This window comes from Anabrus simplex, chromosome 4 (assembly GCF_040414725.1).
Source record: "Anabrus simplex isolate iqAnaSimp1 chromosome 4, ASM4041472v1, whole genome shotgun sequence".
NCBI lineage: Eukaryota > Metazoa > Arthropoda > Insecta > Orthoptera > Tettigoniidae > Anabrus > Anabrus simplex.
The window spans coordinates 319,953,306-320,097,484 of record NC_090268.1 but is presented as its reverse complement, the minus strand read 5'-3'; the positions used below and the strand labels follow the sequence as shown (position 1 = coordinate 320,097,484).

The window sequence follows — 144,179 nt, the reverse complement described above, 5'->3', positions numbered from 1 at the left end:
TATGGAAGTAAATACGTACCACACGCAATATGCTCCTTTCTGATAAACAATTTTGCTTAAATAAATAGTAACAATACTATTAAGTGAGAACAGGCAAAAAATAGAAATTGACCTCATGTAAATAGCAGTTTACCTGGTAAGCATACATACTGTTGAGCTTAACACCCTTGCGGATCTTCTGCTTCGCTCGTAAGTCCTCAGTACTGCTGATCTTAATCAGTTGAATGTGAATTTTTAGCAATGTCCTTAGAGACATTTTTGTTATGCAGAATTTCTGGGTAGCTTTTAACACAAATGTTGGCCAGCATTTTAATCCATGTCTTCAAAATTTTTATTAATGGCATGCGACACTTGCAGACATAGTCAGCATTACTTGAGGTATTTTCATCCATTTGGAAATTTCACTATAGCATTTCTCTGTGTGTCTAATTCAAAAATTGTGGTTCATATTGCGCCATTCCGAGCCCAAGTCTCCTAGCGTTCAAGAAATACACACCGTTAGAGTCGGTGAGCATCTCAGTGTTTGTAGCAAATCATATGTAAAAAAATATTTTTACGTGATTTCAGAACGGTTTATAGAACGTAACGCTTCCATTCAGGTGACGTGGTGATCGCCTCCTCGATGTCGTGATGATTGGACGACGCCAAGGGTCCTGGTTCACACCTCGATGCCGTGAAGTATCGTCGACAGCTTCGGTCCCAGTTACCGTTCACCGTAATGTATGAACAGTGTCCCGTCCACTCGTGATGTAGGAGAAACTGTAAGGAAAATCACATTAAATTGTGTCCTCCGTTCGATGCCTATATCTCCCCTCTTAGCTTTTCCTTTAATCTCGTAATATCAGGTCACCTTCTGAGCGTTAGCCTAGTAGTACAGGTTACAATTCTCAACTGCACTGCACTTTACTCTTGACTGATCTCTCTACTGACCGAATTACATTAATTTCAAACTTCTGAGCCTACACTAGTATGTGTCATTCGTTTAGGACAATATGAACCTCAGATTATGCGATGTGACTATGCACGAACAGCATTACTAACAGCAGAATATTCTCATAAGAAACAGGTCAATACGTCTTGTATAAAGTTCTAAATCTCTATTATCAATGTTATTACTTACATTTCCCAAGTATAAGGTGAATTCTGACTGCGTTGCTTGTAGATAAAGCCGGTCTTCTCTGCGCTGGGCAGCGGCGTGACAGACAGCGATGCACACAGTGAAATTATCCTAGCGTGCTCGTCCGTTGTATATATTAGCAGTCTAGCATCCACGCTACCAAGCTTCCAAGGCGCGCCCGCGGTATAGAAAATTTCTCCCGCGAGATGCATATTAAGTTCTCATACTTTTATTATGATTATAACTGTACCGGGAGGTACACATCTAAGCCGCATATTTAAATCTTGCGCCCAAAAGAACTCTTCTTCTGGAGGAACAGTCAAGACCGACTCCAATCCTCAGACCTTAATGCTACTCTCGATCGTTCAAAGATGGCGAATCGAGTAGCCGAAATTGTTGGAAATGTGGGTTTGTTTTGGTTTGTTGTTATCGTACGTAGTCGGTGTAATTTTATTAAATTTGACGATAAATGTTAGTTTCTTTGTAGAATATAAGTGTGCGAGTGTATTTATATGAGTCGGTGGGTACATAGGATCTGTAATTATACGCAGTAATGTGAGAATGTGCTTGTTTTGATCGTATTTTTACTCATTAAAAAACATGAGTGCACTAGGTGGACCAGTTTTTAGTCTAACTATGGCAATGCCTCTCATACAACAATTCTTAAGTTTCCTACGAAACAGAACATTAGAAGAGAAATCGATTAGGAATATACATCGTGATTATTTTGAAGTCCATGGCAAAACCGTAGCGTGCATACATAATTTTGAGAATAAGTCTGAGGTTAGGAAATCTAGTCCTCTACTTCCAAACTATTCGTGTTCCTCGAAAAATATTAACTTAGATAGAATATACTTGATATTGTGTTATTCCGTCAGTGTCTATGTGCTTCAAAGTGTCGAGTGATTTAGATGCAAGTGTATTTTACAATAATCTGTGCTTTGCCTGCGGAAATGTTTGGCTGGTACTTGGAGTATAACAAAACTTATAAGTGTGACGGATGGAGCAATCTGCATACTGTTACACAAAAGAAATAGTGACTTACAGGGATTAACTGGGTTTGTAACGTAGGGTTTTACACTACCAACACCTTCCGATTCATGCTGTGGCTATCAGTTATTAAGCTGACTGTGCCGAACTGAAGCTCGTGCATGTGGTTAAATATCAATGTTTAGTCAATAGAGTTTTTCCACTCATGTTATTTAATGGGTAAAAACCTATTAGGCTATATATTTAGTGTCTGAACGTTTCATTACTAAGGTTACTATCCTTGCGTGAAGTGCTGTTATGCCATATGTCAACATTAAGGCCGGTCTCCACTGATTAACATTTAACACCAACATGTTAAATTTAACATGTTACAATTGACATGTATATTGTGATTGTGTCTTCCAATTGACTTTGCATGTTAACTCAGAATGTTGAGGTTAACACTTTTAACATATTGGCGTGTTTTCCGCTCCAAGTGGAAAACATGTCAAGTCAATTCGTTGTTCGGGAGATGTTGGCACAGCTTCGGCAACTTCCTTTCCGTTTCCATGCCAACAGATAGCCAAACGATGCAAACGATGTGCTTCTCGTGAAGTAGGATTATAGTTACAACACTCTGCAACACTCATTCTCTTTGTTATAAGCTACAAATATAGTACTGGTACCGATACGCGCACGTGTGTCGTTCTCTCTGCACTATACTAAAATTTATAGTCAGAAATGGAGTAGAGCAAGATTACTTTGGACTTAATTAATGATATAATAGAAAGGCCTTGTTTGTGGGATGTCTCATCATAGGAATCCAGTGATAAAGCGAAGTAAGCCGACATTTTCCAGGAATTCTAAATTATCTATGATTGTTCCCGCGAGTGCATCGAAAAAAACTAGCGTTCCTCCGCTACCAGTACAGTCGAGTAGTGTAAAAAAAAATCAGAAAAGTCGGGACGGGAGCGGACAAAATTTATACTTCAAAATGGTTTGCTTTTGAAGCAATGAGCAGGATGACGGGAGGAAATGTGTCTAATAGAACTGCATTTCTAAATCGTAACAAGAAGCAACAGTGGCAATAACAAAGGCAAAATCCTCTTCATCTGAGTCCATTGTCCTTGTCTGAAAATACCAGACACCACCTAAATGTATTACCACAAATTGATATGATGAACTACCTATATATAAACAAAGAAAGTCAAGTTTAACATGTTTATTAAGTGTGGACACAATGTTAAATGAAACAGTAATCAACATTTAACATTTAACATGTTGATGGTGTCACCAGTTAACATTTAACACTTTTAACATTTAACATGTTGTTGTTAAATGTTAATCAGTGGAGACCGGCCTTTATATTAACATCATGTTAACATAATCATTTCGGGTGTACTTGATCTGAGTGACACCGAGCTCGAAAGCTGCAGTCGCTTAAGTGCGCCAGTGTCCAGTATTCGGGAGATAGTAGGTTCGAACCCCACTGTCGGCAGCCCTTAACATGGCTTTCCTTGGTTTCCCATTTTCACACCAGGCAAATGCTGGGGTTGTACCTTAATTAAGGCCACGGCCGCTTCCTTCCCACTCCTAGACCTTTCCTGTCCCATCGTCGCCATAAGACCTATCTGTGTCGGTGCGACGTAAAGCAATTATCAAAAAACTAGCAATGATCTGAGTGACTCAGACGGTTAAGGCGCTGGCCTTCTGATCCCAAGTTGCTGGATTCGATCCTGACTCAGTCCGGTGGTATTTGATGGTGCTCAAATACGTCAGCCTCGTGTCGGTAGATTTACTGGCACGTAAAGGAACTATTGCAGGACTAAATTTCGGCATTTCGACGTTTCCGAAACCCGTAAAAAATGTAGTTAGTAGGACGTAAAACGAATAACATTATGATTTCGGGTGTACTTCCCATTCATTGGGTGGTGAATTTAAGAAATTATCTACCACTTCAAAACTAAGGCAACAAGTTATGTTTGTGTTTCACAGTTCTCATGAGAGCGAATAAATCGAGGAATTTTGCACCATAATTTATTTTGAAATATTCAAAATGATGCTAGAAATATCATTTTAACAGTTTTATCACATATTTTCATCTATCCAGCGAAGTGAAATCTAAGAGAAAACGTTATTTGACGAATTGAAATGTCTAAATAATCAGCTTGTTGGTCTCTTTTCTAGTAGAATATATGTGATTCTAGTTGATTATATGTGGTGCGTACTTGTTGGCGAAGCGATTTCATACGTGTAAAAGTGATTTTCCTTACGATGTTATATTTATCATATTAAATTACGGCCGTTTATATAAAATGCACGTGATATTTTCGTGTTAGCCAATACCAGCAATTCGGCTACTTCGGCCGCCATGTTTTTCTTATATTGCGGTCTGAGGATTGGAGTCGGTCTTGGAACAGTGAACTTGAAACTACATCTACTTAAACCGTTACTCAGAAGATGTCACTACAGACAAATAATGAAATTTTGTTATTTTGAAGTTTCATGTACTGTATGAAATTCTACGCGTTTTTTTAATCATTTATCAAGAAGTTTGGAACTTCTGCAACAGATGTCACTACAAAAACTATGAACATGCACCCTGGAGCGAAGTGGATGAACTTTGATTTAAAGAAGTTTTGTATTCTTAAGTTTTTTCTAAATAAATTATCTTAATTGATTTTTGGGGTTGCAATATCGATCTTTTCCTTCCGCCAATTTGAATTTAGCCAATCCCTAATTTCTGTAATTAATTTCGGCCTAGCACAGGCTTCTTCTTCGATTTTGTGTGTAACTTTAAGGTAACCAATAAAGTGAGAGGGTGTGGCTTGATTATTCATGAAAGGTCTCGAACTTTCCCCGAGGGTTTATAAACTGCGCATTTTTATGTTTCTTGGCAATTTGATCGTCATCTAACTTAGTGTGTGCGTCAAGCAGGAGGCGGGAGGCGCCTCTTTCATCAGGCAGCAGTTCTGCAGCAAGGTAATTGCCGGTTAACATCTTTATTTCTTACTAGCTCCGCAGCTTTAACGATGTAACCTACTTTTCTGAAAATGTAACTTCTGCCGGCTTATGTCATAACGTCATAAATCTTTAACTGTAAATCGGGGATAGAGAGTGATATACCCTCTCGAGCTCACCTTCATATTGGTTTGAGGTAACTACGTTTTGTAACTGGTTTTCTTCCTTCTCGAAATGTCTTTAACTTCTTATACGAGTCATCTCCATAGTTTGGGAATAGCCCCTATTTCATCGGCCTAGTGCCCTTTAGGTTTTAATTATTCATATCTAGGAGCGCAAGCATTGGCCTCCTTTCATTTGTGTTTCAGGCCATTTAATTAACCTGTTCTTTTCCGCTGTGGCCCAATAGGTTGGGTACTAGATACCCCCGTTTCATATTGAAAAGTTGTGCCATGATGGCAAGTGATTGTATTTTCTGATACCAAGCTCGACCGCCGCAGTCGCTTAAGTGCGGCCAGTATCCAGTATTCTGGAGATAGTAGGTTCGAACCCCACTGTCGCCCGCCCTGAAAATGGTTTTCCGTGGTTTCCCATTTTCACACCAGGCAAATGCTGGGGCTGTACCTTAATTAAGGCCACAGCCCGCTTCTTTCCCACTCCTAGCACTTTCCTGTCCCATCGTCGCCGTAAGACCTATCTGTGTCGGTGCGACGTAAAACAACTAGCAAAATAATGTATTTTCTGATATCGCCTTGGAGAGGCTTGGAAAACGGAGAGCACGTTAGATCTTTTTCAAGTGTTGTAAAAGTGCCTCTAGGAGGCTTGATTTTGTAAATTGCGGAGCTATTGCTCCATTGTAGAGGGATATCTGCTCGTGTATTATTTTGTGCCTTTGTAAATCTTGAGCTGAGTGCTCAATAATTGTGAAGAGAGGGGCTGGTAGCCCTGATTACTAAACAGTCACTAAATTTTGGATTTTCTTGCTTTGTCTACACCTTGTCATGGTACCTTATACGTCATTGTTATCTCACTAAATGAAAAGTTGTTAAAGTTCTGTTGTTGATTTCTGAAATCCTAAAGAAATATACCGTAACCTTTGTTAAAGTTTTAATCAATTCATGAATTTGTAGTTAGACCCATTCACCCCGGCACCTTCTTTCACCTCTGCTAGTCCACGGGTAACCCCGTAACAATAACTAAAGGCATGCCGCATATCAAAATTTGCAGAAAAATGTCCTGAGTACGGTACTTTTATCCGATCCTCTGTAGTCATCTTGTAATCGAAGATATTAAATAAATTCCTTTTACTCCAATGTAAAAATTTCCGCGAAATGTCTCGGAGCTGCGTGCTTCCCAAGGTTCAGTGAAGAGGTTCGCTGGGTTAATAAAATTTAATGAGCATCTAGAAACTTCAGATCGCGTCTGATGCTACTTTCTCACGAAAAGTACGCAATCTTAGATACTCTGACACAATAAATTGCCACACAAGGCGCTTTGTTTGCGGTCTCATATAATTTCCATAATAATTATAAAAGCAGCATTCTTTGACCATGAACAGAATGGTTCAATATATGAAAATCCTTCATCATATCTCTTCGCATTTATCGTAATTCATCGATTCTTTCCTACATACAACATTATTCCATCATTTCACACTTCCTTCCTCATATTTCTTTTTATATGTTTACACCGCACCATATGTCAGTATCACTTATTTAATTCAACGTAACGCAAAATTCATTTCTCACATAACCAAAATATCATTTCACGGATCTACAACTATCTCTCATGTCTTCCAATATGTACCTTATTTATCCATATGCATCAATATTTAACCTGTTCTGATTTATTACTGGCATGAGCTTGATATCATAATACTCGATATTATTATGAAACACATGCTATCTCATCATAAATTCCTATCAATGGCAAGGTATATAATAATTAACTGAATATCGCTAACGTAACACTTCACTGTTACATGGTCACTTCCCTATCTTAAGATGTACTTTATTCACGCTGAAGACTACCTATCACCTTCCTAAATACGTCACTTGTGGATCACTCGCGTGGAAATACGTGACACTGAATCATATCATGAAGATATAACGACCTATTACTTTCCAAATAAAATATTCATCAACTACATTCTACAAAGAAAAACATAAAATCATTTGATAAGATTTTGAGAACTCATCTTATTCTGTATTCGTCTGCCGGGATTGATGTTTGTTCTGCTACATCGTCAGGTCCACTGGTCCTCCTTTGGTTATGGGCTCAGTCATCTGGGATTTCCTTTGCGGGGAATGAGCTCTCATCTTCGGTCGTCAACCCCATTCTCGATTTACAGGTCCATTACGTTGGATTCTTGCGCATTCAGGAAACACAGATTCAAATACAAAATTAATAATAACACTATGTCAGATGCAAAGCCTTCTTCTACTACTGTCTTGTTTTATATTCGCTAACATAGCGTCTATAGGGGCTGCCTGGCCTAGGCGGTAAAGGCGTGCTCGGTTCGCCCGGAAGGACGTGGGTTCGAATCCCGGTCAGGAAGTCGTAAAATTTAAGAAACGAGATTTCCACTTCCGGAGGTGCATATGGCCCTGAGGTTCACTCAGCCTACACCAAAAATGAGTACCAGGTTAATTCCTGGGGGCAAAGGCGGCCGGGCGTAGAGCTAACCACTCCACCCCATCACGTGCCGAGGTTAACAATGGTGGAAGCCTTTACCTTCCACTCCTGCAAGGGCCTTCATGGCCTGTACGGAGATGACTTTGCTTTAATATAGCGTCTATGTGTACGTTACGGACTACCAAAATGTCTGATGTGACTTTATCTCGTTTAATTCAATGGTATTTTATCTTACAGGATTGAGTATTTTAAAATATGCTTTCAAAAGAAACCTTTGCTTTATTTATACAAGTCAAGTCCGTTTAAAGTCTTCGTCTTCTCCCTTCAAACGCTCAAGATGACTTCTATTATATATTCGATCTGTCTCCAGTCTTCCGTATAGAATTAAACTTGTATAATACGCGTGGAAGTGTATCATTGATATCCCTTCGGTTTTCTTCCGATAAATTTGTCGTTTTACTTTCAAAATAACTTCTTTCTTCTTGAAGACGAATCTTCCGTTTTCCTCGCCTGTCTTCTCAAATTCAGCTTTCTGCTGCTCTGTGTGTTGATATTAACAATTTCGGAAGATACATTTTGTATTGGTCACCGCCACTATGAATCGAGTTGCGCTTGTACCACATGACTTGAATTTTTCTGACGATTAAAATACGTATTTTTTACTTTATTCGCGGTAAATCATAACATCTTAACTCCGTGTACTGGCAATCAGGATAATGGAACGGCACAATATCCAACACTGATAAGGGTTTGGAAAAGGTATTACACGTCTAAATTAAGGAATAGAAGGAAAGCTAAAGGATGCTTCAATCCACCTCTGTTTAGCTGAGTGAAGTATGATTAAAGTTCCATATTATTGCAATCAACACTTCAATAAATGCACGTTGTCGAAGAGAAGAAATAGAGGCTGCGAAGGATCATCTGGATTAGGGACACAAGTTTTTAAGATCTCGTCGCTTGATAGTTCAAACATCTTCCTATTTGTTTGATGATTATCCGAGACTCAGCTCTCTACATCAAGGTTAAGTTCATTCATGATGTTGAGAACATACTGTAGTTTCAGTAGAGCCTCAGGATTCATGTTTTTTCTGTGAAGAGACCTATGACATCCTTGTACTTTGAATGTAAGGATGAACATATAAAAAGCTGCAGTGGTGGCTGCCTCATAGACCCATTTTCAGCAATCCCTATTATCTTCCTGCTTTATATGTCAACTTGGCATTAAAATAAATTCCATCCATCATTACTGTAGCATATTCATCCTCATCATTCAAAAGTTTAGACTTCTCCGTTACGAAACATTTTGAGAAGATCGAATATCACAGCTTTTTGGACATATTCTACTAATAATTGACGAAGGTATACATGATGAGGCAGAGTCATATAGTTAGCTTTACGACTGGACTGATAGACTCCTGGATATGAGTAAGAAAATTGAGAGCCCGTATAAGAATCTCTGACGAGTACGGTACATAACTTACTGCAGACAATTCCGACAGTTCTAGGGCAAATTTAATGCTTCTACGGCTTACGATATTCAGTTCACTGTCAGGAACCAATGCCTCCTTTAAAAATTCACTAGGACAGAAATTCTATCAGATGTGGCAATATGTTCATCACTGTAATTTGAAAGATGACTCACGAAATTTTCCAGCTTTCTCCACCTATCACACTTCAGTTCACTGGGTCCTTCACACTGCAGTATCCACTTAATCTTCTCACTGGGCACACACCGATTCTTATAAAATACCTCTAAATCTAAGGAGCTCGATATTTTGAAACACACATTCATTGATGGTACATCGTTATATTTATTTTGCTGCCGAGAATTCTTCCAAAGTCTTCTAAAATGGTATTAAATACTGCCTCCACCACTTAGCAAAATTCTTCTCCTCCCTGTCGATCACTTGTAATCGTTCTTATGGATTTCTCCTACCTTTGGGGAGTATAATTGAATGGTAAGAAGGTTAATTTGGGAAAATAGTAGGAACTGCACCAGGAGTTAATTTAGGAATTTTACGAGGGACACGAATAGGCTCACAATTTTCGGTTGGAAAAAGAACTTCCCTAACAACAAATTTTGGTTCGAAATGTTTCACACATACAACAGTTTCCAAATTTTCCCGATGAATATTCCTTATCCATTCCTCCCGTAAAGGTGTATCATTAGGGAATTTAAACGCTGCAGTATCCGCAACGGTATAGTTCGATCTACAACCAGAAACGCAGCAGGAACGACCCATTTCTGAAAGGTTACAGTATGGCAATATATACACAATTATATAGTAACAATAAAATTATATACACTCCTGAAATGCACCATACTAATAAATCGTTATGGATTACTATTTCACCAAATATATACTTTACACTTCAATTGTTGTTGTTGTTTGAGTCATCAATCCATAGACTGGTTTGATGCTGCTCTCCATGCCACCCTATCCTGTGCTAACCTTTTCATTTCTACGTAACTATTGCATCCTACATCTGCTCTAATATACTTATCATATTCATACCTTGGTCTACCCCTACCGTTCTCACCACCTACACTTCCTTCAAAAACCAAATGAGCAAGTCCTGCGTGCCTTAAGATGTGTCCTATCATTCTATCTCTTCTTCTCATCAAATTCAGCCAAATCGATCTCCTCTCACCAATTCGATTCAGTATCTCTTCATTCGTGATTCGATCTATCCATCTCACCTTCAACATTCTTCTGTAACACCACATTTCGAAAGCTTCTATTTTCTTTCTTTTCTTTCTTTCTTTCTTTCTTTCTTTCTGAGCTAGTTATCGTCCATCCTTCATTTCCATACTATGTCACGTTCCACACGAATGTCTTCAAAAACATTTTCTAATTCCTGTATCAATGTTTGAAGTGAGCAAATTTCTTTTCTTAAGAAAACTCTTCCTTGCTTGCGCTAGTCTGCATTTTATGTCCTCCTTAATTCTGTCATCGTTAGTTATTTTACTACCCAAGTAACAATATTCATCTAATTCATTTAAGACTTCATTTCCTAATCTAATATTTCCTGCATCACCTGCCTTGGTACGACTGCATTACATTACTTTTGTTTTGGACTTATTTATTTTCATCTTGCATTCCTTACCCATGACTCCGTCTATACCATTCAGCAGCTTCTCGAGATCTTCTGCAGTCTTAGATAGAATAACAATATCACCGGCAAATCTCAAGGTTTTGATTTCCTCTCCTTGGATTGTGATTCCCTCTCCAAATTCCTCTTTGGTTTCCTTTTGCTGCCTATTCTATGTAAACATTGAAAAGGAGGGGGACAAACTGCAGCCTTGCCTCACTTCTTTCTGGATTGCTGCTTTTTTTTTCAAAGCCCTGAATTCTTATTACTGCAAACTGATTTTTATACAGATTGTAGATATTTGTAGATAATTCTTCGTTCTCGGTATTTGATTCTAATCACCTTCAGAATCTAATATAGCTTGGTCCAATCAACATTATCGAATGCCTTTTCTAGATCTACGAATGCCATGTGCGCGCCCATAACAGAAACTCGCCTCTCTATTGTGTGTCTAGCAGCGGGCATTTCGTTGATCAGTTTCTGCAGTTTCTTATTTTCGGGTTCTAAAACAGAAATAACTTGTGCCATGTTCTTCTTAATAAACTCCCCCTCTGTGTAAGGCATTTTTGATTTAGCAATATTAAAATCCAAGATGAAGCCAGCTTCGGTTGTCAAATCTGCTTCCTTGTTAAAATTGACATAACCCTACTCTGCCATGAAGTTTTCCTTTAGTGATTTCAGATTGGTTTTCCTTAACTGAGAGCCAACATGAAAATCTTTGTTGAAACCGCCGTGATTAGTGTCATGATGACGTTTTAGACTACTGGCCTTGAACTCTGGCAAAGTTATTTGACACAATAGAGAATTGGCTTACCGTTTCTTTCTACAAAAATGAATTCTTCCTCCTAGTCAGTATTAAAAACTCGATTCTCACCTTCATATTTACGCTTCTTAGACAGCATCGTAATTGTTCGGGCACCAGGCCACAACAGTACTCAACAACACATAACAACTGCACACAGAAAAGTATCGGCACTCGCTATTGCCTATACGTGAACGTGATTGGCTTCACCTCACGACACTGACTCACAGACACACACTCCCGCTCAAAGCACTATCTAACAGAAGGCACCGGAACTATCTTCACCTCCCATGTCTTACCACTGACGTATAGCGCTAATAACGTGAAGCCGCACATCGCTGCTACTGACTGCCGTGGGCCGTGAGATGTCATTAGATTCCATTAATTATATCATTTAATTTTATGTACTCTTATGGTTGGTGTCAAGAGCCGCACAAGACTGACTCAAGAGCATCATGCGGCTCGCAAGCCTCGTTGTGGCCAGCCCTGATATATAGTATTCAAGAAAATGGTTTAGAATAATCTGCTATAGAGGAGACGATACAAAAAATGGAAAGAGCTTACGGTATAACTAATAATACTTATAACAAAAAGTGCTTACCAAGAAAACTTAAAATAAAGCATTACCGTACAACAAAGTAGTAAAACTAGAATGCCTTTATGCCAGCGAATGTCTAGCACTGAACTACAAGCTCGATAAATTAGAAATATGAGAAAGAAGAATTATAAGGAAAATATTAGGTCCTCTAAGAATTGCAGAGTTTTGGAAATTAAGAAGTAACAATGAAATTTTCCAGAACATAGAAAACATATCAGAAACAATAAGAAAACGTAGATTGCTATTTCTTGGACACATTTATAAAATAGATGACAATAGACTAACTAAACGAATCTTCAAGTACCTTTGGGAAAATAAATCAAATACCACCTGGATTCAAGAAGTCAAGAATTTAAAATGCCGTCTAAACAGAAGTCGGTGTGCGGGAGCTGCAATGAAAATATTCAACTTAAAGAGGACTTTATCATATGTGACGGCTGTGGTAAGTCTTATCATAGAACTTGTGTCGAACTTAACAGAAGAGAATTTAAAAAACTTATTTCCTCTAAAACCAGTAAGTGGTATTGTGGTGATTGTGACGACAGCGAGCGTGTTAGCGACAAAAACAATAGTGACTGTCCTAACCTCAAGGACCTGGCTAGTGTGATTAACCAAATCAACAATAGACTCACTAAAATTGAATCTATCGAGTGTGAACCGAAAGATATTCAAAAGTCTGTATCGTTTTGTGCCGCATGTTTTGACGAAATGAAAGCTGAACTAATCAAAATGAGTGATAATTTCAACAAAGCAATGACGGAAATCACTGTTCTGCGAAACCATGTTCAAACACTTCAGAACGAGCGTGAAGTAACTAACAACGAGATACAGCGGCTCAGATCTGAAAATAACGAGCTCCAGCAATATGTTCGCATAAATAACCTAGAAATTCATGGGCTGCCTGTGGTTATTAATGAAAAGCCTGTCCAAATCGTGAAAGATGTTGCCAAGTGTCTAGGAGTAGACATAAACACCAATCACTTGACGCGTGCCACAGACTTCCTCACAATAAAACAGAACTACCGCCCCCTCTGTTGGTAAAATTTTGCAGTCGTTTGAAGAAAGAAGAAATACTAACAGCAAAGAGAAACAAACCAAGACTGACCTCCACTGATGCCGGGATTCAAGCTAAGTCACGGAATATTTATATCAACGATCACCTGACATCCCAGAATAAATATGTCCACAAAAAGGCAAGGGATCTTCGACAGCACTGATTTAAGTATGTTTAGACGAAGGACTGCAAAATTTATGTTAAAAAGGGCGACAGTGGAAGGACTACGCGTATTACCAGCATAGATGACATCTACAAACTCCAACCCGAAATAACGAACAAGACATCTTATCAAGACAATGGAAGCCGTATTAGCAGCAACTAGAAGCGACATCTCCATGGATATTCAAGATTGCCTTGGCGGTAAAACGGCGATGACGACAGAGACGATACCGACGGACCACACTATCTACACTAATACCTACGACTGTAGGGAATTAAAATTTGTGAGTGTGCATGACTACGCTATTCATAGTAATAACATTCTTCCTGACTGTAATAAGATAAAAATACTCCATATTAACAGTAGAAGTGTTAAAAATAAGCTAGACGAATTAGAAATACTGCTCCATATCTTAGGTGAAATCGATGTCTTGGTTATATCCGAAACATGGGTTAAAAGCAACGAGGCCAAATATTACAATTTAAGTAACTACTCATGTTTGTTTGCTCACAGAGATGCACAAGGGGGTGGTGGGTCAGGGATATTTATCCATAAAAAGTGGAAATTTAAAATTCTTAAAAAATGTGAAATGAAAGATAGCTTGATCTGGGTTGAGATTTGGGGAGACATCTTAGCTGGTAATTCCAATTCAGATAGTCTGCATATAGTTGGAGGATACAATCCTGTGAGGGGCAATGCAACGTCATTTTTGACATCTTTGGAAAATTTCCACTGTCAGACTAACAATACTCCTTGTTTTTTTATTGGTGATACAAATATTGACACTTTTATTGAAGATCATTTAAAAAGCAGTATATAAATATCCTTTCATGCTATGGGTTCACACTGTGTAACAAGATTTATGCAACACGCACGACTGACAAATCATCAACTCTTCTGGATCATGTAGCAGTTAACACAGATAAAATATATTTCACTGTTTCGAATGTAGATAATGACATAAGTGATCATAACATCCTTATCACAGATACTGTATGGCCATATAAGAGAAGCTATATCCAAAACAACACTTTTACTTTACCCTTAAAATGCAGGGATAAAATTAATCTAAATAAAACTAATTTCCTGCCAGAGAATGCAAGACATTCTGCCCAGGATATTAAGATGAACCAGATGTACAACTCCCTTATTACTCAAATCCAAAAAAACACACAAATAGAGGCAATCACCATACCATAAAGGAGAAAAACGCATTCAAAGTAGATGTGGCAACTCCTTGGATAACATCTGAATTGGTAAAACTCGTTAAGCGACGGAACATTCTCCACTCTAAACTTAAGATTGGGCAACACAAATATAATATTCCTTTGAGAGAGGAATACATTAAATGTAGAAATTCAGTAACATTCCTAAAAAGAAAACTTAAGACTAATTCGGAAAAATTAAACGTGTATGATCAGAATCCTAAGAAAACGTGGGAAATTTTGAATGAAATTATATATAACAAAAAGCACAGCTCAGAAACTTGCAAAACTCTGTCGATAGGGAATGTCGCAATTAATGATAAACAAGAAATTGCTAACGAATTCAATAAATATTTTACATGCATAGCCGATAATCTTGCATCACAGTAACCACACATGATATCATAGATCTGAATAGTAACCGCCAGCTTTAGGCCCTTTTTCTATATCCAACAGATAACACGGAAGTCAAATGCATAATTAAAAATTTAAAAAGTAAAAAAAGTTGTGGAGTAGATGGGATTACAGCTACTATGATCAAACATTTTGATGAACAGCTAATAACTAAGCTTGTTACATTAATTAATGAATCCATGGCAACTGGGGTCGTACCGCAGGCTTTAAAAATTGCTAAAGTTATCCCGATTTTCAAAGGAGGGAACACTAGTAACGCAGGGGACTATAGACCTATATCCATACTACCCATCATTTCCAAAATATTAGACATCATTATAAAGGTAAGACTAATGGCTTTTCTTAACAAACAAAGGTTTTTTATCGATCCCAGTATGGCTTCAGGGAGAATTCCAGCACAGAACTGGCAGTTACTGATCTTGTGTCGATGCTTCAGGAAAGCGTTGACGGTAACCAGATTGCGGCCGGATTGTTTATTGATCTCGCTAAAGCTTTCGACACGGTAAATCACGAAGTTCTGTTATCTAAATTAGAAGACGCTGGAATTCGTGGTGTTGCATTAGAGTGGTTCCGCAGCTACCTTAGCGGAAGAAAGCAATTTGTTTCCGTCAATGGTTATCAGAGCCCGGACAAGGAGGTGAAATGTGGGGTTCCACAAAGGTGTATTTTGGGCCCTACCTTGTTTCTGATATACATAAATGATATAAATATTCTAAATTTAAACGGTAAAATTATGCTTTACGCAGATGACACAAATGTATTCTACACTGGTGACAAAGTGGACTCGGTGATCAAAAATATGCAAGAAGACATCATCGCAATAAACAAGTGGCTCAGTATCAATAAATTAACTATGAACGTCACTAAAACTACATATATGATTATAACTAAGCCGAGTATAAAAAATATTAATCATTCAAAGATATATATTAACAACGCGGAAATAGGTGAGGTCGATCACTTTAAATATCTGGGTCTAATAATAGATAAACATTTAAGCTGGGTAGAGCATGTTGATTACATTGCAAAAAAGATAGCTCCAGTATCTGGGCTTTTGAGAAGATTAAGATATATTGTCCGTATGGAAGTTCTACTTACAGTATATTACTCACTCATCCACAGTCACTTACAATATCTAAACGTAATTTGGTCTCGTTGCAGAAAGACAGTCCATCATGAACTTATGGTAATGCAAAATAGAGCAATCAAAAATATCTATAATCTTCCTTTTGACACACCCACTCGAGTTCTATACGCTAATAGTAAAATTATGCCCCTATCTATATGCACTGCTTTTAGATCATCAATATTAATTCACAAAATTAAACTAAACAGTGTCCTGCACGATAGTAACTACACCCTGAATTCAGATATTCATAATTATAACACACGACAAACAGGTGACATAGCTCTCTTTCAAATACACTCATATAAGTATGGCAACTGTAGCTTTAAGTTCTCAGCAATTCAATCATATAATCATCTTCCAAGAGATTTAAAATCAGTTTCCAATCTGTCTTCTTTCAAAATTAAATTAAAGAAAGTGCTATGGAATCAGTACCTAAGTAAGTAGATGACTCTCTTTACAAGACTTTGTGTAATGGTAACGTAAAGGAAATATTTAGAGTAACAACTTATATATTTATTTGCAGCCAAAGTATATGTATCATATTAATTTTAGACGCTAAACAAATCGCATTGTACAATTCCTGTATATGAGCCGTTGGCTCGTTGGAATTAATTAATAAAGTAATAAAGTAATAATAATAAAAGACCTGGAAAGGAACAACATACGAGAAGAAGAATTATTGGAAAGAAAGATTTTTAGGAAGAAAGTCTTACAAATGGAATGATTCCAAGGGAGGAAGGAAAAGAAAACAGGCACAAAAAGGACTGAAGACAGGAAAAAGAAGCACAGTGAAACTATGAAAGAATACTGGAAGAAAAGGAAAGAACTAATGAGGAAGAATTTGAATTGTAACGTGGTCCTTAGAAGGCCGGAACGCAATAATAATAATAATAATAATAATAATAATAATAATAATAATAATAATAATAATAATAATAATAATAATAATAATAATAATAATAATAATAATAATAATAATAATAATAATAATATTTTACGTCCCACTAAATTACTGTTCACGGTTTTCGGAGATGCCGAATTTTAGTCCCGCAGGTGTTCTTTTACCTGCCAGTAAATCTACCGACACGAGGCTGACGTACTTCAGCACCTTCAAATACCACCGACCTAAGCCGGGATCAAACCCGAAATGTTGGGGTCAGAAGGCCAGAGCTTCAATCGTCTGAAGAACTCTGCCCGGCATCACTTTAATTTACTTTCGTTGATATCACTGAAAGCGTTGTACAATACCTAGTTCAATCCGCCAGCAATTACGAAAATATCACGTACATATTTTTCCAACGGCAGTAATTTAACTTGATAAATGTAACATCATAGGGAAAATCACTGTTAAACCTATTAAAACGCTTCGCGAACCGCTACTCATCATATATAATCAACTAGAATCACATATATTCTGCTACAATAGATGGAAAGCCCCACAGCAAAAAAGAACAACAAACTGATTATTTAGAAATTTCACATAGTCATATAACGTTTCCTCTTATATTTCACTTCGCTGGATAGATGGAAACACATGACACAACTGTTAAAATTATATTTATAACATCATTTGAATGTTTAAAAATAACTTATGGTGCGAAATTCCTCAATATATTCACTCCCATGAAAACTATGAAATATAACGTTTTGCCTTAGTTAGGTTAGTGTTCAGCACTCGGTGAAAGGGAGTTACGCACAAAATGATGCCAGCCTAATGAACGGCCCTGGTTATGTTAAGTCTTCATTACTGGAAACTCTTAAAACATGTTTTAACATACGATTATGAAACTCTATTGACTCTAAACATCGATGTCATTAACCTACATGGACGATTTTCAGTTTGGGGTAGACTGCTTAATAACAGATATCCACAGCATGAATAGGAAGATATTGGAACAAAAAAACCTGCGTTTAAAAACGCAGCTAATTCCTGCAAGTCACTATTCCTTCTGTGTAACAGTGTACAGATAACTCTATCATATTATAAGTTTTGTTATACTCCAAGATCCAGCAAATATTTCCGCAGGCAAGCATAGATTCTTGCAAAATACAATTTCATCTAAATCACGCTACACTCGGAAGAACGTAGACACTGACGGAATATCACCGTAACAATTATAATCTATCTAAATGAATAGCTTTCTTGAAGAATAGAAATAGGTTCACGATTTAGTATTAGAAAAAATTATTCCCTAACCACAGACTTATTCTCAGATGGTGTATGCACACTACTGTTTTGTCGAAATGTTCACGATCTACATTCCTATTTCACATCTCTCTTAATATTTTATACTTTAGAAATCTTACGAATAGTTGTATGAGAGGCATTGCTGTAGTTAGACTTAAACACGGTTCACAACACGATCTCACACACATTCTCACACTATAATATATTTAATGCAGCCAAATAGCCATAACAGAGGATATACGTTACATTGATGGGTTACATATTTGCATAATCACTTATAGACATAGTTCTTCTTGTACAGAATTCAATGTGGTACTGTTGACACGTTTTTCCACATAGTTTGCACTCACAGTCTATACTTGGGTCATGGAAGTGTTTTGATTTGCAGAGTAGGTGATGAAAACCGTGAACTGCTAATCTTGTAATGACATGTCTTCATTCAAAATTAGCTTTTGTCCACGAGCGATCTATCATTGCCCCTATGCCATAGAAGTCTGGTTGGACTTCTTCTCTCTTCTCCGTCAGATTTGCTAGCAGTTTCTTTGATGCACCGGTGTTCGGTAGTGGCATACTTGTCCGGAGATCTTCTATGAGAAATGATTCCCTTGCGAGGAGATATACAAGTCTTGATCGTGTCGTTTTTGATACACCTATCACCTTCTTTATATAGTTTGCTTTCACCTTTTCCAAGGTTGATAAGTTCCTCATTGTTAAATGTGTCCAGATAATTTCAATGCCATAAGTCATTATTGGCAAAACTTTTACTCTGTATAGCAACATTGCTGTCTCCAGACTAAGTGATGTAATGTCTTTTATTTCATGCATTGCAATCATTGCTTGAGTTGCCTTTTCTGTGACATGTTTTGTGAAACAATATGCGCTCGATTGCAGGGTGATACCTAAATACTTGAAGTCTGGTATTATCTTTAATTTTTTATCCCGAATGAAGGTCTCTGCTGAGGCGGGTACTCTCCCTCCTTTCCTGAACACCATGGTGTCTGTTTTTGAGATGTTGATGAAGAGCTTGTTTTCGGAGCACCAGTTTTGGACGTCATTTACAGTTTCCTGTAGTTTTGTTATGTCTCTTGAGCCAATTACAATATCATCGGCATACGCGCAAGAAAATACTCCCTCCTTTTGGGTAATTCTTAGGATATCTGCGGTTGCAACTATAAACAGCAAAGGACTCAGTGGGTCACCCTGTAGGACCCCGTTTGATTGAGCTATTGGATCTGATAGAGTGAGGTTATCCGAAACTCGTACTTCGTTCCATTGCAGTATTGATGTGATGAGGTAGGTCCATATTACACCTTTCCAACCATCAACTCTCCTGTCATCGGTACCTATCTACTCATATAACTCTCGTTGGGCGATCATAATATCATGCCTCGGCTGTAAATGACCCAAAACTAAGATATCTATCATGTAAAAGTGGCCTCTCGCATGAATAAGTACGATGGTCTGAGGTATACAATCGGTTCTCAGGGTAAAACATCTCATTAAACTCTCAAATTATACAAAACAGTTGTAGGTTCCGTTGAAGAGTAGTCATGATTCTAATCAATCATTCAATTCCCCCGCAAGTAGGTAAAAACCCGATACGATGTTCATTATACAGCATATCTAACCTTAAATAGCTCTAATACAATCCTATTACTACGTATTACAAGTTACTTCGAGAAAAGAAACACATAAATAAGCCTAGATCTAATGTATTAGCATGCTAATATTTTATAATTGAAATAGGAATTAAATTATCAGCAATAGTGAAAAGAAATTGGATTCATATTATAATATCATTCCTGAACTCGTAATCATCATGGTAAACATAATTGAATTCATCACATTATATTCATTAAACTGAATATCATCCGGTCATATAACCATATTCATTATTTTAATATGGTTTCATGGGGTAAGAGTGGGATAATTCTTTATTCATCATGGAGGGAGTAGTATATCTTCCTGTTAGTATTATTTGGGCTAGCTTTGGGACATCCTCCGGATTCTCATTTGAAATTTTGGTTTGGATTTTCATTATAACTTCTTCACGACAAGAGATAAGTAAAATGTTTCTAAATTATGGTTTCAAAAAATCAATGCAACTATAAATGTACCTATCGATACTGATATCAAGCTTATTATAATTATATACTTTCATATGTGCAAGATTAACTCAAGTATTCTTACTATTGAGTGCCACCATTAAGATAATCAATAAGTTGTAGTCACGAAAGTCGTGCCTAATGTTTTCATAAATACGTGCCATTGCATAAAAAACCAACTCTCAGGTTATTCACCGCTGTGCCAAAATTATGTTAAAAACCTACTCTACCGATCTACATTCACATATTAAGACGTATATTTAGTTATGCGATGTTCCTTCAATCTGTAGGTATATTCAGATTATATTGCATGTAATATTCAAATAACCTAGCGATATGTCTGGCATCAATGCTATTTGTCGACCATACAACGCTTGGACTGTAACATACATTCACATAAACATGACCTAATTCCATCTCTTGCATTGTTAACCTTTATATTATAAACCGTAACCGACACAGAAACTCGCAATAGCCTCATCTAGGCTTTGCTTACGCAGAGAACAATACACATTTCCTCAGACTAACAACATTATACAATTCTCATATTTCAATTCTTCCCGATACCTTCATATATAAAAAATACACATTCAACTTATTTTCAATAACTTCTGTGTTACGGTCAAAACAGTCCAATAGCCTGAGTTTCCATTCATAAACTGCAACTCCCTAATATTTAATCATTTCCTTTCAGTATATAATCTGCCGATCAAGTGCTCATAAAAACTAGATTACGTTACGTACATTGCATACATTTCTCTTAACCACAAATAGTTCGATATAAATTGGTCTTCTCAAGTAGATTGGCATTTAAAACATGGATATGCTCATTTTGATCTTGTTTATAACAACCTACAAATATCTCACGAGTACTGCATTTGTATTACTTAAAATAGCACATGTCAGCGGTTAATTATTTAAATCCTGACCATAGTATTCACTTATTGGCACTTTATATATATCTGTAGGCACCTTTGCACTCAAATAAATATATCCTAGCAATTAGTTAGAATTTTATAAATGCAAAGTTCGAAACCATATTACTTATCTCGTGTCGACTTTCCCGTTGCTGGCTCCTTCCTCGACTAGGACATCTCGGAGTAGTCAATCATGTCCCACGATCACGTCACGGCTGGATTCGGCTGGGCATCTTGGCTTGAGCCAAATACTTTATTATGATAATACGGGACAGCTTGCTGTTTTCAGCGAGAAAGTCGATAGTGCTGCTACCTACACAGCTTGGTGTGAACAACTCTTCAAAAACATATTGCTGTCTGTATAATTCTTGGCGCACTGCCGTGTTGTTTATAGCGCACTGCCGTGTTGTTTATAATGTATCAGTGTTTGTCACTAAATAATCTTACATTGCAGTTATATTCCAAGAAAAGTGTTATGCGCTGAACAAATTACCCAGCAAGATAATGGGCATGGGAAATGATAAGGACCGCAAGTATTAAAAATAGTAATGACCTCGCATCTGTGTTGAGGTTACATTCTATGCTCCTTATATTAAGAAAATCAATCAAATACTCTACTGAAATATTAGTGGGACTTAAAACCAATAATATTAACAAATATGGAACTCTAGTATACTTAAACTTGAGGGTCCACATTGTTAAACAGTACCATAAATTTCACAATCAGAAACTTGTGGGCCTGTAGCGTAATGGTTATCGTGGTAGTCTTGAAATTGAAAATTAAAGGACATGGGTTTCGAATCCAGTCACCTGTTTTTACTGTAAGAAAATAATAATAATATATTTTACGTCCCACTAAGAACTTTTACGGAGACGCCGAGGTGCCGGAATATAGTCCCGCAGGAATTCTGTGTTGGACCTCTTTCATTTACCTTCTGATTAGTGTTAATAGAGGATGGCTGGCCAGTTTCACTTCCTCTTAAAATAATCATCACCACGGAATGATCAGCGTACTGGCCTTCGGTTCAGAGGGCGCTGGTACAATTCCCGGCCGAGTCGGAGATTTTAATCGCGTCTGTTAATTCCTGTAGATCGAGGGCTATGGATTTGTGTTCGTATTCATACGCATTTTCAAGTATATACAACACATCATACAGAAAAGAACAACAAAAACACGCGATAGTGAGTACGGTATACATCCCTCCACATATGATTGCTGTTAGGAAAGGCATCCGGCCGGAAAACTAGTCTAAGTCCATACACAATCCTGCGCTAGGTAATTGAGAAAAGGCTAAAAAGAAGAAGAGAGAGTAGATGTTAAATATTTCCCCCAGAGGCTGGGTGGATCCTCAAACAAATTCTGCTTTATAATTTTTAAGACAGCGAAAGGCACGGCTAACATAATGCTCGTTTGGAGGTTTATGAAGGAGGGATTTCATATATTAAAATTTCATTATTATTATTATTATTATTATTATTATTATTATTATTATTATTATTATTATTATTATTATTATTATTCAGTTATTTTAACAAAAATATTTCCAGTTGGTGTAGTGCATTCCTCTCCCGTTGGTCTGGGCTGTAGCATAGACAAGTATGCAGTTCACACCAACACGCTAGATGTCACCACCGTCGCTGTTCGCACTCCACTATTATTATTATTATTATTATTATTATTATTATTATTATTATTATTATTATTATTATTATTATTATTATTCAGTTATTTTAACAAAAATATTTCCAGTTAGTGTAGTGCATTCCTCCCCCGTTGGTCTGGGCTGTAGCATAGACAAGTATGCAGTTCACACCAACACGCTAGATGTCACTACCGTCACTGTTCGCACTCCACTCAATGCTGTTGAGATAGAGCTGTCCGGTATTGGTGTATTAAAGTATTTGCTTGAGCTGAGTTCATCTTGCGCAATCTTTCTCCATCCGTTTAGGCGAGCTTCATTATGTCACCAGGGATCATGCAACGAAAAGACAGCAAATATTTTGTAGAATACATATTTCACTGATAAAATGCAGGTTTTCCAATACGTGTACTTGAGTTTATATATTTTATAACTGGTAGAAATATTTCTCTAAAATTATATATTTCTTCAATTTTGGTCTGCTTTTCGTCAACTATGTCGCCTAAACAGGTACTGCTTATAACTTGAGATAGTTATTTCTGCGTTTCTTAGTATAGATTGACCACTTATTTTGCTATTTCGGCCCCTTTTTTTTACGTCGATATCTGACTCGGCTGCAGTCACACTTTACTTCAATGTCTTGGCGTTTTCCTTTGATTCCTTAAGTATCCTGCAAATATTGGAGGTTTATTCCTTCGATTTATTATATATAAATTACTTTAGTATTTATAATTCGTTGATTTTCTTTCGCTAACTCGTAGTAAGACGTACAGTTCTTCCTTCACGCAGTTTTTCTTCTCAAGGTATTTTATTGAATCGAATCAATTCAATTATTTCATGGTCCATAGTTGTTCAATCTTGGAAACTCTTTTGCCGGTCAACATCGACCTCCGCCTACTGATCAAGATCGACTTGCTGTAAGATTATATTCCTTTCGTATTTACGCCGCCTGAAGCTGCTCCACGCCATATTTGTCCGCTGTATTTCCATAACAGTTACTGCCTCAAATGTAACGTAATGGTACAATATGTTGTTCGTGCCTAGCATCTCCTTAAGCTTGTCTATCACTAGCTTCCTGTTTATCAGGTCAAAAGGTTTTGTAAAATCTATGAAGATGGTGTAATATTTTTCGTTGCCTTCAAAGGCATCCCAGATTCGGTTTATTAGGAGTGCAATAGCGTTTAGGGTTGATCGTCCCTTCCTAAAACCAAATTGGTTCTCTGGCAGATGCTCGTTTATTTCCTCATTTATTCTTCCTGTTATAATTTTGGTGAATATTTTGAAGGGGCAGTTTTCCAGTGCTATGCCTCTATACTTATTGGGATCTCTTGGGTCTCCTTTGCCTTTATATAGAACTTTTACAATTAACTTTCTCCACTGGTCGGGAATGGAAGCAGTTTCTATACATTTGTTATATAATTTTGTCCATATCGGGGCTATCAGGTGTGAAGTGTCTTTTACATATTCATTATAGATCCCGTCCGGACCTGCGGTTTTCTTGTTTTTGGTGCTGTCTATAGCGGTTCTAGTTTCCTCTATGGTCAGGGGTACCCAGTCTAATTGTATATGTGGAGTAGTGGTATGTAGATCTTTTCTGGGGTGCGCTGAACCTTTGATATTGAGAATCTTACTAAAGTGTGACTCCCAGATTTCCATGTCTATGTAGTGCGTCTGTTGTTGTTTCTTTGGGTGTAGGGCTATGAACGGATTTTTTTGGCTTCCTCTGCTAGCTTCTTGCTCTCCGATTCTAAGTAGGCGCGCTTCTTTTCTTTCAGTGTTCTTTTGTAGAGTTTCTTCTTCTCATTGTATATGTATATTAGACTTTGATTATTCAAGTTCTGCCTTAACTGTTGCAATTTATCTAGGGTCTCCCTCCTCAGCCTATAGCACTCACTATCAAACCATATCTTTGTTCTTCTTGTGGCCCGCGGAAAGGCGGCCTTTTGTAGGATTTCTTCTATTATTCCTGTTGCATTATCCAATCTTGAATTATCTATTAATGTGTCTAGATGTGTAGTTGAATATAGCATATCTTTAACTTTCTCAACATCTATTTTCCTTGAAAGGGGTGAATTGTCTTTTTCTGTAGTTTTCCCACTCCCCTTGGATACGTATTTCAATTGGTAAGTGTTTCCTAATCACGGCTTGGTTTGTTGTCCATATTGTAGTAATGATGCCTGTTATTGGTGCAATATCTATTGTGCTCTTTCCATTATGTGAGATGTATGTAGGGATAGTGGGGTTGTTTAGCAGGATGAAGCCTTCTTCTTCCAGTTTCTCGAGGACTAGCTTTGATTTGTAATTCGGAATGTCCAGTCTGCAGTTAAGGTCACCTGCTATAATTATTGGTTTGTCTTGCTTGCTTTGAGTGATCATTTGGCCTAGCTCGTCCATTATGTCGATTGCTGTTATGTTCGGTTGGAAGTAAGCGGCTATAATTACAAGGCCGCCTATTTCCAGTAGTAGGGTATGGTTCTGTTGCCTTTTTGATAATATTGGGGTTAGGTGTGGTTTTATGAGGATAGATATCCCCCCAGAAGGTCTTCCTTTTTCTCCCTGTCTAGCTGTAAGATGAAAACCATAGAAGTCTGGGTGTTGCCAGTCGTCAGTGACGAATGTTTCCAAAAAAATTGCTATATCGTACCCTAATAGAAAGTTTTCCGGGCTCATATTCATTGCACCTTTTAGCCCTTCTATATTCCACATCATCATTCTTAGACTTCTTGAAGCGTCTTTTAAGTTTTGGTTCCTTCTTTCAACTATTTTCTTTTCCGAATTATTCGAAGGAGCGTCCATTGTCTCGTATGGGGCGAAAGGATCGAAATCGCATCTTATGCTTATCGTAATCCCTTTCAAACGTTTTCGATTTCGATCCTTCGCCCCTCACATTACTGCGTACAATTACAGAACCTAAGTGTCCACTGACTCATATAAAAACCCTCGCCCACTTACATTCCACAAAGAAACTAAGGTATTTATCGTTAACTTTCATGAAATTACGCCGACTGAATAAGAAACAAGAAAACGAATAGGTTCACCATTTTCAGTTGGAAAAGAGATCTTCCTTAACCACAAATTTCGGTTTCACACATCCAACAGTTTGGTCTTTGACTTCCAAAATTTCCCAATGAATATACCTTATCCATTTCTCCCGTAAATATCTACCTTTAGGGAATTTGAAAGCGAAGTATCCGCAACAGTATAATTCGATTTACAACCATGAACGCAGCAGGAACGATCCATGTTGTATAATGTTACAGCACGGCAATATAAACACTATTATACACTAAACATACCATCATGTACACTCCTAACAATACACCATACTAATATATCATTATAGATTGCTATCTCACGTAATATATTTTTATGCTTCAATGACTCGATCAAAATAACATTTTTAACGCAATGGAAACGAAGCCATGAACCAACCACCTGCCTCAAACTTTCGCCCACGCAAGCGCCATTTCCTCCCAATCGATAGTAATATTAAAGTCTGATCAAGTCCAACTCCAATCCTCAGACCATAATGCTACTCTCGATCGTTCAAAGATGGCGAATCAAGTAGCCGGAATTTTTGGAAATGTGGGTATGTTTTGGTTTGTTGTTCTCATATGTAGTCGGTGTAATTTTACGTAAGTTGACGATAAATGTTAGTTTCTTTGTAGAATATAAGTGTGCGAGTGTATTTGTATGATTCACTGTACACATAGGATCTGTAATTATACGTAGTAATGTGAGAATGTGCTTGTTTTGATCGTGTTTTTACCCATTAAAGAGCATGAGTGCACTGTGTGAACCAGGTTTTAGTCTAACTACGGCAATGCCTCTCATACAACTATACTTAAGTTTCCGACGGAATAGAACATTAATAGAGAAATGGATTAGGAATATACATCGTGATGATTTTGTATTCCATGACAAAATTCTAGCGTGCATACATCATTTTGAGAATAAGTCTGAGGTTAGGGAAGCCATTTCTCTACTTCCAAACTATTCGTGTTCCTCGAAAAATATTAATTTACATAGAATATAATTGATATTGTGATATTCCGTCAGTGTCTATGTGCTTCAAAGTGCCGAGTGATTTAGATGCAAGTGTATTTTGCAATAATCTTTGCTTTGCCGGCGGAAATATTTGGCTGGATCTTGGAGTATAACAAAACTTATAAGTGTGACAGATGGAGCAATCTGTATAATGTTGTCTGTCTGTCAGGTCATCAGCCCAGCTTCTGGTTGTACACAGAAGAAATAGTGACTTAGAGGGATTAGCTGGATTTGTAACGTAGAGTTTTATACCACCAATACATACCGATTCATGCTGTGGTTATCTGTTATCAACCAGAATGCCTCGAACTGAAGCTCGTCCATGTGGTTAAATATCAATGTTTAGTCAATAGATTTTTGCACTCGTGTTATTTAATGGGTAAAAACCTATTAGGCTATATCTTTAGTGTCTGAACGTTTCATTACTAAGGTTACTACCATTGTGTGAAGTGCTGTTATGCCATATGCCAATATTATCAGGGCCGTTCATTGGGTTAACATAATCACTTCGGGTGTACTTGGGCTGTGTGACTCAGACGGTTAAGGCGCTGGCCTCCTGACCCCCAGATGGCAGATTCGATCCTGGCTCAGTCCGGTGGTATTTGAAGGTGCACAAATACGTCAGCCTCGTTTCGGTATATTTACTGACATGTAAAATAACTACTGCAGGACTAAATTCCGGCACTTCGACGTCTCCGAAAACCGTAAAAATGTAGTTAGTGGGATATAAAGCCAATAAAATTATTATTTCGTGTGTACCTCCCATTCATCGGGTGCTGAATTTAAGAAATTGTCCACCACTTAAAAATAAGGCAAAAAATTGTGTTTCATATTTCCAATGAGTAAGAATAAATTGAGGAATTTCGCACCTTTATTTATTTAGAAACATTCAAAATGATGTTAGAATTTCACTTTAACAGTTTTATCATGTATTTTCATCTATCCAGCGAAGTGGAATCCAAGAGAAAACGTTATTTCACGAATTAAAATGTCTAAATAATCACCTTGTTGGGCTCTTTTCTAGTAGAATATATGTGATTCTAGTCGATTATATGTGGTGCATACTTGTTGGCGAATCGTTTTCATACGTGTAAAAGTCATCTTCCCTATTATGTTACATTTATCCTGTTAAATTACCGCCGTTTATATAATATGTACGTGATATTTTCGTTTTAGCCAATACCATCAACCCGGCTACTTCGGCCGCCATATTTTTTATATTACGGTCTGAGGATTGGAGTCGGTCTTGATCTGATATATTGTAGTCGGTCTTGGTTCGCCCACCGACGCGCCATTTTCCTCCCAATCGATAGTAGTATTAATAACTTATTAATGTGCGCTCGAAAGAGCATGTACTTAACTAGTAAAACATTTACAAATTAACAATTTTTCATATTCTCAGTTCATAACAGTAGAGTATTCCCTACTATATTCACTAATTGATTTCGCCCTTTTCGGGCATTCCGTCATATGATATAGACTGCACTTTTGATTACAGAGGGAGCAAACGCATGCCGGCCGTGTTGCTCCTCAAGCTGTTGAGAATTTTCAGAAATGTAACAGTTTAAAGGAAAGTAGTGAGTACATAGAATTTAAGGACGGGAAGGAGAAGGGGTCAAATGCCAGTGGAAGTGTAGTTCAGGACATAGGCCAAAGGGAAAATACTTCGCGAAGTGTTTGTGTTTGTGACGGACGCATCGTGCATGCGGAAGCGGTAGTGTGTGTTGACTGTGTTAATTTATTCCCCGAACTGGTCTCCTAGGGATGACGAATGTTAAGGGAAGACATTGAAAGTATTAAACGTAATATACTTAGTTTAAATGGTGTGACTGAAATGCAAACTGAGACATGGCCGGAAGTAATTACAAGGAGTTGCAACAGTAGGCCTAAAACTAATCACAATCGGGGCGTAGGCCTAGGTATTGAATTAAGGAATAAGTTCCAGGTCCTTGAATCTATTACCTCTAGTGAAGAAGAATGTGTAAAGATTAATAACGTTCCAGCCATTACAAGGAAGCCTGCACTGAGGTTGAGGAAGAAATAATGTAAGGTAGTACGGGGATAACCATGGTCGGGGTATTGCTGTCAAACTTGGTGATATGCTACCGGGGACTGAAGTTGTAGGTTTTGCACGCCAGGTGCTCTGTTCAAAGAGGTTCTTAAGTCAGATTTGGAAGAGATGGGAACACTTAATGAGAATGACTACGTGGTATTTATGGCAGGGAAGAATGATATTGCTAGAAATTAAGCATCATATGAGGTTTCTGGGGTGAAGAAAACACGTTGCAAATTAAAGACCACCGTTGTAATATTATGTAATATTCCACATCGACATGATTTAATTCAATGGTCTTGTGTAAATAAGTTAGTTGATTATACAAGCAAGCGGCTACAGAAGATTGTCAAATGTTTCCAAATACAGAAATAATTGATATGGGCAATATGGATCGAGGATATTTCACACATCATGGCATGTATCTTTGCAGAAGAGGGAAAAGCAGCTATGTAAAATGATAAGGAAAAACATACGACAGACCCCAGGAACAACTATCATGAATAATCCCATACCATTGCTGTTCGATAAAGATGATGAAGTTGCAGAACATTTGCAGGTAATGACAGTAAGAAGAGTTGAGGAAGAAGTTAACGTGAGTGCTACCACTAAACAATGATGCCCAGGAGAAGAAAATCAGCTGAAAAGGATTAATGTGATTCTACCTCGATCATCAGAGACAGTAATACCAGAAAGCACCGAGTACTCAGGGAAAACTCGTGAGGAAACCATTGAGCTCGTCAGTAGCAGTCACCTGGATGAACTAGGAGAGGAGCTAATGGAGAAGCTGGATGTTGGAGTACCATCAGTACGAACTGAAGGAGGGCAAGCTAAACAACCAGAAATAAGAACGTCAAGTAGGACAAAGAAACGACCGGTATTACTAGAGCAGGATTTTTAAGGTAAAATGTAACAATAGCAATAATCTAAAGGGAGAGCTAAATTTGTTCCACCAGAATGTTCAGCCTTTAAGAAATAAAATTCTAAGTATGGAGGTTCTGTTGGCAGATAACCTACAAGGATATGTTTTATGTTTTACTGAACATTGGTTGATAGAGAATGAGATTTCGAACTTTGTATTAGAAGATTATGCCCTTGCAAGTTAGTTTTGTAGAAAGAAACTGAAGTATGTAGGTTTATGTATATATGTGAATAATAATAGCAAATGTAAACAGTTGGAAAAATATGCATATCTGAATGTAGGGGAGGATTTCGAGGATAGCTTTGTTGAACGAGTGGATAATAAGTTAATGCTTATATGCATTTATAGAAATCCTTCGAGTAATGTTGAAACTTTTTATAATAATATTGAAATTATTTTAGATGACCTGCAGAATAAGGACAAAAATGTAATAATCATGGGCGACTTTAATGTAGATTTTATGGAAAAATTCTGGGTGAGATAAGCAAGGACTAGAATGTGCATTCCTTGTATGGTCTAAAGGCAGTTGTAAATCAACCAAATAAAGTATCTGGGGATACAACGTCAGCAGTAGATCAAGTTGTATTGAAGGAGGAACTGTGGAATTATGAAATAGAAGTTTATGAAACAGGTTTTTCAGATCATTTTGCTCAAACTGTGCATCTAAATTTTAGGGTAATAGGAAACCGTAATTTAAAAGTAACAATGTAATTTACAGCGAAATTAGAATGTGTAACAAGGAAAATATTTCATATTTTAACCAGTTATTGGCCAAGGAAACTTGGGCGAATGTACATAGAGATAAGTCAACTAATGAAGCCTTCAGTGAGTTTTTGGGTTTGTTCAACTATTATTATCAAGTGGCAATACCAGTCAAAACGGTAGTTGTAAAGAATTGTAGGCATGAGTGGATTACAACTGGAATTAAAAATTCAAGTACCGTAGATGATTAAGATTTTTGAGCAAATGTGTGAAAGGGAGTAAAACCTCGTCTGAATTGAAGGATTATTATAAAAAAATATAAGAACATATATCGAGAAGTTTTGAAGGATGCCGAAAAATTTCATAATGGGAATGAGCTAAAAAATCTAAAATCCGGTCTAAATGTGGGGAACATTATAAAAACGGAGAAATGTACTCCAGTTCTATTAAGAAAAAATATTACGGTACTTTTACATATGCAGGGAAGGAAGTCATTGATACAGAATAAGTTGCAGAAATCTTTAGTAACTATTTTCTAGAAGCGGTTTTGACGTTAAAGGAAAATTTTCAAACATCAGTGATAAGAACAAACTTGAATGCAGTTCACAGGAATGTATCATCCATGTTTCTTACTTCTGTGACTGAGTAAGAGAAAGGGAACATAATAAAACAGATGGGTAAAGAGAAGTCTTCTGGTTTAGATGGTTAATCAAACTACCTTATTAAATGCTGTTACCAATAAATAATCAGGCCTCTCTGAAATTTGATAAATTTGTCACTATCCACTGGTAAAATTTCTGACAAATTCAAGGTCACCAATGTTGTTCCGATACATTAAAAAGGTAGTGAATTAGATGCTGGTAACTATAGGCCTGTCTGCCTCCCCTCTGTATTCTCCAAAATACTGGAAAGAATTATGTACGATAGACTATTATCATTCTTAGAGAAGCATAATATATTAGCTGGTTGCCAAAATGGCGTTCGTAAAATTAGATCAACTACCACAGCATTCATTAACTTTCTTGAACAGTTATATGACACACTAGATGAGAAGGGTACATGTTTAGGTATTTTAGACTTAACAAAAGCTTTTGATATAATTGACCACAGCTTGCTTTTAGAAAAGTTATACATATATGGAGTTCGGGGAAAGACCTATAACTGGTTCAAATCATTTTTACGGGATTCAAGACAGATTGTTGAAATATCATATACCGGTACTGATTTGAGCAAAGGTGTAATTAAAAATGTATATTCCTGTGCCAAAAACATATATCATGGTGTTCCACAGGGATCAATTTTAGGACCATTATTACTTTTGGTGTTTATTGATGATATCGTCCAAATTGTCGATGATATTCAAGGAGTGCAATTAACTTTGTTTAGAGATGATATTACTGTTTTGTAGCTGATGAAAGTTCTGAAGGGTTAGAATTAAAGGCAGGCAATATAGTGAGTTATATCCTGAGCTGGCTTGAAGATAATAAATTAATTTTAAGTAAACAGAAAACTTCTGTGATTAAATTTCATCATAAGATTAATGTAAATATGGAAATTAGTTCAATATCACTTGGAGAGGCCATAGTTGAGTACTCATCATCAACAAAGTTTCTTGGCTTGTGGATGGATGAATCATTAACCTGGGAAAGACATACAGAGTTTATAGGAAAAAAGCTTAGTAGAATTTATTTCATGATAATATCTTTAAAAAATAGTTTTAATTTAGAGGCTTGCCGAATAATGTATTTTGCATATGTGCATCCCATACTAATCTATGGAATAATTTATTGGGGGAATTCACGATACAGAAAAGTCATCTTTAAGTTACAAAAGAACATAATTAGAGGAATGGTCTGTATCGGCAGGAGGACAAGCTGCAAGAAATACTTTAAACTTTATTTTATTTTACCAATGCCTAGCCTTTATATCTTCCATACACTTATGAAGGAGAATGTAAACAGTTTCACCATAAACTCCAATGTGCATAGGCATAATCCTAGAAACAGACACAGTCTGCTCATAGAACCATACAAAACTAAGCTATATGAATTAAGTTTGAGTTATGCAGGAGTACATTTATTTAATGTACTACATTAAGCATATAAATCCATGTTCAAAATTTAAGAACGAGTTATTCAAATTTGTTTCTAACCGTTGTTTTTATTCTATAGAAGAATACTTAGCTCTTGAAAATTAACTTATGTATCGCCTTTTCTAAATCTGTGCCTGTTTACCACATTGTATATTTCTCTTTATTTCTCATGGCATGTATATTACTGTGTTATCCTTTGTTGTTGTAAATATGATTATTGACGTGTCCCATATCACTGCATGATCAGTTGGATGAAATAAAATACAATGGTGAAAGCCGACATTTAAATGTCGAAACCGGTCCCATGTTAAATAAATATTCTGTATAACATCAATACAACACGTAATTAGTATTGAATAGGTTGAACCTTATACATAACTCATCTCTGTGATCTCAGTTCAATACGGAAACAACAATGAAACTCTTATCTTTAGAATTCCTGCCTGAACGTTCACGGCTAGATTTTTCCTTTTTCTCATTTAAAAGCATTGTATTATCATATGAAAACACTTGTCAACAAAAATATCGGCACATTCCTTACATACATGATTCAATGAATTTACATTTATGAGCTGGACAATTTTCCTTTTAACTTGAAGCCTGCTAACAGAAAGAAAATCTATAAATTTGGCCTCAAAAACATTCAAACTTTCCCTATAAGCAATACTTGCCATTACATTCGTGTAAAGCAAATTTGCATCATAATATTTTTTCAACAAAATATGTACATTTCTTAAATCACCCTTATTTTCTTGAGTGCTTGACAACGCATTACGACTTTCCAAATGGGGTAACTTGGAACACAACCAGCCACACTCATACGCATATGCATTTTCCTGAATTAAATCAAACTCACAGATCACACCTACAACAACACATCGGTGTTGAAGTTTAACTGCTGCACTCTACAATAAAATATGCGTGTTATATTTTAAGCTAGTTAAAATATGGGTCGAGCAGGTCAAAAGATCATGAAGTACTATAAAAATCTCTTTGTCACTGGAAGAATATATATGCAAACACGATATTACTTACATTTTCTTGTCACTAGGGAAACGGAAGAAAGACCGCGCATTCTTCTCTACTTCATAGTTACTGCAGGCAAACACAGCACGTACCTTTCCCCTCATGTTAAGAGGAGATATCAAGGAATGACACACGCTACCATTTAATTATGTCAACTCACTGAAAACGCATAAATAACACCAAAAACTTAACGCACAAATACACGTGCTTTTACGACAGAATCAGAAGTTCTCAGGTCAATCTTCTAAAGTGTGCTTTAATAGCTGTCCCTCGATATCTCGCTGAGTGTTGCGTATTGTCTCTACTGTATTTGATTAAACAGAGTAGGACTGATAGGATCACCCTGCGTTACAACGTTGGTTTTCCTTATTTTCCTTGATCTTATATCGTTGTTACTAATTTCAAGGTAATTATATCTCATGATGTTTTGTATTATCAAGGTGAGTGGGTGGCTTTCCCCTACAATGTCTCCCATTTTTCCATTAGCTCTCTTCTGTTCACTAGGTCAAATGTTTTTCTGTAATCTACGAATACTGCACAGTACTTTCCCTTGGGATGTCGTAATGCTTCTTCTATATCCTGCATTAGAAGTTTCACGACCTGTATTGCGCTCCTCTGTTTCCTAAAACCAAACTGGGAGTGTGGTTGCTAAAGACCAATTAGTATATTAAGCCTTTCGTTAATGATACATGTGAATACCTTCAAAAGGACATACTCCAGCATAATTCCTCTGTAGGAGTCTCTGTTGTCGAACGAACCTTTCCCTTTGTAAAGAATTTTCATGGTTGCTGTCATCTATTTTTCTGGTGTATCCCCTGTTTGAAAACATTTGTTTAAGAGGGACACCCATTGGTCTATCAGGATATCTGCAGATTCTTTCAGGTGTTCCGGAAAAATTCCATCCGGACTGCCGCTTTTTTAAATCTTGGTCTGTTGTCTTACCCTCATTATTTCCTCTTTAGTAATTACTGTGTCAATTAACTCATCTCTTTTGGGCTCAATATTGCATGCCTCGCCTGAGTTCATTTGATTTAAAATTCCAATGAAAAGTATCTCTCATGCTCCGATAGAAATTTCGCAAGACGTATTTGCAGTTTTTTATTTAATGCAATATACAGTATGTACACTACATTTCTCAACTGAAATGGGGTTATGTGATTATTAGTGATGGTGGATTACTATCATTTTCTCTACTCCGCGGGATGGGGAATGAAAGTGTCCTTAAATGCTGAAAAATATGAAGTTGTCCACAATAATTTCTCAAAAGTATTTCTGTCTAAACTAAGCCAGGGACTTGAATTGCAATTATTGGGATGTAGGAGCTTGATTATTAGCTAACCGCTCATAAATACTGAAAGATCGAGGTTTTGAAAAATAAATTAGGGATACTTTAACTGCCTACTCAGAACTACAAATGATCGGAATACAATACTTAATAAATGACCACGAAGTAGAAGAAATATGTGATTCAATTAATTCATTATTTATATAGCACATTACACTTAAGACAATGGAAATTTCAACACCATCAAGGCATTGGTCGTTTTTGTTGATTTTCGAGATACGAAACGATGCCATGTAGGTATGTAAACGATCAAAGTTTCGGACCCATTGGATTGTTGCTACAGGTCTCCTCACGTGATTGGTCGCGGAGGAATCAACTCCAGTATACGGACTCTGGTGTAGCGTAGTTGACTTGCAGTCTGTGCAGTGAAGTGTTCTGCGTCAAACATGCCTCGACGACAGATAAGAGCACACTATCAACAACTGTCACCTTTTGAGAGGGCTCGGATAATTGGGTTGTGTCGGGCTGGATTATCGCTAAGGACTGTCGTTGCACGTGTTGGCCGACAGGCATTTACGGTACAACGTGTATGGCAGCAGTGGTCAAATGAAGGTACCCACACTCGTAGACCTGGCACAGGCCCAGCGCGACAGACAATTGTGAGATAGAAACGCCGCATCATTCGGATGGCCCGGATGGAAGCCCATGCAACAGCAGCGCAAATTCGAGCAGCTGTGGCACCCCACGTTACACAACAAACAGTTGGTAACCGCCTGCATGCAGCTGGCTTACAAGCCCGTGTCCCTGCAGGTGTTCCATTGACCGCACAACAGCGACGTGTGAGGCTGGTCTGGTGTCGAGAAATATCGACGTGGATTGACGAATGGCATAGGGTCGTCTTTAGTGATGAATCGCGCTTCTGTCTTGCCCACAGTGATCGCCGGAATCGTGTGCGCCGACGTACCGAGGAGAGGGGCCGCCCAGATCTTATTGTCGAGATGCACGCAGGGCCAACACCAAGCATTATGGTCTGGGGAGCTATTGGCTTTAATGTGAAATCACAATTAGTGCTTGTTGAGGGTACTGTGACTGCTCGACAGTACGCTGATAGGGTACTCAATCCAGTGGGTGTCCCTATGATGGCGAACATTGCTAATGGGATCTTTCAGCAGGACAATGCCCGGGTTCACATTGCACGCATCTCCAGAGAAGCTCTCCACGACATCACAATCTTAGAATGGCCCGCCAGATCCCCGGACCTCAGTCCTATTGAGCATTTGTGGGACATGATGGGTCGACAACTGGCCAACCGTCCTCAGTCACCCACATCTCTGGAACAACTGACCCATGCAGTGCAGCAAGCATGGGCCACAATTCCTCAGGAAGCGATCCAGGGCCTTATTGACTCCATGCCTTGACGAATTCATCGATGTATTGCAGCTCGTGGTGGGCACATCCTTTATTGATTGTTGTCCAAACTTGCGGTCAGAGGGGCCTGAAAGTGTAATCATTGAATCATAGCCAAACTCTTGTCCTGCATGTTCAATTGCAGCAATGTAGCACCACTCCTTCTGGGTGTTGCAATTTCCATTTTCTTCAGTGTACCGTACTTACCCTGATGTTGCCGTTCCCACTGGTGCATCTTACTTGACCTTGGTCCTACCAGCACCTAGAGAGGAGGTGCTTGTCCAACTATCCTCTTCGCATATGCTGAAAGAACGTTTTATTCTGCGTTTGATTATTATAGGAGGATAGCACACAATGTGCATATAGGAAAAATAAATGATCTTAATTGCATAGTTCAATTAAGACCTACTGTTCTTTTGGAGCACAGCTTTGCGTGATACCGTTGGCAAATTCTTGTACCCAGTTCACAAACACACTTTCCATCTGGTTCGTGGAAGTATTTTCTATTGCATATTTTGTAGTGAAATCCATGGATCGCAAAGCGTGTCATGGTGTGTCGCAGGTCATTAGCCAGAATTTTTCCATTCTGGCGTCGTCATGGCGTCTGTTCGGTAGAAATCTATCCAAATTTTGGCTTTTTTTTTTTTCGGTACTTTTTTTTTTTTAACTCTTGAAGTAAGGGTTGGTATTGTGACGTGGAAGGCAATGATAATTTTAATCGTAGATCTTCTGTATAGAAGAGTTGTCTTGTCAACTTATAAGTTAACCTCGAAGGAGCGTTCTTTGCCAGGCAGAGAGCTTTCTTGAGACACGTGGCTTTCACTCGTTTGTCCTTCGTTTAGGTATTCCCAGATAGTCTCTAATGCGAATGTCATGAAGGGGGTAGATCTTGATGTGGAATAGGGCTATTGCTGTCTCTATAAATAATTGTCGAAGAACCTTGATGCCACTCGTTGCTGCGACTGCTTTGTCTCTGATGTGTTTGGTGAAGCTTTTTTCCGTTTGTAAAGTCATGCCTAAGTACTTGTAGGAATTGACCCTGGCAAGATCTTTATTCTCTGCAGCTGGGAGTTTCCCACCTCTTCTAAATGTCATTTGGACTGTTTTCTGTAATTAATACTTAGACCGTTTGTATTGACCAAGTAATTTTTTCAAACGATTCCTATAGCTTTTTATGTGTAGACTGCATTAAGATTGTTACCGCTTACATTCACAGAAAAAGGAATTAATTTAAGTTTGAAACGACGGCGCTATTGAGCAGCACACTTAAGGGTGTGCATCAAGACTAAGGAATATAATTTTAAATTCTAAGAACGAACATCATACGAATGTGCTCAACCTTGGTATTTGTTACGTAAACTACAATTATTGTCTCACATACGCCTGTCAAGGAAGGCATTTTTCGTTGCTGGGCAATTACTGTAGGGCATCATAGTTTGTATTTCTTTCATTTGTGCGTGACATCTAATGTCCCCTTTGTTACCACCTTCCCTCCTATGGATCTGGGCAGTAGAATAACGCCCACGGTACCCCCTGACTGTCTTAAGACGCGACTAAATGGGCACCGTGGATTGGCGACCACAGGCACTTAGCTGAGTGTTGGCATTGCTTCCACTTGTGCTACACTCCTAACTTACACCTTTCATGTCCGACTTCTTTTGGTCAACTCTTGTTCTTTTCCGATCCCGACGATATTGTAGCATTCAAGGCATAAGGAGACTTTCATTTCATGCCCTCTGTGGCCCTTGTCTTTCTTTAGCTGATACTTCCATTTTTCAAAGGATGGTTGCTCAGCTGTACTTCCTCTTAAAACAATAATCACCATCACTACTACCTTAGTCAACACTCGTTCTTTTACCAACCCCCACGTTTTTAGGTGTTGAACCTCTTACATTTTCCTTCTCATTAGTATTAATAGAGTAGGATTGCCAAACTTTACTTCCCCCAGAAAGAATAATCACTCCACCACTGCATAACTTTTCTTTTCTGAAATGATAGTATTAGCTTTGTATGTTTATAGGGGCCTTTCTCTTTCACACCTCTCATTTCCTTCTCATTAGTATTAATAGAGTAGGATTGCCAAACTTTACTTCCCCCAGAAAGAATAATCACTCCACCACTGCATAACTTTTCTTTTCTGAAATGATAGTATTAGCTTTGTATGTTTATAGGGGCCTTTCTCTTTCACACCTCTCATTTCTTTACCAGTAACGGATTCTTTGATGGGTTGGACTTCTTCCTTCCCCATCATACAATGTCGATAGGCTTCAATTTTAATGTTGTTTTGCCCCTTAATAACAAACAATCGCCACCGAACAAGGGATCAAAACTTACGAGCATCAAGTGGTGACCACAGGATCCCATCATTGTTTAACATTGTTTCCATTCACTCATCTTCCTCTTCCTCTGTAAAAGGCAACTAAAAGGGGACCCAAGGGCTTTCATCTTGGGAGCGTATGTTGGCAGCCATGGGTACTGTATCCTAGTTGAGTCTGTCATTGCTTCCATTTGATTCACGCACCTTTGCTTCATCTTTCGTATGCAACCTCCTTTGGTCAACGCTAGTTGTTTTCCGACTTGGACGGTATAGGTTGGCGAGTCCTGGGAGTTTTTAATTTTCATACCATTCGTGGCCCTTCCCTTTCTGATGTTGATGACGTTTGTTATTTAAAGGGGCCTAACACCAAGGTCGTCGGCCCCCATACCCTTCCTTTTGCTGGTACCTTACTTTTTGGAAGTTTTGGATGTCTTCTATTTTCCACCCCCTATGGGAGAGGCAGTGAATAACACCCACGGTATCCCCTGCCTGTCATAAGAGGTGACTAAAAGGGGCCTCAGGGGCTCTTAACTTAGGATCATGGGTTGGCAGCCATGGGACCCTTAGCTGAGTCCCTCCCCTGTGGATGGGCTTGGTGTAATAACACCCACGGTATCCCCTGGCTGTTGTAAGAGGTGACTAAAAGGGGGAACCAGAGGCTCTCATCTTAGGAGCGTGGGTTGGCGACAATTAGGCCCTCAGCTGAGTCCCTCCCCTGCGGGTGGGTGAAGTAGAATAACACTCGCAGTATCACCGGCCTGTCGTAGAGGCGACTAAAAGAGGCCCCAGGGACTCTTAACTTGGGAGCATGGGTGGCGTCCATGGGGCCCTCAGCTGATTTGTTTGTTTCCGACCCCGATGGTATTAGGTTAGATGTTACATGGATAAATGCAAGTAAATGATTGAATAAAGTGCGGAATTGAAATGGAGAGTATCTATTAGACGTTACATACTGAAAAAGCCATTAAATGCTAATTTAAACAGTAAGTGCTGACCGGATGTTATGTAAGTAGAGCGAAGAGCGGGGGATTATTTAATTGTGTATGGCCATTTATCCATGATACATAAATACCTTATTACATGAAGAAGATTAATAGCCTTCTCTCCCGCTCCCAGTTAGATGAACTATTTAACAGATACTGAGAAAGCAAACCTCTTTAGTAGGGAATTTAGAGATTCAGTAGATGATTGTCAGGAGTTGGAAACCGAAACAGAAGTTACAGAGGGACAGACACAAAGGGAAACAAGAAGCTTCTCGTTCTAGTTTCTAGTTTCCTGAGTGGGCCCTTTCGATTCATCAAGAGGCAAACAGAGGCGTAGAGTACACAGGGTCTTACTACTGAGTTATAGTGCTTCAGTTTTAGGTTCTTGTAGAGATACCTGGTGGTGTAGATGCTTTTACAGGAGTGAAAGGCCCTCTCTAACTTGGTGCACCTGGTGTCTGTGGCCAAGCTTTTGCTCTCGCTTGCTGAGATCCATTCTCCTAAGTACTTGACTGCAGGAACTTTACTTATGGTGTAGTTTCTTAGTGGGGTTGTAGAAGGAGCTTGCTTTATGTTAGTGATAAACTCCATCTTCTGTAGGTTAACCCTCAAGCCGCTTTTTGCTAAATCTAAATAACCTTTCTTTAAGATCAATCCCAGTGAAAGTGTTGATGAAAATTTCCAAGATATTAATACACTGCACAAACTTATATTCCCGTACCACTTCTACTCCCACTGCATAGATAAGATGATTGTATACACACTATTACTGTGGATTCATTCTCGGTACTCATCCTCACCAGAAGCTGGTCATTAAATTTTATCCTGTTCCTCATCCTTATGATCCATGACAGCCATCTCAGTTGTGTAAGTTCCGTCTCTTTGCTGTTATTTCCATATTTACGGTACTTGTCATGAAAATGAACATTACACACAGAACTTTGCTTTGAGGTTTCTGTTCCCTCTGTGAGTGGGGGTGCTAGAACAACACCCACTGTGACCCCTGCCTGTTGTAAGAGGCAACTAAAAGGGGCCCCAGATCCTCTCAACTTGGGAGCTTGGGTTGGCGATCACGGTGCTATTAGCTGAGTCCTGGCATTGCTGCCATATACTTGTTCCAGGCTCCTCACTTTCATCTATCCTATTCGACCTCCTAGGTCAAGTCTTGTTCTTTTCCTACCCCGATGCTATTAGAGCATTCAAAGGCTAGGGAGACTTTAATTTTCACGCCCTTTGTTGCCTTTGTCTTTCTTTGGCTGATAACTTCATTTTTCAAAGTGTTGGATCTATTCCATTTTTTCACTCTGATTAGTGTTATATAGAGGATGGTTGCCTAGTTGTACTTCCTCTTAAAACAATCACCACTACCACCCCTGCTTCGGTGGAATGCACACGATGACCTCTGTGACAGTGACCATTTCCCTATTATCGAGGCTCCTCACCGAAGGATTCTTAAGCATGCTAATTTGCCAAAGTTCACACCGTTAGCTGCCCTTAACAATGCAAAAAGCCGGAGCATAGACGAGAATATAACTTATATTACACAAGTGATTCTTGTGGGTGCTGAGAAGTCCATTCCATCCTTTTCTGTGACTCCTCAATGAAAACTTGTTCTTGGTGGAACGAAGAAATTGCAGCAGCTAAAAAGAACAGCGTCGCGCTCATAAATGCTATTGTAGGCCTCCTACTGGTAACTTGGTAACATCTTTAAAACTTTGCACTAAGGTGCGAGTTCTTATTTGACAGAGTAAAAAAAAATCATGGGAAAGATACGTGTCATCTATGACATCACATACACCGTCATCTCAAGCGTGGACTAAACTTCAACATATTTTGGGTGTACAGGGATCGTCCTCAGTACTGGGAATTTCCACTGCAGGCAGTATAGTCACTGATCCACCCATGCTTGCTATCTAGCAAGTCATTTTGCAGATCTGTCTTGTTCCAGGAATTACTATCGTGATTTCCTGGCTCTGAAGCGGGAGGCAGAACGTCATCATCTCAGTTTTACCACTCAAGCTTCAGAGGACTATAATGTGCACTTTACCAGAATGGGAAATCCAAGTGCCTTGGCACTTTGCAAAGACAGAGCCCCCAGACGAGATAATATCCATAACCAGATCTTAAAAGCGTCCTATGTCTTCTTGGGGGGTTCAACCGAATCTGGACAGGGGGTGAGTTTTTGCCACAGTGGTATAGTAATTCCTCTCCTCAAGCCTGATAAAAATCCTAAGTATACAGGAAGTTACAGACCTATTTCTCTTACTAACTGTCTGTGTAAACTATTTTGAGAGGATGGTGAATTGCCAACTTGTGTGATGTTTGGAGAACTTTTGTCCAAGTACCAACTCTAAGTTCCTGTTGTAAATTCTGGTTGAACACTAAACAGTACAGACAAGAGCTGCAACTCTTCTTTCACAACATCAAGGTCCTGAAACTTCCTATCCTGTACTGATGTGTATGATACTGCTCATAATGACGCTTTGCATTAAACGTTTAGCTGATGACATGCCTTTTACACACTAAGCACTAAGCTTCTCCTTCATTTCACGACTTAGGAAACAGTGCGACCTTTCCGGTTCAAATCTACTGCAATGTTTCTTCTCATCACTCTCATCTAGCATTGTCCTTTTATTTCACTTGGTACGAACAGATCTTGTTTACTCATACTTGCTGTGAGCAAATGTACTGTTAGTTATGTCTCCTAGAGGAAAGGTCTGCCCGCACATGTGCGAGGTCATTTCCAGGCTGTGCGATGACTCAATGCGGGCACTGTTTGACATGCCTGCTGTAGGTTTTCTGTCGGGATAATCTCCCTTAGCCTTTGACAGTCCCCTGCCACATTTGCAAATGCAGCAGCATTTTGGTGAATTTGTGTGTCATTTTCTACACAAAGGCTTCACCAAGCCTCCTAAGGGAGAACGCCTTAGCCATTGGTTCTCCCTTAGTTTCTCGCGTTTGGTGCTGGCCGCCCAACCCTCAGTCAGACAGTCGCAGGCAGTATTGGCTACTGTCACATACGGAGGCAGGGTTCTCCTGAACTGACTGGTTTATCCTACCTTTTCATATTCCTGTTTCTCTATATATGACTTGATTTCCTTTCCATTTCTTCATTTGTCAACAGAATACTGCAAATATTTTATAATAAGTTAATTATTTACATTCCTTTACAGTTCATGAATATTGAATAATATTGAGTGAAAATGAGCATTTACTCTGAGATGAAGGAAAACACCAGAGAAGTCACTGAAGTGCTTCAAGAAGCCTGCAATAAACATGTGCAAGTTGCAAGAGCAGTTTTATTGGCCAAATCAAAGCTTAACACTTACAAAGAAGAGAACAAGACAGGTAAAGTAGTAATGAATATGATCATTTTTGTGATGTTGCAGTTTAAATATGAACACAGTTGTTTAAAAAATATTTTCATCACACTTTTTCCACCAGCATTACTATATTTACATAGCATAGGACTTTTCTTGCAACATTTCTAAAAAAGATTAGAATAGAATAGATAACAATGCCTTTATAGAGACGGGACTTATTAATGGTAAATGTTGTAATGAACACAAAGGATGCCTTATCACTCATCAAGTGGATAAATGTTAAAGGATGGGGAGAATCTTATTACGTACCCATAATTATAAATTTATTAATTAAGGAGGAGAATAGTGTGGCTTTTTATCACAGGAATATTAGAGACAGATTAGTGCTCAAGTTTAGTTGGAGAGAAGACCTTACCTTAGAATTCAAGGAATATTTTGAAGGGAGATATTTTGAAATTATTAAGACAGAAATACGTCTTGTGATTAAAAATAACCAAGTAGGTAAGGCAATAAAGCTAAGAGAAAATACAGTATTGATAGCAGGACATAAGATGCTTGTGCAGGGGATAAGAATACAAAGAAATAATGTGTGGTACAATGAAGAATGCATAAAGAAAAAGACTGAATTAATGAAAGCACAAGAAACATTTAGAAGAGTAGGAGGGCATGAATTAAGAATTGCAATGTTTTGCTCTTCTCCACACTGATTTTCATACCTTGTTTGTTTGTCCAACACTTGTCCCTTTTCTCTACAGCGTCGAGTCTGAGGTAATTAATTTTGTGTGGCTATTTCTAGCCGAGTGCAGCCTTTTTAAGGCAGACCCTCCGATGAGGGTGGGCGGCATCTGCCATGTGTAGGTAACTGCGAGTTAATGTGGTGGAGGATAGTGTTATGTGTGATGTGTGAGTTGGAGGGATGTTGGGGACAGCACAAACACCCAGCCCCCGGGCCATTGAAATTAACCAATGAAGGTGAAAATCCCCGACCCAACTGGGAATCAAACCCGGGACCCTCTGAACCGAAGGCCAGTACGCTGACCATTCAGCCAACGAGACGGACGAGTCTGAGGTGAGATGAATCTGTTGTGGCAGGTTTTTGTAACTGGATGCCCTTCCTGATGTCAGTCTCATCAGAGGAGATAATGAGGTGAAATGAATGACGTGATATATGATAGTAGGAAAAGATAGGGTGAAACTTGGTGCCGGCACATAGCCTAATCCTGTCAAATAGCACCAAGGAGTTTGCTTAATCTGATGGACGAATCACCATCAATAGCATCACATGCCCTCACTCCATATGAGCACTGTGGAGAGGTTTGGAATTTAATCCAGGCTTTTGGCATGCAATCTAGTGATTGGAAATTATATACCATCACCTCTCCTACCCTGCCAGCTAACATTCTGATGGTGAAAATTTTTTGACCAACAGGACTCGAACCAGCTAACCATGGTGTCAGACCATTTAGACTTCAACGCCTTAACGATCATGGCCAGCAGGCGGGCACTCCCACCTGGGAGTGAGCTGGAGTGTACTGAGCTCCCTGCTGAAGGGTATATTTATGTCATGGTCTATCAGGGCTCCCATTAGTTTGTTTATTTGCTCATAGAATTCCTCCAGGCAGTTGTAGCATTAACATGGATTAAATTGATGTTGTTGTGGTGTCCTTTTAGTTGTATGAGTACACAGCAATCTGAGTACAGTATAAAGAACTGTTCTTAACCAAGTGCTGAGACACTAGGATAGATACATTGTTTCGATGATTGAGACCCACTTCAGAGCTACCCAAGTAAAACATCATTGCTCCTTCCATTCTATACACATCTAGCATATACACAGGATATCGAGTTTCATCCTTTCTATTTCCAGGGTGGCATTTTTCAGTTTTCCTGCTTAGAACAAAACTCACTGATTGCACTTGTGTTTGTTGGCCAGGTGAGGCCTGGTTCCCACCTCTCTTTGGTCGGTAACACATTTCACACCTCCAAGCCCGAAAAGTTTGTGGTGCTGGCTACTAGCCAGGTCACTTTGCACATCACTTCCCATATTTTGTACTTCCATGGTGATTTACTAGGAGAATTGATAGATGTGCTGGAACCTCTGAACCCTACTCACAAAAAAAACCCTGTCCATTTTCTACCAGTGAATGGGATTAGTTTGCTTAGTTCTGTTAAGAGCAAAGTCAGTCAGATCCCTGAATGTAGTATCACTCCCTCAACATCATCCTTGACATGTTACCTTCTAGAGTTAATGAAACAATTGTAGAAATGTATTTGAAATTATGTTTAGTATTTTTCAATCTTGCCTTATTAATGTTACTGAAAATTCATGCTATTCTATTTACTTAGTCCAGGAAATATATGAGAAGAATGTAAACATGCATAATATATTAGACAGGAAGATACTTCATACTGAAGAAGGACTTTGCAAATATCAGTCAAGTACAAAGGATATAATGAAGAAAGCTGAGGTAGGTATTACTGCTTAATACTGAATTGAAAGTAGTAGTTTTTTTAAAAGTAATTAATTAATTAATTAATTCATTCATTCATTCATTCATTTATTCATTCATTCATTCATTCATTCATCATATGGTTGTTTCACACCACAAGCAAACATATTTACATAGATAACGTTTACAACAATCAAATAGGTATAACTTAATAAATACTTTACATAGGTTTAAAATAATATACAAAGGATTGTAACATATAGACTGCACACATTCTATTGATCTGGAAGTCACTTCTAAGGAATTCAGCTGGGTCACCAGACAAGACTCGCAGTGGACATTCCTGAACTATGTGTTGAATTGTTTGTTTCTCGGGACTACAATCACAACTGGCTAAAGATATTTTACCCCATTTGCACAAGGAGTCTGCACAACAGCTGCAATTTGTTCTGATCCTGTTGAGAGCACACTAGGTTTTATGGTTTAGGTTGAAGACCAGTGGTCTGATAGAAATACAAGGTATTGTAAGATGGTCGTCTGTAGTATTGGTAACTCATATTATTTTCCATCAATCAATTTGTTTATATAAATATCATACCAGTATAGTTGGTCTGTTATTGGACATTATAAATTTTCCAGTTAACTCATTCCTGGTTTCGCCCCAGTGTGCTAAGTTGGGCTCATCAGTTGGTAAATAGCACACCTATCGAGATGCATGGCTAGGGCGTATCATGGAGGCCACTACGTGGGCTACTTGGAGCCACCGGCAGTGCCAATGCACTATGAGAGACTTTGTCTCATTTCCAAAATTTGGTGCCTGCTGTCCATCACATGATCTAGATGTTGATTACCATAGGAAATCTGAAATATTTGTCCCGAATGAGTAAATTTATAATACCAATATAGTTGGTCCGTTATTGGACATTATAAATTTTCCAGCTAACTCATTCCTGGTTGCCAGCGTTTCGCTCCAGTGTGTTAAGTTGGGCTCATCAGTTGGTAAATAGCACACCTACCAAGACGCATGACTAGGGCATACCGTGGAGGCCACTGCGTAGGCTACTTGGAACCACTGGCAGTGCCAATGCATTATGAGAGACTTTGTCTCATTTCCAAAAATTGGTGAAGAATTTTTCTTTATATTATTTTTTTATGAAAATGTTTAATATTGAATGCTTAGTGCAATATTGAATTTATGTGACAATGAGAATTCTATAAACAGATGGTGATGCGGCGGAGCATGATGCTTTTTTGTTCTCCCTTGATGAGAGTGACAATACAATTAGTTGTTAGTTCACGGGAGTGCTGATAGGAGCATCTTTAGGTGCTACCAACTGTTATTAAACCATTGTGGGGGAAAGGAAGGTTTAGTTCGACAATGGCTTTGGCCATATGTTAAATACTGTATTCCTTTCATTATGCTTCTTTTTACATGTGTGTATGTGTGCATTCTTGTCAATATTTTTTCTGGTTGTGTGGACACTGTGTGCTGCACTCTCGAAGGGAATGTTGCCCTGAAGGTGTCACTGTTCTCATGGCAGAGATTGGCGTGGATTAGCAAAGATAGATTACAGCTACTAAACGACCTTTCCTCTTGCCGTGCAGGCAGTATGTCACATGGCCATAGCAAAAAGCCTTTCAAAGGGAGTGCAGACCCAAAGGAACTGTTGTTCTCTAAAAGAGCCTTTACTTGTGTTTTAATTCTACACAGGTTGGTAACGGAAGCTGAGAGTTTTGAATCCCAGGAATTATGTCATGTCAGCTGACGGTAGTGATAATAGCTGGTCAACTAATGGACAATGGAACGTGAAATATTTCATTAGGTTATAAAAGTAACTGTACATTTTGGGGTGGATTGGTGGGACCCTAGCATTCATAATGAACTTATCTCTCTTCTGCAAGCATTTTAAGGTAATACACAGTTCAAAAAAAATTAAGGCAACATGTTTTGTAACGTCTGGTACGTGAACGTTAATTTTGTAGATGAGGTTCCAATGGTTGTACAGCATACCTTGAGATCTTAGCTACTCAGGATATGTCAAATTGAAGTTATACGTCATCTGTAGGTGTAGCCGTGCATTAAACTATCAGATAACCCCTCAAAACAAAGTGAATAGCAGTGTGTTCGTGTGTCGTTGTGAGGTACACAAACTACTGTGGTCATTTGAGCACATTGTACGTAAACCGGCACATCCCATGAGACATCTCAACGAGGGCAAGTTGCAAGGGTCGTCACTTTGATCCAGGAAAGATTTACTTTTTGTCGTGTTGCTGTGGATGTGTATATCTCTCTGTCAGTTATTCAACGCTTGTGGAATCACTACAATGAGACAGGCAAGTTCATAAGGAGGGCTGGACAAGGCTGTAGATGCATGACAACCCCACAGGATGACCGATATCTGGCCATCTGTGTGTTGCGGCATCATTCAGCAACTGCCAGAGAACTGCAACAAGACCTCAGGAGGGTCACTGGAGTCACGGTGTCTGACCAGACAGTAAGGAACAGGTTAAGAGAAGTGTCCTTATGACCCAGACATTCTGTTTGAGTGCCCCGTTTAACGCAGCTTCATCACATAGCTCACTTTCTGTTTGCCCGTACCTATGTCAACTGGCATCTTCGCCAATGGAGACCTGTGTTGTTCACAGACGAGTCCAGATTTCTCCTGACACAGCGTGATGGACGTCAATGTGTATGGAAACACTGTGGTGAGCAGTACATGCCAAATGTTGTCCAGGAAGACGACTGATTCGGACAAGGTTCTGTGATGGTGTGGGGTGGCATCAGTATTGATGGCCGTACGGATTTTGTCGTCGTCCGTGGTAATCTTACTGATGCGGGGTACATTGAGCAGATACTGCTACAGCATGTGTTGGTTGCTGCATACAGTGTTGGCCCTGAATTCGTACTCATGCACGACAATGGCAGGGCTCATGTAGCATGCGTCACCAGAGCTGTCTTGCGAGAACTGGACATTCAAGAGATGGAATGGCCAGCAATGAGTCCTGATCTTAATCCCATTGAGCATGTGTGGAATAGGCTTCACAGAAGTGTGCATGGGCGGACTGTTCCACTACAGACTCTCTAAGACCTCGAACAGGCTCTCATTGAAGAATGGGATCTGATACCGCAAATGACCTCCGTCGACTTATACAGAGCATGCCACATAGGTGCCAGGCTATGATAAATGCTCGTGGAGGACATACACCATACTGAAGCTCTCCAACTGTGATAAAAATCTACCCTGGAGGACTGTTATCACTATTCGCTCCTATTTGGACATTTACATTTGTGTTCTGAAAATGAACGCAAATCCATCAATGTTCTTTTGTATACTTCAATAGTAAAGAATAAAGGTTTAGTTGGTAAAAATGAAATGAAATGTCGTATGGCTTTTAGTGCCGGGATATCCCAGTACGGGTTCGGCTCGCCAGATGAAGATCTTTCTATTTGGCTCCCGTATGCGACCTGCACATCGTGATGAGGATGAAATGATGATGAAGACAACACATACACCCAGCCCCCGTGTCGTAGGAATTAACCAATTAAGGTTAAAATCCCCGACCCGGCCGGGAATCGAACCCGGGACCCTCTGAACCGAAGGCCAGTACGCTGACCGTTCAGCCAATGAGTCGGACGGTTTAGTTGGTAATATACCTGGGTGAGAGGTATTGTTTTGTGGAGCATGGCATATGTTCAAAAACATGTTCCCCTAAGTTTTTTGAACTGTGTATATATATTGGAGTGCCTTAACTAGAGTGCTACCTGATGGTAACATTAAGATCTTGGAAATAGTTCCAGGGGCAGGTTGAGTGAGCTCCTTAGATTTTTGAGTGTTTATGTTCAGACCAAACTGTTCACATGCATTCATGCATTCTTGAAGCAGCAGATTATTTGGTTGCAGCTCCTTAGATGCATGAGCTGGAGAAGCATTGTTGTCTGCATACCATAATTCAGTTAACTGGGTGAGCTTGGTTAGTCATTTTGAATGGAGTTTGGAGATATCAAAACGATATCTGATTTCTGCACCTATGTTGTTAGCCAAAGATGTCTCATGGAGCATGGCTGTAAAGTGTACGAGATAGGGCACAGCCTTACTTAAGACCCTTATTAGATCTAATTGGGGATTCCTCTGATATATCATTTTGATACAGAACCTGTCCACCTGTACCGTTATGAAGTGCTCTAATTCGACAAAAATTTCAGGGCAGCCAAAGCAACTCAAAATCATCTATATAGCTTCTTTAGGCACAGTATGAAAGGCCTTCAAATCATAGAACTCTAAAAGGAGAGCTTTTTGTTGCTCTCTGCACCTCTTCTGTAGTTGTCTTGCAAAAATATAATTTTGATGGTGCTTCTAGATGTGAAAAACACACACCGAGATTCTGGAAGTATATTCTCCAAAACAGTTTGGAGTCCATTCAACAGGATTCTAGCAAGAATTTATCCCGTTATGGAAAGAGGAGTCAATTCCACTTTCTCCTGGATTCCTTGATGTAAACTCATTCCCTATTGAAATGAAGAAATAGCAGCTGCTATAAAGGATTAACATTGTGCTCATAAGTATCAATCAATGAATACTGATCTGCATTAGGGCAGTCGCCCAGGTGGCAGATTCCCTATCTGTTGCTTTCCTAGCCTTTTCCTAAATGATTTCAAAGAAATTGGAAATTTATTGAACGTCTCCCTTGGTAAGTTATTCCAATCCCTAACTCCCCTTCCTATAAATGAATATTTGCCCCAGTTTGTCCTCTTGAATTCCAACTTTATCTTCATATTGTGATCTTTCCTATTTTTACAAACGCCACTCAAACTTATTCATCTACTAATGTCATTCCACGCCATCTCTCCGCTGACAGCTCGGAACATACCACTTAGTCGAGCAGCTCTTCTTCTTTCTCTCAATTCTTCCCAACCCAAACATTGCAACATTTTTGTAATGCTACTCTTTTGTCAGAAATCACCCAGAACAAATCGAGCTGCTTTTCTTTGGATTTTTTCCAGTTCTTGAATCAGGTAATCCTGGTGAGAGTCCCATACACTGGAACCATACTCTAGTTGGGGTCTTACCAGAGACTTATGTGCCCTCTCCTTTACATCCTTACTACGACCCCTAAACACCCTTATAACCATGTGCAGAGATCTGTACCCTTTATTTACAATCCCATTTATGTGATTACCCCAATGAAGATCTTTCCGTATATTAACACCCAGATACCTACAATGATCCCCAAAAGGAACTTTCACCCCATCAATGCAGTAATTAAAACTGAGAGGACTTTTCCTATTTGTGAAACTCACAACCTGACTTTTAACCCCGTTTATCAACATACCATTGCCTGCTGTCCATCTCACAACATTTTCAAGGTCACGTTGCAGTTGCTCACAGTCTTGTAACTTATTTATTACTCTATAGAGAATAACATCATCCGCATAAAGCCTTACCTCAGATTCCACTCCTTTACTCATATCATTTATATATATAAGAAAACATAAAGGTCCGATAATACTGCCTTGAGGAATTCCCCTCTTAATTATTACAGGGTCAGATAAAGCTTCACCTACTCTAATTCTCTGAGATCTATTTTCTAGAAATATAGCAACCCATTCAGTCACTCTTTTGTCTAGTCCAATTGCACTCATTTTTGCCAGTAGTCTCCCATGATCCACCCTATCAAATGCTTTAGACAGGTCAATCGCGATACAGTCCATTTGACCTCCAGAATCCAAGATATCTGCTATATCTTACTGGAATCCTACAAGTTGAGCTTCAGTGGAATAACCTTTCCTAAAACCGAACTGCCTTCTATCGAACCAGTTATTCATTTCACAAACATGTCTAATATAATCAGAAAGAATGCCTTCCCAAAGTACTACCGTAGACAGCCCGCTGTGGCCAATTTGGTAACATTTAGGAAACTCCATGCTAAGGCATGAGTTTTCATTGAACACAGTAACAAAGCTTCACGGGAAAGGTATGTGTCATCCATGATGGGACATACACGATCATCTCAAGTGTGAATTAAACTCCAATGTATTTCAGCAATGTATTTCAGGTGTTCAAGGACTATAAATTGTTCCAGAAATATCCATTGTGGGCATTGTCACCAATGAATCACCCTCGGTTGCAAATCATCTAGAAAATTACTTTGCACATAGGTTATTTTCACCATATACATTCAATTCTTAAATTGCCTAATTTTCTGTGGGCAAGGAAATGCCACAATAATTACCACACATGCTTCGATCTCCTTTCTTGAAGGTGGTGTCTGTGGTGGAAATTTTCATGTTAGCAGGTATTTTACGGGTTTCCTTTATTAATAGGATCAAGATAAAGAGCCTGGTTTTCAGGGGTAAGCCTCCACCTTGGATGAGTTCCAGAGTTACATTGTTTGGTCCAGGAGCCTTTCTTGGTTTCAGACTATGAAGAGCTCTTTTTGTATTCGTGGACATTGTGGGACATTTTGGAGAAATTCATCTGCAGCAGTAGAACTACGGTTTAAAAGTGAGATGGAGTGTTCTTTCCAGTGCATCAAGTTGACTTGGTTATCAGTGAAGACAGTAGTATTATCAGCAGTTTTCAGAGTTCCTGAAGAGGGCTAATAGGTTGACATAGTTCTTTTTGCTCTGCATAAAAATTCCATAGGTCCCTGGCATCTGACAAGCTTTATAATTCCTTTGCATTTTGTTGCCACCAGTTGTTTTTAATTTCCCTCATTTCAGTCATATCTCTGCTTGAGTTCTAGAAAGTGTGCTTTCTTCACCTTGGAGGATGCATCTTGAACAATGTAAATCGATATTTACCTTGTCTTTTCTCAAATGATTTCAAAGAAGATGGAAATTTACTGAACATCTCCTTTGGTAAATTATTACAATACCTAATTACTCTTGCTATAAATGAGTAATTGTCCCAATTTTTCCTTTTGAATTCCAAATTTGAGAAAGGGGGAACGAGTGAGTGGGCCGTATGATTAGGGGTGTGCAGCTGTGAGCTTCCATTAGGGAGATAGTGGGTTTGAATCCCACTGTTGGCAGCCCTGAAGATGGTTTTCCATTGCTTCCCATTTTCACACCAGACAAATTCTCGGGCTGTACCTTGATTAAGGCCACATCTGTTTCCTTCCCACTCCTAGCCCTTTCCTAACCCATCGTCGCCATAAGACCTATCTGTGTCGGTACAATGTAAGGCAATTTGTAAAAAAAAAAAAAAAAAAAAAAAAGTTTTAAAAATTAAAGTAGAGGAGGAGTAATCATACTAGTGAAAGAAGAATTTGTAAGTTATAAAAAAGCTCATCATCATCATCATCATCATCATCTTTTACAGTTCCAGTTTCCCGGTAACTGTTGGCGAGCCTCTTCCAGTCTGTCTTATTGAGATACGTTCTGTTGTTAATGAGTAATGACGTCCTCCAGTGTCCTTTCCTGATCTGCAATTTCCATCTTTACGATGTCCTTCCAGTGGGTTCTTGGTCTTCCCACCATCTGTTTCCCTGCCACATGTTGCTCCAAGTTACAGTAACATATGCTGTCCTTTCTGGCTCCATCCTCATTACATGCCCAAACCACCTCACTCTGGACATGCTGATCTGATCTAACAATGATGTAACAATCCCAGGTTCCTTCCTAACCATATAATTCCTCAACTTGTCCAGTTTGGTTTATTTGAATTGTGGACCTAAGGAACTTCATCTCAGATGCCTGCAACCTTGATGAGTCTTTCTTAGTGAGGGTGCAGGTTTCAATACCATAGGTTAAGATTGGTATGAAGTACTGATTGAATATCACCAGCTTTGATTTTGTTGGCACTTTGGGATCCCAGAGAAGTGTTTGTACTTGCTGATAAAAGTGAGAGCTCTTCTGCACTCTATTTGCCACCTCCTTTGTGGCTAGTGTATCTTAAGATATTACATTGCCCAGGAATGTAAAGCTTTCCCCACTTTCTAGTGGATGGTTTCCTAGCATGATATTCACTGATCGTCCCTCTCTGTTTATTGCCATCACTACTGTTTTGAGTTCGCTTATCTTGAGATTGAACTCCTGGAACTTAACCTTCCAAAATAACTCAAAATTCAACCTGGAAAAGAGCCATTTCTTAAGAAAAGCTTCTTCCTCTACACTTTTATTAAATTTTACATTCATTTTGTGTTCACGGATCACAGCTGTCTGCGGCTTGGTCATTCCAGCTCTGGAACTTTGGACTGTCGGATCGGCAGTGTTTGTTAAAAGTGAGAAAATGTGTGGTTTTTCATTTGATCAACTATTTCAAATGAAAGCGTTGCTTTTAATTGCGCCATTTCTTCTGACGTCATTGTAATGACTTATGTTCATTTCAGTTGGAAAAACCACTAAGACAGTCTTTCTGAGGATATAAAAAGGTAGGTGAAGTGTGTCTGAATTATAATGAAAACTCTCCAACATGATTGTGACTGATGGTAGGCAAGCTGGCCTGCCTTTACAATAAAAATGCCCTAACCCAGTTTTCATATGAGAAAAGACGTTTGGTGAATTCCCCGTCGCTTTTCTAGGGTAACGTTAAGAGCTATGCAATTTAATACAATCTTGTTCACAGCGTTTACACTACCTAACCTAGAATTCTGTATACAAGGTAGAATTCCGTAGCGAAGCACGGGTACGTCAGCTAGTATTATATAAATACATTACTCACAGTTTGCACCTATCAGCCTTCAAAATATATACTGTTTGTCTGTTTGACCGGTCATGTATCGTAGAACAGATGGTATCAATCAGGAAGTCTACTACTGCTGCCACCAAGGTACGCTTCAAACTTTCAAGTGAAGGGTGTCTTTTCTTGGAGATCATTTTGAAGTCACAGTTTAAAGTCCAGGGCATTAAGATTGAGACTACCAGAAAGCCATTCGGCAGTGAAGATGAAGTCTGATACATTGGGCTGCAAGCACTGTTGAGTCATCCTTGTCTTATGAGCTGGAATCTTGCTGAAGGCCCAGGGCTCATTGTTGAACATGCTGTTACTGAAGTCTTTCAATAGAGGGTCCAGAACAGTTCCATATACACTCTGGTAATCACTTTTATGCTTAAAAAAAAAGAAAAAAAGAAAAGAGCCCAGTGGGGTCCTCATAGCCCCCCTCCCCCCCCCCCCCACACACACACACACACCATAACAGAGCGACTTTGCTAGACCTTAGAAATTATCTCTCAAGCTTCCTGAGAACTTGTGGCATCTCTCCGTAGAAATTTATATATGATATAGATGTTGATTCGCATAGGGAACCTGAAATATTTTTCCCGAATGAGTAAATTTATAATACCAATATAGTTGGTCCATTATTGGACACTGTAAATTTTCCAGCTAACTCATTCCTGGTTGCCAGCATTTCACCCCAGTGTGCTAAGTTAGGCTCATCAGTTGGTAAATAGCACACCTACCAAGATGCATGGCTAGGGCATACCGTGGAGGACACTGCGTGGGCTACTTGGAGCCACTGGCAGTGCCAATGCACTATGAGAGACTTTGTCTCATTTCCAAAAATTGGTGCCTGCCTGGCCACAGATGAAACAGATGTTGATTCCAAAGAAGAACCTGAAATATTTGTCCCGAATGAGGAAATTTGTAATAACAATATAGTTGGTCCGTTATTGGATATTATAAATTTTCCAGCTAACTCATTCCTGGTTGCCAGCGTTTCGCCCCAGTGTGCTAAGTTGGGCTCATCAGTTGGTAACACCTACCAAGACGCATGGCTAGGGCATACCATGGAGGCCACTGAGTAGGCTACTTGCAGCCACCAGCACAGTCAATGCACTATGAGAGACTTTCCAAATGAAATGGTGATAGACATTAACAGGATAATTAAAGGCCAGTTAGCTTGACATGTGTTGTATGTAAGCTGTGGGAAAACATTCTTTCTGACTATATTAGACAGGTTTGCAAAATTAATAATAAATAATAATGTTATTGGCTTTATGCCCCCACTAACTATGTTTACGATTTTCAGAGATACTGAGGTGCCAGAATTTAGTTCTGCAGGAGTTCTTTAATATGCCAGTAAATCTACTGACGTGAGGCTGACGTATTTGAGCACCTTCAAAAATCACCAGATTGAGCCAGGATCGAACCTGTCAGAAGGTCAGCGCCTCAACATTCTGATCCACTCAGCCCGGCAGTTTGCAAAATTACTAACTGGTTTGATAGAAGGCAGTTTGTGTTTAGGACAGGTTATTCTAAGGAGGTACAACTTTTAGGATTCTAGCAAGATCTAGCAGGTATTTTAGATTCATGGGGCCAAATTGACTTTACCACTATTGACAAATCCAAGGCTTTTGACAGGGTAGATGATGGGAGGCTACTGATGAAACTGAGGGCTTGTGGACTAGACAAAAGGGTGATTGAGCGAGGTGGCTAAATTTGTAGAGAATAGGACTCAGAATATTAGAGTAGGTGAAGCATTATCTGATCCTGTAATGCTTAAGAAGGGAGCTCTGGAAGGCATTATTATGGAACTTTATGTTTTTAGATGTAAATATAACATGAGTAAAAAACTGGAATCACAGATTAAAGCTTTCTGCAGATGATTTTATACTGTATAGAGCAGAGGTTCTCAAACGATTATGAGACTGTACCCCTTAATCATGGCTAAAAGTTCAATGTACCCCCACAAAAAAACCCTAAATGATAGGTCAAAAAGTAAGAGTGCCTGGCTAAATATTCAGGCATTTTAAATTGATTATAAACCGTTATTATACATACACATTGTAAATAAGATGAAATTATGGAAATTAAACATATTTTTATAACAAATCACAAGAAATTGAATAGTTTGTGTCTGTATCAAGTATAATACAATGATAAATAAAACAGGGTACCCTGTTTGTATGAATGTTTCACAAAATGCTTGATTTTAACCTCAATAACAAATTAATAAATAAGGATAAAACATTTTCAATCTTATTTATGGAATTCAGACACTACAACCATCAAAATTTCAATCAATCAATCAATCAATCAATCAATCATCTGCATTGATCTGTGTTACCATGTTTTGGTGGATCAGGAGAGGTGAAAGAAGGTGCGGGCTGGAATGGGTCTAACTACAAGTCCGAAAGATGAATTTAAAATTTAAATAAAGGTTATATTTTCAACTGATAACAAAATTTAACAATTTTCACTAGGTGAAATAACAAAAAAAAAAATCAGGTACAATGCAACTTTACAACGAATGCACAAGTTACGGGGTTTTTACAATTCTGGGCTACGAGCCCCCAAGTTTAACAATTTCTGAGCTCTCAGCTCACAACCACAAATTACCTAAGGGCAGAAAAACCCTAATTACATGGAGCATTTGCTCCCACCTCGTAATGTCAAGCCTCCTAGAGGCACCTTTCAAAATACCGGAAAGAGCTGACCGCTCTCAATCTCTCAAGCCTATCAAAAGGCCATAAACGGACTTTACTACAAACTGCCCTCAAGGCACACCTACAAAGAAACAGGGGTATCTTGTACCCATTCTACCGGGCCTTTGTGGACAAATACTAGGTTAATAAAAACGGCCCAAAACGCAAAAGGAATGGAGGCGTGAATTAGCACTCCTAAAAATACATTTTAAAACCTAAGTGGCGCTAGGCCGATACACAGGGGCTATTCCCACACTATATAGGTGACTTGTATAAGAAAATTTTAACACATTAGGAAAGATTAGAAAATAAGTTACGAAAACATAGTCACCTCAAGTTGAAATGAAGGGAGCTCGAGAGGGTAAAGCACACTCTATCCCCGATTTACATTTAAAGTAATAAGAAAATGTTTACATAAGTCGGCACTAAGTTACATTTTAAACAGGTAGGATACTTGAAAAGGTTTCGAACCTTCCCCGAGGGTTAAACTGCTGACCAAGAAAGAAATAAAGATGTTAAGAGGCCATTACCTTTGCTGAAGAGCTGCTGCTCGAAGGAAGTGGTGCAACCCGCCCCCTGCTATACTTCCTTACACTAAGCTAGATGTTGTTGAAGTGGCGAAGAGCCGAGAAAATCAGCAGTTTTTAAACCCTCGTGGAAGATTCGAGACCTTTCATGAATAATAAAGACACACCCGCTCAACTTTATTGGGTAGCTAAGAGTTACACATGGAAATTCGAAGAAGAAACCTCTGATAGGTGGAAAATTATTTACAGAAATTACTGATTGGCTAAGTTCAAAACAGGCGGAAAGAAAGCTTAATATTGCCAACCCACAAATGAAAGAACAAAATTTAGTAAAGACCAAAACTTATAAATACAAAATTTCTTCAACAAAAGTTCCTTCACTTCGCACCAGGGTGCATAATCATAGTTTTTTGGGTAGAGACATCTGTTAGCGAATGTCCACACTTCTTGATCCATAGAAAACAAAACACGTTGAAATCCACACAGTATAGACAACTTTGTAATCCCAAAATTTATAGTATAGACCTCTTCTGAGAAAACTCATGAATTAATACAGTTCTCCGGTAGAGGAGGATTTATTGGCAGAAGATTTAACTTTGCAGCGTAGAGGTGTACCAACCAGTACAATCTGCATTATGGGCAGATTCGCTATCTGTTTTTTTTTTTACCTAGACTTTTCTTAAATAATTGCAAAGAATTTGGAAATTTATTGAACATCTTCCTTGGTAAATTATTCCAATCCCTAGCTCCTCCTCCTATAAACAAATATTTGACCCAGTTTGTCCTCCTGAATTCCAACTTTAACCTCATATTGTGACCTTTGCTACTTTTGAAACACCACTCAAACCTATTTGTCTACTAATGCTATTCCACGCCATCGCTCCACTGACAGCTCGGAACATACCACTTACAAGTGACTATTCTCATTTTGTTCCATATTGAAGATGACGTATATCACAAATATTACAATAATATTTATTGAATCACCTATTCGATACATTCCAATATTTTGTGTGGTTAAAATTTTACATAATACTAAAATGTCTTAATGTACCGGTACATGTTTCACTCTTTTTATGGACATCATCAGCCTAACTCGCATCTACGTAACAGGGGTGGGTATCCTCCACATCAAGGAGAGCTAGGTTCAGGCAGGGACCCAGTCTCACAGGGTATAACGTGGAACCCATGCCCAGGGTTACGGGTGAAGACCTTAACAGCATCTTAGGCAGAGAAGGAGACCTTCAGAATGGTGAAGATAGTGGATGAGACAACCCATCCTCTCTGGGGAAAATTAGAAGAGGAAACTACTGCCTTGTGGAGAAGAGGGATCTCCAAAGGCTAAGGGAGCAAACCCCAAAAGAAAATCCTCAGAAGCCTTAGGCTTAGCAGGTCAGCAGCTGAGTAAATTTGTACTTGCTTTCAACTACAATACAAGCCTCGGATGCAAGTTTAAAGATGGAAATGGAATTGACAAGTCTCTGACTACAGTTTTGCACAGTATGATGGTAATCCTGATGGTTGTGCTAGTGTTAAATCAGAGAACGAAACCCGATTTGGAACAATAAATATTTTAACAATGAATGGAGAGATGAATACTCAGCATCCTGGGATTATGTGAAGTAAAATGGAAAGGAATGAAGAAACTAAGAAAGTGGTACACCTTGTGCTGTATGGGTAACAGTAAAGAGAAAAGAAATGGAGTGGGATTTGTAGTGAATCAGAATGTTGAACCAATAGCTGAAGTTGAGTATGTCATCATCATCATTGTTGACCAACTCCAGTTTCCCAGGTGTGGTATACGAGCCCCTTCCATTTTGTTCTGTCCATGAACCATTCTTCGTTCACAATCCGCTCCCAATCCTAACCTCTCTCCTCTACATCCTTCTTCACTAAGTCTGTCTATTTTTCTCTAGGTCTGCCCGCTGGTCTCTTTCCCCTGATTTCTCTTTCATACTCCTTTCTTGCAGACCTGTTGGCAATCATTCTTTTCACATGACCAAACTACTTCAGTCTTGTCTTTTGGATCTTCTGGAGTAAGGAGTCTTCTAGTCCTATATCTTCTCTGACTTTTTCATTCCTGATTTTATCCCTCCTGGTCTTCTGGATCATTGTGCATAGGAACTTCATTTCTGCTGCTTGGAGTTTCGAGTTGTCCTTTCTTGTTAATGTAGTGGTTTCCAGGTTGTATGTGAGGATAGGGATGTAGTATGATGTATACAGTGTCATCTTGGTTTTGAGTGGTACTTGTTTATCCCATAATAGCTGTCTTACTTGGAGGTAAAAATGTATTGCTTTGCTGATTCGACTGTTTACTTCATATCTAGCTAAGTTATCCTTGGACATTATACTAGCCAAGTACTTAAATTCTGTGACACTGTCCAGCTTAGTGCCGTTTAGCATGATTTCTGGCTGATTGTCACCCTTCTGTACCTTCAACACCACTGTTTTAGCCTTGTTGATGTTTAATCCATATCTCTCAAACTCCTAGCACCATCCCTGCAGTCTCTCTTCTACATCTTTCTCTGAGTTACCCCATATTACTACATCATCTGCAAATACAAATGCTTGTAAGTCTTGTTGCCCCTTTTCTTTTAGCACCTTCAATATGGTATCCATTACAATGATAAATAATAGAATGACAAAGCACTACCTTGTTGTACTCCCCTTTTTGTCTCAAACCAGTCTGACAGTCCAGAACCGACTTGTACGCAGCTTCTGGTTTTCTCGTAAAGCATCTTAACTTTTGAAATTAGACTGTCTCGAACTTCGAGCTTTCTCAGGCACTCCCAAATAAGCTCCCTTGGTATACTGTCATAGGCCTTTTCAATGTCAAGGAAGAGTAGATATAAAGGCTTCTCTTTTTCCCAATGTTTTTCCATCAGCATCCTGACAGCAAATATAAGATCTGTTGTTGATCTTCCAGGCCTAAAGCCATATTGTTCCTCTTCTAAAAGTGGTTCTACAATTTCTCGTAGTCTATTCTCTACAATTTTTTCAGAATTTTTAGTCCATGAGAGAGTAGACTGATGCCATGGTAGTTGGTACAATTCCGTCTGCTGCCTTTCTTGAATATAGGTACAATTATACCTTTCTTCCAGTCTTCTGGGATGGTATTTTTCTGCCATACTTTAGGAGTCTATATAGCCATTGGATTGCTGGGGTTCCTCCTGCTCTTAACATGTCTACACTTAACTCATCTATTCCTGCAGCTTTCCCTTTCTTCAAACTTTTAAGGCTCTTCTCTATCTCCAGCCATGTGATTGGTGGCTCCATATTTTTACTGGGCTCTTCACTTTTTCCAGATTCTTCTCTGTTTTGAATTACATTTGATGCCTCTCCATTTAGGAGCTTGTCAAAGAAGGTCTTGAATTCTCTTCTGATTCCATCTTCTTCTCGTACTACTGATCCACTGTCCTGCTCTATTACCTTGATGTCTTCTAGGTTATTTTGCTTGTTTTTAATTACTCTGTAAAGAAGTTTCTTGTTTCCTCTGCTGTCCTCTTCCAACTTTTCCGCAAACTCATTCCATTTTTTCTCTTTCTCTTCTCTTACTATCCTCTTAGCTGTAAGTTTTTTTGCCCTGTAGAGTTCCTGTAGTTTAGTTATTTCTTGACCACCTGGATCTTGTGCATCTCTTTGCTTTTCTTTGTCTAGCTTCTTTTTTGCCCAATTTCTCTCTTTTATAGCCAATCTGACTCTGTCATTCCACCAAGGTGTCTCTTTTTCTTTCATGGTCGATCCTGTTACTCCACCCAGGTCTTACGCTTTACCCACCAAAGTGGCAAAATTTATCGTTTATCATGCATCTTGGCAGACATATACATGGACTCGTTAGAACACCACAAAATAACTTCAAAAATAAAGGGACTCAACCTGTGGCTCAGATACATAGACGATACGTTTGCAGTAATCTACAGTAATCTCAACAATAGCAACGAAATTTTAGATTTTTTAAACACCCTCGATCAAAATATTAAGTTTACTAAGGAGGACGAGGTCAACGGATCCATTAACGTTTTAGACATTACTATAACACGGGATAAGAACACATTTGATTTCCAAATTTACAGAAAACCCGCCCACACCCCACTAACAATTAAAAATTCATCAATACACCTTAGCTCCCACAAACAGGCTACCTTTTACAGTTTAATATACAGAGCCTTAAAAATCCCTCTATCACCTAAGAATCTAAAAACAGAAATTCATTATATTAAGAATTTAGCAAAATTCAACAGTTTTAAAATATAAATAGTTAACCGAATAATTAATAAAATCAAATATAAACTAGCAACAAACCTCGTCCCAGATAAACCCAAAACATCTAAGGTCGCCACTTTCACCTACAATAATCCAGGCATTTACCAAGTAACAAACGCCCTCCATTGCCTTTAAGACAACAAACACCAACCGTAATCTGTTTTTTATTCATAACACGCTCAACACAAACAACAATAGTATAACCGGGCGAGTTGGCCGTGCGTGTAGAGGTGCGCGGCTGTGAGCTTGCATCCGGGAGATAGTAGGTTCGAATCCCACTATCGGCAGCCCTGAAAATGGTTTTCCGTGGTTTCCCATTTTCACACCAGACAAATGCTGGGGCTGTACCTTAATTAAGGCCACGACCGCTTCCTTCCAACTCCTAAGCCTTTCCTATCCCATCATCGCCATAAGACCTCTCTGTGTCGGTGCGACGTAAAGCCCCTAGTAAAAAAAAACAAAAAAACAAATAAACAATAGTATCTACTCAAGCTCAGGCATATACAGGCTCAAATGTATGCAATGTGAAAAATTATATATTAGGCAAACAGGCCAGAGCTTCCTTACTAGATATCAGGAGCACTATAATGCCAATAGACACAAGAAGTTCTCAGCCATAAGTTCTCATATGAAAGATACGGGTCATCATTTTACAACTATCAAACAGGACCTTACAATCATGAAAATAGTAGGTAAAGGAAAATTTATGAACGAATTAGAAAACATTTACATATATCTAGATCAACATTACAACAAAAATCTAAATCTCAATGATCCAGTTGAAGTAAAAAATCCCTTATACGTGACTTTACCCAATTTATTACAATCTTTAAATCCAAACTTAAACAAAATTCTTAAAAATCTTAAAACTAACTTCCAAGAAAGTTCCCACCTTCCCTTTAAAGGTAACTTCCTCCGTCCCCGCCCCTGCTAATCTTCCACAACTAACAGCGTGTAAGCTTAATGCTCTGCCCATCTCTTCTTCTCCATTACACCCCCTCCCTCAATTCCACAGCCAACAGCGCATAAGCTTAACACTCCACCCATTTCTTCTCCTCCATTACACCCCCCTCCCTCAATTCCACATAAATACAATACAAGAAATTCAAATGTTACTCGTTCTGACACCACATAGACAACCCGTTCACACCACAAAAATCGAGAGGGTAAGTAAATGAATACAACAGCATTCTGTCAAAGACAACCATTTTTCTTTAAATTTCATATCTTTTTACCCTCTTTTCATTACAGATTCTTCACTGTATATCCTTCAATAGTCAATCTATATTTAAAGCTACAGCCAACAACAAGCAAGAATGTTCCCATTTAACTATCAGTACAAGAGAAAATAACCACTCCAGCTAGCAAAGACCTACACAGCAACATTCAGTTGTGAATTTTTATTACTTCTTCAACAAAAGTATGAAGACCATGGACCCACTTCGTAAACAACAAGATTAATGGATCCAACAACATCACCTACACAGCGCCATACTACATTTTAATAGCACAAGTTTTCAATAAGAAAGTTTCAATTAATTAAAATAACCATAAGCATGTTCAGGATATAGAAAGAGAACGGGTGGCATCCAGGGATGCTGTAGTAGAAACAGCAAGGGAATGCCTAGGAACAACTGTGTGTAAAGATGGAAAAAAGTGAACATCTTGGTGGAATGATGAAGTGAGAGCAGCTTGTAAACGTAAAAAGTAAGATCAGAAATGGCTCCAAAGAAGGGCCTATGCAGACAGGGAATTTTACGTTGATGAAAGAAACAGAGCGAAACAAATAGTTGTTGAATCCAAAAAGTAGTCGTGAGAAGATTTTGGTAACAACCTGGAAAGGCTAGGTCAAGCAGCTGGGAAACCTTTCTGGACAGTAATAAAGAATCTTAGGAAGGGAAGGAAAAAGGAAATGAACAGTGTTTTGGTAATTCAGGTGAACTCATAATAGATCCCATGGAATCACTGGAGAGGTGGAAGGAATATTTTAAACATCTTCTCAACGTAATAATAATAATAATAATAATAATAATAATAATAATAATAATAATAATAATAATAATTTCGTGTGGCTATTTCTAGCCGAGTGCAGCCCTTGTAAGGCAGACCCTCCGATGAGGGTGGGCGGCATCTGACATATGTAGGTAACTGCGTGTTATTGTGGTGGAGGATAGTGTTATGTGTGGTGTGTGAGTTGCAGGGATGTTAGGGACAGCACAAACAACCAGCCCCCGGGCCATTGGAATTTACCAATTAAGGTTAAAATCCCCGACCCGGCCGGGAATCGAACCCGGGACCCTCTGAACCGAAGGTCAGTACGCTGACCATTCAGCCGAGTCGGACTTCTCAACGTAATAGGAAATCTTGATGGTGGTGTTGCGAACAGCCAAGCTCGTGAGGAGGAGGAAAATTATGTTGGTGAAATTATACTTGAGGAAGTGGAAAGGATGGTAAATAAACTCCATTATCATAAAGCAGCAGGAATAGATGAAATTAGACCTGAAATGGTGAAGTATAGTGGAAAGGCAGGGCTGAAATGGCTTCATAGAGTAGTAAGGTCAGCATGGAGTGTTGGTAAGGTACCTTCAGATTGGACAAAAGCAGTAATTGCACCTATCTATAAGCAAGGGAACAGGAAGGATTGCAACAACTATCGAGGTATCTCATTGATTAGTATACCAGTCAAAGTATTCACTGGCATCTTGAAAGGGAGGGTGCGATCAGTGGTTGAGAGTAAGTTGGATGAAAACCAGTGTGGTTTCAGACCACAGAGAGGCTGTCAGGTTCAGATTTTCAATATGTGCCAGTTAATTGAAAAATGCTACGAGAGGAATAGACAGCTGTGTTTATGTTTCGTAGATCTAGAGAAAGCATATGAAAGGTTACCATGGGAAAAGATGTTCGCCATACTGGGGGACTATGGAATTAAAGATATATTATTAAAATCAATCAAAAGCATTTATGTTGACAATTGGGCTTCAGTGAGAATTGATGGTGGAATGAGTTCTTGGTTCAGGGTACTTACAGGGATAAGACAAGGCTGTAATCTTTCACTTTTGCTGTTCGTTGTTTACATGGATCATCTGCTGAAAGGTATAAAGTGGCAGGGAGGGATTCAGTTAGGTGGAAATGTAGTAAGCAGTCTGTCCTATGCTGACAACTTGGTCTTAATGGCAGATTGTGCTGAAAGCCTGCAGTCTAATATCTTGGGACTTGAAAATAGGTGTTATGAGTATGGTATGAAAATCAGCCTTTTGAAGACTAAATTGATGTGAGTAGGTAAGAAATTCAACAGAATTGAATGTCAGTTTGGTGATACAAAACTGGAACAGGTAGATAATTTCAAGTATTTAGGTTGTGTGTTCTCCCGGGATGGTAATATAGTAAGTGAGATTGAATCAAGGTGTAGTAAAGCTAATGCAGTGAGCTCGCAGTTGCGATTAGCAGTATTCTGTAAGAAGGAAGTCAGCTCCCGGACAAAACTCTTTAGATTGGTCTGTTTTCAGACCAACTTTGCTTTACGGGAGCGAAAGCTGGGTGGACTCAGGATATCTTATTCATAAGTTAGAAGTAACAGACAAGAAAGTAGCGAGAATGGTTGCTGGTACAAATATGTGGGAATAATGGCTGGAGGGTACTCGGAATGAGGAGATAAATGCTAAGTTAGGAATGAACTCGATGGACGAAGCTGCATGCATAAACTGGTTTCGGTGGTGGGGTCTTGTGAGGCGAATGGAGGAGGATAGGTTTTACGTGTTACAAATTTCATGTCTAGTTCGTATTGAAATGTACATCAGTTTAAAAAATATTAGTAAAATGTATTAGGATCAACCTATTCAATACAATTAAGTTCCTAAAGTTAGGACTTACATCTTATTATACTAAAATTTGAAGGGACATGTTTCGCTCGTTATAAGGGCATCATCAGCCTTTTTACACTCATACCTAAAAGATAAAAATCAGGATCCTGATTGTTTTGGTCAAAATATAACATTAAGAGTGAGTATTATACAATGTGAAATTGTTATGAGTTCTTAATTGTTAATTTACAGTGAAAGCTTTTTTAAAATGTTTGCGAAGAAATGAATAATATTGGTATGATATTTCACTGGTGATTTAAAATATTTTATAAAATAGACAACTAGTCCATATCCACATAATAATAAGAAGGTCTATGGCTAAAGTTGAATCTTGAGTTGCAGTATCATTGTACGAGTGAAATTTGGTTAAAAGCAACTCGATTTAGATTTCGAAGGAAAGGTTAAAATGGACCACAAGGAGGGCCATGACTCAGAATATGTCCGAGATGCCCACTCCCATTCCATAGCAAGTGGTATCCCGACTCTCAGGACCACTTACTAGCCCACTCAGCCGTTCCCCTTGGTTCATGAACTAGGACGTGACTACAGTAACCCACACCATATTATTATTATTATTATTATTATTATTATTATTATTATTATTATTATTATTATTATTATTATTATCCTGCATCTATGGAATGTGGCAACAATATCACAGAAATGGAGTGCATGCATGATAAATGTAATAGCAGTATTGAACGAAATGGGAAAATGAATTTGAGGCTTGATATCACTCAATAAATAATGGAGGATATGTTAAAAGAGGAAGAACAACTGGAAATCACCAGGGGCCTGTTGAAAAGTATTCTTGCAATTCAGCAAATTAATCTGAAGATGGAAATTCAGCAAAATTTAAAGAAATTGGAGGAAGCCCTTGATGCGGGATCTATGCATAGAAAAGCTTGAAAAGCAACTAGAGCATTACTGCAAAAGGATTTGCCCGTTCAAGAGAAGATAGAGCAGTGCACCACAAACAGAAGCATACAACAGAATAAATGGGAAATGGCATTATCCAAGAAGAAGAAGAAGAGGAAACAGAGGCAGGAGAAGACAGATGAAGATGAAGGTACTCAACCTGAACCAGTATCTGAAACTGTTAAAGAGAATGAGTAATGGAAATGTTTAACTATGAAAAGCTGCCCAGAAGCTGTATTTATCAAACCAATGAATGGCAAGATTTTCGCAGATATTGTGAAGGATATCCATAGTAAGGTGAAGCCAGAAGACAGTGGCGCTAGTATTAGATCGATCAGGAAAACTATATCTGGAGTGGTTCTCCTTGAATTTAATAAGGCCATGGAAAAGGAGAATAGAGAAAATTTTGAATAAATCACTTAGAGGTGCTCTTGGACATGACGGCGAAGTAAAAGTTTTGACGCTAGAACTACATTGGAAATTCGGGATATGGACAGTGCCACCACTATTACCGATGTACAGGAGGCTGTATGACGAGACTTAGAAAATCCTAATCAAGAATCAAAAGTTTCAATCACAAATGCGAACAGCAATAAACTTGCTATTGTGGAGATAAAAGATAGCGAGGCACGAAAGCTGTTAGAAATAGGCAAAATTAAAGTAGGGGGGGCCGATGACCTTCGATGTTAGGCCCCTTAAAACAACAAGCATCATCATCAATTAAAGTAGGGTGACTATCCTGCAGAGTAAGAAGTTGGGTCATAGTTTCTCGGTGCTTTAGATGTGTGTCATATGGGTATCAAGGACAAAACTGCAAAGGAGTGGACAGAAGTAAACTCTGCTTTAAGTGCGGGGAAGTTGGTCACAAGGAAGTAGGATGCAAAATGAATCCACGATGCATAATTTGCACAGGTATGGACGTTGAAGAGTCAAAACGACATCATGCTCTTGGCTCAGGCAAGTGTATCGTGTTTCGTGAAGCACTAGAAAAGGCCAAAAGCATTGGCGAATGGTACAGATCCTTCAAGCCAATATACACAGGAGTTTAACTGCCAATGATCTATTGACGCAGATGACTTATGATATAGGAGCAGATATCTTGATTCTTAGTGAACAATATCAAGACAGAGATCAACCAGGTTGGTTTTCAGACAATCTAGGGACAGCTGCAATATGGATACCAGATCTTGGAAAATATTAAGTTATAAATCAAGGATGCGAGGATGGGTTTGTTTGGGTCGAAGTTGGTAAGGTAATTTTTTTCAGCTGTTATTTTACCCTGAATGAGGCTATTTTTTACTTCCAGATGAAACTAGATGATGGGCTTGAAGATGCTCTGCAAGGGATGAACAATAACCTAGTTGTTGCTGGTGACTTTAATGCTCATGCAGTGGAATGGAACATGCCTCAAATAGATTCTAGAGGGCGACACACAATGGAGATGGCTGCCAGATTGGGATTAATGGTTATCAACATTGGTAATGTGACAACCTTTCAGCGACCAGGATGTCAGGGAACTATTACAGATGTAACCTTTGCTTTTGAAGACATTGCGTCTAGAATAACTGAATGGCGAGTGATTGAAGAATATGCAGAAAGCGATCACCAGTATATCATTTTTCGTGTACTTCAAGAGACTCCACATCTAAGGATTACCATGCGCAAGCCAGAAGGATGGAACGTAGCCACTATGGATAGAGAGATATTTCATGAAGTTATACAGAATGGAATGGACTGTATAATGGATACATGTCATGGATACAAAAGAAGCATAATTGCTAATAAATGCATGGAACACAGCACGAGACTCCTTGGCAAGCATGTGACGTATCAGTAACCAGAATCAAACGAAGGAGAGGCAAGCATCCAGCGTATTGGTTGAATGAAGAAACTGCTGAGCTGAGGAAACAATGCCTGTGATTCAGACGAAGGACACAAAGAGCACGATACAACAATTAAGCTCTCTCAGTAGAGTATAAGCCTGTGAAGAAAAGACTGCAAAATACAATTAAAAAGAGTAAAGCCGACAAGTGGTGAGAAATTTCTAAAGAAGAGGATGAAACTCCATGGGAATTAGGGTATAAAATTGTTATGAAGAAATTCAGGATGCTCCCAAGCCCGATCATGGATCCACGCACCATGTAAGAAATAGTAGATGCACTATTCCATGATCATGCAGAGAGGATTGATGATGAGGCTGAGAAAGAACTAAATAATGTACCACCTTTTACAACTGAAGAATTGATAACAGCAATTAATTCCCTTAGAAATAAGAAAGCCCCTGGACCAGATGGTATTCCAGTGGAAGTACTTAAGGTGGCAGCTGAATTATGTCCCCAACTACTGTTCAGAATGTATAATCATTGTTCGTAAGCGGGAATTTTTAGTTTTCGTTGGAAGATAGCTAGATTGGTTTTTATCAGCAAAGGGAAAACCAGGGTTACAGACCTCTATGTATGCTGGATACTGCTGGGAAAGGTTTAGAGAAGCTACTACAGCCAAGAATGCTCTCAGCAGTTCAGTTAGCTGGCGATCTATCTGACCAACAACATGGATTTCGCAGAGGTCACTCAATGCTAGATGCAGTGAAGGAAGTGGTGAAGACAGCAGAACGAGCTCAAATGGGTAATCATCACTCTAGAAAGCTGACGCTTCCTGTGACCCTAGATGTTAAAAATGCTTTCAACTCGGCAAAATAGAGTGATATTTTGGAAGCTCTACAAGAAATGTTCAAGCTATCAGAATATCTCATGTACATACTGCGAGACTATTTGAAAGATCGTACATTGTTATACGACATGGAAGATGGTCAGAGAAGAAAACGGCTCACAGCTGGTGCAGAGCCATGCTCAATTCTTGGACCAAACCATTGGAACATTATGTATGATGGTTTGTTACGGCTGGAGATGCCAGAAGATGTGAAGCTAGTGGGTTGTGCTGATGATGTGGCTGCCCTGATAGTAACCCGTAACCTAGAGTTGGCTCAATTTAAACTGAATCAGGTTATGCGACGGGTTAAAGAATGGATGATAAATCGCAGGTTAGAACTCACAGATCACAAAACGGAAACTGTCCTCCTGACAAGGAAAAGGATTAATACTGTTGTCCTGATGCAGATCAGGCAGATTGTCATCGAAACAACTAGGAGCACAAAATATCTTTATGTAACGCTTGATACCGTTGCCTACGTTATAATACAAGGCCTTGAAATAGAGCCCGTAAAACGGTATGGAAGTGGTTACATTGAAGTTCAATGCTGGGCCGCTAGAATCGCTTTCTTGCCCCCTGTCTAGCAGGTTCGCGCCTTGAAACATGATTATTGAGTTGGTTGTGGATGTGTGTATTCGTCTGATGTTAAGCACTTGCAATTCCAGTCATGGTTTATTCACGAGAAATTAAAGGTAGTGGAATTTCGTTTCACAAGATTCCTGTGGATGTTCACTGGTGGAAACATTATGCAGAGGAACCATTACGCATGAGATACGACTTCCAGCTGATAAAACTAGGCCTCTGTTCCTAAGTTTTGATCCCAGTTACGTCATAAAAATCGTGCGATCCCAAAATTTGTCACTGGGCTCTTTTTTGTAATCAGTACTACTGTGACCGGTGATTATTTGAAAGGCCTCTTCAAACACATAAATCTTCAATTATTAAACCGGTAAGGAAACTAACCTGAAAAGTAATTTGCCAAGCACATTTGGAGGAAATTAATGTAGCAAGAGCGAAAAATATTGTATTTTCTCCTGAAACAATCTCTGTTTTCAGAAGTATGGAGCTGGTTTGTCCTGAGAGCACTAAAGACAGAGACAGTTTAAGATAAACCATTTGTTTTATGGAGCATTTTATGAAATGGTTCATTGCGCATGATGTCTGCAGCACCTCACATGCTACATATTCCAGGAATGAGAACAAACTAGCATTTTGTAGCACTGAAGATGAATGCCTCACTTGGTTAATAAATGATTTCCTGTCATATATTAAGAAATGAAATGGCGTATGGATTTTAGTGCTGGGAGTGTCGGAGGACATGTTCGGCTCGTCAGGTGCAGGTCTTTTGATCTGACTCCCGTAGGCGACCTGCACGACATGATGAGCATGAAATGAGGATGAAGACGACACATACACCCAGCCCCCATGCCAGAGAAAATAACCAATTATAGTTAAAATTCACGACCCTGCCGGGAATCAAACCCAGGACCCCTGTGACCAAAGACCAGCACGCTAAACATTTAGCTATGGAACCGGACATATATTAAGAAAATTCAGATGCATTCAGAGAAAGCGAAAAGGTTCACAAGGGAAATTATCAGACATTGATCTTGAATACCCAATTCACTGCAGCCTGCGTAAAATACTTCAGTATACATTTGCATTATGTACTGACAAGGAACCTAATGAGCTATGACATCAAGTCCTTCTTCAGCTAAGACGCAAAGCGGGATACGATGACACAATGGACGCAAGGTCATACCTTAACGCAATCGAAACAACGCTCCATACTAGGATTATTGTGGCATCAAAACATGGCAGTGTTGAGCTGAGGGATGAAGAGAAGACCCACACTGTATGGACCAGTTTACTACAATCAAGAGAGTTCCAGTTGGATGAAAATGATAGAACGCATGAAATTCGCGAATATGTGAAAATTCCGCAGCTTTAAGCACATAATGTCTATCATTTTAAATCTGCTTGAACAATACTTGATTGTGGAGAGTTGGCTACTGTTATATAAATATGATTAATTTGTTTCAAGATCAGCCGCTAAAATGCCTGTTTGCGTGTGGTAGAAGAACAAAACGACTGTGAAAGCTGTTTAGAACATATCTAATCTCAAGCTACTCAAAGTCCAACATTGTGTCTTATTCGTTTTCGAGATCAAGGAGCTCTCAGATACCCGAAATCATCGTCTGTGGCACTTCTGCAGTACACGATGGAATTTGTCACCTCTGCTGTGCAGTACTGGCCCCGAAAGGAGTCACAAAAAACTGTACCTTTTTTCCGAAAGACATGTTCATCAGTGAAATTAAGGGCATAAAGTGTAAAGACGATAAATCACCTCGTTTTCTTCTCCAAAAATTTGTGAGCCCTCTATTAGACAACATTGCTTCGAGCCACTCTAGTAGAAGAGAGAAAGTTTTGAAAAGCCTCTCAAAAGGAAAGTTTTGAAACTTCAGTGACGTATCCAAGCCAATGAAGCACCACTCTATAAATAAGATACTGTCAATACTCGCAAAAATATTCATCTCTGTTTATTTAGGATATAATTTACTTATTGATATATTCGGCCATGTGAACACAAGGGGGCAAGAACGCGATCCTAGTGGCGGATTGTTGAACTAGGATGCCACCCGTTTCCATGAGTGTATTTCAAGGCCTCGTATTATAGCGTAGGCAACGCTTGATACTAAGCTGACATTTTGGGACCACATTCAACAGGTAACAGATAAGGCAGAGAAAACCATGACTGCACTGAGTAGACTCATGGGAAATATCAAGGGGCTAAAATCTAGTAAAAGGCGGCTTCTCATGTCGACTGTCAAATTGATACTTCTATACGGTATTTATTATATTGCTAATTAATTTATTAACCTCTTAACATACCAATTATTTACAAAATTGTGATCATTTTTTAACCTAATTTTTTAAATTGTTAAAATGGGCTATTTATTGAAAACTAATGACAGTGGTAACAATGAAAATACATTTTTCGAACTTAACAATGAAATATAAGCCACCGAAAAGTTCCTGCTTTTAAATCCCGAGTATACTCGTGATATTTTTTACAGGTTCTAAAATAAATAACACAGCACTAAACAGTTGGCAAGTAATACAACTTGACACTCAATACTGTTCAAATGTTTGTGGCTGTGTGAAATGCCCTAAAACAAGGATCAACACACAATGCTACATCGCTGGAAAGCCGTGAAAATGAACTGCCTGAGTCACCGACATCCACTACGGTTGAGTCAGAGACATCTGTTGGCAAAAATAGGACCCTAAAGTAATAATTTCATAAACATCTGGCAGAAATATTGAGAAACAACAAGAAACGAATATATTCGGGCTTTTAAATTAGGTACCGACCAATGAGCGACATTCCCGAGTATATTCGGGATTTTATTTTATATATATAAAACCCCGAGCCTTCATGTTAAGAGGTTAATTAACCACCTATTCAATACAGTACAGTGTTATACAATTAGGATTTGAACCTTTTTACATGATAAAATATGAGACATGTTTTGCCTTTCATAGAAGGCATCTTCAGTCATTGTACCTCCTCAAGGTGAAATCAGGCACCTGATTTAAAATTAAAGTATAATTATTGAGATTTAATGTTAACATACTTTAAATATGAGCAGTCTAAAAGAAATATTGAATGACAGCCGTTAGCTGTTGATTAATAGTTGTGTCAAAGGTACAAAGTACAGTGCTTATTTATATAACAAAATAACAGTCTATTATTTCATTGCAGTTTGTGTTGAGCCATGTATAAATTTTAATTGAATTATTAAAATATTGTCCACTGAATATACTAGAAATACATTTGAGATTCTGATAATTACAAAAAGGTGAAATATTTTTTCATTTGACTTGTTTATAAAACTATTTACAAACACTACACATTACATTAATGTTAGGAAATAAATTCGAGCGACATGAGAATAGCTAAGCGAGACCTTAATCGGAAATAATGTCGTAAAAATTGAAAAACCCTCTGGTTGTCGTCTTTGATTCAAGATTTTTGACTTGCAATAAGTAATTGATGATTTATCATTTGGCATAAACCAACAACTTGATTTGAATATCTTGACGTATTTACATACTTAAAATAGGAGCAGTTTAAAAGAATTGAATAAAAATTTTTGGTGTTATTGTGAACAACAATATTATCAGCCGTTGGCTGTTGATTAATAGTTCCGTCAAGGGTACATAGTACATTGTTTAGTAACAGTGGTCTATTTTGAATGTTTAAAATATAACAGTTTTTTAGAATGTTAGGAAACACATTCCAACAATATGAGAATATTTAATTGAGATCTTATTCGGAAATAATGTTGTAAAAATTGTGGGTGTGCTAGGTACCAACTGATGAGCCCAACCTAGCACATAGGGGCGAAATGCTAGCAACCAGGAATGAGTTTGCTGAAAAATGTATAATGTCCAATAACGGACCAATTATATTGGTATCCCTCACTGAGTTCGAGAGAAAAACCAACCCTGGAGGGTAAACAGATTAAGAAAAAAATCAAGAAATTTCAAAATTCACGAACATGAACCCAGGACTCCTTAAAACTAAATCTTTACCTAAAATTGACAAAGCTGTCCATGAGACCAACCATTCATTTTAGGCGTAGTCCTCTTTATAAAATTTCTCATTTCATTCAATGTTTTTTAAAGAATTATTTTCTTTAGCCAAAAAATCAATAAGAAACACCATGTAATTATGCAATAATGTGAAAGATATGAAAATCCAACCACACCATTCTCTGCATTCTTATTCCTATTAACAATACAATAGATATAATTAATAATTTAAAGTTTAGTAAATTAAGTCAACCTGAGATTTAAGAATTGATCACTATTCTAAAATTAGTGTTTCATAATAATTATTTCAGATTTGGTAATGTTATTTATCAACAAAATGGGGTTCTCCAGCTTCAGAGGTTTTAGCTGACACAGATTTAGTTAATCTTGAACATAAGAAACATAAGAAAAGCTTAACAGTATATGCTATTGGGTGAGGTAGGTCGATGGCATCTTAGTCATAATAGATCATAGATAAAAAATGTGAGCACCACTCTTGATAAACTTAACGCTCTGGACCCTCAACCTAGAGTCTGAAATTCATCAGACCCTAAATTACTTACATTTAACCATTAGCCTAACAACATTTGGAGGATTATTTATCTTATGATATTTATAGAAAATCTTCTCAAACTACTAACACCCTTCAGCAGGATTCATTACAACCCAGTTCACAAAAAAAAAAAAAAAAGCAGCTTATTTTAGCATGATTCATAGAGCTTACACCACCCCTTTATCTAAAGGTGGCATGAGAAAAGAATTAAACCATTCGGGCCATAGCTAGAAATAACAGATACAATAATTTGTTTATTGGTAAAATAACTAACAAGGTAAAGAACCGGTGCTTTTCCACTTTAATTAAAGAAACAATCCCCAGAAAGATATATACTTCTTTTATGTTTAACGGTAAGAATATAATATATCAGATTACTAATATTTTCATAAAACATAACCTAAATCTATATATATAAAAGAACATGTATTGACTGACTGACTGACTAACTGACTGACTGATTCATCATCGCCGAGCCAAAACTAGTGGACATAAAGGAATTAAATTTTGAGGATACATTTATATTACAATTTAGGTGCTCGCTAAGGGAGGATTTTTGGATATTCTATCGATAAGGGGGAAAGGGGGATGAATTTTTAAAATGAGTGAATCTATATCTCAAAATGTTAAAAGTTTACAGATGTTAAAACTGGTATATAGAATCTCCTTTAAAAATAAAGAAACACATTTCTTTTGTTTTTGGAAAATTCCAATCAGAGGGGTGAAAAAGGATGAAAAAGTGGTTGAATGCCTTTAATGAGGATACTTATATCTCAGAAACTCAAGATGTTACAGACCTGAAAATTGGTAGTTGGGATCTCCTTTAAAAATAAAGAAACATTTTTTTTTTGGAAAATCCAATTAATGGGGGTGAATTTTTAGAAAGACTATATCTACAGTATATCTCAGAAACGTAAAATGTTGCAGGCATAAAAATTGGCACGTGGAATCTCCTGTAAAAGTAAAGAAAGGTGATTTGTTTTCGGAAACTCCACTTACGGGGAACTAAAAAGGGGGTGATATTTTAAATTGAGCATGTCTACACAGTATATCTCAAAAACTTAACATGTTACAGAAGTGAAAAATGCTATTTTTCATCTCTATTAAAAATAAAGAATCATGTACTTTCTTGTTTTTGGAAAAAACTCTTGGGTGGGGAGTAAAAGAGACTGTAAATGGGGTTGAATTATTTTAATTGGGATACTGATATCTCAGAAACTGAAGATGTTACAGATGTGAAATTTGGTATTTGGAATCTCCTTTAAAAATAAAGAAATACGTATTTTTTGTTTTCGGAAATCCAGTTAAAGGGGGGGGGGGGGAATTGAAAAATTAGCTGAATTATTTGTATGAAGATACTATAATCTCAAAAACAAAAGATTTTTCAGATGTGAAAATTGGTATTTGGATACTGCTTTAAAAGTAAAGAAACACGTATTCTCAGAAAATCCAATGAAAGGGTGGGGTGAAAGAATTGAAAAATTAATTGAATTAATTGTATGAGGATACTTACACCTAACAAAATCTAAAGTTATTCCAGACATGAAAATTGGTATTTGGATCTCCTTTAAAAACAAAGGATAACGCGATTTGGGGGGGAAATCATCTTGGGGGCGGTGGTGAAAGGGAGTTCATTTCCTTTTATGAGGACACATATCTCAAAACCTGAAGGTGTTAGAGTCATGATAATTGGTATTTAGAAGATCCATTACTATTAAAGAAACAAGTAGATTTTGCCAGAAAATTCATTTAAGAGGGGGGAGGAGGGATTGTGAAAAGAAGTGAAAAAAAGTTCATTCCTTTTATGGGAATACTTATATCTCAAAACTGAAGGTGACAGATATGAACATTGGTATAATGAACCTCCTTTAAACATAAAGAAACATGTCTTCTTTTTTGGGGTGGGGGGGGTGGGTGGAACAACTTAACGGCGGTGGGGTGAAAAGGTAGTTGAGACCAATTGATTTTACTGTTTATATTATACTACTTGAATCTGATCATAAACCGATCATTTTTTAATCTTTCCTGGTTTGTTTTCAAGAGCCATCTTTTCCTTTGGAGTACTTTAAGTTAGATTACAGTAGATTCTCCTGGCGTATAAATAAAAATGTAAGCACATTTGAAATAAACGATAGGAATGAAATTGACCGTGCAATTGTTCACCTCTGTAATGAGGTCAGTTATGCACGGAAGTATATGATTCGTATCATCAAAATCCTGCACACTTGCCTAACGCCCGGCAATGGTGCTGGTCACATTGTCATTGCTGACAATGGCAGCAGATGTAATTTACCACCAAGTAGCGGTCTTGCATCTTGCTGCGCGGTCCAGAGCATCAATAGGAAGAAGAAGAAGAAGAACCTAAATTCAACTAATGTCACCCACTCTAATAATAATAAAAATAATAGTAATAATAATAATAATAATAATAATAATTGTTACGGGGTTACCCGTGGAGCAGAAAGAGGTGAAAGAAGGTGCAGGCTTGAATGGGTCTAACTACAATGTCAAGAATTAAATTTAAAACTTAAAGTGAAAAGGTTATATTTTCAGAACTTCAAACTTAACAATTTTTTAATGACAATATCACAGGTACAAGTAGCGATCATTAAACAAGATTGGGAAAAATCTAAGATTCAGAACCTTAACAGTTTGGGCCTTAAGCCGCCAGTTTTACAATTTCAGAGATACCGGATTCAGTTTACACAATTCAAGTTAAAAATTGGGAACCATTAAGTCAAGGGCAGAAATCCCCCAAATCAAGAGCAATTGCTCCCAGAATTACAATAAAGGGCAGAAATCCCCAAAATCAAGAGCACTTGCTCCCAGAATTACAATATCTAGCCTTCCAGAGGCACTCTTTACAATTACAAAGCTAGAAAAACAGCTCACCGGCTCTCCGTTTCTTTCAGCCTCCTTGAGGCACCCTAAAAAATCGTACACTCTCTGGCCTTCCATGGCCCAACTTACAATTTTTTTTGCTAGAGGCTTTACGTCGCACCGACACAGATTGGTCTTATGGCGACGTTCAACTTACAATTTGAAACAGGGGTATCGCGTACCCAACCTATAGGGCCTTGGCGGAAAAGAATGGAGGCGTATACTTGCACTCCAAGATATGAACACTAAAATAACCTAAGGGGCTCTAGGCCGATGAAACAGGGGCTATTCCCAAACTACTGAGGTGACTCGTATAGAAATTACTTTACCACATTACAAAAAGAAAAACAGTTATAAAAACGTAGTCACCTCAAACCAAGATGAAGGGGAGCTCGAGAGGGTAATTCACTCTCTATCCCTGATTTACAGTTAAAGATTTTACGAAGGTTTTACATTAGCCAGAAGAAAGTTACATTTTAGAAAAGCTTGTTACATAACTAAAGAGTCGGACCTTTCCCTCGGGTTAAACTGCGGTGGTAGCAAAAAAGAATAAAGTTATGTGGCCTTACCTTGTAGATGTTCCGTTGAGCGATGAAAGAGGCCACCTGCCTCCTGCTTTGACACACACACTCCGAAAGGTGACGATGATTTGGCCAAGAAATGTGAAAAGCTGCAGTTTATAAACCCTCAGGGAAGGTTCGAGATCATTCAAGATTAATCAGGACACACCCTCTTAAATTTTATTGGAAGATACAAGGTAAAGAAGAAATACGGGATTGGTCGGAAATTAATTGCAAAAATTCATGATTGGATAGATTCAAAACTGGCGGAAAGAAAAGGAAGAATTGCCAACCCAAAAATAAATGAACATCAATCAGTTAAAAAAACCTAGAAATACAAAACCTTTAAATTATAAGTTCATTCACTTTGCACCAGGGTGCATGATCATAGTTTTTTGGTAGCGTCATCTGTGGAGAAATGTCCAAACTTCTTGAGGAATGGCAAAAAAACAAGGATAATTTCACTCAGTTTAGGAAACTGCATAATAAGAAAATTACTTAATATTTTAGTGGTGACATCTTCTGATTAAAGTTCCAAGTTGGTGTAGTTTCATTTTCACTGTTTTAGGAATAGAGGAGATCATTTAGGTGCTGATTTTGAGTGCACGGCATTGGGGTGTGCCTCCCGGTACAGACCTCCCCCCCAAATGTCCTTTCTAGGGGTGACACAGAAGAAAATTGAAAGAGAAAAAAAAAACATTTCCAGTTGAAGAAAATGTCTAAGTTTTTTTTGAAGTTGATAGGTAGAAACTTCTTTAGCACCAGCTTTAGAGTGTCCATGTTGGTGTAGAATATTAACAACATGTTGATAGTTTTGATGGCAAGACCTGCCGCCACTGCCGATACCCAGTTGAGGTCGCCCTGACCCCTCAAGTACCCTCAGATACACCTCTCCCGCTACTATGAGAGGGGTAGTGGTGGTGATGGTCGCCGCAGATTAGAAGTATATGTGCAGTCCGCAGATGAGTTGGCGGTAGGATCACCGCACTTCAGCCTTTGCCGGGAGATGGACTCCGGCGCGCCATTCACAAGGAGCCTTCATCGGAGTGGAGTGGGCCTGTACCCCACTTCAGTTGCAGTATGGCGGCGAACGGCTGAGGAGGCACTGAAACAATAAGATCTCGGCGACAGAGAAGTGTTGTTGGAGACTTGAGACTACGGTCTTTATAGGTGATGCAGAGGGACGGGCAGCATGGAAAGTGCTTTTGTGCCAATATTGCGGAGATGCTGGAGACGGGGTCTGGGTAATGGCCACTAGGGAACAGACAGCAGGAAAACCAGAGGGGAAGATCGTACATACAGATCATATACCAAAATTTAATAACATAATCGGGGCAGAAGGCCTCGAATAATGATAAAGAAAAATATAACCTTCAAAACTCCTGCTAAATTTTAGTGGCAAAAAAAGGAACAGCAATTATACCGGTTTCACTTGAGAGATGTGCAATCTAAAGATCCTCTCTGTGGCTGGATTGCTTACCAACAATGTAACTGGTGTCAAAAAATCTAAAATAATACACGGCCCATGAAATCTGGGGGCAAGCTTGCCCGCGAGAACAAAGTTTCTAACTATGACTTGATCTCCAACTTTTAAATTGGTGGGCCTCCATCCACAGTCATATCTTTCCCTAACCTTTACATGGGACACTTTAAGATTGGCCTTAGCCTTCTTCCATAGATCTCTAATATTATCGGGATCTATTGTCTCTGGTAAAATATCATTGAGTGACCAAAGGTTAGAGAGCGGCATGTTAGGCACAAATTTAAACATAAGAGAAGCAGGTGTGAACTTATGAGATTCATGAACCACCGAATTTAAAGCAAAGGCCAACCAATGCAGGGACATATCCCACCTGGAATTATCTTCATGATGAAATGCAATGAGAGCCGATCTAAGATTATTATCGACCCGCTCAGCCAGAGATGGTTGAGGATAATACGCCGATGTAGTTACATGTGATATAGACAGATCAAAACCGAATTTGCGGAATAAGTTGGATGTGAATGCCTTAGCATTATCAGAAACTACATATTGACAAGGACCAAAAGAAGCAAATATGGTATTTAAACAAGAAATAGTAGACTGAGCGGTTGCCAGCTTAGTCGGAAATAGCCAGGAAAATCTTGTGAAACTGTCTACACACACTAAAATGAATTTGTTGGTGTTTCCCTTTGACTGGGGGAAGGGTCCGACGTAGTCTATATGCAGGCGTTCCATGGGGCGCGACGCTTGATGAGATGATAATAGACTTAGCTTAGTGGACAAGGTGGGCTTACTAAGCAAGCAAGATTTACAAGCTTTCACCAATTCACGGATTTCGCCGTCCATATCTTTCCAAATGGACATCTCTCGGATCTTTTCCCAAGTTTTGAAGATGCCTAAATGTCCCCCTAGTGGGGTCTCATGATAGTACTTGAAGATCATGGGCACAAGAACAGCTGGAACCACAACTTTCACTTTTTGGTCATGCCTCAACGGGCAACACAAAAGCCCATTCCTCAACACATAAGGGACAACATGTTCCCCAGAAGAAAGGGTTTCAATAATAGCGGCCAGTACAGGATCTTCACATTGATGTTTTTCAATATCCCTGAACAACATGGGGGCATCAGTTAGAATGGCATTAATGCCCGAAGGTATGGGCGTGGGAGGAGAAGAACTATCATCCTGTTCGGCGGTCTCCACATCATGAGAAAACATGCGGCTTAGTCCATCTGCAACAACATTTTCAGATCCTCTAATATGCCTAACATCAAACTGGAAGGCAGAAATCCTGATGGCCCATCGGGCTATACGACCAGTACGACCCGGCCTAGCTAAGACCTAACTTAAGGCTTGATTATCAGTTTCTAGGTCGAACTTGACATGTTCCAGATAGAGGCAGAACTTCTCTAATGCAAATAAAACAGCCAAACCTTCAAGTTCATAGATGGAATATTTGGCTTCTTGGGCTGATAATGTCCTTGACGCATAAGCAGTGGGTCGTCTTCCGAGTTCATTTTCCTGAAGGAGGACAGCAGCCACCGCCGATGATGAGGCGTCGGTTTGGACAATGAATTTAGTGGAAAAATCAGGCATTGCAAGAACCGGGGCGTTACAAAAAGCTAATTTCAGATCTTCAAAAGCGGCTTGTTGAGACGGCCCTCAACTCAAATTTGACGCCTTTCCTACGAAGTGAGTTCAAGGGCGCCGCTCTGTTAGTGAAGTTGGGAATAAATTTCGTGAAGAATTTCACCATGCCTATGAACCTGGCAATACCTTTGATGTCCTTAGGAGGTTTGAAATCATGGATGGCCTCTGTTCTAGAATGATCAATAGAGACACCATCGGGCGACACAATATGCCCTAGGGTGATTGGGGATTTAAATGAGACTATGGAGTGGGTATGTGGGAAACTGGGAGTGAAATTTCTAGATCCTAATGAGTGGGTAGGAGATAGGGATCTGCGCTCGGATGGCCTTCATTTAAACCGCAGTGGTACGTATAAGTTAGGAAATTTGTTTGGAAGGGTAATAGGGAGGTACATTCAGGGAAACGGGATGGCCTAGGGAGCGGTGATAAGGGAACAGGGAACTGGAAATCAAGTAGGGATGACACAAAATTGTTAGTGCTGAACTGTAGAAGTATTGAAAAGAAAGGAATAGAATTAAGTAATTTAATAGATATATATTTACCAGATATTGTAATAGGAGTTGAATCATGGCTGAGAAATGATATAATGGATGCAGAAATTTTCTCACGGCACTGGAGTGTGTATCGTAGAGATAGGATAGGAAAGGTGGGAGGGGGAGTTTTCATTCTGGTGAAAGAAGAATTTGTAAGCTACGAAAAAGTTAAAGATGAGACACATGAAATTCTAGGTGTAAGGCTCATTTCTAAAGATAATAGGCAACTTGATATATTTGGAGTGTACAGATCGGGAAAGGGTAGCACTGATGCGGATTCGGAATTATTTGATAGGATAGTCAGCTATGTGGGAAACGACATGGAAAGAAATGTGATTGTAGCGGGAGATCTGAATTTGCCAGATGTAAATTGGGAAGGAAATGCGAACGACAGGAAGCATGACCAACAAATGGCAAATAAGTTAATATGGGAAGGACAGCTGATTCAGAAAGTGATGGAACCAACCAGAGGGAAAATTATCCTGGATGTGGTGCTGATAAAACCAGATGAGCTCTATAGGGAAACTGAAGTAATAGATGGTATTAGTGATCATGAAGCTGTTTTTGTGGTAGTTAAAAATAAATGCGATAGAAAGAAAGGTCTTAAAAGTAGGACTGTTAGGCAGTACCATATGGCTGATAAAGCAGGTATGAGGCAGTTTCTAAAAAGTAACTATGATCGGTGGAAAACGGTAAATAAAAATGTAAACAGACTCTGGGATGGGTTTAAAGAAATTGTTGAGGAATGCGAAAACAGGTTTGTACCTTTAAGGTAGGTAAGGAATGGTAAAGACCCACCTTATTATAATAGAGAAATAAAGAGACTAAGAAGGAGGTGCAGACTGGAAAGAAATAGAGTTAGAAATGGCTGTGGAAGTAAGGAGAAATTGAAGGAACTTACTAGAAAATTGAATCTAGCAAAGAAGGCAGCTAAGGATAACATGATGGCAAGCATAATTGGCAGTCATACAAATTTTAGTGAAAAATGGAAGGGTATGTATAGGTATTTTAAGGCAGAAACAGGTTCCAAGAAGGACATTCCAGGAATAATTAATGAACAAGGGGAGTGTGTATGTGAGGATCTTCAAAAGGCAGAAGTATTCAGTCAGCAGTATGTAAAGATTGTTGGTTACAAGGATAATGTCGAGATAGAGGAAGAGACTAAGGCCAAAGAAGTAATAAAATTCACATATGATAACAATGACATTTACAATAAGATACAAAAGTTGAAAACTAGAAAAGCGGCTGGAATTGATCAGATTTTTGGGGATATACTAAAGACAATGGGTTGGAATGTAGTACCATATCTGAAGTACTTATTTGATTATTGTTTGGTCGAAGGAGCTATACCAGATGAATGGAGAGTCGCTATAGTAGCCCCTGTGTATAAAGGAAAGGGTGATAGACATAAAGCTGAAAATTACAGGCCAGTAAGTTTGACATGCATTGTATGTAAGCTTTGGGAAGGCATTCTTTCTGATTATATTAGACATGTTTGTGAAATTAATAACTGGTTCGATAGAAGGCAATTCGGTTTTAGGAAAGGTTATTCCACTGAAGCTCAACTTGTAGGATTCCAGCAAGATATAGCAGATATCTTGGATTCTGGAGGTCAAATGGACTGTATCGCGATTGACATGTCTAAAGCATTTGATAGGGTAGATCATGGGAGACTACTGGCAAAAATGAGTGCAATTGGACTAGACAAAAGAGTGACTGAATGGGTTGCTATATTTCTAGAAAATAGATCTCAGAGAGTTAGAGTAGGTGAAGCTTTGTCTGACCCTGTAATAGTTGAGAGGGGAGTTCCTCAGGGCAGGGTTATCGGACCTTTATGCTTTCTTATATATATAAATGATATGAGTAAAGGAGTGGAATCGGAGGTAAGGCTTTTTGCGGATGATGTTATTCTCTATAGAGTGATAAATAAGTTACAAGATTGTGAGCAACTGCAACGTGACCTCGAAAATGTTGTGAGATGGACAGCAGGCAATGGTATGTTGATAAACGGGGCTAAAAGTCAGGTTGTGAGTTTCACAAATAGGAAAAGTCCTCTCAGTTTTAATTACTGCGTTGATGGGGTGAAAGTTCCTTTTGGGGATCATTGTAAGTATCTAGGTGTTAATATAAGGAAAGATCTTCACTGGGGTAATCACATAAATGGGATTGTAAATAAAGGGTACCGATCTCTACACATGGTTATGAGGGTGTTTAGGGGTTGTAGTAAGGATGTAAAGGAGAGTGCATATAAGTCTCTGGTAAGACCCCAACTAGAGTATGGTTCCAGTGTATGGGACCCTCACCAGGATTACCTGATTCAAGAACTGGAAAAAATCCAAAGAAAAGCAGCTCGATTTGTTCTGGGTGATTTCCGACAAAAGAGTAGCGTTACAAAAATGTTGCAATGTTTGGGTTGGGAAGAATTGAGAGAAAGAAGAAGAGCTGCTCGACTAAGTGGTATGTTCCGAGCTGTCAGCGGAGAGATGGCGTGGAATGACATTAGTAGACGAATAGGTTTGAATGGCGTTTATAAAAGTAGGAAAGATCACGATATGAAGATAAAGTTGGAATTCAAGAGGACAAACTGGGGCAAATATTCATTTATAGGAAGGGGAGTTAGGGATTGGAATAACTTACCAAGGGAGATGTTCAATAAATTTCCAATTTCTTTGAAATCATTTCGGAAAAGGGTAGGAAAGCAACAGATAGGGAATCTGCCACCTGGGCAACTGCCCTAAATGCAGATCAGTATTGATTGATTGATAGGAATGACATGGAAGGTTTAGCAAAAGCTACCTTAGATAACTTCACAGTCAACCCGGCCATACGAAGGCGATTGAATACTTCCTTCAGATGATCTAGGTGTTCTTCAAAGGTCTCAGAAAATACGACGACATCATCCAGATAATGATACAAGTATTGAAACTTGATGTTGGAGAAGATCCTATCTAGCAGTCTCGTGAGCACAGCTGCCCCCGTGAGGAGCCCGAAAGGCATGCGGTTGTACTCATACAAGTTCCAATCCATGGCAAAAGCTGTTAGATGTTTTGATTCTTCTGCTAGAGGGATCTGGTTGTACGCCTGATTAAGGTCTAAGATGGTGAAGAACTTAGCTTTCCAAAACCATGAAAAACAAAAGTGAAGGTCGGGAAGAGGCACAGATTGTAACACCACCTTCCGATTTAAAGCCCTATAATCAATCACAGGCCTGAAGCCACCTTGGGGTTTCGGAACCAGAAAAATGGGCGTTTAATACGCTGACTTAGAGGGTCGAATAATACCATCTTTTAACATCTGGTTGACGATCTCTTTAAGAGCCTTCATTTTAAGTGGAGATAGCCTATAAGGTGGAAACCTAACTGGGATCAAATTCGTAACCTCATTCTTGTATTCAGTAAGGTTAGTAATACCAAGAGTATTGGAAAATACATCTGGAAACAACAATTTACGAATACTCTCAGCCTGCTCCTCAGGTAGATGTCCAAGGTCTAACAACATCTCATCCTGGGTATGCAGAACAGCTGAACATGACTCAGAATTACATTTAAGCAAAGGAATTTTACAATTATTGGCAAATTTGAAAGTGCACGACTTGCTCTGAATGTTGAGCACTAGACCGGTAGAGACATGAAGTCTGCTCCTAATATTATGGGGCAAGACGAATGTTTGGCCACAAACAATTTTACCTTCCAGGTGAATTTAGAGATATGAATTTTGGCAAAGATGAAACCTAAAATTTCTAATGGAGAAGAGTTAGCCAAAACACATTGAACAGAAGATGAAAAATAGTCAGGAAACTTACAAATGCTCTTTAATTTAGAACACCAATCAGCCGAAATTATCAAACACACGCTCTCCAAGTTTAATAGAGCCGTGACCGGTTCATTGTTCAACTCAATTTTGAGAAAAGGTACAAGTGTGGGGGTCTCCGCTGCAATCCTAAGGCATTCTTTCGGGCATTCAAATGATGGGTTAGAAGAATCCTTATCTTTACCCGAGCTTCCGCTGGGTTTAACAGGGGCTGAGCCTTGAAAAGATGAACACGTCGACTCAGCCGATGACACTAGTCACTTTTGATTATTAGAGTTCACGGAGGTTGCACCAGAAGTTGAAGAGGAGAGGGTGCTATTGGCATTAGGGCAATTCTTGGCAATATGAGGAAACGAGCCACATTTAAAACATCTTTGTGATGACCCTGCTCCATTCTTTGTCCCACTGGATTTGATCAAAGGGCACTTGTTACGGAGATGTTCTGTAGACCCACAAGCATAGCATTTGCGGATGGTGAAAGTTCGGCGAGGTTGAGGCCGAAAATTACTAGATGGAAGGGGTTCCTTAGCGACTCATAAAGTGTCAGCATACCTAACCCCTTTGGCTGAGACCGCCATAGCCTCTAATTCTGCCAAGGTTTGGGGACGAGACTCAAAACATAAATAAGATCTATAAGGTGGTGAGATCCCTTCAACAATAGTTTGCACTATCTGGTCTTCTGAAAAGTGCAGGGCAAACAGTCGGGTATAAAATTTGGTATCTTGGATGTAATCTGCCAGGTTTTCGTCCAGGCATTGTACCCTAAAATAGAACTTCTGCATTAAAGATGACATTGCCCTAGCCGGAATGAAATTTGCCAACAGGTGAGCATGGAAGTCTTCTATAGATGATCTATCGGCTATAGCCTTAACTATCTTGTCTGATAGGTGGAAATGAAGAAGCTGACAAACTAGCGAAACAAGGCTCAAAAGGTTCTTTCACAGGACCAGAGCCCTTCCTGGGAGTTTCACTCCGAAGTGTGAGACTGGTAATATCCCAGAGGACAAACCAGTCTCACTTAGATATTTGGAAGAGGTTAACTATAGCAAGGCAGGCACGTGAACTTATCAAAGGGCCTAGCCAAAGTTATAAAAAGGTCCTAATGAATTTGAATAGGACCAGAATGAGAATGGTAGTTGGACTGTTAACAGGCCACAATACCTTACAGAGACACCTACACATCATGAAAATCACCCAGGATCCAATGTGTAGAAGATGCGGTAAGGAGGAGGAGACCTCCGCGCATGTGTTATGTCAGTGCGAGGCTCTAGCAAGCACCAGACATCGATACCTTGGCTCACATTTTGTGAGTCTGGAAGACATCAGGAATGCCAATATCCGGACACTAGTATCCTTTATAGGAGCACTAGGGCTGGACTAGGCAAACCTGTTTAAGGGGCACAAAGGGTCTTCATAGACCTACGTGTGGAGCTCTGTGAAGACAGGGCTCACCCATTTCTTATCTATCTATCTATCTTGTCTGATAGGATGCCTACAGAATATGGGTACATAATTTGAAGAATTTGAGAGTGAGAAAGGGAAAACACTAGTGCATAATCCTGAAAATCAACTAAAAATCTTAGAAACGAAATAACATCATTAGTGGAATTTACTGAAAATTTTGAAATTCCCCTAAGCAACATAGCCAGCGATGGGGCAGCCTACTAAAACAAGGTGATGAAATTGGTGATGGCCTAGATGGTTGAGAAGCTTCCGATACAGCATTATTCAAAAAGAAAGGTGGAATTTGGTTGGGATGACCAGACTCTGTTTCCAATGGGGCTGAAGTTTGTTGCATTGCTACAGATTTCCTATTTTCTATGCCCTTTGAAGAATCTTCCTCGCTTACTATGTTAATCACAGGGGCTTGGTCGGTTTTGGGAGCAGCTGCCTCAGACAACAATTGATTGACTCTATTAGACATTTTTGAAAGATAATCAACAAGATTACTAACTTCCTTAGCATGCTCTTCTTTTAGTTTGAGAGACAATAGGTCCCTAACCCTATTATAAAAATGGAAAAATCTTGCCTGCACTCTCTTAAGCTGATTAGGAGATGGATCACTCACTTCAAAAAAACTCACAACCGATGCTAGTTCAGTAGTGTCAGTGATAGTGGAGAGAGCCTCATCAATTTCCTTCTCTCCCAAAGTTGGGATACTAATAGGTAATTCTAGAGATTCCTTAAGTTTGGTTGTATCTGCCACAACCGTGCCTCCAGATTGAACATTCCTCATCAGTAATTCGTAAATCGATTCCTCCTTGCGCAAGTACAGTAGCTGGGATGGAGGACTTCGCGAGGGCCAGACATGATGAAAGAAAATTTATGAATTTAGAAGAGAGAGAAAAAGAAAAAAAATTCCAGCGTCTGAGAAAATTCTTAGAGTTTGGTGATGATTCTATGTTTCAGCCGTCAAAAGGGCTTAATTGAGACCCATTAAACCACGCTCTGCTACCACTTGTTACGGGGTTATTCGTGGAGCAGAAAGAGGTGAAAGAAGGTGCGGGCTTGAATGGGTCTAACTGCAATGTCAAAAATTAAATTTAAAACTTAAACTGAAGGTTATATTTTTAGAACTTCAAATTTAACAATTTTTTTTAATGACAATATTACAGGTACAAGTAGCAATCATTAAACAAGACTGGGAAAAATCTAAGATTCAGAACCTTAACACTTTGGGCCTTAAGCCCCCAGTTGTACAATTCCAGAGATACCAGATTCAGTTTACGCAATTCAAGTTAAAAATTGGGAACCATTAAGTCAAGGGCAGAAATCCCCCAAATCTAGAGCACTTGCTCCCAGAATTACAATATCTAGCCTTCCAGAGGCACTCTTTACAATTACAAAGCTAGAAAAACAGCTCACCCGCTCTCTTTCAGCCTCCTCGAGGCACCCTCAAAAATCTTATACTTTCTGGCCTTCCATGACCCAACTTACAATTTGAAATAGGGGTATCTGGTACCCAACCTATAGGACCTTTGCGGAAAAGAACAGTTTAAGTAAATGGCCCAAAATACAAACTGAATGGAGGCGTATACTTGCACTCCAAGATATGAAACTAAAACAACCTAAGGGGCTCTAGGCCGATGAAACAAGGGCTATTCCCAAACTACTGAGGTGACTCATATAGAAATTACTTTACCACATTACAGAAAGAAAAACAGTTATAAAAACGTAGTCACCTCAAACCAAGATGAAGGGGAGCTCGAGAGGGTAATTCACTCTCTATCCTCGATTTACAGTTAAAGATTTTACGAAGGTTTTACATTAGCTGGAAGAAAGTAACATTTTAGAAAAGCTTGTTACATAACTAAAGAGTCAGACCTTTCCCTCGGGTTAAACTGCGGCGGTAGCAAAAAAGAATAAAGTTATGTGGCCATTACCTTGTAGATGTTCCGTTGACCGATGAAAGAGGCCGCCCGCCTCCTGCTTTGACACACACACTCCGATAGGTGATGATAAACCCTCAGGGAAGGTTCGAGATCATTCAAAATTAATCAGGACACGCCCTCTTAAATTTTATTGGCAGACACAAGGTAAAGAAGAAATACGGGATTGGTTGGAAATTAATTACAAAAATTCATGATTGGCTAGATTAAAAAAGGCGGAAAGAAAAGGAAGAATTGCCAACCCAAATATAAACGAATATCAATCAGTTTAAAAAAAAAACTAGAAATACAAAACTTCTTTAAATTATAAGTTCATTCACTTTGCACCAGGGTCTGTCGTCAAAATGTGCGGACCACACTGGAAACAGATCCTGGCCGGGTAATGACTACAAATGCAGTCCGGCCGCAGGTTCAGTACCGCCAAGACACCCAAGACGACACCACGCCGGATCTCCTCAAGGATTTGATCCATATTAAAAATGCTTATAGGAAAAGATAACAAAGGTTTAGCGACCCAACTAACCGGGCGGAATACCTTGAGCTAGCCTGGGAAGTACGAAATCATTTGCTGGGAAGAAAGATTGAAAAATGGGAGGAACTTTGCTATCAGATCGTGAAATATAAGGAATTATGTATAAAACGTTAAGCATTCAATTATAAATTTCAGTATAATACCATAGTGAAGCACGGGTATCTTGCTAGTATAACATATAGAACCAGTAATAATAATTCCTTCATATTTCACATCACTCATTTAGTCAACCGTGTTAATAGATTTCTTAACTCGGGAGTGTATAAACTTAAATGTGCTGATTATGAGGCAACATGTGGGTCAGACAGGAGGGAATTTCTCAATACGTCAATGTCAAAAAATATAATCCCTTTTCAGCTATGAGCCAACATATGTCTGACTCAAATCACCATTTCACATCCATTAATCAAGACTTGGACATGTTAAAAGTCGCAGACAGTGGCACCTTAATCAATATCTTTGAACATGGCTATGTTAATCCAGAACAATTTAATTTAATCCAGAGCAATTTTAATGAAATATCCGAGAAGCATAATATTTTATTTGATATAATTATTCCAATTCTTGAAGAACACAAATTCAATAAGAACTGAAGCTGTAATGCCCCCACCAGTCCTCCATTACTCCTACTTCCCCTTCTCACTCCTCTGCAACCTGAGATCCCACTGCCAGCCTCTGCTTAAACCTAATGTTCAGTGTGCTGTACTATGTCACTGGTATAAGACTCTCTTGGAGCTGCGTGAGAGTAAGAGTGGAGGAGGGGAGGGGTAAGTTCTCATTATACATTTCTCTGACTTTTTATTTCACCACAGTCGTTAAACTTTCTCACTCCCCCCCTCTTTCTTTAGTTATCAGTTCTGATCCATATTGACAGATTTAAAATCTATTAGGCCACTACTCGTCTCTGTAATAATTTAAAGATGTCCCTCTCAATCATTTACAGTGTTTATCAAGGTTATATTTCAAGACCAAGCAAGTTTAAAATTGAATGTTAAAACATAATAACTTGCTCTTAATTTTATTTGCTGTATAATACTTTGCGATGTGTGGACATTAGTGTCATCAAGTGTTTCATCACAGACTATTGTGTTTTCTCTCTTTTGGATCTGTATATTCCAGTGTTTTAATTATGCCCATTTTAAAATTTGTATGGCTGAAGATGGCCCGAGTTGGCCAAAACTAGTCCCATATGCAAATGTTGTGATGAAAAAATATAACTCATTAGTGGAATATGAAAATATAATTACATCTGTCATTGGCCATGTACTGAATAGGTGGACCCATATTACCTTATCAAGTGTAACAACTCTCAATACAGATCATCATGAAATTTTTATCATATGATGAGCTATTTATACATACAAATAGAAGGTCTCCCAAAATACTAAACTTAAATTTGTAACAAAGTAGGCATATTAAAATATTACTTTTATGCTGCTTGTACTGTCTATTCAAGGATTCAGACACAAGACTGTCATTCGCTCCAAAAATTGATCCTATGACTATGAAGTAGGAAGAATGATGGCATTGGGTTCCATGTAATTAAGTTAAGAGTGTAATAACGACTCCAGGAATACAAGTGAATTTATTAACCAAGAATAAGTTAATAACTTAATTTATGGGAATTGTTGAATAGACATTGGTACTGTAAGTAAAAGCAAATTCTGTGTTAGAGGTTTAAGATTTCCGTATATTGAGAAATCACACAGTCAACAAGGAGTCAGTCAAGTTGAACAGCAGTAAGACTCACTGTGCAAATATACACTATGTGATCAAAAGTATCCGGACACCCCCAAAAGCATACGTTTTTCATCTTAGGTGCATTGTGCTGCCACCTACTGCCAGGTACTCCATAGCAGTGACCTCAGTAGTCATTCGACATCATGAGAGAGCAAAATGGGGTGCTTCGCGGAACTCACGGAGTTCGAACGTGGTCAGGTGATTGTGTATCACTTGTGTCAGAAGTCTGTACGCGAGATTTCCACACTCCTAAACATCCCTAGGTCCACTGTTTCTGATGTGATAGTGAAGTGGAAATGTGAAGGGACACGTACAGCATGAAAGCATACAGGCTGACCTCATCTGTTGACTGACAGAGACTGCCGACAGTTGAAGAGGGTCGTCAAGTGTAATAGGCAGGCATCTATCCAGACCATCACACAGGAATTCCAAACTGTATCAGGATCCACTCCAAGTACTATGACAGTTCAGTGGGAGGTGAGGAAACTTGGATTTCATGGTTGAGCGACTGTCCATAAGCCACACATCACGCAGGTCAATACCAAATGATGCTTTGCTTGGTGTAAAGAGCATAAACATTGGACGATTGAACAGTGGAAAAACGTTGTGTGGAGTGACGAATCACGGTACACAATGTGGCGATCCGATGGCAGTGTGTGGGTATGGTGAATGCCCGGTGAACGTTATCTGCCAGCGTGTGCAGTGCCAAAAGTAAAATTTGGAGGCGGTGGTGTTATGGTGTGGTTGTGCTTTTCATGGAGGGGGCTTGCACCCCGTGTTGTTTTGCGTGGCACTATCACAGCACAGGCCTACATTGATGTTTTAAGCACCTTCTTGCTTCCCACCATTGAAGAGCACTTTGGGGATAGCGATTGCATCTTTCAACACGATCGAGCACCTGGTCATAATGCACAACCTGTGGTGGAGTGGTTACACGACAATAACATCCCTGTAATGGACTGGCCCGCACAGAGTTCTGACCTGAATCCTATAGAACACCTTTGGGATGTTTTGGAATGCCGACTTCATGCCAGGCCTCACCGACCGACATCACTACCTCTCCTCAGTGCAGCACTCCGTGAAGAATGGGCTACCATTCCCCAAGCAACCTCCCAGCACCTGATTGAATGTATGCCTGCGAGAGTGGAAGCTGTCATCAAGGCTAAGGGTGGGCCAACACCATATTGAATTCCAGCATTACCTCATGTTCAGCCAGGTATCTGGATACTTTTGATCACATAGTTTAGATAGTCTAGTTTTCAGGAACCGATGTGACCATGTTGGAAGAAAACAGCTTTCTAGCCACCAGATTGGTTGTTTCATAGTGAAGCAGAAATTTCCCTATGATTGAGATTGGGGAGAATTCTAGAAGTTTGAGTGTGGCAAGGAAGGAGGCTATTAACTCTGTGGCAAGTGGCCAAAGGGGTTGTTCTGTTAAAATCTCCAGAGTCATTGCCAGATGAATCCCTGTCAGTCTAAGAAGGGATTGCATAACAACAGTAATAATTATAATATGTATAGAAGTTGAGGACTGGGACTTAGTCTGTAGAAGTAAAAGGAAGACTCTTCATTGATTGCACTGTACTGATCAACCATACTAATGTCAGTTGTACATATTATCTGTACATAGCTGTACATAACTCTTCGAAATTAAGTCACCAGAGGGAAGAGTTACATCCTTCATTCTCAATTTGTAGTCAGCATTTCCTTACTGAAGCTCTACAATTGTCACAGGTAATCAACCAACTTGCCCTGTGTTCCTTTCCTTGTCATGACACTGCTAATATCAGTGTATCGCTTTCAGTAAAGAATGTAAAAGTAAAATCAGGAACTAGGGACTGGGATAATAATAATTATGTTATGGGTTTTATGTCCCTTTTAACAACTGCAGCTTAGAGACCCCAGGGGTGCTGGAATTTTTCTCTGAAGGGAATCTTTAACACACAAAACTAAATCTACTCTCATGGCTCTCTAGCATTTAAACATCCTCAAATGCCAACAGACTGCACTGGGATTCGATCCCACAATCTTGGGCACAGTATGCGAGAAAATTACCGCTGCGCCTCACAGCCACTCTGATCACATTTCGTGTGCACTCTGTAATCCTATCTGGCTGTTAAGTTCTATTACTTTCCGTTTTAAGTAAACTTCGGACTAAAAGGATGTGTAAAAATCCATTACATAATCATTCCATTTTTCATAATAAAATTTCACTTCACTCTGCAATAATAATAATAATAATAATAATAATAATAATAATAATAATAATAATAATAAAGCCGTAAAATTACAGCCAGTAGACATCCTGAGGCAATAAAGAGCATGACGATTGAGAGGTGAAGATAGTCAACAGTTATGAAAGCGGATGAGGACATCAATGTCCCAACGATGGATTATGCGGAGGAACTCCAGAGGAGTGGCCTCTTATTCAGCTCCGGGGCTTGCAACCTCGGTTCTATTACCCTCTCTCCAGGGGTCACAAATATGGAGGGCCCAGGCTCAGGGCATGACTGAAGACCTCAGCAGCTACAGCAGAACACCAGCTACCCGTACAGGTTAACGACCCTTACGATGAGAGTGAATCAGACATCAGTGATTCACTCGCCCAGGGCTCATGCCCCCCACCTAAAATCAACCGTGAATATAGCATGATGGAAATAACAGCAACAAAGCAACTCCTTCAGGCCCGAGCTGACAACAGCAAAGGTAAACCTGGTCATTCGGATTCTGGAGGACCAGAATGTCATGCTGGGAAGAGTCGGAGCTTCCCAAAACTCCTCAAACCTAAGGAAACGAAATTCATTGGTACACTTAACGCACAGATGCCGACCAAAATAGGGAAACTCAAGACAGTCACGGATACTTGTGACAGATTTTGGATCCTCATACTTGCAATACAAGAAACACAATTTCACAACTCCGATCATTTTGACTCAGGTGCTTACCGCTTCTACAAGGGGAAGCCAACAACAAAAGTGCCAAATAGCAACCTATATGTGTTGGAACTGCATTCCTAGTACACAACAGTATCCAGAACTCTGTGATAGACTTCATGTCACCTTCAGAACCCCTCTCCTTGTTCACAGTTAAATGCGCCAATAAGGCCTATACACTAATTAATGCACACGCTCCAGTCAACAGTGAACCTGACAAAAACGAGGTTGAGAAATTTTGGTAACAACTCGAACAGGCACTTATCAAGATCCCCCAGCATCATGTAAAAATCCTCCTTGGAGGTTTTAATGCACAAATCGGCAGAGAAAGGGGACAAAGGTATATCACTGGATGTTTCTCAGCACACAAGAAGACTACCGCAAATGGACACCGTTTATCAATGTATGTGGAATCGCAAACCTCCAGCTGATGTCCACACACTTTAAGAAACCTCCATGAAAAATGACCACATGGAAATTGCCAATCAGTCACCTAGGCGAATACTAGATCAACCATGTAGCAGTTACCAGAAATTATGAACGTCAGAGTATGCAAAGGTTATGTAAAGTCAGACCACCACCTCTCACAAATCAAAATCCGTTTCAGACCCAACTGAAGGAAATACCAAAAACCTACAATCCCATGCATTCACCCAGATTATCTGCAGGAACATGCACATGAGTTTGCACAGTCATTGCAGGCAAATGCAAAAACATGGGATGTACTTCTTGAGACTATCCAAGAATCATCTAGAAAACTTGGCCAACTACCCTGTAAACGGATGGTGGACTTCGGATTGTGACAGAGCACTGGAAACACGTATGCGAGCCTGGAAGAATTGGCACAGTCATCAAACACCCGAGAATCGGCACATCTTTTCAGAAACTCAGAAGCTGACGTCCAAAAGACTCAGACGAATTAAACATGCATACCATAACAAAAGATTAGAGGAGATCGATAATGACTTCAAACGGAATAACACAAGAAATTTCTACAAAACCTTTTGCGAAGAGCTGACCAGCTACAAACCACTCACTCTTTGTTTTCGGTGCCCTGACGGAACTCTCGAGACCATCACAATGGCTAACTGTGACATCCTGAAACAACACTTCACAAAGTTACACAACTGCGAACCGCCTACTGAGAAACTCCAATTACACATATCCACTCCAAACTCAGATTCACTTCCACCGACTCATGAGGAGATAAGGAGCATCATATTACATCTCAAAAACAATAAAGCACTAGGAGAAGATGGTGTAATCGCCAAGATACTGAAGATTGGGGGGGATCAAATGATCGACCAATTACAAGTTATCATTGCGATTATATGGGAAAGTGGAGTCATACCTGTATAGATTGGAAAACTGCCCTGATCCATTCACTGCATAAGAAAGGTGACAAGATGGATCCAAACAACTACCGAGGTATTTCCCTTCTGCCAATAGCATACAAAATTCTTTCACGTGCTCTGCTTACCAGATTGGAATAACAGACAGAAGATAAGATCGGCGAATACCAGGCGGGCTTCCATCCACATTGATCGTGCGTGGAACAGATCTGAAACCCTACGATGATACTCCAACACCGCCAGTCAAACCGTACAGTGGTCACTTTTGTAGATTAAAAAAAAGCATACTACTCAATAGACCGTGGTACCCTCTTCAATGTCCTTTGAGAATACGGTGTTGATAACAAAACAATCATGTTAATCCAACAAACCTTAACAGATACAGCCTCTAAGGTGAAGTTCATGGGTGAAATCTCTGCACCCTTTGAAATAAAAACAGGCGTTAGACAAGGTGATGGATTGTCCCCACTTCTGTTCAACCTAGTACTGAATAAGGTCATTAAAACATGGGAGAAAGAAGTACCCAGAATAAACATGGGAACGAAAAGTAAACGAATTAACATTAAATGCCTTGCCTTTGCTGACTATCTAGCAATAATTACCCAGATTCCTGAAGAAGGCAGGCACGCCATTGAGATGGTTCACGAGATTGCAATCAAAACTGGTCTCCATATCTCCTATGAAAAAACGCAATACATGGACTCCAAGTGCACACACCTCACATCACCAGCAACCAAATATGGCAACATTTTACAAGTCAAACAATTCCAGTACTTGGATGAAATTATTGGTAATTCAGGCAATGAAAAAGCAGCCAACAAAATGTGCGCAGAAAAACTATGAAAAGCATACCTAATCACTTGGAACTTCTACAATAAGAAATCAATATCCACAAAAGCCAAACTCTGACACTACCTTTTTTTTTTTTTGCTTTACGTCGCATCGACACAGATAGGTCTTATGGTGACGATGGGACAGGAAAGGCCTAGGAATAGGAAGGAAGCGACCGTGGCCTTAATTAAGGTACAGCCCCAGCATTTGCCTGGTGTGAAAATGGGAAACCACGGAAAACCAACTTCAGGTCTGCCGACAGTGGGATTCGAGCCCACTATCTCCCGAATGCAAGTTCTCAGCTGCACACCCCTAACCACATGGCTAACTTGCCCGGTCTGACACTACCACACTGTTGTCCTCTCTGAGGCACTCTACGCAACTGAGACATCATCACTCACCATTAACATCAAGGACATTGAGAAAATTGAACGACAGGTACTGAGGAAGATATTCGGGCGCAAGTTTCAAGAGGGTATATGGATGCGAGAAAGCTCGGAAGAACCCTATGCATTAACTGAGCGATTCACTTCAGTCGCATGCAAACGGCGTGTGAAATTTTATGGAGATTTAGCACTAATGGTTGACTCACGACAGACTAAGAAAATATTTTTAATTATCAATGGAAACCAACAAACCAAAGTTTGCTGGCTAGTGGGTATACAAAAGGACCTCGCAGAAGACGAGGTTGATCCAATGGCAACCACAAAAAATACATACAGACAAAAGATCAACACCCATAAATTTGCACCAGCAATCCATCTGAGAAAAGCTTGAAACACAAAAAACTCACGGGCACAAGAAAGACGGCAGGCCCATAGTGAAAGGATGAGAAAGTTTTGGGAAGATAAGAAGAACAAGAAGATGAAGAATACCAGTGCTATTAATGGTTCCACGTGCTCCTTAGGGGACTAATCAAATGTATACATAATAATAATCTTCTTCTTCTATTGCTTTTCCCACACATGTGGGGTCGTGGGTGCGAACTGTTTTGCACATGTGGATTTGGTCCTGTTTTACAGCCGGATGCCCTTCCTGATGCCAACCTTATATGGAAGGATGTAATCACTATTGGGTGTTTCTGTGGTGGGTGGTAGTGTAGTGCATTGTCTGAATATGAAGAGGAAAGTGTTGGAACAAACACAAACCCCCAGAAGAGCTAGAAGACTTAATCAAACATAATTAAAATCCCCGACCCGGCCGGAAATCGAACCCGGGACCCTCTGGACCGAAGGCCTCAATGCTGACCAGCCAATAAGTTTGACAGTAATAATAATAATAATAATAATAATAATAATAATAATGTCCTTTTCTTCTATCTTAATAGGTTTCAAACACAAACAGACCAGTTCTCAGGACCAATTGTTCCAGCTGCTCCATGCAGAAGTTACACACTAGCACTCAAAGTTGGGGTAACATTATTTTTCCTAACATACAATTTTAATTGAGCCCAGATCATTTCTATGGGGTTTAAAATACAGTGATATGGATGGATTCACAACAATTTTTGGCACAGAAATGTTATTGTACTCCATAAACTTAATAACGTCGCTAACATTGCTGTTCATGGAAAGGAACTGAATTAGCTGCCGCTTGTATTGTTCATCATGATTACACATCTTTGGTCAAGTGGTAGATCCATCATTTCATCATGGCTATCTTAGCACTTTCCAATGTTTTTAGCCAGCAAATAAAGACAATTCTCCACCCAGTCTTCACTACCCCCAAAATGCAACACCATAACATGCCTGCCTTTTTTACAAGCTACTTTACGTCGCACCCACAGAGATAGTTCTTATGGCGATGATGGGATAGGAAAGTGTTAGGAGTGGGAAGGAAGTGGCTGTGCCCTTATATTAAGGTACAGCCCCAGCATTTTCCTGGTGTGGAAATGTAAAACCACCTTCAGGGCTGCCGACTATCTCCCAAATAGAAGCTCACAGCTGCGTGTCCCTAACTGCAAGGTCAACTCGTTCGGTGGGTACGCTAGCCTCGTGATGTCGGTGCCTTCAATATGCAATTACAAGTTCCATCATCCCACTCTTTCTTAAAATTCACGAGTGTCATACCAAGATTAATCCAGATATACAACTCTGCACCCCTCGGAAGTTTCAGGGATAGTCTATGAATGCATGTTACCAAGCTGCTATTCTAGCAGATTCCATTATAGTTGTTTTTATCTCAGAATGCGGAAACAAAATACAAGTTTTATTAACATTTATCATAGAGTATTTTTTCATAAGTAAATATTTTAACAGTTCCTGTATGGTTGGTGGCTTACCGTTAATAAAAATTTATATACCTTGTGTCTCATCAAGCCACAGCAAAATCATCAATTTTATTAAAAAATAACCCTGTTATCACCACACTTTTTCAGAGCTGTAGGACCTCTTTTTATGATTTTCTCAATAGTGTTCCTGTCAACTTTCAGAATTTTAGCTATATCCAAAATATAACCCTTGCCTACGTTGTTCTTTGTAACATATTCATATGCGTTACGCACCAGCTGTTGACTTTGCTTACTTAAGGTTTTAGTCTCCTTTATTTTCTTCACAGAATAACTACTACTCAGTTGAGTATCACTCGTGGGCACGGAACCACTGCTACTCTGTCAAGATCACTCCTACTGGTGCTCGGTTGAGGATTATTTGGATGCATTAGTAGATTTAATTCCGAATATTCTGGTGTGATAATTTCCAGGATTGATCCCCAATGCCTCCACATTATTGCATGAAGTTAACTGAAAAGCAATACACTTCACAAATATTAGTTAGTGAAGTAAATATTACAAGAATTTCAAACAGTAAACAAAGCATGTGCATATTGTTTGAGCTGAAAAAGAGACTGATGTCTGTTGTAAGTAGAGGTGTATTAGCAACATAGCTGTGAGGATTTGTGTAGGGGAATTGGAACTTCCATTTTAAAGTCCACTATAAATATAAAATCACCCGCCCTTGGGTAGTAAGCGGCTGAGGGATCAATCATATACCGTCGCCTTTATGAGCTGGTGGGGATCCATTGCCCATCTCAACTTTATACTACTGTGGAAATAAATTGCACAGAATTGTCTCTTTAATACACACAGGATAAACTAATTAGTTATATGTGTTATCTGTTTGTTTCAAATATCCAACACATAGGAAATCAGTTCTTCAAATGATTCTGTACAGTGGCAACAAGTTAAAGCCAAACTAATCCATACAACTGAAAAAGCACAGCAACTTAAATATCAAGAAATGATGGAACAATATGCTAAAAGAATATCTGGCAAGGAAGGTAAGTTGCATTACAATAAGTTGATATTTGATAAACAAAGATGTAGTCTTTAGGAAATAATTTCTGAAATCTCACATTTCTAATCTAGCAGAGTTAGAAAACAAAATTTGCACACAATAAGTTACCATAATCCTCTGTTAGGCCTATAACATGACAGTGAATTTTCAAGGTGTTGTGACTCATCAGAATGCATGCTAGTCCCTGATGAAGGTCACTTAATAATCTATATATATAAAATAAGAGTTTTGTCTGTACATTGCTCAGAATTCAAAAAGAAAGGTATTTCTGTATCAGACGAGTTCACAGGAACAAGGAATTGCACTTTTTAATTTTCCATCATTTCTGTCTGTCTGCCTGCCTGTATGTACGTACGCGCATCATGAGAAAACGGCTGAAGAGAATTTAATGAAAATCAGTATGTAAAGTTAGAGAATCAGCCACTAGAATCTAAGCTATAAATCATTTTATTCTCGCTGAATAAAATGGTAGTTTAGTGGAAGGACTAAAATTTAATTCTCAAATATTTATGCTATTAGTGATCCTATCGATAAATATTACATAGCTAAAGTTATATAGAATGAAATTCCTGATCATTTATGTCTTGTACATTTTTACCGTACCGGCTGTGATTACAGAAATATTCATGAATTTGTATTTTTGTTGTTAAGTCCATATCAACGCCGAGCCACGAGCAAATGGGTAAACAGAATGTAATGAAAATCGGTATGTTGAGTCAGGGAATAAGAAACTACAGTTCAGACTATAAATAATTTTATTCACCCTAGATGAAATGGTATTTTAGGGGGAAGGCACCTAAAATTTAATTTGTAAATGCCTATGTTATTGGTCCTATCGAAAAGTACTAGAGAATACAAGTTATAGAGAATACAATTTTCGATCATTTATGTTTTATTCAGTTTTACAGTACCGACTAGTAAGAGTGGTATTTCAGAGTTGGAAGAAAACTAAATGTGAAGGCCTACAATGTCAATAGCTCATAAAATTAATCAACAATAATACATTGACCATTGTTTGTTGTGATGTTCTTTGTCTCTTATGCTGCCATTCATCTCTGATAGATGGGATTACTGCTGAGTATCAAATATAACAGCCTGCCTGAATATTGGCAGGAAATAGCTGGGGAGTAAATAACTTTCTTTTTTTGCATAAATTTTCTGATACTACTGCTATTTAACACACTGGTTCATTATATTATTCCAGCAATTCGATCCCTGCTCAGATGCGCTGATTTGAATGAGCAGTACGCACACTTAAACGGAATACGGCAGAGGAGTGTTCACAGCTGTCTGCGGCCTGGAACTTTGGACTGTTAGATTGGCAGCATAGTACTGTTCATTAAAAGTGAGGAAATGTGTGGTTTTTCATTTCATCAAGTATTTCATGTGATAACATTGCTTTTGATCGTAACATTTCTACTAACGTCATTGTAATGACCTATGTTGATTTCGGTTGAGAAAACCACTACGATAGTCTTTCCGAGGATGAAAAAAGGCAGGTGGAGAGTAAGTGTCTGTCATTATAATGAAAATTCCTCAATTTGATTGTAACTGATTGTAGGCAAGAGGGCCTACCACAGCAATGACAATTCTCTAACTCCATCCTTACATGGGAAAAGATGTTTGGTGAATTCCCTATTGCATTTCTGAGGTACTGGTAAGAGCTATGGAATTCAATTTCTTTGTCAACAAGAGATGAATGTATACTTCAAGACGACACGATGGCTACACGTTAGCGGGAAAGATGTTCCACTCATGCGAAGCTGAACTAACACCAGATCGCTTTCAAAACATGTGAAATGGAGTGGTATATCTGCCGTACAGAACTTCTTTGAGCATTTCCATGGAATCTCAAAGCATGACACTATATCGCATTCATTTGTGAGATCACTGAAGTACACACTGCACCAAAACGTGTATACGGGTTTGGCAGACGAGGCACGGCGTTCAATAATGTATTGTACCAGTAATGCATGGTAAATGCCGTATTTTTATGAGATAAATAATATTTAATCATCACGCAAGACATTTACTGCGAGCTTTATCTGTCTACGCTCAGTGGAGCGAGCCGGCTTGAGGCAACTACAGCTGTATGAGTGATGTGGATGCAGGAGCAAGATAGGCTACCCACCTGTTCCACCACGTGCTACCCGGCAAGGACTGGTGCGTTCTAGAAGAAACGTCACACCTTCCCGAATGTTCGACTGGGAAATTTTCAAAACTCACGTAGCATGTTAATACGTGTGGCTACTCCGCTCGGTGACACTGTTACTGAAATATAATATAAAATTATTGATCCAAGAACTGGTATTATCAAAATCATTTACATTTGGGGAAAAAATAATTTATCTGAGCAAGGGGTGACAATTCCGCATGAGATTCATCATTACTACTTTGCCTCACTCTTTCTTGTAGTTCAGTATCGCCACTTAGATATTCTCCATCTTGATTATCAAAATAATAATAATGATCGTATCAACTCGAGAGATACATCACCGAGCTCGATAGCTGCAGTCTCTTAAGTGCGGTCAGTATCCAGTATTTGGGAGATAGTAGGTTCGTACCCCACTGTCGGCAGCCCTGAAAATGGTTTTCCGTGGTTTCCCATTTTCACACCAGGCAAATGCTGGGGCTGTACCTTAATTAAGGCCACGGCCGCTTCCTTCCCACTCCTAGCCCTTTCCTGTCCCATCGTCGCCAGAAGACCTATCTGTGTCGGTGCGACGTAAAACACCTAGCAAAAAAAAAAAGAGAGAGATACATCGTTGTGTAGATAATCATGTAAATGTCCGTAATATTAACTTTCAAGTAAATCCATCGAGGGATTCTCGAGTTATTCCACTTCATATAAATCATTATATCTGATGACATAGAAGCACAAATCGTATATAAGACAAGCCCAACCCAACCAAGTCAATCAGTCATAGCTGGGAGTCCAGTCTGACTCACCACGCTACACTATTACTCTGGTCGTCGAGACAAAATGCTGTCAAAATCTATCTTCGAATTCTACAAGTCTTCATAATGGACTTAAGATTCTGTCAGTTAATTGGAACTTAGATTTTGTGCACGTATAGAAACTTCGATATGTGACAAGTCTTACAGTGGACTTAGGTTCTTACAGTTGATTAAAACTTAGAAATTGTGCGCGTGTAGGAACTTCGACATGTGACAAGTCTTTATAATTGTGGAACTTAGTTTCTTACCACTTCACAATTGTGGAACTTTGTTTCTTACCAACAAGTATTGTGATTTTGAAAGTGACACACTACTACATTATATTATTAACTGTGGAATTCCTTAAAACTCAGTCAGCTTATTTTCTTTCATTTATTAAGTAGAAGTGATCATGAAAGTGTTGAAACTTTTTCACTACCATAAATGCAAGTGATTACCTATTACACAATTTATACTTGTGTGCTTCGAAACAAGTGATTAACTCTGGGTAGAAGTGAATGATACTCAATTCAAACTGAGTTGGATTTTGGACTGTGCATAATAATTGCTAATGTTATTTCTTCTTCAAAGTGTTTAATAATTTATTAGTGCATTACTGACAGCGTTGTCCCTTGGATAAACGCTTGTGCAGTCGTACATTTATTTTAATGTCAAGTGCGACCATATTTCGGTGGAAAGCGACCACGAACTGTGCATAATGTGTGAACAGTTTTCAGTTTCATTACTTCTAAAGCTTATGTTCACGAACTGTGATTTATTTCTTTTCTAAATTCGATGCTATCTGCACATCTTCATCTTTAAATAACATTTAAATTCTATCTACAAGGGACTAATGAAGATCGGCTTCATATTACGTCAATATTAAATCGAACATTGGTGTCAAATAAGTGTCAGGGGACTATGCAGTTGTGTGAGTAATAAAATGAGTGATTACCCCGCAAGATCGTCTGAGACCATCTAGAGCAGGGCCATCCAGCCATTGCGCTCCGAGAGCGCGCCCGCGCTCGGGGAGCACTGGGCAGTCAGACCAGCGCTCCTTCCCCTACCACCACTACAGTGTGGCAGCAAGGAGACGGACGATATTCGGACCGCGCTGACTAGATACAGTGCGTACGCAGAGTCGTGCGTCCGACGGCTTTTGTGGGTTTGTTGACATATTGATAGGGCTGTTTTGCCATAACAAATACACCGCATATACAAATTGAAAGATACTCCGATATATGGAATATGCAGGAAACGAAATCAGGTGTTAAGTAAAGAATACAGTAATGTGATTTATTCAAAACTGAAATTTGAACATATCTGAGAGGAAAATTCAACAAAATTATACCAATATGAACAGATAGTACAGACCTTGAGTGGCTTTTGCTCAGTCGTTTTTACGAGATTTTACTTTTGGAGCAAACAATCTTCTCCAAATTGAGTAGGCCTCCAATATTTCTGGACACAGCTATTCTTAAACAATTGCACAAGTTTCCATCGCTTATCGTTGCACGATGTTTACTTTCGGTAAGCTCAAGAACTCTTCGAATTTCCTTTTTTTTTTTTGTTGGTATTTGCTTTACGTCGCACCGACACAGATAGGTCTTATGGCGACGATGAGACAAGAAAGGACCAGGAATGGGAAGGAAGCGGTCGTGACCTTAATTAAGGTATTAATTAAGGTACAGTCCCATCATTTGCCTGGTGTGAAAATGGGAAACCATGGAAAACCATCTTCAGGGCTGCCTACAGTGGGGTTCAAACCCACTATCTCCCGACTGCAAGCTCACAGCTGCTCGCCCCTAACCGCACGGCCAACTCGCCCGGTACTCTTTGAATTGACGGTGCGTGAGTCCATGGGAGCGAAGAAAATTTACCATTCGCACAACTGTTCTCATTACAGTCTTTAAGCTTGGCGACTTTTGCACAGATTGCCTCCTGGTGTATCAAGCATTGGATCGCCGCCATTAGGATACTACCGCTCTCAGCCATTTTTAATTTTACATAGCTGAGGAACCCCGTGCGTAGACGACGTAAAGCAGGAGCTCCATCCGTCGTTACACTCGTCAACCGCTCCCATTTTAATCCCATTGACTCAAAAACACCCTCCACTGCTTGGAAAATATCGAAACCGACAGTGGTGTCTTTGAGAACTACCAAGTCTAGGAAATCTTCAGGGATGCGAAGATCGTCATCCACCCCTCGAATGGAAATAACGAGCTGAACTGTGTCCGCAATGTTGGTTGATTCGTCGAAGGCGATGGAAAAGGATACAAAATTTGCTGCCTTCTCCATTAATTGCTGTTCTATATCAATGGCCATATCGTCTATTCTGCGAGCCACAGTTTGAGGGGAAAGAGAGATTTTTGTCAAATTTCTCAACTAGCTCCATAGGACAAATACATGCCGCCGCGTCCATTCGGCACTCCTTGATTACATTCCCTTCCGTGAAGGGTTTCCCAGCTTTGGCAAATCGTGGCGAACATTTGTAGCTTGCTCGTAAATTGGGTCCACCAACCTCAATCTCCTTAATCTCCTGTCAGACAAAAATACGGCAAGTCACAATTTGTGTCCTTCATATACTAATTCAACCATTTCTTCATTCCCGTTTGTAAACAGGCATTTTAAAATTAAGACAATAATACAGAATAGTGCTGCTTGAAATTTTCTTTCAATTCTTCCAACTTCGATTGATGACTGGCGTCTGTCAAAATCACCGTAATCATCCATTTGGTTGGCACTTAAGTGCCGTTCCAAATTGTGTTTTTTTTTAAACACATTAAATCTCGGTGGCACACTATACATTTGGCATGCCCTTTATAAGCTGTACAGAAAAATGAAATATCCCATTCAGCTTTAAAGGCTGCTGCTTCACCACTCCTTTTTTTTTTTTTTTTTGTAAGATGTTCAGTCATGACAACTGCGAAACATTTAGTTACATGCTGTCAACAAAGCGCTTCGGCGCGGCGGGCAGAACGCTCGCTCAGCCAGCCAAGCTCCTCCCACCCCTACCGAAACTACCTTTCCCCAAAGCGCTCAGAGCACTGGCTTAGAGCGCCGCCAGAGCGCTAGCGCTCGGGGAGTGCTGTTTGGATGGCCCTGATCTAGAGCTTCAGAGGTACGAGTTCGATCCCATGTCGGACCAACCTGGGTGTTCCAGCTCCATTCCCTGGTGACGAACGAGGCCTGCAGATCGAGTTCCAGTCCAGTTCAGCATGGTAACCTGGGAGTAAGGGTTACCTGATAGGCGATGTTGAAGATGACGAAAATCTACACCAATGTGATATGCAATTCAACATGCATTTATTTGAATAAACTTCATTTTTTAAAGAACTTTCAAGTTTTCTTGTAGATAGTACCCTTCCTCCTGTACCAAGCCCTAGCTATAATTTACCTGGAACTGCCCTGAGACATAACTCATGCAATTATAAATTAAACAGTAAATCCGAGCTATATTTTACTGGTACAGTATATATACGGGTTTGGCAGTGAATGGGTTAAAGTGAACTCCACTAGTTTCGGACTTGAGACAAAAAAAAAACAAGATATTCGCAGTCGAATGTTAATAGAATCAAATCTGCATACTTCCTAACATCACATGCACTTGTGAAATTAAGAGCACACACAAAACATAAAACCAAAGGTAATTAGTGTTCTAAACATTTGGAGAATTGAGGACGCAAATGCTTGTAGAGTCCTCCAGGATTTCAAGATCACTTTGATTCTATTTACAGTTATTTGGAGAGTTTATTCAGTGAAATGAACACTGCTGGATGCCATAGGAATATTATTTACACTGAGTTAAATGACAATCACTTCAGCTGGGTGTTAGGAGTAAAATGACTAACGGGTGAAATTAGTCCCGTTCACACACACCTTTACATTTATATACGACACTGTTAGAATGCAAACTATTGAGTGAAATTAGACCCATTCATTCACAAGATTATGTTCAAAGACGTGGAATAATATTGTTAACTCAGTTTCTGAATAGTGAAATTTAGTTCCATTCACACAATGTCCTAAGTTCACAAATAATGTGAAACTATTTCACATAAAGACTAGCACTGTCAAGTTAAGAAAGTTACTAGTATTTCAAAGTTTCATTTGTTAAAACTAAGTATCAGTGAACAGTTTATGAACATAAGAATGTAAGTTCTGATACGCAAGATTTTAGTCAGTTGAAAATGTTCAAAGTATCCCACTCACTAACTAAACGGCTAAGTCCGTAGACAGAGAAATATTAAGTGTGTGTTATCACCATTATTTTTGCAGAGTATCAAAGACTTCTACTCTACAACTTTGACGTAACGTAGCACTGGCAGTCACCACCAGTCAACCATACAGGTTCGACTGTGAGGCAAGACTAATTTGTGTCCCGTTCTCGCGTCTCTTTTATACTGGAGTTTAAGATGGTGACTCTTTCATATTTGCTTCAATAATTTCCTTAATCCATGGAGGATCTTGAAACTTGGAGATATTAACGATATTAAAGTGAGACGTACAGTGGTGTTATTCCCATGCTTGTACGATAATTATTATAATTATTATGGGAGGTATACCGCATAGAAGTAATGGAACATTCTATGAATGATACGATGTAGCGTGGGTGAGTGGAGCCGGACACTACGTCACTTGCCATTTGTTAGCTGCAGCCCGCTAGCACGCGTGGTGCATGTTTCAAAGTTTAAAAATACTTTGCGAAATGATCACAGGACCAGCGTCACTCACTCACTCACTCACTCACTCACTCACTCACTCACTCACTCACTCACTCACTCACTCACTCACTCACTCACTCACTCACTCACTCACTCACTCACTCACTCACTCACTCACTCACTCACTCACTCACTCACTCACTCACTCACTCACTCACTCACTCACTCACTCACTCACTCACTCACTCACTCACTCACTCACTCACTCACTCACTCACTCACTCACTCACTCACTCACTCACTCACTCACTCACTCACTCACTCACTCACTCACTCACTCACTCACTCACTCACTCACTCACTCACTCACTCACTCACTCACTCACTCACTCACTCACTCACTCACTCACTCACTCACTCACTCACTCACTCACTCACTCACTCACTCACTCACTCACTCACTCACTCACTCACTCACTCACTCACTCACTCACTCACTCACTCACTCACTCACTCACTCACTCACTCACTCACTCACTCACTCACTCACTCACTCACTCACTCACTCACTCACTCACTCACTCACTCACTCACTCACTCACTCACTCACTCACTCACTCACTCACTCACTCACTCACTCACTCACTCACTCACTCACTCACTCACTCACTCACTCACTCACTCACTCACTCACTCACTCACTCACTCACTCACTCACTCACTCACTCACTCACTCACTCACTCACTCACTCACTCACTCACTCACTCACTCACTCACTCACTCACTCACTCACTCACTCACTCACTCACTCACTCACTCACTCACTCACTCACTCACTCACTCACTCACTCACTCACTCACTCACTCACTCACTCACTCACTCACTCACTCACTCACTCACTCACTCACTCACTCACTCACTCACTCACTCACTCACTCACTCACTCACTCACTCACTCACTCACTCACTCACTCACTCACTCACTCACTCACTCACTCACTCACTCACTCACTCACTCACTCACTCACTCACTCACTCACTCACTCACTCACTCACTCACTCACTCACTCACTCACTCACTCACTCACTCACTCACTCACTCACTCACTCACTCACTCACTCACTCACTCACTCACTCACTCACTCACTCACTCACTCACTCACTCACTCACTCACTCACTCACTCACTCACTCACTCACTCACTCACTCACTCACTCACTCACTCACTCACTCACTCACTCACTCACTCACTCACTCACTCACTCACTCACTCACTCACTCACTCACTCACTCACTCACTCACTCACTCACTCACTCACTCACTCACTCACTCACTCACTCACTCACTCACTCACTCACTCACTCACTCACTCACTCACTCACTCACTCACTCACTCACTCACTCACTCACTCACTCACTCACTCACTCACTCACTCACTCACTCACTCACTCACTCACTCACTCACTCACTCACTCACTCACTCACTCACTCACTCACTCACTCACTCACTCACTCACTCACTCACTCACTCACTCACTCACTCACTCACTCACTCACTCACTCACTCACTCACTCACTCACTCACTCACTCACTCACTCACTCACTCACTCACTCACTCACTCACTCACTCACTCACTCACTCACTCACTCACTCACTCACTCACTCACTCACTCACTCACTCACTCACTCACTCACTCACTCTTATACCTATCAGCGTAGCCTCCGTGGCTCAGGTGGCAGCACGCCGGCTTCTCACCGCTGGATACCGTGGTTCAAATCCTGGTCACTCCATGTGAGATTTGTGCTGGACAAAGTGGAGGCGGGACAGGTTTTTCTCCAGGTACTCCGGTTTTCCCTGTCATTTTTCATTCCAACAACACTCTCCATTAACATTTCATTTCATCTATCAGTCATTTATCATTGCCCCAGAGGAGTGCGACAGGCTTCGGCAGCTGGCACATTTCCTATCCTCGCTGCTAGATGGGGGCTTCATTCATTCCATTCCTGATCCGGGCGATGACTGGAAACAGGCTGTGGATTTTCATTTATACCTTTCAGCATTAAAGTTTACAAGCCTCAGTGAATTAACAACCTACCTCCACAAACCTCCATTAGCAAAGAGTTCCTTGGCCTCACTTAATTCCCTATCTAATCTTTAAATCATTACTAATACTGCAACATCACAAAGATCGAAGCTCAGGAGAATCGGTCTCGAGATTCTCGAGATCTGTGACGTCACTAATTCTCACTGTTTCTATAATGGAACAGCTCTTCAGCACATAAGGGAGAGTTAATCATTTTCTATAATGGGGAGACTCTCATTACTTGTGAGCATATAATACACAGGCTGTACTAAAATTAATGTGTAAGGCCAGGATTTCTCTGTAAATACATGTTTGTTTTTATATTAATTACTGTTAAAATGTTATTATATATTTATGAATTAGGATATTTGGAGTGTTTTAAGATGCATTTGTGATACATTGCACAGGAATGGAGCCAAACCCAGCAATGGAAATTTTACAGCAGATCTGAATAAAAGTGTCTAGGGTGTAAAAATTGCATTTCTATGTTCTGACTTCATGTGCTACCTATGGATCATTTAAACAAACTAAGTTATGCAGAAGTTCAAGGCTTGACCACTCATTGAAAACTTCGTACAGTTGGGAAGAAAATTAGTGAAAGCTATAATGGCATTTTTCTCAAAATACTGTTTTCTTAATAGCAACAGTCAATAATTAATATCTTCTGAAGTATTGCATCTAGAAGCATTAACTCTGTTTTTTTTAAATTCTCAGTATCTTACGTCAATTTTAGAATCACAAAAATCTCAAAAATGAAAAATCCAACTTTAGGAACCTTTCCATGCAACAGGTCACATTTGATTTTCTATAGTTTTCCATATTTTGGTGTATAGTACATTTTTTTTAAACTTGCATATCTTTACATAATTGAATGTTTTATTTTTAAAATGTTCCATATTTTATGGTTTCAAACTTATTCTTAGCAGATAATCACTTAATATTTAATTTACTAACACCTGTATTTTAAAGCAGGATTCTTAAATTTCTATGGAATGTTGAAAACAAGTTGTGTGGTATGCGCATTCTTTTTTTTATTATTTTTTTTTTTATTGCTGTGTCTTTGGCCTTGTCAGTCAACCCTTGTGATAATAGAATTCCTTATACCTGACCTCAGCAGGTCTGCTCCAGACAATTATCAGAGCATTAGTGCCAATTAGGTTAACCATCAACAGTTGTAAATGAGTTTTGAGTATATCTTCAGTGTGGATTATATATTTTTTTATTCGGTGTAATAGTTAAAATGCCACGAGATCATAAGTCCTCATCTATAAAATACGATTGTATGCAAATGATTTTCATAACAAAGGAAAATCAACAGATGGTAGAGTTTTTTTTTTTTTTGTAATGCCTGCCAGAGAACAGTGTCTAGTTCTCAGCAATTTCTAGTGCAACAACACCTTTTGACAGAAAAATACAGGGCTAACAATACATTTTAAAAAAGAAAGGAAAAACAGATATTTATATCAGATATGCAACTGAATGCGAAGAGTAAATTTAGTAAGGACCTTTGTTGAGCCCTATTGCTGCAGATATCCACTCTACTGTACCTCTACAAGTTAAACAACCCATGCTTCAAGGAATTCCTGGAAAAATACACAGTGCAGAGTATACCAGACCAGTCAACATTAAGAAAGATCTATGCACCATTGATCTATGATGAAACACTGGGAGAAATAAGGAAAAATATGTGAAATACTCTAATAAGGGTATTAGTTGATGAGAGTGCAGGTAGAATGATTGGAAATGTTGTCATTGGTTTAACAAATGATGAGCCTTGTAAACCTGTTCTATTAACATGCATGGTCTTGGATGCATGTAACGAGAGCATAGCCAAATTGTTCAATGATGCCATGGCATTTCTATGGCCAAATGGTATTAGATATGAAAATGTGCTCATGTTTCTGAGTGATGCAGCTTTTATGGTCAAAGATGATGAAGTGTTGAAAGTAATATATTCCAAGATGATTCACTTCACTTGCACAGCCCGTGTTCTTCATCAGTGTTCAAACTCATTCGAGCTACCTACCCTAAAGTGGACCTCTTAATATCTTCAATGAAGAAAGCATTTTTGGAGGCTCCTAGCAGGATTCAGATTTTGAGAGGCATGTATCCTGATATGTAATAACTCAATGGGGAACATGGTTAGAGGCAGTAGCATACTATGCAGTTAAAATTGAAGCCATTGAGAAAGTGTTGATTGTTTTAGATTCTGAACAGTGCTGCTTCAATTGAATCCTCATGGTCAGTTAGTGGTGACAAAATAGTGAAAAATGACATAGCTTACATCCAAGCAAACTCCTCATGCATCACAGCAGCATTACATGCTCTCTAAAAGCCGTGCCATTTCAGTGGAAAGGTTGGAGAAGCTACAATTATTATTATTATTTTTTTTGCTAGTTGTTTTACGTCGCACCGACACAGATAGGTCTTACAGCGACGATGGGACAGGAAAGGGCTAGGAGTTGGAAGGAAGCGGCCATGGCCTTAATTAAGGTACAGCCCCAGCATTGGAGAAGCTACAAAAGTGAAGTTAATACAGTGCTAAGCAAGAATTCAGGATATAATGACATGTGCAAAATCAGTACAATTTTAAGTGGTGAATCAAGTTCGGAAATAGATTTGGAGTTATCTCCTGAAGATGTTGCAATTTTAAAATGGTCCCTGTAACTTCTTGTAATGTTGAACTGAGTTTCAGTGAGTAGAAAGCAATTTTAAGAGACTTTAAACATAGTTTCACTTTTGAAAATTTAAAACATTGTTGAAAGGGAAGTCACAAACTATAAATTTCAACTTCTTATATAACTAGCTGATGTACCCGTGCTTAGCTACAGGATTCTCAGAAAGACTGACTTCATGGTTTTCCTAACTGAAGTCAACATAGGTCATTACAAAAATATCAGTAGGAAAGTAGCAATTAAAAGCAAGGAGCATTAGCATCTACCCTTTGGTCTTCAGCTCTTGGTCTTGCGTATTCTGCTGCAGAATACTGCTCATCGATATGGCTGAACAGCAGTCACACCAAATTAATTGACACTCAGCTGAATCACACTATGCGTATGATATCAGGGACAATTAGATCTACCCCCACTTTCTGGCTGCCTGTTCTATCCCATATTCCACCACCTCACCTCCGTTGAGAAAATGCTCTCCTATGAGATTATAAGAAAATAATTAACAACAGTCAGTTGCCAATCCATGGTGACATGAATGATGCTCTTATTAACAGGCTAAAATCTAGACACCCACCTGTTAGAACAGCCAGAAACCTAGCAGACGCTAACTTTAATCTGCTTCAGGCCTGGAAGCAAGTATGGATATCCTGTGTTCCATCAGAATATCACTATCTACCATGCCTGAAAAACAAACCAGAGGGTTTTGATCTTCCACAAAAGACCTGGACAACTATCAACAGGATTCGGACTGGCCATGGCAGATGTGCCAACTCCCTCCATAAATGGGGAGTACTTAATTCAGCAGCGTGCAGTTGTGGTGCCATGAAGCAAACAGTTCAGCACATTGTGGAGCAGTGTCCTCTCACTGCGTACCAGAGAAACCCAAGAGACTTTTTTCTGCTCTCACCCTTGTGTGTTGACTATGTAAATAATTTGAACCTGTAAATACTTCAAACTGTAAATATTATGTATTACTATTGTATTTATATGTAATGTGATGTGTTAGCCATACGCTAAATAATAATTAATATAAAATACTCGATCAAACGAAAAACCACACATTTTCTCACTTTTAACGAACAGTACTATGGTGTCGATCTAACAGTCCAAAGTTCCAGAGCTGGAATGACCATGCCGCAGACAGCCATGTACACTCCTCTGCCATTATTCCGTTAAATATGCACACTGCTCATTATAATCTGTGCCTCAGAGTAGGGATTGAATTGCTCGAATGCTATGATGAACCAGTGTGTTACATACCAGTAGTATCAGAAAATTTATGAACCAGAGGAATGGCATGCTAAAGAAGAAAGTTATCTAATCCCCAGCTACTTCTGGCCAATATTTAGGCAGATTGTTGCACTCGGTACGACCGGGCGTGTTGGCCGTGTGGTTAGGGGCGCATAGTTGTGAGCTTGCATCCGGGAGATAGTGGATTCGGACCCCACTGTCGGCAGCTCTGAAGATGGTATTCCGTGGTTTCCCATTTTCACACCAGGAAAATGCTATGACTGTACCTTAATTAAGGCCAAGGCTGCTACCTTCACACTCCTAGCCCTTTCCTATGCCATCATCGCAATAAAACCTATCTGTGTTGGTGCGACATAAGGCAAATTTAAAAAATACTTGGTACACAGCAGTAATCCTATCTATCGGAGATGAGTGGCAACAGAAGACACAAAGCACATCACACAAACAATGGTCAATCTAATATAATTGTTGATCAATTTTATGACCTTTCTATATTGTAAGCCTTCACATTTAGTTTTCTTTCAACTCTCCGACTTTACACACCGATTTTCATTAAATTCTGTTTACCCATTTTCTCGTGACTCGGCGCTGACATGTACTTAGTAACGCAAAACCAAATTCATGAATATCTCTGTGATCATAACTGCTATGTTAACAATGTATAATACAGAAGTGATCAGAAATTTAATACTATATAACTTTAGTTATGTAGTATTTATCGATACAACCACTTAATAACAAATATTTGAGAATTAAATGTTAGGCCTTCCCCTAAACTACCATTTCACTCAGTGTGAATACAATATTTATGGTCTAGATTATAGCGACTTATTCTCCGACTTCACATACCGATTTTCATTAAGATACGACCACTAATAACATAATAATTTGAGAATTAAATTTTAGGCCTTCCCCTAAACTACCATTTCACTCAGCGTAAATAAAATTATTTGTGGCCTAGATTGTAGCGACTTATTCCCCAACTTTGCATACCGATTTTTATTAAATTTTCTTCAGTCGTTTTCTCGTGATCCATGTACATATATTCAGACAGACAGAAATTACAGAAAATTAGAAAGTGCATTTCCTTGAACTGATACAGAAATACGATTCTTTTTAATTTCTGAGCAATGTACAGACTAAACTCTTATTATATATATAGATTAGGATTTTATTTTGAGCTGTAGTTACTTTTTTTGGAAGGGGGGAGGGGCATATCTCAATCTTTTAATGAGAATTGCCTATTTGTGAATTTTCAAAAATGAAACTGCATCTATTTTCTTAAAATTGCTTTCTACTCACTGAAACTCTGCTCAACATCACAAGAAGTTATAGGGACCATTCAAAACCTTTATTGTTTGCCCAGGTTCAAAATTCAATCAAAATGCATCCCTTTTGAAGAAAACTAGGAAAGGCCAGAAAGGTTTCCAAAGTTTTACAGGAAGTGAGAAAAGTAAGGGATCAGCAGTCACAACATTTATTAGAATATTTGAGAAATTAACAATAAACAATTTGAATGATTTGAACAATGGCTAATAATCAGGTAGAGTACACATGCCCTTGAGCCAAAAATGACCACCAGCTGTGCACATAAATGTAAATATAAATAAGACTGGTGTCTTATTGAAGCTGACACAATTCAGAATATCTGAAAAAATTATATTAACTCGAAGGCCGGTCCAAGCCAGACCAATATTGAAATTTGATAGTGAGATTAGATATTAAAGACATAAAAATGAAGACAAAGTTGAAAAAACGGTCTCCAAGACCAATAGATTAAGAAAGACTCCAAATTTGATAACAGAACTTGAAACAAGACTTTGCAGCACTAAACTCTCCACCAGGGAGATAACAATAAAGAAATGGTTGCCGAACATTAAACTGGAAAATAAATAGTCCAACACTGCAAGAGGTGTTGAGAGATCTTGAGAGTGTTGGCCCCTGCATCATGCAGCGACCAGCATGTAGTAAACCTACAGCTAGGCAGAGCTGAATATTGTTTGTGCCGAGTATGCAAATAGTCTACCATGGGCCTTCTCCGTTCCATAAATATGTGTCAGTAAGTGACTAGTCTGTTCAGTTTTTGTGTGTATCTACCAAGGTACTATTGACACAGTATTACATAATCTATAAAGGATATGCATTGTGCCAGTGTATTCAAGGTTACTCAGTAAACCAGCAATTTATAATTATATTTTAACTCTTGGGCTATAGATGTCATATTAATTAAATCATGACCAGAGTCCATATTTGGTGGTATTAATGACATCCTTAATTTGTTTGTGTTTTAAACCATGTGTGATACTTATTTGGCCTCAGTTCTTCACATGTATGTATGTTTAGTCCTCAGCCGAAAGGCTGGTTGGATCCTCAACAGCTCCGCCATCAGCTGTCATAGATGGCCTAGGCATCACTGAAGAGACGTACTAGGGAAATGAGGAGTGAGGTAGTTTCCCGTTGCTTTCCTCACCGAGCCAGAAGCTGCTATTATATATCAGTCTGCCAAGCCCACTGAAATGCATGCAACAACCGGCCCTATGAGCAACATTTTCACACCATTCATAACAGGGACTGGCTGCATAAGGAATGGCATTACTAGCATCACTCATACCTCAGTCACTTTCATTTTGTCAAAGCCAAGGATAAAGCTGAGACAGATCAATGAAAGTAACAATATTGCTCTAGCCCATACCAGAAGACATAGTGCACTGTAAACACTACGTCCTGCCAGCAAAGGCATGTTCTTCACATACAGTACATGATTTCTTGAGTTCACTGATGCTGCAAAATGAGATCACTATAGCAAAATAAGGCATAAAGAATGCATTTTACCATGTATGTTACAATATTAACATTGTAATGGTGAAAAAAGCCAATCCCAAATGTTCGCTGGTTTCCTTTTACTGAACATTTACATAAATAGAGGGTCCAGAACTTGTTTGGTTTAGTTGTTTGTTTTATGTATATACTATACCCTATAGGTACTTAATTAATTAGAGAAGTTGAGTGGGTATGGGGTTATACAACTTACCTATCTTTCCTGTCCTTGCTGCACCAGGCTAGTAGTAGAAGAGCGCGCGTTACGGTCCTGTGGCCTTAACAAATATAACTAAGAGGATCTAAAAGATCTAATTGGATAGGAAACGTTGCTGTGCAAGTAAATGAGGAACAAAGTAAAATAAACAAATTTAATAATCAAAAGCACAAAAATGAAAGTAGAAAAGAAACTCAAAATTTAAATAATGCAATGGCAATAAATTACAAGTTAAATTACATGCCATGAAGTGGCAATCAAACAACTAATTTATGGAGTCCAACGATAATTGCTTTCGCCGTGAGGAATTACGATAAGTTTGAATAGCCCCTTTGTATATAACGTATTGGCATAACGTTAAAGATTTATAATGTTAGAAGCAGTATTACTTCGCAGATCTATAAACTCGCATACGAGATATATTTACACATGTACATGAAAACAGGACTAAATTATTCCCTTCCAAAATCACAGAAGTTAAATGTGAGCCCGGATCTCACTATGCACAGGATGGATTGGAACACAGAACCCACAGGGTAGCTTACGCACTACATCACTCTCTATTCAACGACACACACGACAATACAACAAAAACATAAGCAACACAATAGGCACCATAATATGACAACACACAGTAAGACACAGATTCTGCCACCTGAAATTTAAAAAACAAGCTAAATGGGAAGAAGCACATTTCACACGCAGTCTACTTAAAGAAAGGATCTCACTTTCGCCTGGGGTGCTATGCCGTGTCGTTGACCGCAAAGCAGGTTTTCACTGGCTCACTGGCCTTCTTCATAATACACATGAGATCATTCTTTTCTCATTCACATTAAGGCCTATGTGCCTGACCTCATCACGGATCTATTTCATAAAAAATAAAAATACTTTCATGTGTCAGTTCCTCACATAATTTACGGAGTCTCATCCGTTCAATATAACACTTTGTCCCTAAGTCCTGGTTCAGATCGAGTGCACAGTTGTGGAAAAACACTGCCGGAAAATTTAGAAAATCCTTACTGATTCAACGTTGCAAATGCATGCACACTGCTTATCCCATCACTCTGAAATACATGCATACATATAATCATGCCAATCCTCTCTTTAAGTTAACTAACACTTCATACGAAATTCCCATTTGACACCTTAAGTTGACAGAACTTTCCATTGGAAGGCACTAACTGTATAACTAACTACATTAACATGCATAAAGGAATAAAAATGAAATATTTACATAGTAACAAACCTAAGTTATACCTATCTCCCTCGTAACCCATAAAACAAAGCTAAAAACACCACTTACACATGCAGTAGTCCTGTAAAAATTAACCAATTGCCAGAAGGGCTTAATCAACATGTTATTTACATAGAAAGGTCACCTGAAGGGCTTGACCAACATCTTACTTTCATAAAAAGGTTACCTGAAGGGCTTAATCAGCATCTTATTTACATTAAAGAAACCTATCTGCGAAACATTTCTACCCCAACACATGCCAAAACATCTGTTCACTCATTTCATTGTTGATGACCTCAGGGCACCTCCATTTCGGACACGGCTACACTGCTTAGTCCATCATCAGGCTGTCGCCATCAAGGGTTGACAGTCCAGGTTTCATCTCCTTGGATGGCTTCATGGTGATGTCGTCTGCTTGAGGTAAATGTAAGAAGGTCTCGTGCTCTATCAGCTCTTGAGGTTGACTCCAGGACCTAACTGCAATCAGACGCCTAATTAGTCTACTGAGTTGCTCAAGGGATGCTCCTACTCACTCACATGGGCATTAAAACAGAAATTGGTGATTTGCAAAGCCAAGCATAACTGTTAACTGTCTACTGCTCAACCGCATGTGAACTTGTGTGAAAAATGAGTCTAACTGAAGGCAGAAATGATCGCCTAGTTAGTTGAAAATAAATGTTACTGTCTTGTGCTCAAATGCATACACATATTAATCTGGCGGTAATTATATTGGCTGCTCGAGTCTATATCTCTATCTATACTTCACATTTATATATTTACACAGTTTGCCCATATAGCTTCTATGACAAAGTCTATGCATACGGCATTTTTATCAGTCATGCCGTTATTCATTCCCGACCGCACTGTGAAATATTAAAACAGAATAGTTAAATCAAAACTGTTCTACAATCAATTCATCATGATTATCGGCCGAACTATAACATGACCGCACTGAATAAATGTTAAGTCTTTGTTCAACACTGAAGTATATGACGCAATATCTTGATCAAACCGACATACTCACGACAGTACAGGAGAAAATCTTGGAACAGAATGAGCTGCCTCCCTCCAAATCTCTCAGTTCTTATAGGAAGTAGCAGGGCACGCCACACCAGGGTGTTAACCAGCAAACATACTTGAGATTGGTATGCGGCTACTCATCTCGTTCCCATGGTGCATGCACTAATGCTGTTTTAATTAATTAATTATCAATTAGTGTCTAAAGACACATCATATCATTTGGAAAATTACAAGGATTATTACTATGATTTTATTTTCTCTAATAACCCTCTGGGAGAGTAGATATGCCTCACTTTCTTCGACGTAACAAGCCTCAATCAATCAATCAATCAATCAATCAATCAATCAATCAATCAATCAATCAATCAATCAATACTGATCTGCATTTAGGGCAGTCGCCCAGGTGGCAGATTCCCTATCTGTTGCTTTCCTAGTTTTTGCTTTCCTGCTTTTTGGCACTTTAATTTTAATCATGATGGCATGGTGCTTCCCCAAACAAAACTCAAGTGTCTCTGTCCCTTTCCAATACACATCCTCTCACACTCACATGTCTCAGCGGACTACACCTCAACAACAGCTTCCAACATGGCTTCGCACCAATTGTAAATTGAGTCCTATGATGCAATACTATAATTGCGTTAAATATCAATCTATCACATCATGAACGATATGGTTCAATACCAAAATAATGTACCCAATATTAGAAGTTTTGAAATATTTACTCAGCAGTTCTATGGCCTGGCAAATACAAGTAAAGCTCTGTACCACTGTTGCTGTCAATACTGACTTCGCCTGCATGTGAAAGAGAGCACTGTGACTTCGGAGGGAGAAAGCAGTAGTCAAGTGCCATTGGCAAGTCAAGAATGAGCAATAGGAAGAACATCAATCACAGATAAAACTATTGTAAATAAAATAAAATAATAACATGACAGCTCAAATAGTTGTTGTGAACTGCCATGATTTAGACCAGTTTCCAGGAACTGTTGTGAAAGGTTAGTCACTTGTATGATTGACACAACACTGATGAGTATCAGGGTGACACAAGGAATGCCTGCCAAAAATTTAATTGAAAGAAATGTAGTTTAAACTGTTTGCACCAATATTACGCATACAATCAGGGCCAGGCACTTCACACTATATCACAAGGTTACTCAAGGTCATTAATATATGTATTTTTAAAAATAATAATGCCACTATTGTCATGAAAGCCATAATATTTAATCTGTAAAAGTAGAAGAAAATTATATTCATTAACTGAGAAAATGAAATATTGTATACCAATTGCTTCTTCATAACCATGAGAAATTAATTCTCAGATCATTTTTTAAGGGAAATGAGACACAAATTACAATTCATGAATCATAGTGATGCAGATGAATCCATCTTCCTTCTTGCATTTTGTAGAGGGAATGCATTGATGATGCCATCATAGTTAATCTCTTGGGTAATTTTCCCCACAATGGTGAGTAGTGCTGTTGCTGATAATCTTTTGGCTCCAATAGCTGATCTCAGATAATTCCTTTTACGTCGAAGTGTAGAAAATGAACATTCCCCTAAGTAGTTAGTGGATGATGTGCAGAAGACCATCCTAAGAACTACATCCACGTTAGGATACACTTCAACCATGTCAATTTGACTTAGAAGCGTGCTTATTTTGATTAAATTAACACACTTTTCATCTTTTGGTGTTCGTCGTTTCAGGAGCGGTTTTAGGTGAAAACATTCATCTCAAAATCATTAATTTTGTACAAATTCACTAAATTTTCTGCCCTTTTTGAAATAACAGAGGTATTTTGGAACTTCATCTCTTCAAGAAATCCAAATGCACTGTGCAGAAGGTTGTATTTTTCAGCAAGTTTTCTCGGCTCTGTTCTCAGTGTATTGAGTATGACAAGAAATGTGTTTACGCAGAAGTTTCTGGAGCCCTCCAGCGAAAATTCTCCATTTCAAGATTCCCCTGGAGTCAAAGTTCCTTTTTCTCTTCCCTTGCATATCTGCCTTGTATTCTTATACGTCGTTACCTTTAAATAGCTATACATTTCTGGGTGGAAATGTAATGGTGAACCATGACCAAGTGAAAAGCATTACTGCCCTATTGCAAAGGTGCAATAATCAAGATTTGTTGACAACAGAATAACTGCTGCCAGAGACATTTTCATCTGGTTCAGTCCTGCTGTCTAAATTGCTGTCACACTCACCACAGATTCTAATTATCAGGTGTTCTTGTACATCATACAGCAAAGCATCATTCTCCCACTAAATAGTTCACAATACGCGTATATCCACATGCTCGCAGGTCTTCTTCCATTTATCTGGATGTTACACTGATAAATGCTTCCCTGGTAATGAATGTTTGATTCTTATGATGACTTAATGAAACAGCTTGGCTATATGTCATTACCACAAAGACGAGTAATTTCAATTCTTCTATTTATCTATAAATTATTTAACAATCTTATTGATAATCTGAACTTGCTCACTCTCTGTATTAATGAATTTGACCATTTTAGGTTTCTATTAAGATCTGTATTGACTACTAATGATTTAACAACCTGTGAGAAAACAGGGCTAATAAGGGTCTGCCTGTCAATACAAATTGATCTACACAACAAGTATATGGTGATTACTAATTTAATTCATTTCATCATTCGTCATCGTACATCTTTCGAGAAAATTCTCTTCTGCAGCGATTATAGTAAAAACCAGTCCCCAAATTACAATACATAAGACCTTACCATCAAATATCCAAACTGTAAAACACATATTAAAATTTACAACAGTCACAGTCAAAGTATCTATTCTATTCTATTGCTCAAGTTAATGAACCAAACAACATAGTAATTCACGAGTGTTAAAGTCAATGAAAATATTTAATAAATATAGCAATGAGTACATTCTAGATATATTTGCAACTGGATACTCTTTCATAGTAAACCAATGTAACAAATAACTGTTTTCTATTCTAAATTAAAATCCCACTTTGCTGACTCTTATTGTTAAGTTCATAGTTTTAGTTTACTTCCTAGTTTCTATTAATACCTTCTACTTTATCATTATCATCTTTGATATCATCACTACCATCATTTATAATAAAGTACTAATACAGATTTAAAGCTATTAGTAAATACCTTGTTACATTATGTGCATATATATCTGAATATTTGTAATGATACTATGTTACTGAAGAGAAGGAATTGTTATCTCATATTGTTGTTCCTATGCCAAAACCATGCATGTGATAATGCTCTTCCATTCTCTTATTTCTCTTAAGAGTGGTCATGCCTCCCAGCCACATATTGATATCCAGTCCATCAGAAAAATTTTCGTTGAGTTCATTTTCCTATGTGTGTGTAAAGGAAAATGAACCTTAAATATATCATACTCTAGGAGCGGGTAAATATGTCATACAAACATACATTCTTGCAGTACGGTACGGTAATGTTCATTTTCTTTACACACACGCATAGGAAAATTAACTCATTGAAAATTGTTCTGATGGACTGTATATCAGTATGTGGCTGGGAGGTGTGACCCGTCTTAAGGGAAATAATGGATAGAAAGAGCATTGTCACATTCATGGTTTTGGCATAGGAGCAATGATATTTAACTTTATTTTACAATGACTTGCATAGGAAATAATATTTGTTTTAATTTATTGTAATAGTTAATGTGTTTCACATCATTAGTTTTATACTTGTCTGAAGCATAATGAATGAATGAATGAATGAATGAATGAATGAATCAATCAATCAATCAATCAATCAATCTGCATTTGACTACCTTAAGTTTTTCTCAGCGACTTTTTTTTCTATTTTGCTTTATGTTGTGACTTATTTTCACACTACTCCAGATGTATTCTATTGGGCTTAAGTTGCAATGATATGGGGGCAACCTTGTAATAGTATGCCCAGCAGATTTTAAAAGCTCATCCATAGCGAATGTTCGGGCCGATTTCTTACGCAGTACAGCATCAAGTAACTCTCACTGTTTGGCATCTGGTGGAAAATCTATGTTATTTTGAGAGAGACATCTTTGTGTCCCCTTTTCTGTTGCTGAATGTGGGTGGTTTTTATTTGCTGGCTGTGATATGCTGCATTGTCCATAACAATTATAGTTGCCTCTGGAATGTCTGGCAGTAGCTGGGTCTGGAGCCATTTCATGAAGTTTTGGCTATTCTTCTCATCATGATAGTCCCCTGAATTTGTCTTTGATTTGAACATTAAAAATACCCTAGGAAATAACCTTCCACACTAGGAGCGTAAACAATAATCCACCTTTGCCAGGCACTATCAGATGTTAAAACACTGGGAGTGTTGTCATCCTGTCAATATTTTTGATGGTATAAGTCAGGTGGATGTAAGTTCTGTCAATGTATATGACTGGTCTTTTGTTTCTCCTAATCTGTCATTTCTGCACAGAGTTCTTAGGTAATCTACCGTCACTTCGCTCCATAAGAATTTTTCTTATGTTCTGACATTTTAAAAAATTGAAAAATGATCAAATGCAGTGTTTGTCTAAGATGCTTCTTGCTTCCTCCGTACTCAGTGTCATTTTTCAGCGCTGAGCACAAGTTTAGTAAAGCCAGAACTTCTTTCTTCAGGGTATAAAATTCCTGTATTTTTCCTCCCCGAATAATACTCTTGCTATTGTCCTCCAGTACTGTAGAATGTGTTTTTTGACATTTTGCTTCTGATACTGGGTGCTTAACTTTATTTCACTCTCCTTGGTCACTTTGAGCTCATTTCTAATTTTCTTTATAAAGCTCACCCACCTGTCAGTTGCTTCTTCAGCCTGCTTTCTTGCTTGCAAAATTGGTAAGCTAAACAAATTGCTCTCTTTCTCTGAATAGCAAAAAGCTATAACATTCACCACAATTTCTCTCCCTTGACTATGAACTAGGGATGGGAACTTCTCTCGCTTGAGAGTCTCGAGACATATTGCCAAAATCTCGAGAATCTCATAAAGCATCTCGAGAAGAGGTGAATAATGCTGCACTCTCTTGAGCACGTTTGCGAATTACAACGAAATGTTAGTATTTGAACTTCTTGCTTGAAGCATGGCATTTGGGTTAACTGCATTTTAGGCTGATCTGCCCTGGAATACACAGAATATTTGCTTTAACTTTATATTCATGAATACAACTGGTTATTTACAGAAAGGAATGTCATAGAACAAATCTTAGTTTGGATGCTATCACAGTAATCCTTTTTATCAGGCACTCCATTGTAAAAAACTTTTATGTAAGAATGATAAGGACTGGTGCAGAGTAGTAATTAGTGTTATAATATGTTCAATACGGAACCAACTATGAAGTTTATAACCTTAAATGATTAATACCCAGTGTCAAAGGCATGCTAATTTAAAGATGTGCCAACACTGGTAGTGTTTAAGTTTTTTATGTAAATCAAGCAAAACAGCCACAATAACAAACAGTTATTCATTCCTAACCCTCGTAGAGGATTAGACAGGCCATCAGCTAAACAAAGTAGTTCTTCAGCCATGGAATATTGAAACATTATTTTTAAGGACATAATATTTATTATGAAGTTTGTCTAGCATATACGCCCCCCTGTGGGTGGGGGCAGTAGAATAACACCCACGGTATCCCCTGCCTGTCGTAAGAGGCGACTAAAAGGAGCCCCAGGGGCTCTGAACTTTGGAGCGTGGGTTGGCGACCACGGGGCCCTCAGCTGAGTCCTGGCGTTGCTTCCACTTACTTGTGCCAGGCTCCTCACTTTAATCTATCCTATTCGACCTCCCTTGGTCAACTCTTGCTCTTTTCAGACCCCGACGGTATTACGTTTGGAGGCCTAGGGAGTCTTTCATTTTCACGCCCTTCATGGCCCTTGTCTTCCTTTTTTTTTTTTTTTTTTTTTTTTGCTAGGGGCTTTACGTCGCACCGACACAGATAGGTCTTATGGCGACGATGGGATAGGAAAGGCCTAGGAGTTGGAAGGAAGCGGCCGTGGCCTTAATTAAGGTACAGCCCCAGCATTTGCCTGGTGTGAAAATGGGAAACCACGGAAAACCATCTTCAGGGCTGCCGATAGTGGGATTCGAACCTACTATCTCCCGGATGCAAGCTCACAGCCGCGCGCCTCTACACGCACGGCCAACTCGCCCGGTTTGTCTTCCTTTGGCCGATACCTTCATTTTTCGAAGTGTCGGACCCCTTCCATTTTTTCTCTCTGATTAGTGTTATATAGAGGATGGTTGCCCAGTTGTACTTCCTCTTAAAACAATAATCACCACCACCATCATCTAGCATATACGTAATGAGAATTGCTCAGTATGTGTTTCTGGTACAAAAGTCACTGAATCAAAATGTCTGCTCCACACTTGCTTGAATAGACTCACACTATCCCCCATTTATTGCAAATAATACATTTTACAAATTTACACACATACCTATACAGTAGGTTACATTAGCATTATAATTATAATTTCGTGTGGCTATTTCTAGCCGAGTGCAGCCCTTGTAAGGCAGACCCTCTGATGAGGGTGGGCGGCATCTGCCATTTGTAGGTAACTGCGTGTTTTTGTGGTGGAGGATAGTGTTATGTGTGGTGCGTGAGTTACATTAGCATTGAACCATACAATTATGTTGTGTTGAAGAATCAGGCAACGGGATCTTGCTGCTATTGAACTCTGAGGTATTACCGGTATGTGGCTACTGGAGTCAAACTTGTTAAATTGTTAATAACATAGTTCTAAATACATGGTGTAATAAAAGTAACATAAACATACTTTTCGAACATTTTGTCTTGAAAATATGAAAGAAATTGCTTGATTTACATAAAAAACTTAAACACTACCAGTGTTGGCACATCTTTAAATTAGCATGCCTTTGACACTGGGTATTAATCATTTAAGGTTATAAACTTCATAGTTGGTTCCGTATTGAATTAAAATGATACTAAATCATTCTGTGCCAGAGTGGGCATTGCACTTATTTAATATTTATTGGAACAACAACAACAACAGCAGCAGCAGCAACAACAACAATAACAAACAAACAAATTTATTGTTTTCTATTGAATAAAGTTGTCTGTTGCTCTTCCCTTTAAGTAGCCTACGATTTATCTTGTCATCCTTACAAACTTTGTATGTACGATTATAATTATTTAGCTAGAAAGAAAAGATAAATACAAATAATTTTTAACTTTACATTTAACGTACATATAACAGCATATTCGCTAAAACAACAAAAGGGAACAAAGGTGACATGGCAGTTTTATTTTCTGGGACATCCGTGAAATATTCCCAAGCCTATGATTTCCTCTTGGTAGCCATCAATATGCACTAAAAGTACTGAATTTCATTTACACCAGTCAAACGATTAGGCTTAAATAAAATGACTTATTTTTCTCCATGGGTGTAGTGTGATTTTGCAGACCTTCTTCTAACTTATTCGTGTATTATTCCCTGTGAATAGAAGGCCAAACTTCCGTTCATGACTCAGCCTGTTGTCTCATTGGGCAAGATTTCAGAGCCTGTTGTTCTTAGACCGCAATGTAAGAAACGTGCTTATGTTGCTGAGAGTCTCATAGGCATGCTCTTGTGAGAAAAGCATTGAGAAGTTCTCACAATTCTCAAGAAATACATTCTCATTTCCCATTTCTATTATGAACTATTTTATTCTTGCTAGGGAGAGTAGACATTGTGGTAAATGATAACTAAAATAGATTCCTTCAACAAAATCAGTCACCGGAGAAACATGCACGTATGCCGCCGTCACATTCTATTTTAACACTGAACAAAGGCTAGCAAGCAAGAAATACTGCGTTATATACAAATTACAATGTTGGAAAAGTATTTCCATGTGTGCGCCGGGGCAGTTCATTGTTGCCAGACTGCCGATTCTTAACTCAAGAGCACACAGTAGACGAGCCAGAGTGATCACGTTATGGAACTCTATTCTGTGAACGTTTGTAGTGGAAAGTGTATAATGCATGTGTGTGAAACTACCACCAGTTGCTTGGTGCTGCACAATAGTGACAAAGACACACCCATTGCAGGAGCAAAGCAGTGGATCTTGTAATATGACGGGCTGAGGGGCGAGGGGGGGGCCCACGGTTTCACATATTTCATGTGTCCTAAGTTTCCAGACTGTACCCCTCGTGCATGTTTTTATATAATTAAAAAACAATTGAGAACTTGGGCAGCGTATTTTTGACAACAGTTATCAGCATACACATTAAAATCGTGTTTCCGTATGAGGATGTTATTTCATACAATAACTACTGTTGATATACCAACTACATTCTAAGCTTTGGTAGCTGCCTACACTCGTAGTTACTGGATGTTGAACAGATCACAGCTTGGGAAATTGGTCTTGAGAACTTTTTTTTTTTTTTTTTTTTTTTTTTGCTAGGGGCTTTACGTCGCACCGACACAGATAGGTCTTATGGCGACGATGGGATGGGAAAGGCCTAGGAGTTGGAAGGAAGCGGCCGTGGCCTTAATTAGGGTACAGCCCCAACATTTGCCTGGTGTGAAAATGGGAAACCACGGAAAACCATTTTCAGGGCTGCCGATAGTGGGATTCGAACCTACTATCTCCCGGATGCAAGCTCACAGCCGCGCGCCTCTACGCGCACGGCCAACTCGCCCGGTAAGAACTTTTTGAGATCCATGACAGTCTTAAGAGTCTTCAGCAAGATCATTGTCCATCCCTGGTCACAATACCTTAACATGTTGTGTAAAGTCTCTAGATTGTGATGATGAACTTGGTTAAATAGTGTACATGGGTTCTCATTCTTTTAAAATTGTTGCTCATTAATTTCATTATAACCTCCGTCTTTCTGCTAGAACTAGAATGTCGTGCAATAGCTTGTAACTTCCAAATACTAGTAGGTTGCTGCACAGAGCCATTTCATAAAACGTGCTTGTCCCACGATGGAATTTTCTCTGTCTAATGAGTATACAGTAGCACATAACTTTCATCTAAATACCTGCTGTCATTTTTTAATAATTAACTGCTTAGGGCACAATGAAATATTTTGTTACCTAATTAAGAACTAAACTTCAAAGATAAGTTGTTTCTTTGTCAGCCCCTTTACATACAGTATGTAGAATAAGCAAATTATTTATCTGAATTGATTTGAAAGTAAATATTTAATTAAATTTAGAGCCACCTAAAGAAGTAAAGGAAATCTCTCCTCAAATTATGGAGACTATACAAAAGAGGAAAATGAAGATTAATGAGATGAAAACATCCTTAGTAAAGGCTCTCAACCAGAAAAAATATGCCAGACAAATGCTTGCTGATCAAGTGGCTAAATCTGAACGGGAAAATTTGGTTCTTCAGGTAAATACAAATCTGGACTAAGTTTTATCATAAGCAGTCAAAATTTCCAATAATTAATTCCATTTAATTGCATGGTTTTTTTTTCCAGAAACGAAATAATGCCTTATTGTTAAGACTTAAGCGTCAACTACAAGAATCACAATATCAACACAGTCACGCACAGTCATATCTCCAGACTCTCCAACAAAATTTCCAACAAAAATCTTCAAAACTTGCTGAACAAAGAGCAAAGTATTCTCAATGAAATTTTATTCTCTTAAAAAATATTACTCCCTTTGTAATTAACAGTGGTTAGAAATAAAATTAACTGACTTGCGAAGCACCAAGCAATAATATAAAGTACGGTATTATGCTGTATTAAAAAATGTTAATAATAATCTCTGTAATACAATTATATTATTAAAACTATTGCTAATATAAATGTTTATTATCTCTTTGGAAGGTGAGGTGACTGACTTGGAGGTACATATTTAGTTGCAGTCTCTCCTGCACTCTTTGCAACTATGGATGTTACAGTAGCCTTCAGGGAGGAAAAAAAAAAAAGTCAAGCAATTACGCTTTGGGCTTACAAGTATTGGTCAATTACTGGTCTATCACCGTGTAAACGTGATCTGTGATGAACGCATGATACTAATACAATACTGGATAAAGTAGCAACTTCCTGAATATGAGCAGTACTGTCTCTAAAGTGTAATGGAAAGGGAACAAACGTATATATGGATATAGAGTAAATATAGAAAGTGTATTTTTGTTGACTTTCTACCATTTGCATAAACCTTTTTTTTTTTTTTTGTCCCTTACCTTTTCCTATAAGATAACATCTCTCTCAAAACAGCCCCCTAAATGAGAATGGATACCCACCCCCATGGTGAAACTAGGAAACATCAAGGGCTAAGAATAAATGGACTCAAATGAACCAGAACGGGTAAAAACAGAGTAATTCTATATGAAAATGTCTGAGTGTAAAGAAATGAGGTTTGTACATGTCCATTTGTGTTTTAATAAAATAATGTTATTGGCTTTACGCCCACTAACTACTTTTAACGGTTTTCGGAGACGCTGAGGTGCTGGAATGTTGTCCCCAGGAGTTATTTTACGTGCCCGTAAATCTACAAACACGAGGCTGGCATATTTGAGCACCTTCAAATACCACCAGACTGAGCCAGGATCAAAGCTGCCAAGTTGGGGTCAGAAGGCCAGCGCCTCAACCGTCTGAGTCACTCAGCCTGACATTTGTGTTTTAGTTACAAAATACTTTGCTATTTAAGGTCAACCTAATCAATACTTGTTTTTCTTGTGATGAGAGTTACAACTAACTGGTCAGTACATGCTTTGGCTTGTTTCAAGCCATCATCAGCTGAAAAAAATAATGGTGAAGAATAATCGTTCACTTATAAACTAAAACACATACATTAAAAACTTAATACGCATTGGTTTTAACATGACATTCCACTTCCTTTCTTCAATTGGCTTTATGTCACTCGGACACAGATAGATTTTATGGCGACGATGAGAGAGGAAAGGGACAGGAGTGGGAAGAAAGCGGCTGTGGCCCTAATTAAGGTACAGCCTGGTGCAAAAATGGGAAACCATGGAAAACCATCTTCAGGGCTGCCGACAGTGGGCTTCAAGCCCACTTACTCTCGAATGCAAGCTCACAGCTGTGCGCGCCTAACCGCATGGCCAACCCGCTCGGTCATTTCACTTTTTCAAGAGCCATTAATTTTAAGGATCCTCATTAAGGTTCAAAAGTTTGTTAATGTAGCTATATTACTTAATGTATGTCTTTTCGTTTATAAGAGAATGATTATTATTTACAATTAATTATTTGTCAGCTGATAATGGCTTGAAACAAGCCGAAGCATGTACTGGCCAATTGTAACTCATCACAAGTAAAACAAGTATTCGTTAGTTTGACCTTAAATAACAAAGTGTTTAACAACTGATAACTATCAGTATGCAATTTGTAACTGTAACCTCTGAGTGATTAACAACATCAAAATAAATAGGAATTAGAACATGAACATTCTTTAGTAAAAACAAAACAAAAAATAAGACAAATTAAATCAGATACAACCAACGACAACTAAAGATCAAGGATGGAAAGCGGAGTGGACCCTATGAAGAGTGGGAACATGAACTTCTGTGGACAATAACTTCAAAAGAGGTCAATTTTTCTAAGAGAACAATTTATTTAACATATTCAAATTGAAGATAGATTCACAAAAATTAATAATATACCGAAGATAAAATAAATATAAATGAAACATAACTCAGTTTACAAAGAAACCACATGCGAGAGGTAAGGGCCTAAGTTACAAACAAGGAATTTAGGTTAACGTAAACTTACATTTACACAGGGTTACGCCATGTGGTCTTGGTTGACAAAAACCTATTTTGATGTTTACACATCAATTTACTACGGGCTTGTCCCATATCTACATATTATTTACCAAAAGTAGAATAAAGTTTACGAATTTAAAGAATGTGAAAATTAACCAAGTAGCAAGGTTAGAAAAATAATAAACATTTGATGTTTTCCACAGAACTACAGGATATGATAAAGATTAAAGTAACAAAGTGATTAAAAGAAAGTGGTAGCACCCTAGTGTAGGCACCCCAGTATATAACACACAACTTCGCAAAGAAATATATATGAATTGTACCTTAAAATCCTTTTAGAAGAGAGATGTGTTCATTATCAATGCCAGAAACCCACTAACCCGCCCAAAAAGTTATAACACAACGAAAGTTTTCACGCGCCATTGACCATTAGCTGACCAGCTACGAGCACGGCCATTGGCCGACATGACGTCATTACCATAATTCCTAACTGGCTGGTTCCGTTACCAACCCGTGCAGAATGAAAACACGTCAAGAAAAATATGTAATTTAGTAGCTGTAACCAATCTTTCCAAATCCAGGCCAAGCTCTGTCATGAGAACAGTGGCCCCCTTCAGGGGCCACACTCCCTTCAAGAGGTTCTTAACTATCTCTGCCGCGGCGCATACTGCCCGCATAGCAAGAAAAAAGTAATTTAGTGGTTGTAACCTATAACAAATTTCGCAGCAACAGTCCGTTGGACATTTCCTTTAAAGTTGGCAACAGTTTGCAGATCGCTGGCAGATCGTAAAGGACGCTCATATCGGCGATCCCGTGAACTAAAAATAAAAGAGCATCACCGGCCGCTGAGCTTCCGTTTACAGCAAGTGGAGTGAGTGGAGTGCCTACACTGGGGCTGTGCCAAGATAGCTTGCCTCAAGACAAAGTTGAGATGGGAATAATTGGCAAATTATCCCATTTGAAATTGTCCCAACCTTTTAGGTTAAAGAAAATTATGGTTAAACTCTTGTAGATAAAATAGCATTTAAATTAAATAAAGATCACAAGTTGCTTATCCCAAGAGAAGCAAGGCCCCTCATAAGCATGGAGCACACAGACAGCACGTCCGTATGACCGGATTTCCAAAATCAGAATTCTCTCACACCACAACATGTTTCCCGAAGGTAGCACGTGCTACATGGGGAGATAGGAAACAGGACACTGGAAAATTAACCAATGAAATCACAAGTTTACCCTTTCAATTTATTTAATCCAATTGTTTTAAATATTTTAATTTCATGGTGATCACTTTGTCCTTGCTCAAAGCTTGTAGATTTGTGCAATTAAAACACGCTCTAGAAAATTTGACACATGTGGTACAGTGTCCCACAAGTTCAGATGATAAAAATTTTAGACATTCCTGAATTTAAGGTATGACAAATCTATAAAGGAGAATTAAACACTCGCAGCACATGGCACAGGAACGATTAGTAACAACCATTTTTGTCACGTTTCCTCGTGTCTCCTTTCTGTATGCTTACTCTTCTCTCACAGAGAGTCATTGTGTTTATCTATTGTGTATGTTCCTATGCTCATTCAGAGCTTCCTCTCTTTGACATTTTCATACGTTGTCTCTAAAAGAGTTTCTGACTGAGATATGTATTTAAATAAATTTAATAAAATTTTCCTCAGCTTTTGCCAGGGCTGTCACTATGAGAAGTGGCACGAATGGCAGTTATGGCAAATGGCTGCTGGTGCCAGCATTTGCCCCAGGTCAGTGTGCTATATGCTTTGGATAAACAGAACATGAAAGTTCTTATATTCAATTCATATTGTATGTAAAATTAAAAGCAATGCGTTCATTCACATGGGAAAATGTCCAGGATCAAAAAATACAGGAAGATAGGAAGAAGTAATGAGCACTTTTATGTCATACCAGGCAAACTGGAGTTAGAGAATAATGATAATGACAACATTTACATAGATTTCACACAGCAAGAGTACGTAGAAACTGTGATACAGTAATAAACATCTTTACTGTATAAATGATTTCCTCTCCAAATAATTACAAATGAATATAAATAATGGTTAATTTGCATGGGCTTTTGGAAAGATGAATGAAGAGGAGGGAACTTGTGTATAAAGATATATGAATAATGACTGAAATTATACTGATCATTAGTCAATAACATAAATATTTTATTTAACATTCATTCAAAATAATCTTTTTCTTAAGAAGAAATTAATAATGATGATGATGCTTGTTGTTTTAAGGGGCCTAACATCGAAGGTCATCGGCCCAGAAATTAATAATGAATAACCTTCTGTTATCACAAATAAACAACACTTTACTTTATTCAGAGTCAGGTAATAGAAACCAAGGGTAAATGTACGTTATTGAACAGACCTTGTAAAAAATGAATAAATAAAATAATAATAAAATAATAAGTACAAAACAAAATTTTCCCTTGCATGGACAGTGATTTCAGTCCTTTCTTTTTCTTTCTTGTTTTAATGCATGTTTTGAGTTCCCTAAGGTGAGCCTCAATTACTGGGCAGGTTGCAGGTGGCAGATAGCAGGCAGCCCTCAGATATGGATGTTACCTCCAAATGAGGGGAAATCCGAATAAGCAGTCCTGGACCAAGGCGGTACTCTCAGCACGCTGTGTAGTAGTCCAGTGGCATGGGAGCTCCATTAAAAGCCACATATGGTCAAAGATGCAAAGATGACAGTGTATAATGGTGAGCCTTCACTGCCCTTTCAGTAGAACCTCAATTCATCATTTTCTGCAGGATCATGAAAAGACCCATAGATGCAAGAAAGCAATGGATGAGGGAAATACCTGTGTAAACCAATTACACATAACACTTAAATATTTAAAGCACATTATCAATACACTTAAAATATGTAATGATAAATACTGTAATGATAAAAGGTATTACATACTTTATACCTTCAAACTTCTTGCAAAAAACCATTACAGCACTTCCTTTTAATAAAGTCCTTAATAGACATTTTTGTTTGGCCTGATTACATTTCGTGCGGAACAATACACTTTCAACAGTCAAAATATTTTGCTGCTCGCTGCCATTGATATCATGAGTGTAAATGTAGGCTCAAAGTGTTTTGAATGCGCTCAGAGCTTCATGCTTGCTAGCTTCTTACACACAAGCCCGTGCTACTTCTTGGATCAAGAGATCGATCCGTTGGAAGCTGAGAAATTCTTGATGTTCCGACCTTGAGGGCTTACTCTCATAAGATGTTACCGTCCATAGGATGCTTGATGCTTGGGCTTCTTTATACTAGGCAGAGAGTACAACCCTGAACTTGCAGCATAAGCTTCTTTCCCAGTCCAAATTTATATGCCTTGGAGAATGGAGCTCGAATCTCGAAATTTACATGGGGCCTTAGCCCCTGACGGCGAAGAAAGCCAATGGCTTCCAGAAGGCACACTGCAGCTTCATGCTGGAATACAAATGAACTTAACATTTAGCTTACTCCGTACATGTTCAGAACTTGAAGCCATACAACGCCGTAGGGTGAAATTTACAGTAGCCAACAGAACATCATACATGATATCCCCGAAGGCAATACAATAAACATTGAGCAACTTTTCAAAAACCAATAGAAATTCAAGCTTGGTGGATGAGAAATAACTCTGCGCCTGGCTGTAGGCATGCCACTACATCAGATAGTATGGGAGGGAGATGGAACAGGTGAGTATGTATATCGAAATGACAATCAATCGGGATTTACAATTTGTCAGGAACAAAATTTACGAAGGCTAGATCTGGGGAAAACAATACATCGAGGAATGAGAAATTGAGTTTTTTTTTTTTTTTCCAGATTCTATTGGATATGTTCTGAAGACTGCATTATTATTTATTTAGGTATGGCAACACACTGGAATATACAACAATATGTAAATGATATACTAAAATAACTAGGGCGTTATTACTAATAGACATAAAACAGTGTATACAATGATTGTGTATGCACTTTTATATAGTGAGTGTTAATTTGTCTATCCAGTTAACAGCATCTGGAGTCAGCGTTATAAAGTCCTTCAGATCTCCCGAGTATGACGTAATACTATACTGCTGCACAATGTGTTTGATGGTCTGGGAAGTCGCTCCACAAACACAAGATGGATCAGAAATTTTGTTCCATTTGTAGAGGAAGTCATTAGATACTCCATGGTTTGTATGAATCCTGTTGGCAGTTTTCCACGTACGTCGAGGCAGATCAAAACCAGCGGTTTAATTTGGGTATTTAAAACAGTTATAATGTCTGGTGGTGCATATTGGATCCATTTTTCTTCTCAACGATCATTTATATTGAAGCCATATTGAAAAGTTCAACAGCAAATTTTATTGCTGGATGTCTGTCTTTTTTTCTTTTTTTTTGCTATTTGTTTTAGGTTGCACTGACACAGATAGGTCTTATGGCGACGATGGGATAGGAAAGGCCTAGGAATGGGAAGGAAGCAGTTGTGGCCTTAATCAAGGTACAACCCCAGCATTTGCCTGGTGTGAAAATGGGAAATGACGGACAACCATCTTCAGGGCTGCCGACAGTGGGGTTCGAACCCACTATCTCCTGAATGCAAGCTCACAGTTGCGTGCTCCTAACTGCCCGGTGTCTGGACTTTAACCTGCCAGATATTGCACTTGGAATGTAGTCATGAATTGGAAGGTCAGGGTGATCCAAAATTTTCTTATATTCACATAACAAAACATTCTGTCTTCTCAGTGCAGATGGATGAATGTGACTTAAAGTTGGAAGCCAAAATGTTGGTGTAGGTTTTAGACAACCTGTGATTGTACGCATTGTAGTATTGAGCTGGATGTCGAGTTTGCTGGTATGGTTGCTGTTTAGCCAAACTTGAGCACAATATTCTCCTGTACTATAGACTACACCCAGTGCAGAGCAACGACGTGTTACAGCTGTTGATCCCCATGTAGTACCACACAGCTTTTGAAGGATGTTGTTCCTGGAACAAACTTTGGTTGTTATATTATTCAGACGTTGTCGATAAGTTAGGAATCTGTCAAATGTGACACCCAAATACTTTGGAGTAGAATTATATTTAACTAGATTTTCTGTTGTCGGCTTGCCTGTTTGTTATGAAGATGAAAACATGAAGATTCTGTTTTACTTGGGCTTGGTGTTAGTTGCTACTTGCGGTAATACTGCCATAGGACTGAAAGATTGTCTGTCAATATCCTTCCAGTTTCCTCTATGTATTTTCTACTGATGCCAATGGCTAAATCATCTGCATAAGCAAATTTCCTGCTTACAGTTTGAGGGATGTCTGCAGTATATAGACTGAAAAGGATTGGTGCGAGTACAAAGCCGTATGGAAAACCATTTTCCAAAGTCTTTGCTTACTGATTTCCTTGCCCAGGATAACTTGGAAATATCTATCACATAACATGTTATTTATTAATTGGACTAGAGTTCTGCAGATCACTCTTAAGAATTTTGAAAGGAGGCCCTCTCTCCATACTGTGTCATAGGGTGCTGTCAAATCAATAAATACTACAGACGTCTTCAGACCATCTTGAAAGCCTGCCTCGATATAAGTTGTAAGACTGAAGACTTGATCTGTACAGCTCCTCCCTGTTCAGAAACCAGCTTGTTCATGTGGGATATGATCCATAATTTTGCTGTTGATTCAATTTAGAATAATTCTTTCCAGTAGTTTATAGCAAGCACTAAGGAGAGCTGGTTTAGGAATTGATATAATTTTTGTTTCCTTTAGCTCTTTAGGAATGCGACCAGTCTTCAGAATATCACTAAAGAACCTTGCTAACCATAGTTTGGCATATGGACTAGTATTCAGTAGGAATTCATTATGTATACCATCAAACCCACAGGCTTTCCCAGCTTTTATGCTTTCAAGTGCTGAACTCACCTCTTCTTGCATAAATGGTTGTGAAAATTCTGTATGAGTTTGGCAATTAGCTTTGAATTTTCTAAGTTCCTGTTTTACCATTCTTATATGTATTTTAACTCTAGGACATCTTGATGAAGAGACGATTCGATCACCAACTTGGTTAGACGATACCAGGATTTCCCTCCTCTGAACAGGTGGGCTAGCTCCAAGCTTCTTCAATAATTTCCAAGCTTTACTACTGGAACGTTTGTAGTTTGCATCCATTTCTCCCGACGAGCTACATCAAGTGTTTTGAGCAGTTCCTCTCCAATTGAGAAATTCTTCATAAAGAACCTGACTTTCTTTATTCCAACCAGGTATATACTTATTTCAATAACCTCTTGGGATATGTTTTTTAGCTGTTGATATTACAGCGCCTACAAACCACTTATAATTAGATGATAAGGAAGGTATCCATCTCAAGAATTGGTCAAGATCTATGGAAACATTCTGCCAATCAGCTTTCTGGAAGTTCCATCTTGGTCTAAGAAAAGATGAGATAACAGGGACTTGGATATCAAGTTCAAGAAGAAAAGGGCTGTGCTGGCTTTTGGGGAAACCTTGAAGAACCTTCCTGTTGCCATGAAGGCGTTGATTTGTAGTATCCTTGGAGACAAAAATAAGGTCAGGATTGAAATCTTTGTTCCAAGCGGCTGATCGAAAGGTGGATGGATCTTTGGCATCAAAAATTAGGTGAAGGTTGTTTTCATCTGCCCAGTTCGACAAGTGTTCTCCATTTTTAACATTTGAATTGTACTTACAGTCAGCATGATGGCTATTGAAATCATCACAGTTAACTGAGGGATGCTGATGCAAATTATGAATGATAGATCCAGGAAAATGATAATTCTTAATCAATCGAGGTTCCACACTATATAAGTGAAGAAAGCCAAATTCCTGCCTTGCAGAGTGGCAAGAACCTCAATCGAGGTTCCACACTATATAAGTGAAGAAAGCCAAATTCCTGCCTTGCAGAGGGGCAAGAACCTCAAAGGTTAGGGAAAGAATCCCCGGCGGAAAATCTAGGATGCTGAGGGCTATGAGGGAGGCAGCTCCTCCCACAATGCTTTGGAACAAGGGCTGATACCCTCAAGTGTTCAAGAAATCATTATTAAAATAAACAACAGAAAGAAAACCGGACTGGTTAAACTGTTCCTTCGATTGATGCTTACAAAACATGTAATAGTAGACAAGATAATAAGCTATTAGGCTTTTGCCATGTCACAAACAAGGTGGAATTCTTCACATTTTGCACAGAACTCTCTCCGTGTCTTCAGAAGGAAATCTTGTCTGTTCACGAGCAAGACTTCCCTAATAATGAAGATTAGAATTTAAGAATGCCGGACCTATGGTTTAGGGGTAGCGTGCCTGCCTCTTACCCACACGCCCCGGGTTCGATTCCTGGCCAAGTCAGAGATTTTTACCTGAATCTGAGGGCTGATCAATACTTTACTGGTACACATTTTATTATACCTAATTCCTGTACATTACATGTATCGAGAGCCAATTACTCTCTTCTTCAGCGGTGCCAAAACATCAATAATCTTTGGACTTGGTACATTGTTACAAATATACTTATCAACACAACAATTATATATAAATTTTGAAATTGTTAAAATTTTTCTTTGTGTTTCAACTTTTACTTACTTACTATATCAATTTATTACAGACTTTAAAATAGAAATTCTCAAATCATAAATGAATATCTATTAAATTAGTCTCTATACGCTAAAATTTTAAAACTGCTGTGCTCTTTGAACTTACGTCCTTATTTACATCTAAAAAGAAATAAAATGTTTCTTTGTGTCTAAATTTACATTTACTTTGTCATTTAATAAAACATTTGAAATAGATTTTTTCCTTAAAGAAATAACACCTTTTAAGTTAGTCATTATGTTGAACTTAAAATATGTTCTGCCTTCTTGAAGATTTCCCCTTTTTTTCTCATGTAAATCGGAATTTCCTCCTCTTAATCCCGTCCGACCATGCTGTAGAGTTGGGTCGTTCATGAACTAACTAGTTCATTCGAACGACTCGTTTATTTGAACTAATACGAGTTCGTTCAAATATTTGGAACGAGTCGTTCACGCGAACATACAGCACAAAGAGGATAGAATAGAAGGTTTCAGCATATTAAAGGAGGACGAAGACGTAAGCAAGCACCATCTATTGTAAAACTTACGTACTAGCTCACGCCCAGCACGGAATACTATCTCTCTTGCGCCGCTGGTGCTGTTGCTAAGATAGCTTTACCTAGTTCATTTGAACGAAATGCCGCGAGGGCTGCTTGCATGAAGACAGCACAAATGAACTACCTCGTTCATTTGAACGACTTCGTTCATTTGAACGAAATGCCGCGAGAGCACAAATGAACTACCTCGTTAATTTGAACGACAAAATAAGCACGCACGAAAATGACCAATGGCATGCCGTGTTAATGATCACATGACAGCACATTTCTCAACTGGTGATGGAGCAGGGAGAAGAGTTATAAAAAAATAGAATAGAAACTTTACCTGTTTCTCTGTCTCTCGTAGATGACTTTTCTCCACATAGGCAGGCTGGCGGCGCCGCTGGGCACTGGGCAGCTGTTTTCTGCTCGTGCTAGGCGCTCCGCAAGACGATGAAGTACCAAGTTCAGAGAATGTCGTACTAGTCGCCTAGCTTTGTAACTGAGCGCATGTTGGTTGGAGTCCGGTCCTATGCAAGATACGGTCCACGAAACACACGATGGGGTGATAATGTCGCTGGTTTACCTCTTATAACAACGATATCCCACATAATATTAACGAACAATACCGTATTCGAGGTTCCTCAGAATTCCATTACAAAAAAAAAAAAAAAAAAAAAAAAAAAAAAAAGTGTTCACTGTCTGGCACTTACGTAAGTGTTCTATCATACACAACAGTTGTGGGGAATAATACACGGGCACCGGTAAATAAATACTCTGTCTACACACAAAATAAACAATGTCAACTACGAAATCACACGCACTTGGAGCGGAATAGCAAAACCATGGTAACAGATACAAGACATCAGTACACATAAGTTATCTTAAGATGCGATTGACACAGAATACGCTAAAGTGTTCATCATTTCCACCATCATAAACCACATAAAAAATACGCCTTAAGAATATTTTCTCTAAACAAATACATCTTAAGCAAATAATACCGTAAACTACGCTAAGGTGAATCAGGAGTGAAAATTTGGCTATTTCCCTTCAAATAGGCCTATCAATATTTCAGTTTCGGGCTTTAAAAACTGTTCCGTTTTCCTGTATAAAAATGTAATTACTATCACCCTACCACCGTTTTTACAGCTCCAAGCCCAAATTTTAAATTTTAAAAGGAAGTGGTCATGTGTGTAACAAGTGCACTCATTCAATTGCTGTATTATAATAATAATACCGAGCTCGAAAGCTGCAGTCGCGTAAGTGTGGCCAGTATCCAGTATTCGGGAGATAGTAGGTTCGAACCCCACTGTCGGCAGCCCTGAAGATGGTTTTCCGTGGTTTCCCATTTTCACACCAGGCAAATGCTGGGGCTGTAGCTTAATTAAGGCAACGACCGCTTCCTTCCTACTCCTAGTCCTTTCCTGTCCCATCGTCGCCATAAACCTATCTGTGTCGGTGCGACATAAAGCAACTAGCAAAAATATAATAATAATAACAGTAATAATGTCCACCTCTGTGGTGTGATGCTCAACGTGATTAGCTGCCATCCCCGGAGGCCCGGATTCGATTCCCTGCTCTGCCACGAAATTTGAAGAGTGGTACGAGGGCTGGAACGGGGTCCACTCAGCCTCGGGAGGTCAGCTGAGTAGAGGTGAGTTCGATTCCCACCTCAGCTATCCTCGAAGTGGTTTTCCGTGGTTTCCCCACTTCTCCTCCAGGCAAATGCCGGGATGGTATCTAACTTAAGGCCACGGCCGCTTCCTTCCCTCCTCCTTGTCTATCCCTTTTGATCTCCCTCCCCCCTACTAGGCCCCTATTCATCATAGCAGGTGAAGCCGCCTAGGCGAGGTCTAGTCCTCCTCCCCAGTTGTATGCCCCGACCAAAAGTCTCAAGCTCCGGAACTCTGCCCTGAGGCGGTAGAGGTGGGATCCCTCACTGAGTCCGAGGGGAAAACCAACCCTGGAGGGTAAACAGATAAATAAATAAATAAATTTATTATTATTATTATTATTATTATTATTATTATTATAAGCACGCTTCAGCTACCATGTACAGGCATTTTGATTTGACGTTCTGCTTTATTTCACCAGGAGAGTGATCTGACTGACTTAAGGTAAACACCATATGTGTTACCAGAGATCTTTTACATGCCGATATCGCACGATATAGTTTCGAATGGATTTCTTTCCGCCCTTCAAACATCCGAGTACTTCTGCCGGGTTTGAACCCCCAATCTTGCGGATCGGAAGCAGACTACTGATCTACAGAGGGAGTTTTGCATTCCCATTAACCTATGTACGTATTTATTGTCACTTTGTCGCATACACAATGTTTTTCTATCATATTCCTTCGAAATTACCATACATTCTTATGATCAAGTGAATGGAGCAAAGAACTACGCTTTTACAATGGTGTGATGAAGACAAATTGAAATTGTGTATATCCTACATTTCTTCCCTGACAACGAAACTATTAATTACGTCTGGGTTAAGAATCAGCTGACCGCATTTCAAGTTCATAATGTCAGTCACAACTCACTGTAATATGTTGTAATATTAATGGGGAATGTTTATCGATGAGGGAATTAGATTTTTCATACCAATAGAGCATATCAAAAGTTAATGGGCTTCTGATAAATTCACATGCATACACCCTATCATCGTCAGTGGATAGGGCCTGACACATTCCACTCTGATGAGTGTAATGTCAGGCCTAAGACGAATAGTTTTATACAGCAAACGCCTTAAAGGACTTACATCTGAAATTTTATTACTTAGCTATTCAGCTCTTTAACAGATAAAAAGGACAATTATCACCTTAGTGCAATGTTTTCCCGTGTATAAAGGCAGTAAATACAGTAGCTTCTTCTCTCAAACAGCTGATTCATACGCCCCTTAAAACCACCGAGCTTTAAATAACGTAGGAGGTGGGGTAGGGTCAAGGCTGTGTGGTTTGCCATTCAATTAAAGGAAGACGAAGATGTACGCAAGTGCCATCTGTTGTAAAATTTACGTACTAGCTCGCGTGCGGTACGGTAAACTACCTCTCCTCACGCCGCTAGTGCTGTTGCCAAGAGAGCTCATAATACTTGCTTGCTTGCTTGCTGATGCTTATGGGCTGTGTCTACGACATTTCACCCAGTCAATACTCGCTTACTCATGTAAACACACTAGTATAAATGAAAAATGTCAGTTCAATAATTGATGCTTGCGCTGGCAAGTAGAAAAACACAAAACACTGCACTTCACTATATCACATAACAACGCCATTTTGCTAAAGTAGCCTGTTGTCATACGGGAAACTTCCAATCTTGCAAGCACACTGCGTCTAAAGCTTCACCCACACGAAGAATCCAAAATAGCACTCACAAGTAATACACTAATAATATGAGGAATCACTCAAATGGAACCTTGAAAAGCATGAGTAATTCTCACCCTGTATTACAGACAGAATTATAACATGATATTGGCTTCATCTAGAAACAAATTTAACACTCGAATAATCTCGACTGTAGGATTACAGAGCAAACAAGAAACACTGGTAGGAAAAACCTGCTTGTGTCGCTTGAGGTTAGTCAGAAGGTTTCTACGGGGGTTAGCATATAAAGAACAATCAAAGAAAATGTGGTTGGAGTCGCCATTACGGATATCTGTACCACACAAACAGTTTGTATCCTGCGTTAAATGGAAACGTGATCGATATTGTGGTGTAAGGGCATGATTAAACCGTAACCGAATGATGTTAATAATATGTCGTCTAGTATAAGATCCTCGTATAAACCAAGGTTTAACTAAAAGTGTTGGTTGTAAATGATAATAAAAGTTACCTTTGACTTGTGCAGTCTGTCGAAAGAAATTCTGCCAGTCTTGACGCCCCTCCTGTCGGATAACAACTACATAATCAGAAGCTGGAACAATATAGTTAGTATTCGGAACAGGAAGACGAGAAGCTTGTTTTGCAAAACAATCTGCTTTTTCATTACCGTCGATACCCACATGACCTGGTACCCATACTAAAGTTATGGAAATACCGACGTTGTCCAGCATATAAAGGAGACTCTTGACATTGTAAATATACCAATTATAGGATAACTCATACGCAACCAAAGATTGTAATGCACTCAGCGAATCCGTATAGATTGTAGCTCGCGTATATCCCTGTCGCTGAACAAAAAGTAAAGCTTGCTGTATGGCGAATAGCTCCGCCGTAAAAATCGAACAGTCACGAGGCAAACCATATTGTTCTTTAACATTTAGAGAAGGTATATAATAAGCGGAACCAACTCCATTAATGTTCTTTGCCCCATCTGTAAAAATGTTTATGCTTCGTGGAATATGAGAAAATTTCACTCTTTTAACAGGACATATCTCGGTCTCCTGCAGACAAGGAACATTAGTAGAGCCATTACGCATAGGCCAAATTATTTGAGGCTTAAAATAAGAAACCGGATAGGGTAAAGTATAGGGTAGTAAAGTAACACTGCGTATTAAGGTAAACTGTTTCGACTTCAATGTATTAAACGCAGGAAACAGTACAGGCAATCTGCGTAAACCCTGGCGCCGAACGGAATAATACTCCGAGAGTAACTGTAACTTCGGAATTAAAGGATGACTTGTTAAAGAAAACTTTTTAAGTAAATATTTCGTCGCAAGTATTTTTCTACGTACTTGTAAGGGAGCTTCGCAGGCTTCAACTAAAAGGGCATTGGTAGGTGTGGACTTTAAAGCTCCAATACAGGAGCGTATTGCTTTATATTGACAAGTGTTAAGAATATTCAAGTTAGTAGAAGATGCTACGTCAAAAATATGTGATCCGTAGTCCAATATCGTCCTAATAGTGGTTTTGTACAAAGATAGCACCACAACGGGATCTGCCCCCCATTGCCTACGGGTTACGGCCTGTATGACCTGAATATACCGTTTACTCTTCGAACGCAAATATAAAAAATGATGTTTCCATGTAAGTTTTTGATCGATAAATAACCCAAGATATTTATAGTGACTAACCACTGGTATTTCATACTGATCAAAAGCAAGTAGCGATCGGTCATAGGTTCGGTGATGTGTAAATATCATTGCTCGACATTTCGCTATGGAAAGATTTAACCCATGGGCCTCTAACCATGTTCTAGCTTCATGAAGCGTGAAACTAATATGTTGTCTACAGAGCTGTAAATCTTCATGTGTACAATAAAGCAAAAAATCGTCAGCATACGCCTGTAGTCGAGCATGACGTAAAATGACCGTTTCAAAATCTTTCATAAAAAGAGCGAAAAGAATACCACTCAGAATATCGCCCTGTGGCAACCCATTACTTACCTGCCGGGGCTGGAGTGTACAAGGTGTCGATTTAAATCGGAGCGTTCGATAAGTCAGAAGTTGTCTGAGAATGCTAATAAATCCCTCAGGAATCTTAAGAGTTGCAAGTTTTTCCCATAATATGTTCAAAGGTACGGAATCATAAGCCCGTTGAATATCAAGAAAAACCGCTATGGTACTATGTTTTCTATGACGAGCTAATAGTAAATCGATAACAAAACTATTAAATGCATCAGATGTACTGCGTCCCTTAAAAAAGGCATATTGATATCGAGGCGTCAAGTTATAGTATTCTAATACCCATAGGATTCTTCGAAGTAAGATCTTTAGAAAGACTTTACGAATGCCCGAACCGAGGACTATACCGCGATAATTACTTACCTCAGTGGGTAACTGCTTATTTTTAAGAATGGGAATTAGGAAAATTCATTCCAACTAACCGGTGTACTGTGATTGCGAAAAATATCATTATACCTATTTAGTAATGCCTTCTTTGCTCTAATAGGTAATAATTGGAGCATTTGATAGGATACATTATCTGGACCCGGGGAAGAATTTGAGCATGATTGGAGTACTGCCTCTAATTCCTGATAATCGCAGGGTTGTAGCAATACGGAAAAACGTGCGTCTAGTCGGTCTTGGGAATGAACATACTGTGGCACAACAAAATCTGGCGTCTCTCTAACAAGAAAATCTGATAATACTTGACCCGGGATGGTCTTGGCAGGGGAGTGCTGCGTAACTCTTGTGATTGCCCTGATGGCATTCCACAAGTCTGCAATTGGAACCTGACGCGTGAAGGAGATATAAACTCCCTCCAAGCGACACGAC

General features: G+C 38.9%; 1 protein-coding gene across 14 annotated transcripts; it reads left to right on the top strand.

Moving 5' to 3' along the window:
* The first annotated feature begins 34,233 nt into the window (after nt 1-34,233).
* Nucleotides 34,234-128,597, top strand: LOC136872684 (rho-associated protein kinase 1). 14 transcript variants are annotated; one of them, XM_067146507.2, is made up of 6 exons: nt 34,234-34,271; nt 42,997-43,171; nt 45,498-45,614; nt 99,227-99,362; nt 127,414-127,592; nt 127,681-128,597. In XM_067146507.2, the coding sequence occupies exons 2-6, from the start codon at nt 43,100-43,102 to the stop codon at nt 127,834-127,836; spliced, it is 660 nt and encodes a 219-aa protein (XP_067002608.1). In that variant the 5' UTR covers nt 34,234-34,271; nt 42,997-43,099; the 3' UTR covers nt 127,837-128,597. The 14 variants fall into 14 exon arrangements, with proteins under 14 accessions (XP_067002608.1, XP_067002602.1, XP_067002607.1 ...); XM_067146501.2 differs by having other exon boundaries at nt 34,240-34,271; nt 45,493-45,614; XM_067146506.2 differs by lacking the exon at nt 34,234-34,271 and adding an exon at nt 37,062-37,134.
* The last annotated feature ends 15,582 nt before the right edge of the window (nt 128,598-144,179 follow it).

What these genes read in the sequence shown, in the direction of transcription:
- LOC136872684 (XM_067146501.2), top strand. Translation starts at nt 43,027, where the DNA reads ATGAGCATTTACTCTGAGATGAAGGAAAACACCAGAGAAGTCACTGAA. An exon ending in ATATAATGAAGAAAGCTGAG is followed by an intron (nt 45,615 to 99,226) that starts GTAGGTATTACT and finishes TCCAACACATAG; the next exon opens with GAAATCAGTTCTTCAAATGA. An exon ending in GGGAAAATTTGGTTCTTCAG is followed by an intron (nt 127,593 to 127,680) that starts GTAAATACAAAT and finishes TTTTTTTTCCAG; the next exon opens with AAACGAAATAATGCCTTATT.